Source organism: Muntiacus reevesi, chromosome 13, assembly GCF_963930625.1.
Source record: "Muntiacus reevesi chromosome 13, mMunRee1.1, whole genome shotgun sequence".
In the NCBI taxonomy this organism is placed as follows: Eukaryota; Metazoa; Chordata; class Mammalia; order Artiodactyla; family Cervidae; genus Muntiacus; species Muntiacus reevesi.
This window is the reverse complement of record NC_089261.1, coordinates 869,262-998,603: the sequence shown is the minus strand read 5'-3', so window position 1 is coordinate 998,603 and position 129,342 is coordinate 869,262. Positions and strand designations below refer to the sequence as shown.

The 129,342-nt window shown below is 60.2% G+C and overlaps 7 protein-coding genes across 10 annotated transcripts in view; 5 read left to right on the top strand and 2 right to left on the bottom strand.

The window, feature by feature from the left end:
- The first annotated feature begins 11,235 nt into the window (after window positions 1-11,235).
- On the top strand, window positions 11,236-30,622 carry HIC2 (HIC ZBTB transcriptional repressor 2). Of its 2 annotated transcripts, XR_010658875.1 has the most exons (4): window positions 11,236-11,359; window positions 23,853-23,950; window positions 25,014-27,515; window positions 27,546-30,622. XR_010658875.1 is itself a non-coding variant. In XM_065904818.1 (3 exons), exons 2-3 carry the CDS (start codon window positions 23,925-23,927, stop codon window positions 26,824-26,826), a joined length of 1,839 nt encoding a protein of 612 aa, XP_065760890.1. In that variant the 5' UTR covers window positions 11,236-11,359; window positions 23,853-23,924; the 3' UTR covers window positions 26,827-30,622. The 2 variants fall into 2 exon arrangements, 1 of the variants encoding a protein (XP_065760890.1); XM_065904818.1 differs by having other exon boundaries at window positions 25,014-30,622.
- Window positions 18,888-23,864, bottom strand: LOC136146022 (collagen alpha-1(I) chain-like). The gene is made up of 7 exons (XM_065904843.1): window positions 23,646-23,864; window positions 23,291-23,395; window positions 23,078-23,209; window positions 22,843-23,022; window positions 21,724-22,657; window positions 21,279-21,450; window positions 18,888-19,167 (listed from the first exon to the last, which is right to left on the bottom strand). Exons 1-7 carry the CDS (start codon window positions 23,862-23,864, stop codon window positions 18,888-18,890), a joined length of 2,022 nt encoding a protein of 673 aa, XP_065760915.1.
- Window positions 30,623-34,786: 4,164 nt separating the features above from the next.
- On the top strand, window positions 34,787-37,143 carry TMEM191C (transmembrane protein 191C). The gene is made up of 10 exons (XM_065905042.1): window positions 34,787-34,941; window positions 35,044-35,167; window positions 35,555-35,605; window positions 35,744-35,821; window positions 35,968-36,024; window positions 36,148-36,207; window positions 36,304-36,368; window positions 36,460-36,532; window positions 36,810-36,847; window positions 36,939-37,143. The coding sequence occupies exons 1-10, from the start codon at window positions 34,787-34,789 to the stop codon at window positions 37,141-37,143; spliced, it is 906 nt and encodes a 301-aa protein (XP_065761114.1).
- Window positions 37,144-40,922: 3,779 nt separating this feature from the next.
- On the bottom strand, window positions 40,923-102,401 carry PI4KA (phosphatidylinositol 4-kinase alpha). 2 transcript variants are annotated; one of them, XM_065904408.1, is made up of 55 exons: window positions 102,186-102,401; window positions 91,965-92,081; window positions 90,887-90,980; window positions 88,789-88,877; window positions 87,089-87,161; window positions 86,296-86,555; window positions 85,825-85,891; window positions 83,851-83,999; window positions 83,277-83,342; window positions 82,720-82,816; window positions 81,796-81,987; window positions 81,338-81,438; window positions 80,674-80,803; window positions 79,309-79,441; window positions 78,471-78,566; window positions 77,939-78,122; window positions 77,464-77,567; window positions 76,602-76,770; window positions 76,088-76,138; window positions 65,185-65,293; window positions 64,755-64,891; window positions 64,466-64,599; window positions 64,055-64,137; window positions 62,477-62,547; window positions 62,280-62,404; window positions 61,678-61,759; window positions 61,463-61,546; window positions 61,296-61,385; window positions 60,909-61,028; window positions 60,701-60,793; window positions 60,240-60,396; window positions 60,018-60,145; window positions 51,669-51,827; window positions 51,315-51,466; window positions 51,105-51,212; window positions 50,901-51,028; window positions 50,179-50,298; window positions 50,011-50,090; window positions 49,725-49,918; window positions 48,871-48,961; window positions 48,453-48,620; window positions 48,312-48,365; window positions 46,826-46,946; window positions 46,516-46,645; window positions 45,850-45,920; window positions 44,867-44,939; window positions 44,689-44,759; window positions 43,884-44,011; window positions 43,634-43,738; window positions 43,423-43,548; window positions 43,144-43,264; window positions 42,904-43,063; window positions 42,411-42,500; window positions 41,986-42,069; window positions 40,923-41,267 (listed from the first exon to the last, which is right to left on the bottom strand). In XM_065904408.1, the coding sequence occupies exons 1-55, from the start codon at window positions 102,354-102,356 to the stop codon at window positions 41,216-41,218; spliced, it is 6,342 nt and encodes a 2,113-aa protein (XP_065760480.1). In that variant the 5' UTR covers window positions 102,357-102,401; the 3' UTR covers window positions 40,923-41,215. The 2 variants fall into 2 exon arrangements, with proteins under 2 accessions (XP_065760480.1, XP_065760481.1); XM_065904409.1 differs by having other exon boundaries at window positions 43,884-43,993.
- On the top strand, window positions 66,946-73,793 carry SERPIND1 (serpin family D member 1). 2 transcript variants are annotated; one of them, XM_065904256.1, is made up of 5 exons: window positions 66,946-67,051; window positions 69,421-70,316; window positions 71,308-71,581; window positions 72,788-72,932; window positions 73,208-73,793. In XM_065904256.1, the coding sequence occupies exons 2-5, from the start codon at window positions 69,437-69,439 to the stop codon at window positions 73,397-73,399; spliced, it is 1,491 nt and encodes a 496-aa protein (XP_065760328.1). In that variant the 5' UTR covers window positions 66,946-67,051; window positions 69,421-69,436; the 3' UTR covers window positions 73,400-73,793. The 2 variants fall into 2 exon arrangements, with proteins under 2 accessions (XP_065760328.1, XP_065760329.1); XM_065904257.1 differs by lacking the exon at window positions 66,946-67,051 and adding an exon at window positions 67,692-67,835.
- Window positions 102,402-102,608: 207 nt separating the features above from the next.
- SNAP29 (synaptosome associated protein 29) lies at window positions 102,609-111,425 on the top strand. The gene is made up of 5 exons (XM_065904585.1): window positions 102,609-103,016; window positions 107,450-107,646; window positions 108,656-108,741; window positions 109,992-110,090; window positions 111,147-111,425. Exons 1-5 carry the CDS (start codon window positions 102,780-102,782, stop codon window positions 111,302-111,304), a joined length of 777 nt encoding a protein of 258 aa, XP_065760657.1. The 5' UTR covers window positions 102,609-102,779; the 3' UTR covers window positions 111,305-111,425.
- A 9,804-nt stretch (window positions 111,426-121,229) lies between these two features.
- Window positions 121,230-129,342, top strand: part of CRKL (CRK like proto-oncogene, adaptor protein) — a 20,066-nt gene continuing 11,953 nt past the window's right edge. Inside the window, exon 1 of the mRNA XM_065904410.1 lies at window positions 121,230-121,914. Coding sequence (XP_065760482.1) covers window positions 121,604-121,914 — 311 coding nt within the window. The 5' untranslated portion in view covers window positions 121,230-121,603. The remainder of the gene's footprint in view (window positions 121,915-129,342) is intronic.

The window sequence follows — 129,342 nt, the reverse complement described above, 5'->3', positions numbered from 1 at the left end:
TCTTGCCAAACTGAAACTCTACCCCCCGTTACACAACATCCCCCGTCCCCTCCCTCAGCCCTTGATGACCTCTAATCTTTCTGACTGGACGACTTTGACTCCTCTAGGGACACCGTGTCAGTGGACTTGGACCAGAAATCCGGGCTTTGCTGTCCGGCTTACCTCCCTGGGCACAACGTCCTCGGGTTTCATCCGAGTGCTAGCAGGTGTCACGGTTCCATTCCTCCTCCATTTGAATTATCGTCCACTGTGTGGACCACATTTTGTGCACCCGATCATCCATCAGGGTTGCTCCCCCTATTCTGTAAATCACGTGGGTGTGAACATGGGTGTGCAGACATCTCTCGGCTTTCACAGTCTTCCATGTTATATCTTTGTGAGCTCACAACCCAGAACAGAACCTGAGGCCCGCCAGAACAGGAGAGCTGCTTGTGCAGGAGGGGACGGCCCGGCCCCTCCCGGAGCCCGGGCTCAGGCTGGGGGGCTCGGTGGGCCGCCCGCAACCGGAGGGGGCACAGGTGTGGACCCAGTTCCTGTGAGAGCAACCACAGTTTAGCTAGAGGACAGGAACTTAATCCAGCACCTTCAAAGTTAAACGCAGTAGCTGTGAGTCCAGGCTTCCCCGGTGGCTCAGTCGGTAAAGAATCTCTGCAGTGCAGGAGACCCGGGTTCGATCCCTGGGTCGGGAAGACCCCCTGGAGAAGGGAATGGCTACCCACTCCAGTATCCTGGCCTGGAGAATCCCATGGACGAGGAGCCCGGCGGGCTGCAGTCCACAGGGGTCACAGAGAGTCAGGAGTGAGCGACTAGCACTTTGAGCTGTCATTCCATGGAAACCGCACAGGTAACCTAGGGAGAAGGACACCAGCCCCATCGTCCCATCAACTCTTATCTCCTCCCCTGACCATCGCCCAGGGCCTCTCACCGCTCTCCAGAGCTGCGGAAGAGTCCCTGTCCTGGCCAGAAAGTGGCCCCCGGCCCCTCCCTCCAGCGCCCCCTCCAGCCGCCCACCCTACTTTGCTTTTCTGCACCGCCCTCACCCAGGTCTGCTGTCACCCGTGGTTTTTCTCCGGTGACGTCCCACCCCCGCCCGCCCCCCGCTCCCCCCCGCACTGGAATGGAAGCCCCGCCAAGGCAGGGACGGTTTCGGCTGCTTCATTGCCCGGCGCCTAGTAGGGCCTCAGTAAAGGCCTGCGGAAGGCAGGAGCTAGCAGGGCTCGACCATCCCTGTTTGTCGCTTGCATGCAGGGCTCCGGGGGGGTTCACACCCGGCACCGGGCCTGCCCGCCCCCTGGAATAGCCAGGCAGGGGCCCTGGGCGGCAGAGGAAGGCTCTGGTTCAGAGGCAGGTGAGGCGGGGGGTGTCCTGGGCAGCGGGAGCCGCGAAGGCCCCGGCCCCTGAGACGAGTCAGGGGTCGCACGTCCGGGGACGCACACGCGGAGCCGCGGCCCAGGCGGGCGGGGGCGGTGCTGGGACAGGTGCCCACCCACCCCCTGCCGAGGAGCACCCTCTTCCCAGGGCTTCCCAGCCGGCCGCCGGGAGCGCCCTGACGCCGCCACTAGATGGCAGCACCGACGGCTGCTGCCCGGCTGCGCATCCGGGTCAGGGCCGCCAGGAACCGGCTCCCAGACCCCCGGGCCCGCCCAGCCCTGCTCGCTGCCCGCCCTCTCCGCAGGGCGCCCTGGAGAGCGCCCCCCATGTGCCACAGAGGCCATCCTTCCAGGGGCTTCGGGAGCAGCTTGAAAGCACACCCAAGCCTGCTCCAACACGCTTCCTGCCGTCCAGCAAACCCCAGCCTCCCCGAGGCCCCAGGAGGCATCAGTGCCCCAGCCCGGCAGGCTGGGGGGATGCAGGACCACCAAGCAGCCGTCCCGTGGACGCTGGGGAGGCTCCGTTTCCTCATCTGGGGCCGGGCTGGGGCAGGAGCGTGCGGTCCAGGTTCAGGACTCATGAGAGGGCGGAGAAAGTGGGCGCAGGGGATGGGGGCAGGGGTCCACCGCAGGGTGGACGTGGGCCCAGCTCTCTCCCCCGGGGCCCTGAAGCCTTGGGGGGGCTGCAGGGACAGGCGGCGCAGGGGTGAGCAGGTGAGCCGCTGGAGAGGTGGGGAGGGCCCCGCCCCCCCCCCAACTGAGCGGGCCACCAGGAGGCCCGAGGCCTGTCCAGACCTGCCCCGGGAGGGAAGAGGGGTGGAGGGCCCCCTGGCCAGAGGGCAGAGGAAGCTTTGCAGTGGGCAGGCGGGCTGGGTCAGGAGGGCTCTGGAGTCAGGGTCACCCAACCTGTCCAGGCGCCGGCCACGTCTGCCCGGGGCTCTCTGGCCTGTGCTTGGCCCCTCGCCAGCCTGGGCCTGCTGTCCCACGACGGGGTGGGCTCGGGTTCCCCCCATCACCATCAAGGAGGCAAGAGCTGCGCCGCTTGCCTGCCTGAAGGTGACTGCGAGGCTCCTCTAGCCCTCCTTCAGGTTCCCATCACACGGCGGCCCCCAGGGACAGCCCCTCCGTCCCTCTCTGCCTCTCAGCGCCTGGCCCCCTCTCACCCTCTGCCCGCGTGCCCTCTCCGAACACGGTGTTTGCTAACTGGTCGCTTTCAGAATCCTTATATGAAATGCATGTTCACAGCACGGAGGTCACGATGTGAAAAGCTCGGAAATGCCCCTGGAGCCCATCTGAAGCTCTTCCCAGCACCTTTCAGTGGCGCCTGGTCTCCCTGTCTCAGCTCCTGGAGGTCAGGTTTGGAGGTGGGCTTGGGGCTGCTTGTGAGGTCAGGGGTCCCACGGGAGGTAGAGCCCCACAGGCCAACTCAGCTCTTGTAAAGCTGAGCACAGTGCCAGCTGAGACCGGCCCCAGACCCCAGGCACAGAGGGCTTCTGGGGCCATGCTGACGCCAGGGGCGCCCCAGTCCGTCCCAGTGGGCCAGTCAGCCTTCCAAATTCCCAGTGGCTGGTGTGGTTGGCCGTGGGTCTGTTCTGGGACGAAACGCCCTGTATTTGGAAGTTCCCAAGGATTGATGCTTTTGAACTGTGGTGCTGGAGAAGACTCTTGAGCATTCCTTGGACTGCAAGGAGCTCCAACCAGTCCATCCTAAAGGAAATCAATCTTGAATATACATTGGAAGGACTGATGAAGATGAAACTCCAATACTTTGGCCACCCAATGCAAAGAGCCAACTCGTTGGAAAAGACCCCAATCCTGAGCAAGATTGAAGGCGGGAGGAGAAGGGGGTGACAGAGGATGAGATGGTTGGATGGCATCGCCGACTCAATGGACATGAGTTTGAACAAACTCCAGGAGATGGTGATGGACAGGGACGCCTGGCGTGCTGCTCTCCATAAGGTCGCAGAGAGCCTGAGATGACGACTGAACAGCAACCGCCGTCAGGAGCCCTGGTCTTGGACACCTGGCTCTGGGCTCAGGTGCCCCCTTGTGCTCTGAGCCATCTGGCATTTCTCTTGGGGTCCTCTGGGCCTGACCACCTGACAGAGTGCCCACCTGTCTGGGCCTCCAGGACATCGACCTCAGCCTGCGGGACCCCCTGGGCCACATCCCCTCGGTCAGGGTGCGCGCGTCAGAGGGCGTCCACCTGGAGGCCTGGACCCTCCGGCTCAGACCCTTTCTCCTATCATGGCCTTCCAGCCGCCCACCACAGGTGTCCTTCAGCAGTGCCCTCCACCGCGTCTCGAGGCAGCCGCCCCCGGGCTTCCCAAATCCACCCCTCCCGCCCCCACTGCCTTCAGCTGCCCCTCCCGGGAGCAGGGACAGCCTGCAGGCACCGTCCCCTGGCCTGGAGTTACTCAGTAACTCTGCTGCTTCCCCTATCAGGCTGGGTCTTCCCTCTTCCTCGTACCCTGCATGCAGGCATCTTGACCTGGCGACCTGGCGCGGAGCAGACATCAAACCAGAGGCCGCCTTAGGAAAGGCTTGGCCCGGGGCTCTCGGTGGCCACACTTCCCGGTGAGAACTGACCTTCAGGGAGCCCTCAGCCAGTGCCCCAGCCCACGTACGCTGGAGGCCACCCTCCCAGGGGTGTAATTATTTCCCCTTTTCACAGATGGAGAAAGTCGGGCTCAGAGAGGGGAGGTCATTCATCAAGGTCGGTCCGTGAGCTGGAGGCCGAGCAGGGGGTCTGAGCCCCGGTGTGTGCCTTTGCCCCCTGCCCTTATCTTCCCCCAGCCTGGGGGCAGGGCCTGGGTCTAGGGAGGAGACCAGGGGCCAGGACAGTCAGGAATTCAAATTGGTAGAGCTGGTGGGGGAGGGCTGGAGTGCCTGGGAGTGGCCCGCAGTGAGGGCTTGGGCAACCGGGCCCTCTGTGTGCAGGGCTCCGGGGGAGGGGGCAGCGGCCGGGCAAGACTGCTGAGTCAGAGACGCCCCAGGGGCTCCGGGGGAGGCGGCAGGCAGGTAGTGCGGGCTGCGGCGGGTGGGGCACCCAGGGTGGTGGGCCAAGGGGCAGAACTGGGTGCGGGGCCCCAGCCCGGGGTCATCGGGATTTAAGGAGAAAAGAGGCCTCCCAGAGGGCAGGGGGCCACCCTTTCCAGAGGAGGGAGTGGTCAGCCCCACAAGGTCAGGCAAGATAAGGGCCACTGGGCCCAGCCTCCCTCGTGACTGCGACCAGAGGCTGCTGCCCCAGCCCAGGGGCTTCCTGGTGTCCAGCCGCGAGGGAGCTGGCCCCTCCCCCACCATGCAGGGAGCCCCCCCAGCCCCAGCCTCACCCCCCCCACTCCCCGAAGCAAAGCAAACGGCGGAGCTAGAATTTGGGAGCTCCAAGGGTTCCCCATTCTGTGCAGCCTTGGTCCACCCCATCCCGTTGGCAGCCAACCGGGCAGAGCCCCCCAGACCCTGCCCCGCCAGCCAGGATTCAGGAAGGGTCTGCCTTCTTTCTTCCTGCCCCGCTTCTGCCCGCCTCGCCCCACTCCTCATCGACCGGCCCTGCCGGCCCACCCGAGCCATGTGAATAGAGACCGCTCGCAACCCCATTTTACAGGCAGGGAAATCAAGGCTGGTAGAGGTCAGCTCAAGGGCAGCCGGCTGGTCAGTGCCCCGGCCAGGATCTGGATCCTGTTCCAATTGCCACTCCATGGGCTTCTCCAGACAGAGGCCTGCCAGCCTTCCCGGCTCAGAGCCGGGATCGGGCCCCACCTTCATCCGTCCACTCACCGCAGTCTCCTGCAGACAGATCTCACAACAGACCCTGGCAGTCTGACAGTGGAGGCTACCAGGACCCTGGGGAGCGAGGTGCGGGGTGACCAGGAGTGCGGGGTGCAGGCCTGCGGGACTTTGCAAGCAAGTAGGGGGCCAGCAGGGCTTCCCAAGAAGGGGAGACGTCACTGAGATTTTTGGCTTTGCTTCCTGGTTCATTCCCGTTCTCTATTTCTTTCTTTTTTGGCTGTGCTGTGCCACGTGTGGGATGTCAGTAGTTCCCCAAGCAGGGAGGGAACCCACACCCCCTGCAGTGGAAGTGCAGAGTCTTAACCACTGGACCACCTAGGAATTCCCTGTTTTTCTAAATAAAGAAATAACAGAAACAGTACATAGACACGATGGTGACGATCCAACAACACAGGCGCACCTTGAGTTAAAGGTGAAGGAGTGCTCCCCACCCCTCCCCCACACCCACTACTCCCATGGGTCTCCTGCCCAGGCTTTCTTTAGGAATTTACAACCATATATAGGAATGGAAGCAGGCTTTCCTGGTGGCTCAGGGGTGACGAATCCGCCTGCCAAGCAGGAGGTGCCGGTTCAATCCCTGGGTCAGGAAGATCCCCTGGAGAAGGAAATGGCAACCCACTCCAATGTTCTTGCCTGGAGAATTCCATGGACTGAGGAGCCTGGAGGGCTACAGTCCATGGGGTCACAAAAGATTCAGACACGACGTAGTGACTGAACAATAGGAATGGAAACACATCTATAATTTCTAAAACCCATAAAGGTGATGACATGGTCCACATTGTTCTGGATCTTGCTTCTCCCACTTGGCAGACTGTTTTTCTGCAGACTTAACAGTACAAACCTCCCACCCCTCCTGACCTGTCTAGGGACGGTGGCCTCGTCTTCGACTGGGCTCCAGGGCTGTCTTGCCTCCTCTGGGTTACCGGTTGACCACACTCCCCCGCACGCCTCCCGCACATATTTTTTCAAGACCCCAGATGCTGGCCCAGGCTGACAACTTTGCCCACCTCCCAGCTCTCATCACACACCCCGTGAATCTCTGCGCCTGACACCTACCCTGCCTGCCTCCTCCTCTGGGTGCCCCGCAAAGCTTTCTTTCCCATCAGGAGTTTGTACCCTCTGCTCCCCTGCCTGGCCTCACCCTGCCTCCCACCCAGAGTCTGGCGTTTGGGTCGCACCTATTCATTCATTCCCACGTGCCCCAGATTGTTTGTGATCACAGTCCTGGGCAGGGTGTCTGCTTGAATGACACTCGGGGGTTGTGGCCTCTCTGGGGTTCAGGGTGCCTGGCTCTGCCTGGGGCTGCGGGACTGCAAAGTGAGGGGAGGGGGCTGGTGAGGGGGAGACCCTGCCCCAGGCAGGGCTTTCACTGGACGGAAGGTGTGTGGGAGCAGCCTTTCTTCAGATGTTTCGAGAGGCTGCCTGTTGGAGTTGGGGCTGCGCTCCGCTGTGGAGCCTGGGGAGGGTGATCTCAACGTTTCTGAGCCTCACCTGTAAAGTGGGGCAGTAACACATGCCTCACCTATGATGTCGAAGAGCAGCAAGCCCAAGCGTGTGACATGCTTTGCCAGTCCCTAAAGTCTTGGCCACCAGTACCAGCCGCTCAGATTCAGGTGGAATTGCCGCCCTTCCAAAGGAAATTCAACTTCCTTGCCACTCTGTCCGCTGTGTGTCCGCTGTGTGTAACCGCCTGCCACGCCGCCCCTTGTGACGGGAATGAATGAGGCCCTCGTGGCTTGGGAGAAGCAACAGATGGGGTGCATTGCTGCGGAGGGAGGGGGGTTGGAGAGACTCCCTCACCGCTCTGACTTTTCATCGCGCGCCTGTTTGAGGTCAGGCATGAGCTGGGTACTGGGTCTACAGGAACAAACAAGACAGTCTTCCCGCCCTTAAGGCACCTGTCCAGCAGCAGCGCTGGGCTGGGGCAGACAGCCGGGGATTGCAGTGGGGGCCCTTCCTGAAGGGGGTGATGTCTGAGCTGGGTGGGAGCTCTCCAGGCAGAGGTGGAGCGTGGAGGAAGAAGGGTGGCCCAGGCGGCAGGGGCCCGGGGTGCCCGTGCCCGGGGGTGGGAGAAGTCACGGCATGTACAAGAAATGGAGTTTTCTGCTGTGGCTTGGGGCAGGGTGGCAGGACGGGGCGTGGGGGGGGGGTGGCGGGAGGGAGGTGAGATGTGGTATTGTATGGCACATACTTACATTAAAATATTATTAGTTGTTTATCTGAGATGCAATTTTAATTGGGCATCTGTATTTTTTAAATCTTGCTGTCATGTGAAGAGGCAGTGATTTACCCTTTGGGGATATTTTGTGTTTTATTTTTTCTTTTTTTTTAATATCAGAAGAGATGATGGTAGAAGTAGCAGATGGGGGGGCAGGGATAACCCAGATATTTGGAAGCAACATATACACACTACTACATAGAAAAGAGATAAACAACCAGGACCGACTGTAGCACAGGGAGCGATACTCGGTTGTTCGTAACCTCGTATGTGGGGAAAGAATTTGAAAAATAACTGTATATGTGTTTGTGTGTATATGGTGGTGGTTTAGTTGCTAAGTTGTGGCTGACTCTTCTCAACCCCATGAACTGTAGCCCCCCAGGCTCTTCTGTCCATGGGATTTTCCAGACAAGAATACAGGAGTGGATAGCCATTTCCTTCTCCAGGGGATCTTCCGACCCAGGGATCGAACTCGAGTCTGCTGCTTGATAGGCAGTTTCTTTACCACTGAGCCATCTGAAAAGCCCTGTGTGTGTATATATAAACTGAATCACGGTACTGTACATCTAAACTAACACAACAATGTAAATCAACGATAGTTCCATTTTTTAAAGACGCAGCCGATCAGCTCTCCCTCGTTGCTGAGCCACCCTCCATGACGCAGCAAGCACAGTTCCTTTGCCCACGACTTGCCGGAGCCTGACTCTGCTCTACCCAGCCAGCCTCCTGTCACTGGATCTCCCGGGATAGCCCCCAGGCAGGTGCCGTGACTATTCCCAAGTGACTGATGGGAACGTTGATCGGAGAGGTTAGGTTCTGCACAGACATACACAATCAAGAGAGCTGAGACAGGAAGAATATATCTGGCTCCCACTGGCTCTCCCATCCTGCTATCGAGTGCTTCTAGTTCCGAGATCCCTTCCACACAAATGTAGCCTTACAAGGTTGCTGTCAGTGAAAACAAAATTTTGAAACCTGCTGTTTTCACTGTACATCAATACTTTCCACCGGGTTTTTAAGTAGCTATGTAACAATACTGCGGGAGAATAATCACACTTGGATGTTATAAAGTGCTGGGCAGGAAATGGGCTTGGCGGTGGACCACAGAGGTGGGAACACCGTGGGAGACTGTCCAGCAACCGGGAGGGGCAAGGTGAGAGCCTTGCTCACGGTGATTTAGAAATCGTACCCTCACCCCAGACTTTTTCCCCCCGACTTGAAAAGGAACAGGTACTAAGTATGGAAAATTTGGAATGCTTTGGAAAGTTAACGAAGTAGGAAAAATTAAATCTCATCTGTAGGATCTGAATTGCTACACCATTTTGGGCAAGTAAATCTGGCAGGAACTACTCAAACTGAAAACACACACATATCCCTTACCCACAGGTTTTGCTTCTAGAAAACTATTCCACACATGTAAAGGCAGGAATATGTAAGATATATATCTAAGGACTTAAAAAAATTCTTTTTTTAAAATTCCAAACTGTAAATAACCTGCATAGCCATGCTTAAGAGAAGTGTTTATGGAAACTTTATAGACTGCAGTGTTCTCAGCTATTAGAGAATGAACCTGGGCACACACTGGAAAGATGTCTGAGATGAGTCCTAGGGGGCAAAGGGCAAACATAGGTTTTATAGTGACTTACCGCTTATATAGTGTATTGTTTTATAGTTTCAAAAAGTGAGGTCTTTTTTCATGACACTTGAAGAGATACATGTTGACTTCAGAGAAGGAAGCATGGATGCACAGCTGGTAATGTTACTTCAGAGCACAGATGGGAGGATGAGACTCAGTAACTTTTTTTTTTTTTTTTCCCACCTCCCCCATCTCTCCATGAGACTCAGTAACTTTTAAAACACAGTATACCTAGAATTGTTCCAAATAGAAATATTATTTTTATAATAAAACAACACTAAAATTTATCTGTGTTAAAAAAAAAAAACCCAAACTCTAGGAAGAACCTCTGTAAACATTTTGACGTATTTTCTTCATTTGCTTTTCCATGGATCAATACTTTGCATGCAACACGTAAATATGATTTTGTAGTTTGCTTTTGTCTTTATTTTTTGCCTCATACCACTTGCACGCATCTAGATTGTAAAATGTCCTTATAAATACCATTCATAGTGCCTGTCACCATTCTCTCTTGAGGACAGCTTAACCTATTCCCTTCTGTGACTTACTTTGTGTATGATTTTTCAAAGGGCATTTGAAAAACATAATCACACATTAATTTAAAAATATTTTATTGAAATACAGCTGATTTATATATAAAGTTGTTCTAGTTTGAAGTGTGCAGCAAAGTGATTCAGTTAAACATACACACTTTCTCTTCTGTCACATGTTATTAAAGACACTGAGGATTGTTCCCCATATAATCATTTTCAAATGCAAATTAAATGAATGACCAGGGAGTGCCTCTAAGTCTCAGGTGTGCTCCCTGGCTCCGAATCCAGTCTGGATAAAGAGGACAGTCAAACATGCAGTCTACAAACGCCATTAATTGCCTTAGTACAAAATTCCAGAAAAAGAATTACTGTCAAAGTAGTGGTCATTTTAAAACATTTTTATTTTTGGCTTGCACTGGCAAATTCGTGTTCAGGAATGTTGAGGCAATTTATATGCTTCCAGTAGTATAGGAGAATGACTACCCACCAGACCTCTGACTATGTGTGAAGGTTATTATTTGATACTGATTTCCGATTTGTTAAAAAAGCAAACAAACAGAAGTTTTAATTTGCATGTCTTTGGTTCAGTAGGGCGTTGACAGCTTTTCAGTAGTTTCTTCAGTAAGTCCTCCCCTGAGTTTATTCCTGGGCTGTGTCTTAGATTCGCCGCGGATGTTCCATACTCCTTTCTCATCACGTTCTTGCCGTTTCCGGGACCCGTCTGCAGGTTTTCTGTTTCTGGGTTAGGGTGCTCTGAATTGAGTGCGGTAGCTGCATTCACTATTTGCTTTCATATGTTAGGGCAAGTCCACCCTCGTTCCTGTTTTCGTTCCCAAGGCGGGAAATGATAGCTGTTTGGGGCTGTTTACTCTCCCAGGTCAAGTTAGAATTTTGTTAAGTCTGATAACCGTCCAACTAGGGTTTCATTAAACGTACAAGTTTATTTGGAAGAACGCGCTTCTAGTCTTGCCGGCAAACTTGGGTCCCTCCCAGACTTCAGGTGCGATGTCCTGTATTTACCTGGGGTCCAAAGCAAGCAGCGGTCCAGCAAGTGACCCCCTAGAGCACGTCGCAGTCCCTGGCCCGCTCCAGCCCCTCCGAACCGTCTGGGTCCCGCCTGCCAACCTGGGCGCGTCGCTTGACCCCAGGGGCCCGCGAGGGGCTGCAACCACCGGAAGGGGCCGGCTGGGCTCGGCGAGGGGTACCCCCGTGCCCTCGGGGCAGGCAGGGCCGGCGGGCTGCGGGGGCTTCCTTCTGCAGACCAAGGCCGTCTGCGGACCACGTTGGCCGCCCGCGGAGGGGGCACGGACCTGGGGTGCCAGGGGTCAGGGTCAGGCTCAAGGCGGGGGGAGGGTCGGCGCCGTGTGGGGGGGCCGAGGCCCCTTCTGGGGGTGCGGCCCGGGCGTTCTGGGGCTGAGGTCGCGGCGCCGTCCCTGCACCGGTGGGCAGGGGGAGACCAGGTCCCCGGGCTCCCCCCGCGCGCCCCTCCCCCACGCCGTCGCCGAGCGGCCGATAGGCCCCGCCCCGCAGGCCCCGCCCCGCCGCAGGCCCCGCCCCCGCCGCGGCGCTCGCCCATTCAGATGTGGGTCAGGGGTGAGCGGGCGGCGCGACGTCACAAGCTTCCAAGATGGCGCCGGGCGGGCGGCTGTGAGAGGCGCTCTGCGCGCGGGGCGGGGAGCCGAGCCGAGCCGAGCCGAGCCGGCGGCGGGGCGGGCGGGCGGACGGGCGGCGCGGGCGGCGCGGGCGGCGCCGAAGAAGAGGCCGCGGAGGGCCGGCCGGCCGGCGGGCGAGCGCCGCCGCCGACGCACACGAGGTGAGGTGAGGGGCGCGGGGCGCGAGGCGCGCCCCCGGGAGAGGGGCGTGGGCGGGCGCGCGCCGAGGGGCAGCCGCGCGCGGGGTGTGTGTGTGTGTGTGTGTGCGCGCGTGTGAGGGGGGCGGGACCCCCGGCCGCCGGCCCGCCCGCCGCGGGGTGCGTGTGTGTGAGGGGGGCAGGCGGCGGGGCCCGGCACAAAGCCCCCGGCGCGCGGGGCTTGCGGGCGGCGGGCGCCGGCTCTTTGTGCCTGCTCCTCCGCGCTCCGGTCCGAGCGGCCCGGGGAGCCGCGCTGCCTGACAGGCGGGCCCCCTTTATGCCGCTGCCGCCGCCGCCCCTCGCGGGGCTTCTTGCTGTGCCCGGCCCGCTGCCCGCAGGGCACGGCTGCGCGCGGGCAGGGCCAGGGCCGGGGGCAGGGGCGGCCTAGAGGGGCCTCTCCCCCGGGCCGGGCCCTGCGGCGGGTGGGCGCGCGGCCCTGCCCCCAGACCTCTGGTGCAAGCGGCCGCTCGGCAGGAAGAGAGAGGGGCTGGGGGAGGGGGCGGCCGGCAGGGGGAGGGGGCCGCAGGGCCCGGCGTGTCACTCTGTTTATCTGCCAGCATGGTTCATACTCACGCAGGCGGAGCTGGGGTGGGGTGTTTGGAGGGGAGAGGCGGCGATGCCTGTCCCTGGGGGTGGGGGTGGGGGTTAGTGACTTACGGGGAGGAGGGGACGCGGCCCAGATAAAATGCTCCACAGCGGCCCCACCCAGAACAGCGGAGAGTCGGCCCCGGGGAAGGGAGCCCACTGCGGATCCGCCCGGGCCGGGACGGTTTCGAAGTTATTTACCGCATTTCTCGGGTCCCCTCCACCTCCGGTGTGTCTCGCCCGTAGGAGTTGCCAAGCACATCTGGATAAGCGAGGGTCCCGGGCTCCCCCAGCCCGGCAGGAGGAGTTGTCACCGGGGAGGCCGCCCCTCTCTCTGACATCTGTGGCGGGGGGAGGGGCCGAGCCTTGCCGTAGGAATCCTGTGGGTGAAGATTGTTGACTGATGGATGCAGGGCTGTGCGGGAGGGAGGGGGGGAGGGGGCAGGTAGCGGAGGGGCCTTCCAGAGCCGCTGGGGGTGTTCTCCAGGCCCCCCACCCCTGGCCGTAGGGATGGAGCCGGGTCACCCATACCAGGCCCTTTCTGGAGCTAGCGTTTATTGCTTCCTGGCTCCTGGCTTTACTCTTCTCCTGCGTTCCCATCTGCCAGCATCTGGGCTCCCTGGGCCTTTCAGCAGACATTTTCAAGAGCACAGGCCATGTGGCTGGTCTGTAGCCCTGGCTCTGGGAGTGGGCTTCTGCTCAGCAGAGAGCAGGGTCGTTGGAGTAGTCTTAAAAAAAAAAAAAAAAAAGGCAGATGGGCTGGCCCCCGGCTGGCCTCCAGAGACAAAGCTGTGTGGTAAGATCGCTGGTTTAGCTGGCTCTTAGCACCGTGGGGTGGGGGTGAGAGGCTGATGCTTGAGGTCTGGAGTAAGCGGCCCTGCCTGCGAGCGAAGTCAGTCCTGTGAGGTCCTGTGGGCTGGCGGCAGCCTGGGAAGGCTGGCGGGGAGCTTCCCACCTGCCTTGTCGGCGGCGCGCCCAAGTTGGTCTGTTTCCCTTGGGCTCCCAGCCGGCTGCGGGCAGGTTGTGGGGTGTTGCTGAGCACCCGTTGCCCATCTCCTCTGGCCATTTGGCTCGAGTGCTGGGGCTGCGCCCAGGGTTTCTCTCTGCAGTGTTTTCCTGCCAGTTGTTGGGACTTGCAGATTAGTCATTTGGCTTTTACAAGCAATTCCTGAAAAGAAAAATCTCCCTCTGGTTGCTGGCTCTGGGGAGAGGAAGAAGCAGCCTGAGGGAGCCAGGCCTTTAATTAAAGCAGAACTGAAATGATTGCTGCAGTTGCTGGAAGGAGGGGGGCGAAGGTGATGTGCCCTGTCCTGCAGCCAGGTACCTGCCAGGGACAGGTAGGCCGCGTCCCGTGCTCCCTGCCTGGTCTTGGCCAGCGGCCCGGCCCTCTCCACAAGCTGCAGCCCTGGATTAGTCTCCGCGTAGTGTTTTCTTTCCATGGATCAGGTTTCTCGTTTTGTTAATAAGCACAGCCTCCGATCCACTTGAAGTCAGCTGTCGTGGACTCAGCAACAGGGTTTTGCATTATTGAGCTGACAGGCCTGCTGTCTTCCCCGAGTCCTCATTGTCTGCCCGGAGGTGGCGGCGGGGTGGGGGCAGTGTCTGTGAGCCGCAGCTCGCCCCCGTGCAAGGGCTGGCAGGGCAGTTCTGGAGAGTCGAGGAGCGAGGAAGGAATAAAGTCCAGTTTACCCAGGGGACCCGCCGCCCTGCTTTTGCTCGGCCTGTTGGCCTCCAGCAGTCGGCCCCACCCACAGCTGGCCTGCCTTGCCCACCGGGGCTGAGGGCCAGTGCGCCCCCCCCCCCTGCCAGGGGCTGATCACTGGAGTGGGGAGGGCTCTTGCTCCCAGCTGCACCTGCGGAGAGGAGGCCACAGGTCAGCTCCCTCTGGCCCCGGCCTGAACGCCTGACTGAGGAAGGCCTCTGGGAGCAGTGCGGGGCGCTGGCCTCAGCGCTGCTCACTCCCCAGCGGCCTTGGACCGGGATGGGCTCCTCTGGGCCTCGGTGTCTCTAACGTGTTTCCAAAGTGGGAGCAGAGCTGGAGTTCACCAGCGCGTATCGCGGTCCTCCAGAGCTCAGCCTAGGGAAGCCGCTGGGCACACTGGCTCGGGAACCCGAGGTGACACGGGGGAGTGCCCTGGGCACCTCAGGAGGTGCTGAGGGCCGGCCGGCTGCAGGAGGGTGTTCACGGGGAGCCCTGCGGTCTGGGAACGCGAGGCGGGGTTCAGTCAGGAGGAGGGAGACAGGAGCGTGGCCCTGTAGGTGCCTGCTTCTGGGAAGCCGGCGCCCTCGCTGCCGTCGGGCACCCGCGAGCCCGTGCAGGGGCCCTTTATCCGCTCAGCGAAGTGTTTTGAGAATAGATGCGGTGCCCATGCCGAGTACGTGGGGCTGGTCTGGGTCTCTGCCCTCTGGCGCTCAGCTTTGCCTCCCAGCGGTGCGCCTTTGGCCGGGAGGTGGAGGCTCTGTGAGTTTCCCGGGCTGTGCTGCGCATGCAGCGCCCTTGCGGACCCGGGGTTCACTCACAGTCTGGGGCTGGGGGCCTTCGGGATCCCAGCCTGGCTCCCCTTGGTTAGAGGCTGCCAGCCAGCGGGGCCAGTTTGACTCGGCCCGGCGGTGGGGCTGCGCTTCCTGCTGGGAGGGGCCTCGCCCGAGGGTTAGGGACCTGGGCTGGGGGAGGGCTCCTGGGAGCGGCCGAGCCAGAAAAGCAGGTGGGGGCGGGTGGGGTTGTGAGTGGGGCCCCCCGGCGCGCTCGGTCGGGGGGGTCAAACCTGGAGGGAACCGCTTCCAGGCCCCAGCGCCGTCCATGAGGGGAGCTAGGCCGCGAGCGAACAGAGACCCCCGGAGACGCCTGCCCGGCGGGTGGGGTGGGGGCGGGGCCTGGGGGCTCGATCGGGCCCTTCCGCCCGGGCGCCGCCTGTGCGGTCGGTGCGTGCCTGTTTCCTGTGAGGGGGCCGCCTCCGCGAGCACGTGGGTGCGGGCGGGGAGGGAGGAGTCCGGAAGGGCAGGTGGCCGGCCTCTGGGGGCGCCCGGGGCGCTCCCGCTCGTGGGAATTCCAAGGCTCGCAAGGGAAGGCGGGGCCGGGCTTGGTGGGGAGGGGGCCTCCAGGTGGGGAGCTGGCCTCTTGCGGCCCTGGAGTGGTCGCTGTGCGCACTGGCCTCCCGTGGCCTGCGCTGCCCCCGTGGCCTTGGGCTTCTTCCCCAGTAGCACCTCGAGGTGGGTTCTCCGGCGAGAGTGAGAGGGGGCTGCCCCAGTGCCCTGGGAACACCCCCCACGTACACACAGGTGGTTGGAGGTCTCCCTCGCCCAGGCTCGGTTCGCAGCTCTTTGGCCTTCTCCTCAGCCTGCTTCCAGGCCTTGTGGCTCTTCTGCCTGTGTTGCTCGGAAGCTAGCAGTGAGCTCTGGTGAGTAGTTGCAGAATGGATGAGAAGGGGGCGCAGAGGTGGCGGACAGGACGCCGGGGCGGCATCCCCGGCTCCTGGGGAACTTGCCCCGTGACCGGCAGGGGCTGCACCCGGCCGCGAGTGCCTGCTACCCGGTGGGGGCCCTGGTGCTCCACTCCGCAAGGATCACCTGGAGCCCACGAATCCACATTCACTGAAGCCTTTGAGGTGGATCCCACAACTGCTTTCCCAGGAGGTGAATCTTTGTAGATAACAGGGTCAAGGGAGCGGTGAGTCCCCTTAGATGAGCAAGGGTGGTCCCAGGCTGCCCCATGGGGTCCCGCTTACAGAGCGAGCCCAGCCGGCCGATCCCCCTGTAGGCTCCAGGGTTGTGGAGGAGCGTCGGGTGCAGTGGGCTCACGCTTCTCATGGCCCCTCTTCCCCAGGTGGCTGTGGGAGGGTCGCCAGGCTGGCGTGTGCTGGGGAGCCCCTTCCAGGGGGTCCCGGGAACCCCTTGCCGCTCTTGGCCCTGCTTGGCTCTCAGGCGGCCTGCTCTGGTCTCCGGGTTGCCTTCTGAGGTCCTGCTTGGCCTCTCTCCCCAGATGTGGGGGCCTGGGAGCTCTTCCTGCTTCCCAAACAAGCCCCCTAGGGCTGCTGCTGGGGCCCCTGGAGCTGGGTCCTGCCCTCTCTTTCTTGCCTTGATCCCATGGTGCCTGGGAGAGAGGGTGCCTGAGGTTGTTACCTAGGATGGTGTGTGAGGGAGTCCCTGACCACGGCTTGGAAGTGGGGTAAGGGCTGGGAGGGGCGCTGGGGCCAGAACCTCAGGTGAGGCCTGGCCAGCCAGCCCCTCCGACCCGGGCTCCTTCCATCCGAGGGCAGCCGGCACTCAGCCCCCGCCTGCTCTGGGCGGCTGCCGGCGGACGGTGAGCGGCCAGGCCGCTGGGTGTGGCGAGGGCGGCAGCAGCCGCTGGGTGTCCTTCGGAGCAGGAAGCGCAGTCAGGGCCCCCCTCGTCTGCTCTTCGCGGCGCGTGTGTCTGGCAGAGGGGCCCGTGGGCTCTGCCGTGGGAGGGAGCGGTCCTGGGCTGTGTGGCTCCCTCACCTGCCTTCCCGGGGCCCGAGGCCCTTCCCTTCAGTGGCGAGGGGCTGGCGGTTTTTTCCTAGCAGCTCTGCTTGGACACCGGGAGGAAGAAGGTGCCCACAGCTCCGGACGGGGTGGTGGGGGTGGCGGGACGAGAGGGCGGGGCCTCCCCCTGGGGCTCCTGGCCTGTGCGGGCGCCCCTGGGCAAGCCCCGCTGTGAGAGTGGCCCGGGCAGGTTCCGCACGTGGTGGGGAGTCCGCTGGTGGGGCCTCGGGGGTGGAGTGAGCCCACGGGACAGGCTCGCGCTCAAGGGCGATGGGCGGGGAGCCCCTTCTCTGAAGGGCCGTCGGGGTTCTGCTGGGTGGGGGCGGCTACTGCTGGGGACCAGGTGTGTACCCGGGATCGCTTCCCTGGGCCGCAGCGCCAGGAGGACCCTTCCCGAAACGGCCCTTCTCTGCCCCAGGGTCTGGACCTGTGCCTCCTCTAGGAGGGTGGACCAGAGCTGGTGGGTCCTCCTCGAGGTGCTGGCAGTGTGGGGGCGCATGGGGTCATGTCTGGGCGGGGGGCCGGGGCAATCCTGGCCGCTGTGGGAGGAGCCCTGGGCCCCCCAGCGGGTGTCCTCCTCGTCGCTGCCAGGCTGCCGGTGGGGGCCGGCCCGGGTGCCCTGGAGCTGTGGTGGGTGAGCCTGTGCCCCGAGGCTGTGGGCAGGGTGGGGGCGCTCTCCACAGCCTGCATTCCATGCATGTTGACGCTGATAAGCACCTTGGGCAGGTGGTACCCGTGCCCCCGGAGCCCACCCTGCTCCTCTGCCGCCTCTGCGCCCAGCCCCTGGGGCTGCCCGCTCTGCAGGCGGCGAGTCCTGCTTCTGAGGCTGTTCTCGGAGGCCACCTAAAGTGGCGTTTCGTTTCTTACCTTTGAAAACCGCTCCTCTCAGGTGCGGGCCCTCCCCTGGGCTTCCAGGTGAGCAGCCGTGGGCCAGGGGCGCGGGCCCTGCCGTCAGGCCTGTTTCCTCTAGGTGCCGTGCGTTGCCCGCGGGGGGGGAGGGGGCAGGAGTGTCTGAGGTGGTGTCCGACAGCTGTTGTTAGTGTGGCCTGCAAAGCCCTAAGGTCCCCTGGACACTCAGGATACTCAGACGTTCCCCACCGGCCTCCGTCTGCTCGCTGACACCTCGGTGCTGGCCGTGGCGCGTTTCTGGGTGCCTGGGCCAGGCTGCCGGTCGGGGAGCTGTGTGGGAGGCCCAGCGGTGAGCCTCGACTCCAGGAGACACAGTGTCGCGTGTTCTCTGGGGCGAGCAGGGCAGGCCGTGTCTGCGACAGCACCGCGTTTGCCCGCCACTGCTCGAGAAAGAGGGGCTGATGGGCAAGGTGGTGGTTCAGACCTGGGGACCTTTTCTGGAGTGAACGGGGGGCCTCCCACTGGAGGGAGACTGTGCTCAGTGCTGTGGCCTGGGAGGCCAGGGAGGGTCTTGAGAAAGGCCTCTGCGTCTCCTGTGATGTGGCTGCGGCGACGGGAAGCACTCGTGTCCTTTACCCACATCCGACCACATCGGGAAGATCTGCTCAGCTCCGTGAGCGGCTGCTCTCCGGATGACCAGTGCCTGGTGGCGCAGACCCGGGCTGGGTGTGAGCGAAGGGCGGGCTGCCGGAGGCCTGTGCTGCCAGGTGTGCGTTGGCCACGGGTGCAGCGTCAGAAGCTGCTGCTCGTTGAGTTTAGGTGTTGGATCGAGGAAGGCTGGCCGTCGTCTGAGGGGCCTCCTTCCCTCAGCCCGGCCTGTCCTCTCTGACCTGCCTGCCAGCTGGGGGGGACCCAGGGTCCCTGACCTTGGGAGCCCCTTGGGTGGCAGCTCGTGTTGGTGGCAGGTGAGGGAGATAGGTGTGTCTCGGAGGAGGAGGCCCTTGGGCGTGCCTGGGGGCCACGGAGGGGCGGCCTGGCCCTCTGGAAGCCCTCCACGGACCAGCCCCGACGTGAACTTTATCCAGGCCCGGGAGTCCATTGAGAGCCCTAAGCCGGGGCGTGACTGGATGGACTCGGGTTTGGGGAGATAACTCGGGCCTGACGGCCCCAGGTCGAGGGGACACCTGTGTGGACTTGCAGCTTCCTTCCCCGTGGCTCCCACCTTCCTCCTGGGGGAGGCGCTCCTGGGCGTGTCCTGTGGGCCTGGCCCCTGAAGCCCTGGTCTGTGGGTTTGTGCAGGCCTCCCGTGTTCCCGGCCATGTGGCTGGGGGGCCCTTCCCTGGATCCGGAAACTGTCCCCCCGCGGCCAGCATGCTGGCTCTCCTAACCTGAGGCGGTGGCGCGAGCCGCGCGCACACGTCGCTCCTGTGAGAAGCAACCCCTCCTGGGGTCCCCACCTCTGAGTGTGGGCGCGTGCCACTTCCCCACGCTTGTCTGGGCCCTCGGACGGCGGGCTTGTCCTGCCCGTGGGGCGGGGTGCTGGTCGTGCCTCTGAGACTCAGCCGGGCGCTGGGAGTCGCTGCGCCCCGTCCCGCGGGTCCCCGCAGTCCCGCTTTCTGCCCCGCCTCAGCAGTCCACGGTCACCCCCTCGGGCCACTTCGCTTCCTGCGCGGAGGGCTGTCTGTTCATATCTCGTCACTGGAGGCAGTCCCTTAACCAGTCCCTTCTGAAGAGGCTCTGAGCTGTTCCCGCCGGGACCCTCCTGCCTCGCTGCCTGCCCGAGCTCAGCCGCTCCTGCTCGGTCGGCCACAGGGCCTGCAGCACAGCTGGGGCCGCCTCTGGGGGCACGGGCCCAGGGCCCAGCCTGTACTGTGTTCCTCAGCAGTTCCCTAGTCTTAGCCTTAAAAATGGTTTTTTAAAAACTAGTGGGTTACTGAGTTGTGTCTGCTCGTGCGTTTACAGCCGTGGGCTGGAGCAACCTGCCGGTTACTTTGGCGTGCCCCTGGGCTGTGGTGGGAGGCCCTCCAGGCCAGGCAGACCCTTCTGCTTGTGGCCTCCTTTGACCCTAATCCTGGGCCTCGTCCCGCGCCTCCTGGGCGTGCCTGCCGGGGTTTGCAGAGCCCCTGCCCGCCCCCTGCAGGCGTCAGCTGGACGCCAGGACGGTCGGTGTCTCGGTGGTCGCTGCCTGCGGCTGGCCGAGCCCTGCCCGCCCCGATGAGTGGTTTCTGCTGGTTTCCGTCTGTAAAGGTTTTTCTGACGTGGACCATTTTTAAAGCCTTGGTTGACTCTGTTCCAGTATCGCTTCGGCTTTTTGCCCCTTGGCCACGAGGCGTGAGGGGGTCTTAGTTCCCAACAGCTCCTATGTTGGAGGGTGAAGTCCCCTCTGAGGTTTGAAGGTGGTCCCTCGGTGTCCTGCAGGTTCCTGGCTGGGCTTGGGGGTTCCTTCCTTCCTGTCAGGGCTGTTTCTCCCCTCGGGTTCTTGTGATTAGTCTGGGATTGGGTGGTCTTGCTCGTCAGCCCTGGGACTGGCCCTGCACTGACCCTGCCTAAGAAGTGTGCCAACTGTGAGCGACCGCACCCCAGGCTCTTCCCAGATGGGCACACGTCCTGCGTCTAGAACAGAAGCCGCTCGTGTGTCCTCGAGTCCTGTCCGCTCCCTGACCCCCCCGTCCTCGCCTGCCTCTGGCCTTGCCCAGGCCCCGTGCCCCTTTAGGGCCTGGCCGCGCTGCTCCGCCGTGTGCTGCCGGCTGCAGGGTGCGCCCGTGCTCAGCTCTCCTGACCCAGGTTTGGCCCACGCGCTGCCGCAGGGCTCTGCACCTGTCTGGCTCCCGGGGCTTGCATGCCTCTCATCTTGGTCTTTCTAAAGTCTGACCATTCTCTTTTCTGCCCGGAAGTCTGCTTTCAGTCTTCGCTCAGCCGGTTGAACCCTGTCCTTGCTGTCTGCCATCCAGTTTGGGTTTTGTTTCTATGATTCTGTTGTGGGCAGGGTATGGGACTGGGTGCCAGCCGCTGGGGTGTCTCTGCTGCCACGCGGGTGCAGGGGTTGGCTGCCCTTTCCTGGGAAGGACCTCAACCCTGAGGGGGTTCTTCCTGTTGTTCAGTGGGGAAGCATCCCCTCGTCTAGTACAGAGAAGTGGTGATGGAAGGTGATAGTTTATTTTGTCTTTTAGATCTCTTGAGAGTCGTTGGTTAGCGTGAGAGAGGTTTCTAGCTTCTCGGGTTGTTTCATACTTGGGGTGTCGGAGTCTACGTCCTGGAGGGGCCCTGGGCCGGGCAGCTGCCTCGCTGACCCCTGGGAGGTGCCTCCGGCCGGTGGGCGATGGTGCCGGTCCCTCCCAGCAGGCGGCCCGACCCCTCTCGCGCCTGCAGCCCGTCCCACCTCCAGGACAGCCCTGGGAGCCTAGCCCCATTTCCTAGTCAGTCCGGGCGTGTTTACGTGGGAAAGGTGTCTTCCCTTTGGGGGCCACCTCCTTCCTCTTGTCCCTGTCGCTGGGGGTTTCCTGCCTTCCGGGCCTTCTGGGGAGTAGGAAGCTGGTCTCCCACAGTCCAGTGTGTGCAGGTTCTGGGTCTGGGGTCAGAGTGAGACAGGACTGTCTGCGTCCCCTGAACCTGCTCCCCAGACTGGGCCTGACACCCTGCAGGGCGAGTAGGAAGTGGGTATGAGAGCTCCTCTGGGCCCTGGATCCTGGCCACGTGGGGACACTCCCCAGTGGCACCCCCAACCTGCCACGGGCTCCCTGCCTCCAGGCTCCTGCTCTTTTGTTGCCCGCTGCCCCCTTCCCAAGTGCTCAAGCCCCTCTGGGCAGGGGGAGGCAGGGTGGGCACTTCATCTGGATGTTTTCGTAGCAGTGATCTCACCCCGGGCAGCGCTCCCCTGCTCCTCCCCGTCTGAGCGCTCCTGGTCGCAGCCTCCCTGCAGGGCCCTGCTTCATGCCTGTCCGGTGCCCACTGGTCAGCGGCGCCAGGGCCAGCAGGGGAGCCGGCCGCAGGCCCCGCGTCGTGCAGGTGGCTGTCGGGCGGCCAGAGGAGGGTGAGGGGCACGCATGCAGGGTTCCCATGGAGAGCGGGCGTGGCCTCCTGCCAGGCCTTGCGTGGCGCCCTGAGCCCCCCGGGTGGGCTGCCTGTGTGGGACAGAGGGGCTGTGGGCATCGGGAGCAGGCTCTGGGCAGTGGGTGGGGTGGGCACCTCCTCCCACGCTGCTCAGGCTGGGAGGCCCGACCTGGGTCCTGCCCAACGTGTCTCCAGCACGCTGACCGAGCCCCGGCGTTTGTTTCCTGGGCGTCCCGTTAAGAGGAGGGCAGGGCTCCTGGCATTCACAGGGCCCGCTGCTTTCCAGGAGGACAGTCTGGGAGACCAGCCAGGAGTGGCTGGCGGGCATCCAGGCCTGGGCTTACCAGGGCTGTGGGGCCTACTCGCCAGCAGCCCCACCTGCAGGGCAGCCAGAGAGGCTGCGGAGGCCAGGGAGCGGCGGGCGTGGCCCAGGCCCCGTGGTGAGGCGGTCAGCGGGCCATCGGAGTGGGGGAGAAGACGGCCGTCTGGCACCCCGTCCTGCCCCTGGAGGGAGGAGACACGGGGGTCGTCCTGGGTGGCGAAGTCTGGAGCGGGGCTCTGCTCCTGTCTTGCTCCGGTGACCTTGGGCAGGTTGCTTAACCCCCAGAGCCCCGGTCTCATCTGCACTGGAGGCGGAGGGCATGCCCTGGAGGCTTCCCTGTGGGCAGGATGCTTGTCAGGCTGGCGTGGGGCGGCGGGGGCAGGGGCTGCCTCGCTCTGCCTCCAGGTGCCCCTCCTGCAGCCCGGGAGGGCCCGGCTCACACCTGTCGGGGCCACACCTGGAGCGCCAGGCGGTCCTGCCAGGTCGGTTGGACCCAGGCTTGAGGGGCAGTGGCCAGCATGAGTCTGCGGTCTCAGTGACGCACCCAGCTGTGCTTCAGGCCCTGGAGTGTGGCGGCCAGGTAGTGCGCATCGTGAGGGGCCCATGGCCCCCTGGTGGGCCGGAGGTGGGCTGGGATGCCCCCTTCTCTGCTTGGAGGGAGGGGCGCCTGTTGCCACGCCCCCACGAGGCAGGGTTGCCTGGTGTTCCCTGGGTGTTTCCACCCGGAGGCTGAAGGACGGGGCAGCCTGAGGGCTGGGCTCAGCCTCCCCGGCTCCGGGCTCTGTGGTGGTCCAGGCCGAGGTGGACCTGAGCACCTGAGGGCTTCTCTCACTGCCTCCTGCCCTCCCGGCTGCCAGGAGAGGCCCCCCCACGAGGCCAGGGTCCCTGCTTAGCTGTAGGGCCTGGTCTTCTGGGGGGCAGGGTGGGCTGGCCACCTTGGCTTTTTGAGGCCTGAGCTGGTGGGGGCGGGCACTTGGGACCTCAGCCAGGACCTGTCAGCTCACCCAGCAGTGGCCCTGTGGGAGCAGTCCTGGGAGCAGAGGGCTGGGAGTCACCCAGGGCCTCTGTTCACAAGAGACCCCTTCCTTGGGGGTTGTCAGGGTCAGCCTAGCGGGGACAGCCCCCAGCCCACTTCTCTGACCCGTCCGTCTGCCCGGGCCCCGGGCATCGTGGGGTGGGGCGGCCGGGCCATCTGCCGGGGCCTTTCCAGCCCCTGCTGGCTTTTGCCAGGCTGAGCAGTGGCCCCACACCAGCGGGCCTTGAGCTGCTGGCAAGCTGGGCTGGCCCCTTCCCTGGCCACCCCTGCCAGCAGGGAGCCGTGCTGGGGGCAGGAGACAGCTGGCAGGCTGGAGCGAGGCCTCCCGGCCACCCCGCACCCCGGGTCTGGGCACATTCCTGAGGACCTGCTGGGCCGCCCTGGCCCTGGGCGGGGGAGGGGCGCGCAGGGAGGGGCTCCGGGCCCTGCCGCCACCTCCTGCCTGGCTCCACGCCCAGGGCGCCCAGGCCTGCTGCGGTGGGGGGGCAAGCAGCCAGGACCTCGGGACCCCTCTCCCAGGACCTGAAGCTCTGGGGGGGGCTGGGAAGCCTGCCCGCATCTGGCGGCAGCTGCCAGCAGCCTTGGCGGGCTGGTATTGAAAGGGCGAGCCTGCGAGGGCCATGTGGTCAGGCCAGGCTGGGCAGGAGGGGGCTGGGCTCTGGGCAGGGAGGGGGAGAGCGCAGACCCAGAGGGCAGGGCAGGGCCGGGGGCTGGGGAGCCAGAAGCGGTTGAGACTGGATCTTATAAATAGCCCGCTGCACCAGCGCCTCCATTTCTGACCTTTTGTTATGTAAATGTGGCCAGCCTGGAAGGGCCTTGCCCAGGCCTCCTGCCACCCCGCCCGCCCGCCCGCCGAGAGCTGTGTGCCTGTCCCCCCACTCCCCCGACCGAGGCGGCCCCCAGAGCACCTTGTTGCCTGTGGGGGTGCGGCTGAGCGCCCCACACCTGCCTCCTTCCTGCCCCCGGCCTGGCTGCAGGGGCACTGTGGCCGCTGCCTGCTGCCCAGCTGTCTGGACGGCCCGTTGCTGCCGCAGACGGGAGCCTGGCCCTGGCCCCCGAGCTGCTCCTCCCCCCTTGCGAGGCCTGCGTGCTAACCGTGTCCACCTTCTCCGCAGGTGACCAGGCATTGATGCACCCCCAGGGAGGCCGCGCACTCGAGGAGGCCACCCCCGCTGGCTGCTGCTCACATGGTCTCTGGGCCCCTGGCACTCCGGTAGGCTGGGGGGCCGGGGGTGCGGCAGGGGGCGGGGTCTGCTCCTCTTCCTGGGGACTCGGGCAGCTGAGCGCCCAGCCTGCGTGCTGGCCGCCGGCCTTTGTGTGCGGGCAGCGCTGGCAGCGTGGGGGAGGAGGGGCTGTGGGTTCCCGGGCCCTCCTGCCCTGGCGTTCTCAGCCAGGTGTTGTGCTCCTTGGGCGCTTTGTGCCCCCGGCTGGCCAGGGCAGGGAGAGGGGCTGGCTCCCGTGGCCCGAGTGCCGGCACACGTCAGCACTGCGCAGAGCCTTCCCGGGTGGACAGGGACGCGGGGGCTTCTCTGTCGTTGCAGACAAGGGCAGGTGCAGGCCAGGGAGGGACAGCAGGTGGGCGGGTGCGACCCCTCCCGAGGAGGCAGGGCGGGGACCTGGGATCCCGACTGGAGAAAGGCTGGGGCAGTGACTTCTCTCCTGGGTTGGGCCCTGAGCGCAGGGACAGGAAGGCCCCTGTAGCTGGGCATGCACGCCCGCCAGAGCAGATGGAGGAGCGGGGCCGCGGCCTGGCGCAGCCGCCTTGGGGCTCTCTGTGCGGTCGTTCCCAGTGAGAATTCCTCCCAGCGCGTCTTGGCCAGCCTGCGGGGTTTACCAGGCTCAGACCCTGCGGTACCCGACTTGGCCAGGCCGCCTCTCCGAGGCACAGGCCCGGTGCGGGGATGGCCGGACTGCAGCGTCACGTGACGTTGCTGGAGGCTGCGGTTCGACCTGCCCACGTGGTATTTGAGGAGAAGGCGGATTCAGTGCGCTCTGGGCGACTCTGCATGCAGATCCAATTTCCGACCTGAACGGAAAGCCGGACCGCTGCACGCCCACGCGGGCGATGTGTCCCCCAGGGGCTTCTGTCCCCTCGTGATCCCTGCTGCTCACCCGCGGGTCCGTCTGGGCGCGGGGTCACCTTCCTCTAGGGGACAGAGCTCCGGTTTGTCTGCCCCGCACATGTGCCCCCGTTGTCTGTGCTTTTTCAAGTGTACAGATGGGCTGGTGGCAGGCGGGCCCCCAGCTGACTTGTGCGTGTCTGCTCGTGCCCGCAGGTGGTGCGTGTGGGCAGGGCGCGGGGACATGGGGCCCGACATGGAGCTGCCCAGCCACTCGAAGCAGCTCCTGCTGCAGCTGAACCAGCAGCGCACGCAGGGCTTCCTGTGTGACGTCATCGTCATGGTGGAGAACGCCGTCTTCCGCGCCCACAAGAACGTGCTGGCCGCCAGCAGCGTATACTTCAAGTCCCTGGTGCTGCACGACAACCTCATCAGCTTGGACACGGACATGGTCAGCTCCGCGGTGTTCCAGCAGATCCTGGACTTCATCTACACCGGCCGCCTGCTGCCAGGCGAGCCGCCGGCCGAGCCCAACTTCAGCACGCTGCTCACCGCCGCCAGCTACCTCCAGCTGCCCGAGCTGGCGGCCCTCTGCCGGCGCAAGCTCAAGAGAGCTGGCAAGCCCTTTGGCTCGGGGCGGGGCGGCGCTGGCCTGGGGCGGCCCCCCCGCAGCCAGCGGCTGTCCACGGCCTCGGTCATTCAGACCCGCTACCCGGGCCTCGTGGATGGGCGCAAAGGGGCCCACGCCCCCCAGGAGCTCTCCCAGGCCAAAGGCTCTGACGATGAGCTCTTTCTGGGTGGCTTGAGCCAGGAGGGCGCGCACAGCCTGGGCCGGCCTGTCTGTCCCGGCAGCGGGGAGGCCGGCCTGGGCGGCTGCAGTACCAACGGGGGTGGTGGCAGCTGCGAGCAGGAGCTGGGCCTGGACTTGTCCAAGAAGAGCCCCCCGCTGCCCCCCGCCACCCCCGGGCCCTCCCTCACCCCCGACGACCCAGCCCAGCTGAGCGACAGCCAGGAGGGCTCGCCCCTCTCGACCTCCGCCCTTCCGGTCGCCAACAGTGCCTCTTACAGCGAGCTGGGGGGCGCCCTCAGTGAGCCCATGGATCTGGAGGGGGCGGAGGACAACCCGCTGTGCCTGCTGGAGGGGCCGGGCGGGCCGCCCCCCCGCAAGAGCCTCCGGCACTCGGCCCGCAAGAAGGAGTGGGCCAAGAAGGAGCCCGTAGCCGCCTCCCCATTTGAGCGGAGGGACGTGGCGCCCAAGGGCCCGTGCCCGGGGGAGGAGGCCGAAGGGCTGGGCGACAGGGTCCCCAATGGCATTCTGGCCGGCAGCGCGGTAGCGGGCAGACCCTTCGGGGAGTCCCCGTACCCCTGCAAGGAGGAGGAGGAGAACGGCAAGGACGGCAGCGAGGACAGCGCGCAGAGCGGGAGCGAGGGCGGCCCGGCCGGCGCGCCCTACGTGTACCGGCAGGAGGGCTACGAGCAGGTGCCGTACGGCGACAACCTGTACGTGTGCATCCCCTGCGCCAAGGGCTTCCCCAGCTCGGAGCAGCTCAACGCGCACGTGGAGACGCACGCGGAGGAGGAGCTGCTCCTCAAGGAGGAGGGCGGCGCCTACGAGACGGGCAGCGCGGGCGCCGACGAGGAGGCGGAGGACCTGTCGGCGCCCAGCGCGGCCCTGGCGGCTGGGCCGCGGCCCTTCAAGTGCGCGGCCTGCGAGAAGACCTACAAGGACGCGGCCACGCTGCGGCAGCACGAGAAGACGCACTGGCTGGCGCGGCCGTTCCCCTGCGGCATCTGCGGGAAGATGTTCACGCAGCGCGGCACCATGACGCGCCACATGCGCAGCCACCTGGGCCTCAAGCCCTTCGCCTGCGGCGAGTGCGGCATGCGCTTCACGCGCCAGTACCGCCTCACGGAGCACATGCGCGTGCACTCGGGCGAGAAGCCCTACGCGTGCCAGCTCTGCGGGGGCAAGTTCACGCAGCAGCGCAACCTCATCAGCCACCTGCGCATGCACACCTCCCCCTCCTAGAAGCCAAAGACCCGCGGGCCCCACCCCCACAGCTTTAACCCGCGGCCCTCCGGCGGCTCCGCCGCGGGGTCCACAGGGTGGCTCCCAGGGGTCCGCGTGCCGGGCGGGGCGGGGCTGCGGGGCCGGCCTGGCTCTGCGGGGGGCGGTGCCGGAGGGAGGGGTGCGCGCCCTCCCTCCCCGAGCCAGGGGTCACCGCTCAGTGGCGCTGGGACAGCGGCCCCCGCCGCCTACCTCTCCACAGCTAAGAGCCCTCCGGGCCGGTGTGGCTGTTATTCCTACTGATCTGTTCTGTTCTTCGTTTTGAATTTTGTTTTTTAAACCAAAACCAACAAGAGTTTTTTTTCCTCCCGGCCCTTTGGGGCTGAGCCTGGGTCTGCAGACTGAATGTACGGGGCGCCGCCCCACCCCGCCCGGCTGCGGCCAGGGCCCACTCTCTGGGCCCAGGAGCTCCTCTCGGCCAAAGGCTCCCCTGGGCCCGAGACCCCCGGCCGCCTCAGGAGAGAGTGCTTTCCATAGTTGCCCAGGAATCTTTGTTTAGAGGTACTTGTTTTGATTATGAGAAAACCCCGTGTAACGTGTATGTGAGTGTGGGAACTGGAAGGTGCGGGGGGTGGGGGGCTGGCCGCGGTGCGGGGTCGGTACGTTTCCATTTTCTCCGTGTGTGTGTGTGTGTGTGTGTGTGTGTGTGTGTGTGTGTGTGTGTCTGTGCGCGCGTGCAGCGTGCGTGTGGATCATGTCACCCCCCTCCCCCCATCAAGGTGAAGAGACTTCTGACCTTTGCTACCTCTTGACTTGAACAGGACGTGGTTGGTGATGGCAGCTGTGGCCACGACACTTGTGTGTTCTTCTGGGCCCCGTCAGCAGGACGCCTGTGTGTCTCGTGCGCGTCTGGCCAGCCTGCCGCCCTGACCCGGCCCGGCAGGCGTGGGCGCTCCGCTGCCCTGCCCGGGGAGCAGGGGAGGAAGTGAGCCCCTCCCCGCCCTGGCCGCTGGCCCCCGAGGGCTTGCCCTCAGGAGAGCAGGAGCGCCAGCCTGGCCGGTGCCCGGCCCCCTTAAACTTGGCACCTCTGGGCGGACTGGAGGCCCCATGGGCTCACCCTGAGCCCCACCCCCACCCTGGGCTCCGTCAGCCTCAGACACCTGCAGGGCTCTAGAGGCTCGCTCGCAAGGCCGGGCCAAGGTCACGAGGTCGGCAGCTGTCTTCAGCAAGCTGCAGCCACAGGGCTGGACCAGCGGCTTTATCTCCTTCATTTTGCTTCCTGCTCTTATTTCTTCTCTTTTCTTTCTACTTTAATTTCAGACCAAAAATTCCGGAGTCATCCCTTCCCCCCTCCAGAGACCCTCCAGCTGAAACCAGGGACCCGGGTGGAGGGCATGGGGAGTGAGGGGGCTTGGGCTGCGCGGGGCCCTGCTGAGCCTGCTGCCGTTCCCTCTGGGGACGCCTGTCCCAGCAAGTCAGGCAGGACCCCCCAGCCCCTCTGCTCGCCCAACCTCCCCCCCCCATCAGCACTTAAGCCACACGACAAAAGTCTGTAGCGGGAGCTGCGCACGCCCGTGGGCGCGGCCCCAGCGAGGCAGGCGGTTCAGGGCAGAGCTTCAGGGACGGGCGTAGAGGCCCTCGGGCGACCTTCGTGCGACGTAGTATTGTACCCACCCCGAGTATTGTATCAAGCCTTCTCTGTATTTTAACAAGCAAAACACTAGTTTCTTATTTGAGATGTTAAGGGTTTGTGGGGCGGGGCGGGGCTCACAGGACACTTGGGTTTGTTCTCCTTTTCCCCTGGTTTCACGTGGAGTGCGTGCTCGTGAGTGTGTGTGGACGTGTGTCAGAGCCTCACCAGGAGATTAGGCCATTGGAGGCCCAGGGCGGCTTACAGTTCTCTGCTTTAGTCACTTAATTCCTGAATGTTTCGGAGAAACAGGAAACAAAATAGCAGATGTCATGTAGGAAAGGATTTAAAAAAAAAAAAAAGCAAAAAAAAAAAAAGCTCACACCCAAATTCACAAAAGCTATTTTTTAAACCAAAGCACATTTTGAATGCATATGGAACCTCAATGGGCTCAGAAAAGAAAGATACTAATATATTTATCTCATTGTTTACATAAACTTTTACAGTTTCAGACCTCAGCAGCTGTAAGGCCAGTCCAGTGAGCCCGCACCTTCCGTCCGAGGCCCTGAGTCGGCCAGGAGGGCTCACGGGCAGGGGGGCCGCCCTAGTCGGGCGGCGTGGAGGCCCCACCCTCGCGGAGCCCTCCTCCCAGCCCAGCTGGCACCAAAGAGCAGGGCCTGCGCCCACCGGCCCCCGGGCCTCCTGGCCAGGCGGAGCGGTCCCGGCCAGCTGACGCAGCAGGGCGGCCTCGGCTGTGGCCGCAGGAACCGAGTCTGGGCTTGGGCCCAGGGATGGAGGTGCACCCTGTCCTGGTGCTCTGCCCGCGAAACCCCCACTGGGTTGATGTGAGGGTCCCTCTCAAGCCAAAAAGCCAGGACCTTCGCATGGCTCCCCGGAGACTCCAGCGGGTCCAGCTGTGGGAGGGCTCACTGGGCCGGTCCTTACCTATACAGACGGTGCGAACACTCGGAACAGTGTTGTTTTTGTATCAATATGTTTGTGCAGTGATGAATGTATTTATTTCTCAGACTCAGGGGCGAGCGGCAGGCCGGGCTCCGCCACGCCACGCACGCTCCCCCGCGAGACCGAGCCCGCCGCCGAGGCTCCTCCAGGATTGCAAAAAAAAAAAAGACGGACCTTTAAGCAGATCTGAATCTCAGAGACGCGCAGCATAGCCATACACCTCAGCCTGTGAAACGGACACTCTGGACCCAGAACCTCACGCAGCCGGGTGTGTTCCCGGCGGCCGCCACCCGGGGGCGCCGGCTGTCCGCCAGCCCCACCCGTCAGTATTCACTGGACTGGCCACTAACAGGAGTGCGATCGCTCATGGGGCGGGCGGACCCCAGCCTCCCTTCCGGCAGCCATCCCGGGCCGGGGCGAGGCCTGGGCAGCCAGGAGGGCAGGGCCGCCCGCCCTTCCCCGCGGCTTGGGGACGAAAGCAGAGGTGCCGGGTCTTTGGCGGTGCCCTGTGCAGGGACCAAGGCCCCCGCTCCCCTGGGCAGCGGTGGTCACAGAGCCCGCGAATCTGATGCCTGGAGGGGTGGAGCAGGCCCGCCCAGAGCCCGGTGTGACATTCCACGTCAGGGGGTGGGGGTGCATCGTGGGAGTCGAGGCTGCCCGGGACCCCCGGCTTGTCACCCCACTGCGACTTTCTACCGGGAGCCCCTCCCCCTACCTCACCTTGCTATTTATTGCTGTAATTTATTGACCTCAAATATGCTGCATAACAGACCTCACTCGGGGCAGGAAGGGTCCCCGGGGCTCCTCCCCGCCACTTGGCGGGGCCCCATGGGGCCAGGTGCTGAGGGGAGCCCTCTGCCCCCACCCACCACTTGCTTCCCTCTACCCCCTGGGGGACCCCAGGTTGGGCGCTGGCCCATTCACAAATACCTCATCGGAGAGGGGGGATGGGGTTTCGCTGTTTCTTGACCGGGAACTGTAGGCGGACTCACCTCCCGCTAGGCGCCCTTCCCAGGAAGGGGCGCGCGATCGCACTCCTGTGCTGGCCACCGCCGCTGTCAGGCGCCACACTGCCCTCACCTCCCTCCAGAGTCTGGATAATTCAGGTCAGAGCTGCGGGTGCGCAGCCCTCCAGTGTCATAAAGCTGGTCACTGATGTCTCCATTCAGAGCGTGCAGTCTTAATGTACAGTGACGAGATACTGTTATTTTATGATCTTTTCATTAAAAGCTTGATTCAAAACTCGTGTGAGGTCTGTTCTCTGGCTGCGTTTTCGCTAAATGACCGACTGCTTTCGTTTCTCTGTCCAGTGGTTTCAGGACCTGGGAGGTGGTAGTTGGGTTGCAGGGTGTGTGTGGGGGCATCTGCCCACCTCAGTCCTAAGAGTGAGTTTCAGAGGGGCCTGGGTCCTCACTTGGTGGCAGGTCAGCTGGGCAGTGGGGTCCGCACTGCTGGCTGAAGCCGGCTGAGGCAGTTTGAGAAGCAGGGGGTGTGTGGACGGGCCGTGGACCTGGTGGCCAGGATGCGAGGAGGTCTGGCCGGGGCCCAGCACCACCTCTGGGGCAGCGGGGTTGGGCTGGGGCAGGGGCCGGCTCCTTGCTGGGCACCCCTCCTCGGTCACTTGGTAGGGGAGTGGGAGGGGGTGAGCCTAGTCTCCAGGGTCGGTGCAGTCGGTCCCGTTTCCTGGAGGACTGTCCCTCCTGAACCCAGGTGGGGGTCCCAGGCAGAGACAGACCCAGGAGGGGGGATGGCCTGGGGCTGGGGGATGTCCGTCCAGCTCGGCCCCCGGGCTCTAGGAACCGCCGGTGGCCACAGGCCCGCGGTGGGCCAGTCCCCAGAGCAGCGTGGCCATTGCTGCTGTGCCCCTCGGTAAATTCTGTTCAGCTGTTTTAAAAAGGGTTTTATTTTTATTTTTTTGGTTTATCAAAAGCGGTACTCAAAGATAGTTTGAATAATCAAATGGCTCTTAAAAAGGCTTAAAACTAAACATGGTTTCTGGTCCTTCCAAGCCCACCGCCACATGCTGGCCGCAGGGTAGGTGATCACTGCGGGCCATGTCTACCCTCTTCTCCCCTCACAGCCCTGAGTAAGTTACCAGGCAGTCAGTGTGACCTGGGGCTTGGCAAACTCTCCCCGGAAAGGCGCCAGATAGTAAGTGGTGGGCCACGCGGTTTCCGTGGCGACTCCCCTCTGAGTCGCAGTGCGCGTGCGTGACGGCCATCGCGGCGCACGTTTGTTTATTCCTGGGTCAGCGAGTATATCGGCCGTTTCTATTTCTCTGGAGGCTTAATAATGATCGTATTTTTCAATTCTCCACCTTTTTGCCCTGAAATGCCTCCCGGGCCAGTCTTCCACAGAAGCGGACACGATTCCGGAGCCTGCTGTTGCGCACAGGGTGGCCTGGGGCCCCGCCTTCCTGTCGTGCATCCGCGGTCCTGTCTTCTGGCTCCCGGGTGCTCTTCCCTTGGGTGACGTGTATTTCCTCCAGGACCTTCCTGACCACACGTGGGAAGTAGGTTTTGAGACTTAAAATGTTAATGTTTAGATGACATGGAGTTTATGACTACCGTTCGGTTGGACATCGTTTTCCTGGGGAGTTTTGAAGGAGGACCCTGGTCAGACCGGGTTACGGCCCACCCTAGAGACCCATCTCTAGACACAGTCACAGTCTGAGGTGCTGGGGGGCACGCTTCAGCCCCACGGGGCACACAGACCACGTGAGTCTGCAGGGGCCCACGCAGCCCTCGGTCTGTGTTGGCATCACCCACAGTGCGGGCCGGCCCACGGGGGCAAGGCCCTCTCTCCTGCCTCAAGGCGCAGGCCCCCGCTGCCCTCAGCAGGCACGGATAGGGTCGTGTCACCCCCCTGGTGTGCTCCCCACCCCCGAGGGTCTGGCGAGGCTCCTCCCGCGTCCCCCCGTCCTTCCAGAAGGTCTCTCACCACCATCCACTCTGTGCTGCTGTCCTGGCCACGAGCCCTGGCAGAAGCGTGTGGTGCGGGCTAGGCTGTGGTCACTGGGAGCCCGAGACACCAGGACTCGTTTGGCGATGGGGCCCCCAGAGCCTTCCATCTTTGCGATGCTACAGGCAGCTTTTCCGGGCCTTGGGGGGGACTCTCAGGACTTGGGCAGAGATCAGGCCAGTGTCTGTCTGCACGTGCTCTGAGGGCTCCTTCCTGATGGGGACACAGACGTCATCACAGTCGCAGTAAGTCAACAACTCCCCGGTAAACGGGTGGGTGAAGGGCTGTGAGGAGCTGGTCAGACCACACGCTCGTGCAGGGCCGTCCACATGTGGGGAACAGCCTGTGCCAAGAGCGGAGGCCTCAGAGCACGTGGTCTGTTTACGGGACTGAGGTGGCTTCCCTGTGGCTGGAGTGGGAGATGCGCCGGGTCCTGGCCGGTGGGCCCACACCGGGGGGACTCTGTCATTCATTGTTTGATACATCAGGGTTTGTATAAATCCTCTCTCTCTTTTGTTTTCCTGTGCCGCTAGGTTTACACGGGGGCTTCCCTTGTGGCTCAGCTGGTAAAGAATCTGCCTGCAGTATGGGAGACTTGAATTTGATCCCTGTGTTAGGAAGACCCTCTGAAGAAGGGAAAGGCTACCACTCCAGTGTTCTAGCCTGGAAAATTCCATGGACTGTATAGCCCATGGGGTTGCAGAGTCGGACTCGACTGAGCGACTTTCACTTCACTTCACTTAGGTTTGCAGGATCTTAGTTCCAGACCAGAAGACAAACCCGGGCCCTGCAATGATCGCGTGGAGTCCTGACCACAGGGAATTCCCCTTTTCTCTCTTATCAGGCAAAAACTGTTTCACATGTGGAAACAAAAACAAAACCCCACAAGCGTGGGTTTTATGCTTATTCACTAATTCTTCTCTGATCAGACGCTCACTGAGCTCCTGGCATCCCACACGGCCCTCAGCTGACGGTGCGGAGTGTGCAGCTGCTGGGTTCAGTCCTGAAGACAGGGTGGTGAGCCCGGCACCGCCCCCTTCCTGGGCCGTGCCCGTCCGTGGGGGCCCCTGGGTGGGCAGGGAGGCCCCAGAGGAGGACCTTGAACCTGAGTCCTTGGGGGAGGGGCAGAGCCAGGCCGGCGGGCTGGGTGGGAAGGCGGGCAGGTGCTTCTGTCATGGGTCTGGTGGGAGCAAAGGGCAGGAGCGCTGGCTGGGGGTCTGTTGCCATGGCTCCTGCCGCGCCGGGCCCCACCGCCGAGGCAGTGGCTTGCGTTTCCCCGGAGGCTTTGTCCGCCCCAGTCTTTCCCCACAGAGGCTCTCCTCCTAAAGACCAGGGGCAGGGAGGGGTCAAGGTGCCCTTCAGCTACCCTCAGAAGTCCCAGAAAAGCAACCTGGGGCGGGGTGGGGGGAGTCAGCCCCACCTGACAGGTGCAGAACCTGAGGCACAGAGCTGGGGGGGGGGGGGCGCTCACACCAACACCTCCACCTGCACTTACTGACGGGGCTCCAACCCAGCGGACCAGGCGGGGCGGTGGGGGCAGGACCCTGGGCGGGACGCATCATGGTGCCCAGTTCCTCCCCATCTCAACACCCACCGCGGGGCCTCTCTGCCTTAAGAGTGGGGCAGACCTCCCGCCAGGAACCCACATCCAGCTGACATCCGCCCCTGAATCTCACTGGCAGAATCCTACAAGGAAGCTAAAAGCCACCGTGGGTTTAGACCAGTCCCGCTTTCCATCTGGGGCAGGGGAAGGACAGCCTGGAACCCTGAAGAACAAGACCCTGGGAAAGGGGCCCACGGATGGGCTTGTGCAGGCAAGGAAGGAGGAGCAGGAGGAGGAACTTTTTAGAGAAATGTTACTGAAGTATAGTTGATTTACCGTGTTGTGTTTATCTCTGTATGGCAAAGTGACTGTTATACATGTATATACGATCTTTCTCTTGAAAGATTCTTTTCCATGATGGTTTATGAGGATAGTGAATATAGGTCCCTGTGCTATATGGTAGGACCTCCTTGTTTATCCATCCTGTAACAGCTTATCTCTGCCAACCTCAAACCCCCAATCCCTCCCTCCCCCACCCGTCCCCCTTGGCAACTACAGCTCTGTTCCGTGAATCTGTTTCATAGAGAGGTTCATTGTGTCACTTCCTAGATTCCACCTGTAAGTGACAGCATATGGCATTTGTCTTTCTCTGGCTTTCCCAGGAGGGGATCACTGGGTCCAGAGACACGAAACTTGTTTATGGAACCCGATCTTTCCCACCGGAGGCTTCCCGGGCCGCAGTGCCCCCGGCAGCGGGCGGGAACGAGCCGGCCTCGCCCTCCGCTTCAGGCGCGAGCACCCGGCGGTGAGTGCGGTTCCAAAGCGCTCCGCGGTCGGCCCATTGTGACGCGGGGCCCGGCGGCGGCCGCCGGCAGAGCCAGACCATGGCCGAGGCGCAGGAGCTGCTGCTGCAGCTGCAGAAGGACAACCGCGACGGGAGGCTGCGGAAGCAGGAGCTGGAGGAGATGGTGCGCGGGCTGGAGGCTGAGAGCGAGAGCCTCACCGCGCGCCTGCGGGACCTGAGCGAGCGCGAGCGCGGGTGCGGGCGGCTCCTCCCCCCGCCCGGCAGGCGGACACCGCGAGGGGGCGGGCGGTGTGCAGACGCGGCCTTGGCCGCGGAGCCTCAGTTTCCCCTCCGCAGCCTGCAGCGTCGGCGGACCCAGGCGGCGCGGACCCTGCGTGGGGAGGCGCGCGAGGCGGCGCGGGAGCGCGCGGACCAGGCGCGCGGGCTGCTGGAGGCCGCGGAGCAGCGCCAGCGGGACCTGGTGGGGCGGGGCCCGGGCGGGGCCCACGAGGGGCGGGACCTCTAGATGGACGGGGCAGTAGAGAGGGAGGAGCCTATGGCGGGGCGGGGCCTGCGAAAGGGCGGGACTTAGGCTGAGGCGGGATCTCTGGGCGGGACAGTGGAGAGGGAGGGGGCCTTGGGGGGGCGGGGCCGCGAGAGGGCGGGACCTAGGCTGAGGCGAGACCCCTGGGTGGGCGGGGCAGTGGAGGGGAGGGACTCAGGATGGGGCGGGGCCTGCGAGAGGGTAGGCTGCGGCGGGGCCTCGGTGGGCGGGGGCAGTGGAGAGGGAGGGGCCTGAGATGGGGCGGGGCCCGCGCTGAATGGGGGACCTCGGAGAGGCCTGGATCTTCCCCCCGACCCCGTCCAGGAGCAGCAGAACCGACAGCTGCAGGAGCAGTGGGAGGAGCTGTCAAGCCAGGTACCTTCCGGAGACGCTCTCTGTCTCCCGCTTCCCCCGGGGCTGCCTCGCCCCAGTCCCCGCCCGCGCCCCGCCTCCCAGGATAGCCCCCGCCCCTAGCAGCCCCGACCGCCCCGCCCTCACGAGCCCCACCCCTAGCTCTTCTACTACGGAGGAGAGCAACTGAGCCAGCAGCGGGCGGAGCAGCAGCTCGGGACCCAACTGGCGGCCCTGCAGGTGCTCGGGCGGGGCTCGGGGGCGGGGCTCTGGCGTGGGCAGGGCCTTAGGTGAGGGTGGGCGGGGCGGCGGGGCGGCAGGGCGGGGTCAGGCGCGGCGCGTTCGCGGAGTGCCGGGCGCCTGACTCTCCCTGGATTCTACGGAAGAAACAACTGGAGCTGGTGGAGGCCAAGCACACCATGCAGGCGGAGGCCCTGCGGCAGGTGCGGCGGAATCGGGGTCTCGGGAGGGCCGGCTTGGGGTGTGCGTGAGGCTGGGCAGGTGCAATACGGTGGGGAGGACCGAGTCACCCCTACCGCGTCTAACTAGGGCTCCCCTCGTGTCAGAGCGCACGGCGGATGGAGGAGGCCTGGGCCAGCTTCCAGGAGCAGAGCGGAGTCTTGCAGGTGCCACCCCCCTCCGCCTCCGACCCCGCCGCGGCCTGCCCACGCCCTACCCAGGTCTTCCCGCGTGTGAGGCCTCACACCCACCACCCGCTCCAGGAGTTGCAGGGGAAGGTGATGGAGGCGGCGGCTGCGCTCGACAGCTCGCGGGGCGGCCCGGAGCCGTAAGGGGGTCAAGACTGTCGGGTGTCAGGAGTTGAGGGGGGCACGACTGCTGGCCAGGCGAGGGGCCCATCCTCGTGCCTTTCCCGGCAGGTGCGACTCACAGCCCCGCCGGGGGCAGGACTGCGCGGGCTCGCTCATGGAGGAGGTGGCCAAGGCGGACTGTGTGAGCCCTGGCGGGGGCGGGCTGGAGCCGAGACCTGCCCCGCGGCCCGCATCCCGCACACGGGGGGCCACTCCATCAGGGACCCCCCGACCCCACCAGGGACCCGCCTCACCATACCAACCCCACTGGGGACCACGAGCATCACGGGGCCGCCCACTCAAGAACCGCGCCCGCTTGGAAGCCCCCCCGCCGTGGTACCGCGCCCCACGAGCCTCGCGCCCCAGGGCCCCGCCCGGTCCGCGGCGTCCGGCAGGAAGGTGTTCTCTTGTCTCCGCAGGAGAAGCGGCTGTTCGGCGCGGGTGCGGCGGGCTTCAGGTGAGCGGGCGGCGGGAGCGGGCTCGGGGCTGGGGCCTGGGCGCTCCCCGCGCCGCCAGCGCCCATCTGCCGGTGCGTGGTCGGTCCGCAGGCTGTGGGCGCTGGGCGCGCTGCAGACGCTGCTGCTGCTGCCGCTGGGCGTCGTGGCGCTGCCGCTGCTCTACCTGGCGTTGGTGAACCCCTCGGCCCTGCGCCGCGGCCTCGCGCGCCGGGGCTCGGACGCCGCCCTGCGCCGCCTGCGCTACACGCTGGCCCCACTGCTGCAGCTGCGCGCGCGCGGACTGCTGCCCGCCTAGCGCATCACGCCGGCCGCGGCCGCCCGCACCCGAGTCTCCCGAGTGGTTTCTGGGCGCCGGACTGGGGGGGTGTGGGGCGCGGGAGACGGGGGGGGGGTAATGGAGGAGGGAAAGGGGAGGGGAGGGGGCTTGGGGGTGGTGGAGAGAAACCGGGGACGCGGGGCAGGGGTGTCTTATGTCCTCCGGCCCAGCAGGCGCTGCCCCCCCCCCGCCCCCGAGTGGACCTTGGTCCCGAGAGGCTGCGGGCTCTCGGTCCGCCCGACCCTCGGTTCCATCCGACCCCTCCGTTCCCCCAGCCCGTCTGCCCACTCCGGAGGGGTTGGAATCATCATTCAACCCGCTCTCGCCGCCGGCGAAGCCAGCCGGCGGCTCTGGCCGGCGGGTCCCCGGGGAGCTTCGTCTCCCGCGTACGCGCGCTGGTTACTCAGTCCCGCGGCGACCCTCGTCCCCGGTGGGTCCCTTGTTGGGGGCGCGGGCGTCCTCCCCCTGGTCCGCGGCCTCTCCAGCGTCCGGGCGGCGGGGGCCATGCGCATTCATCACTGCGGTCTTGGCTAGCGTCGGCTAGCGTCGTCTCTTTATTTCTGTGAGATATCCTGCTTAATGGAGGGGGAACTCGAGTTTCACTTCGTCTGATGCGAACAGTTGCGCTATTTTATCAGTTTTTTTTGGTAGTGACACTTTTGTATGTCTTGTGCACACATACTTGTGTTTTTGCTCTGGTCTTTAAACAATCCTTTTTTGCTGATTTAATTGCACGTGTAGTGTTTTGGGGTTAAATTGTTGTACTTCTGTGCACAATTTAAGAAGTGCACGTTGCGTCCTGAAAATTCCTCCCTCGTCTGGAAGTCATGCTGTGCTCCTCTGTGGCTGTCTCGTTTCCCGTCATCCCAGATGGCCGTCTGGACCGTCCCGCTCTTGGGTCACAGTGAGTAATTCTGCAACGAGGGACTTCCTCAATGGTTGCGACTCTGCGATTTCACTGCCGGGGCCGGCTTCGGTCTGCGCTCTCACTCCTTTTGGGTGTTTACCTAGGAGTGGACTTGCTGGGTCAAAGGGTGCTTCTGTTTAGTTGTTTGAGGAACTGCTGACAGTGTCCCGTCGGCAGTGCAAGCAGGGGCCGGCTTCCGCACGTCCTCTACTTTAGTTTGCTGGGATTTTTGCTTCTTTTTTAATAACAGCCATCCTAATGGGGGTGGTTTTTCTGCTTTTAGTTTTCAGGCATTGCATTCTCTACTTTCTATAATCACAAAGTCACACCCTTAACACAAGATGTCTCATCCATAAAACAAGGGAACTCGAGCTTTTACCCCCCTGCCCCCCACCCTGTCTCCCCCACTTCTCTGGAAGAGACACTTGATTTTTAAAATGGACTTTTCTTCCCCCATAGTAAGTGGACTGCGTGCCATCCCCCCGCCCCAGTGAGGACAGCGGGGCGCACGACCTCTCTGGCCGCCTCGAGGCCCCGCAGGTGGGCGTGTCACCGTGGTGACAGGGGTGGGTCCCCACGTGTCCTCGGCGCGGGCAGCCTTCTGTGCGGGCAGCCTTCTGTGAACGTCTTTTTGTATTTTGCCAGAGAGTCTGTGAGATCAGTTCCTCAGAGCGGGGTTGTGAGCCAGGGCTTACCACACGCATGCTGTTTTAAGATGCCCAGGTTGCTGGCGCCGGGGGCTGGGGGCTGGACGGCTGTTATGGCCCCCCGCACGGGGTACAGCCCCTTTTCGGGTAGGCCCCCCTCACCGCCTCATGCAGTGTGTCTGATGGGTGAGCAAAGGCACTTCAGGGTGGTTTTCATTTGCATTTACCTTATATTCAAGGGCCAGGGGCATCTCTTTTCCTGCAAACTATTCCTGTCATTTGCTTTTTCTTTTTTCGGCTGTAGCTCGGGATGCGACTATAAACAGAGCTATTCTCATTCGTTTTGTTGCTGTGAGTACACACACAGTTGACTTTTGCATATCAACCTGTATCCTGAACCTTGACCGTAGAACAGACCCAGGTTCTTGTGGATTTTTGTGTACATAGGCCACTTCCTTTCCGATTCTCACACTGTTTCCTTCTCTGACTAGACTGGCGAGGGCCCCGAGGGCCCAGCGCCGAGCAGAGGTGGTGACGAGTGTGGTCCGGGAGGGCGGCTGTCAGTGTGGCCTCTTTAAGGGCGATGGTTGTTCTGCACTCGCGTCCGGCAAGTGCTGCTCTGAGCACACCCGTCCTGAGCGTGGAGCCCCTGCCTGAGGCATCGGGCTCTCGGGCTGGTCTTTTGTTAACTGTGCTATTGGAGGAGGAACTTGATTGCCCTTAACACTTTAAATTTCGTTTTCAGTCTCTAAAGAGACCTATTTGCTTGTCAGCTCTTGGGTTTAGACTTTCTACCCAGCATTGTTAGAAGTGTTTATTTCTAACTTTTTAAAACACACAGTTTGCCATGTTGCCACCATCTTGTTCATGGCATTCAGTTGACTTTCATTTTAAAGCCAATGCGACAGGCTTCCTTTCCACGTGATGTGGCCGTCAGTTCTACTGTGAGTGAATTTCTGTTTTAGAGTGTTCATCCTCTATTTCCTGTCTCCCCCTGACCACCGCACCCAGTCTCCTGTTTGCTGGTTTCTGGAAGTTACACCCTATATTCTGGTTTGCTCATCTGAATGGACTCCTCTCCACCCACCTGCCCAGACATGGCCTGAAAGCCTCTCCCTCAGGTCGTCCTCAGCTTTCACGTGTGTTTGGTCTGGTGTTCCAGCTCCACTGCTGCAGCTTACACAGTGTGGGGCTCTCCCAGCTCTCTTGTTGATCCCTCACAATTGCACGGAACCAGCCTGAGGTGCTGAGCAGGGGCGGACGGGCGCTGTCGCCGTCGATGGAGCGTGCTGCGTGCTGCCGGGCGCGTGCGGGCCGCGGTCCTCTGCCCGCTGGCCTTCTGCCAGTTGCGTCACTTGTGCAGAGAAGGCTGTTGTGAGTCTCCAGGTCTGTGAGTCTATTTCTCCCCTGAATTCCGTCAAGCTTTGCTTCAGAAGCACGCATACGCCTGCTGATGGGGAATCTCTGCCCCCTCTTTTCGCGTCGGGTCTGTGACTGTGTTTAAAGAGCGCCTCTTGTCAGGAGGGAATCGGGCCTCACGTTTCACCAAGTTAGAGCTCCTGCCTCCTAGGGGGAGGCGCAGAACTACTGGCACAGGGGGACCGCCTCTCACCGTGCGGCTGCTGCCCGCGCGAGGGCCTCCCTTCCTGGACAAGCTCCGCGTCTGACGAAGCGCTCACCTTCCCAGCGGCCGTCTGCGTCATGCTGTTGCACTTCCTGCAGCTGAGCGCGTGCTGCGCCAGCTCTGGGGTTCTGCTGGGGGACTGGAGGGTCCCACCCCCATTTACCGTTTCTTTATGCCCCTTCTAGGTGCCTGTTCTTTCATCAACAGGTTTTCTCTTCACCTCTGTCTTACACTATGTACCAACCTTTTGGGTGACTCATTTCTAGATGTTCTGTCGTTTCTTTAGTAGGGTCGTCTGGGGTGGGGGTCAGTGCGGGAGGACGGTGTGGCCGGGGAGTAGAGCGACCTGAAGATGCTGGAGACAGACACGGGAAGGAGGCGGAGCGACGCCCGCGGAGGCGAGGCCAGGGATGGCCGCGGCCCTGAGCCGGCCGGGAGAAACACAGGTGCTGTTGCTCCACGGCGCCGTGCTGGCTCGTCTGTGAGGCTCACAGTCGGGGTGCCGGGGGCGGCCCTGAGCCCCTTGCTGCGCCCCCCACCCCAGCTAAATGTGCGCTTAGGATTCAAGAGTAAATCAGGGTCCAGCGCAGCAGTGTGCTTTTATTTTGTTCACGTTGGTTAAATATAGTTTTTCTGATTTTTATGCCTAAGAACATATTTCCTGTGCCTCTGAGAAAAGACGGGTGGGGAATGCGTCCAGTGCAAGAAGAGCCTGTGCCCGTGCAGAGGCCGGCTCTGATTGTCCTCCTGGCCGTGCGGGTGGCGCCCGGGACAGTGAGTCTCCGGCTTGGCAGGGGCACCTCTGGCCCACTTGTCTGCGGGATGAAGCGGCGGCTGGCGCGCCTGTGGAGATTGATTGCGGCCGCCCCGCTCTCAGTAGGGGATGTCGTTCTGATAGTACTGGATCATGTCATAGGTCCGGCTCCTGCAGGCAGAGGGCAAGGGGCGCTGTGAGGGGCTGACCCCTCTGAGCTGCCCCAGAGGCTCAGGGCCCAACCGCGGACCTCTGCCCCGCCAGCGCCTTGCCCGCTGGGACCCGCGCTCCCTTCCTGGCAGCTCCCTGGTTCTGCCCCGTCTCCTCGCTTGTGGGTGCCTAACGTGGGCTCGGGCGGATTTCTTTCCTCAGCTGGCTGCCTCCTGTCCTCGGAGCTGAGTCCAGGTCGGGGGTCCGCCCAGCACACAGCAGAGCCATCACCGCCCCATGCTGCCCGCCAGACCCCTCCCACCGGGCCAAGCCCCTCCCTCTCTCTGCACCCTGGTCACCAACAGCACGTGGCACCCCCAGGCCGCACTCCCCCTGGACCTTGGCAGGCCCAGTGGGGCCAGTCCTCTGTCCCCAGGGTGTGGGCCTGGGGGCTCTGCACCTCCTGCAGCCTGGCCTCCCATGGGTCACCCCGTTGTTTAACCTGGAAACCTCCAGGCCACCTCTGACTGTCACAGCCCCGGGAATCTGTCCCCCAGAAGCTCACTGAGGCCAAGCCCCTCCGGTCACAGCCCCCACAGCACCTGAGGCCCCTCACCCACCCCGCCAGGCCGGATGTCTCAGGGCAGTGCGTCCGGTCACCTGGCCCGGGCGTGGCCCCACCCAGGGCCCCCTGAGCACCGGGGGGGACGCGCGAGGCGGGTGCGGGACTGGGGCTTGCCTGTTGCTGAGGAAGCAGCTCTGAATGACCTTCAGGATGAAGTTCGCAGCCTCTCGCTCCGTCATGTTGGGGCTGAACCTGTGCCTGTGGGGGAGGGGCCGCGTCAGGGCTGCCGCCCTCCACGCGCGGATGTGGCCTGGTCTGGGGGCCGTGGCTCCCAGCTGGCCTCAAGGGTTTGGGCCCCTTACCAGCAGCTCCCAACTGTGGGACTGGCAGCTGGGGTAGGATGGGCAGGGGGCTTGGCCTGGATGTGCCCTGAGAAACAAGGGGTGACAGGCACATCCCCTCCATGGCCACAGAAGCCGGGGCACCTCGTACACGGCAGGCCTGGGTACAGCGCCTCACCCGGGAGCCCATCCGTCTGGGTGTCCCAGGGGAGCACCTGGCCTGGGGGACCGCCACCCCGCCGTCTGCCCAGGACCTACTTGAGGAGCTTGATTGTCTGGCCACGGAAGCAGGGCAGGCCCGTGTCCAGCATGAGGGTGACCAGAGAGACGACAGCGTCCATGTAGGGCCTGGGGAGAGGCAAGGAGGGAGGTGAGCAGAGTCCGCCGGGGCGTGGCCCCTGCCCGCGTGGCCGCACACTCTGGGTGCCACCACGCTGCTCTGTGGCTTAGCCACGCGGCGTCGGAAACCACGGGCTCTGGCTTGGGAGGAAAGGACTTGCCACTTGGAGGGACCAGAGGCGAGGCCAAGCCTGGGAGGTGCAGACGTGGGGGCACCCATGCCCAGAGTGAGGTGCTCCGGCAGATGGCAGATGTGACAGGAGCCGGGCCTCAGGGGCCTCCTGCACACGCCCCTCCAAACCCCGAACCTGCCCCCCAACCCCCACCAGGACCTGAGATGGCCCGCGGGGAGGGGAGCCTGGATGTGTGGGCCCACCAGGGCACCCTCCCTCATCTGGACCGCGAGGCTCACCGCACGGCCAGGTAGCCACGCACACACATCTCCATGAACCACTTGAAGGGCGTGGCCTCCATCTTGCCCCCCATGATCATCACCATCTCGTCTGTCAGCTTGATGTCCGGCTCCCAGCCGAGGTTGCCGCCCGGAGAGCTTTCGAACATGAAGCCAAAATCTGCAAAACCCCGAAAAGCCACAGTCAGCTGCAGGCTGGGGTGGAGGAGGAGAGCCCCGCCCCCGCCTCGCCCCGCCCACCGATGTGGATGAGGTGGCCCTTCTTGTCCAGCATGATGTTGCCGTTGTGCCGGTCCTTGATCTGCAGCAGGAACAGCAGGAGGCTGTAGGCGGCCATGCTGCGGATGAAGTTGTAGCGCGCCTGCGGGGAGGATGGGCTCAGGGCCTGCGCGGCAGCCCGGGGCGGGGAGTGGTCCCCTCCCACTCCAGGAGTCGGCCTTCTCAAGGCCCACCCAAGGCTTCTGCAGTCCCAAGGAAGGTCATGGCCACCCGGGCGGACCCAGGACGCTGGGCGCCCACCTGCTGGAAGGCCAGCGTGGACTCGTCCCCGTACTGGCGCGTGAAGTAGTCATACATGCCGAAGTCGGTCTGGCGGCCCAGCTGGTCCCGGGAGGTGCAGTCGGGGATGCACTCGATGACCCCACACTAGGGAGGAAGGGCCAGGCTGCAGGCGCGCGGCGGGCTGAGGGGCAGGCCGAGGGGCGGCTGGGTTTCTGCCCTGGACACTTACCCCGGGGGCGGTGGCCACCACCCGGTACGGGAAGACGAAGAGGTCCAGGCCGACTAGCTGGAAGATGTTTTTGAAGAGGTCGATGATCTGCAGGGCCAGCATGTCCTGGGAGGCAGAGACACAGGGTGGTGGTGGGCAGCCACAGGGAAGCAAAGGTCCCCGTTTCTGTGCAAGGCTGGGAGGCACGCCGGGACCCGTGGAGAGCACCCCGGCGGGCCCGCGCCACCCCCCCACCCAGGGGGGGTGCTACCTGCCGGCAGTCGTCCCCCACTTTGAAGATGGCTGCCTGCCAGGAGATCTTCTGGCCATCGGCCTCCTGCATGCTGCCCTCCTCCTCGGAGTCTGAGCGGCACCGCAAGCCTGCAGGGGAGAGGCTGCCTGTCGGTGGGGGTAGAGGCCCTGTGAGGGTCTGGGAACACCTTGCTCATGTGCCTGAAGGAACCCCGAGCACCTTAGGGATCATGCCTGCAAAGCCCGAGGGGGACTGATCAGGGCCTGGCAGACACCGGGGTCAGGCCGGCTTGTTTCCTGAGAAGAGCTGCAGACAGAGCCCGTCCCACTGGAGCGAGGACCGGGGGCGCTGTTAGGGTTGGGCCCGAGGGGGGGCCCAGCAGGAGCCGGGGCCACGTGGCTGGTGTCCCCCCAAACCCACACCACCAGAACTGTGGCGTGTAACCACATGTGGTGACAGGGTCCTCGCACAAGTGGTGGAGGCAGCGTGGCCCTGACCAGTGGTCGTGCCTTCCCAGAGACGAGGCAGAGGCCGAGGCCACGCTGACACGTCCACGGCCGAGGACCAACCAGGCCCTGTGCTGGGAGGAGGTGCAGGATCCCGCCCGGAGGGAGCGGGGCCTCCCAACACCCTGAGCTCAGCACCGGGAGAGCCGACTCCTGCCGCGGAAGCCGGCCTGCCCGTGGGCACTCGCACGGTGGCCAAGCAGACCCGCCCTCCCTGGGACCTTGTCACTGCACATGTGCCCGCTCCCCAGACGAGGGGCCACACTGAGCCGTCACCCTTCACGGGGACCCCAGACTGCACGGGACGTGGCACTGACCTTCCTTCTCAAGCTCACTAACCCCGCAACGTTTCACCTTGAACTTGGCCAGATAGGGGGCCTTGGCGGCGCTAGAAGACAAGAGAGATGGGCGTGAGTGACCGGGAGGGGGTGTGAGTGACCAGGAGGAGGCACGAGTCACGGGGAGGGCTCCTGCGAGGGGCAGCCGGGGGCGCACCTCTGCATGGGCGTGCCAGACTTGTAGTCGATGTCTAGCACGATGGCCTCGGGGTTGCTGGGCAGGTAGCAGCCTGCAAGGGACGGAAGGACGTCACGGGCCTGGGCGTGACGCAGGAAGACACGCTGCCGTCCAGCACACAGGCCCATCCCCAGGCAGACGGGCTGGCACTGAGGTTTGGAGGCCCGCCCTCCCTGGCTGTTTCTCTGGGTCTGTCCTGATGCCCACACGGCCCCCACCACCCTCACAGACACGTCACCGAGGGGACTCCTGAACCCTCAGCTTCCTAGGTGCCCCACCACAGGACACACAGGAGCCCCGGCCCCGCCTGCTTGACCCCCAGCTCAGCCTGTCTGCGTGGATCAGGGTCCGGGGCTGCAGTTCCAGAGCCCCCCAGGTGGGGTCCCGATGGAGGCGCTGGCCCCGGGAGCACATGGCCCCCTGCCTCTTCCCTCACTAGCCCAGTCTCGCTCACAAGGCCCAGCTCTGCTCTGGTCTGCAGCTGGCTGGCTCCCCAGGGCCTCGGGGATGTGGCCCAGCAGCAGGAGTCCTCTCAGAGGCTGGGCGGGGCTCAGCATGGTTGGGAGAGGCCCCCCTGGGGCTGATGCCCACTGCAGAGCAGGCCTGGGCACATGGGCAGGGCCAGAGTGTGAAGAGCGAGCGTGTGCGGCAGTGAAGAACCGGGAGCTGTGCAGTGATGTCTGGGCTCTGTCCTGCCCAACCTGGAGCACCAGGGAGGGGCATGGCCCTCATCCCACGGCCCGGCACACTGGGAACGCCCCTTCCCTACGCCCACTGCCTCTGCTACACTGGAGCTCGGGAACCTTCTAGAACCACAGCTGCCGGGGACAGGGCTCAGCCTTCAGAAAACAGCTGGAGCCAGGAGGCCCACGAGTGACCACTGGCCGGGGCAGGTTCTGAGGAGGGGTGCCAGGCACCCAGGGCCCGCACGTCCCCTTCCCACCAGGCTCCCCCCCGCTCACCAGGCTGCACCTTCACTTCAGACAAAGCCGACAGGCAGGCCTTCTTCCTCTCGTCACCTTTGGGGTAGGGCCTGAGGACGAGGACACAGACGCTGGCCTTCGCGCTTCTGGGGCAGGCCCTCCTCTCTGAGGGCCCCTGCCCTGGGTGGCCTCTTGCGGCCCCCAGGCCTCTGTGCCCCGAGAGGAGGGGTTGACGTGGAACTGCGCCCTCAGTGCAGATGGCGGCCCAGGGAGCCCGCCCTGACAGCTAGGCAAGGACAGGGTGACCGCGCAGGAGCCGGAGCGCTGCGGACAGAGGGGGCCAGGCTCCTCCCCCGGGCTCAGCCAGCGTCCATGACCCCAGGGCCCGTCCTGCCCAAACGGGGGGCCAGGGCGCCTGAGGTCGGTGTCCGCTCCGTGTGAACATGGACCACGGAGGCGAGTCGAGACAGGACCTCAGGGCGGCCACGGAGTCTGGCTCCCTAACACTGCTGGGCCCCTCGGAGCCTCCAGAGCAGCGGCCTCAGACCCGAGGCGAAACTAACACATGCTTTCTGTGCACCTGGGGGGCCGCGGGAGCCCCGGACGGGCAGGCAGACTCCCAGCCGGCTGCTCCTCGGCGGGGGCCATGTGTACACCGCCTCCGGGGCAGCTCGCCCGCGTGGGGCCTGGAGAAGGTGCGCTTACTTGATGATGGCCGAAACGTTGGTGATCTTGTTGAAGAAGTCGAACTCCCGCTGGTAGAAGTCCTTGGCTGGGCCAGAGAGGGAGCCCGTGATCTCCTCCACCAGCTGCTCCAGGAGCTCGCCGATGTCGGCTGTGGAGATGCTGGGCTGAGCCTGGGCCCCGGGCCCTCTCTGTGGACCCCGCCCCGAGGACGCGTGGGGCGGCCGCCCAGGGAGCTGCAGGACGGAGCCGCGGGGGTGGGGGCCGAGGCGGGGGCGGAGGGGACGGCCCGGCGGAGGGAAGGGCAGGGCCTCACGGGGCCGGCACTCACGGTCCTTCTGGTGGCCCTCTTCGTCCACGTAGATGTTGGTCTTCATGTTCCAGATGAACTGGTGCGCCAGCAGCTGGGACTGGGAGGCAGCCCACAGGATGTACTCCCGCACGTAGCCCATCTACAGCGGTGAGGCTGTGGTCAGACCGGCCCGGCCCCCGGCGAGGCCCCGTGCACCCGAGCAACCGCGAGCCGGCTGTGAGCAGTGTCCGGGGCCGTGGGGCCGGCAGTCTGCCTGCTGGCTGACCACGGGGTCTGCACTCACGCAGGCACGCGCAGCCTCATCCGCGCTCCCCTGGACTCTAGCCCGCCTCTGCTGCTGTCAGCGTGAGCTGTGGGCAGGCGGGTCCCAGAAAACCCCACAGGCGGGTGGTTGAGTGTCGTGGCCCCCACCCACCTGTGACCTCTCCTCCTCCCGTGTCAGGCCCAGCTCAGGACGAGTCCCCACTCTAGGTTACGAAGGTGTTCGCCTTTCTGGAAGACTCCTGGGGGCAGCCTCTCCTTTCCCACAGACATCTCTGCCCCCACCTACTGCCCCCCCCGCCCCGCCCCCGCCATCTGGTGAAGTATTCCCTGGACAGTTGTCCTTGACTTGGTGCTGGGCTTCCCAAATAGGTCAAACTTAAAAAAACCCAACCCTAACCCAGCAAACAGAGTGGAGGCTGACCCGTGAGCACTCGACCTCCAGTGCAGGGCCTGGGACTCGGCCGGGACAGGGTGGCCTGGGGGCCCGGCCCGGGGCGGGGGGCCATGTGGGGCCGGCCGGGGCACTCACTACTGCCTGCAGCTGCAGGCTCGGGGAGGCACGGGGCCCGGCGGGGGCAGTGAGGGCTCCCGGCCGTGGTCACCCCACGGGTGCTGTCTGTCCAGGCCCCTTCAGGGCTCACCTATGTTCATGGCTGAATTGCCCCATCCCCCACCCACATGCTGAAGCCCTGCACTTGCTGAAGGCCCTCACTGTGTGAAGATGGCTGGAGATGGGCCTTTGAAGAGCTGGTGAAGTTACGTGAGATCAGGGGGGCCTCATCTAAGCTGACTCATGTACTCAGAAGAGATCGGGGCAGAGACATGGGATGACCACGTGAGGACACAGGGCAGTGACTCCGTCTCCTGGCGAGGAGAGGGGCCTCGGGGGAGCCAGTCCCCCCACCTGCACCCCGGACAGCCAGCTTCCAGGTCTGTTCGGGTTCTGAACCCGTGAACTCCTCCAGGCTGGCCCCAGCTCACTAGCGCACCTGGCCTCTCCTCCCAGGAGACAGAGAGCTGGGCCTGCCGAGACCCCCTTCCAGAAGATGGGTCCCAGGCTGGGCTACCCACCCTGAGGAAGTGGCAGTGATGCTTCCAGAAGCCGCTCACCCTGCACAATGGGACTGTGCCTCGGGCGCTGGACGGCCGCGTGGTGGGGTGAGAGTTGGGGCCCAGGTCCCGGCTCTGTGCCCCGCCCGCCCGGCCCTCGGGGCTGGAGAGCACGCGGGCGCAGACTCACCTTATCGTACCTGAGCGCCTGCACAATCTGGGGGATGTAGAACAGGATGGCGTCCTGCGGTGGGGGGGGTACAGCCGTGACTCCAGGGCGGCGGTCCCAGGGTGTGTCCCCGAGTGCCCCCCACCCGGCAGACGGGCTCACCGGCGGGAAGGACCGCAGGACCTTGACGCCGTACTGCGCGGTGAGGGGGTGCGGCGGGTACATGCTGGAGAAGTAGGACAGGCCCGTGGGCGGGTCCGCGGGCGCCCAGCACAGCACGTGGCTCAGCTCGGCGGCATCGGCGTCGATCGTGTGCCAGGTGACCAGGAACTGGGGGGCAGCCACGGGGCGTGCTGAGAGGCGTTCTAACAGCTGACGCGCTCTGCCACCCGCACCACCTCACCCAGGGCGAAGCACATTCGCCGTTTTCTACAGTGAACGCCTCCATCAGAGGCTGGAGAGCCTGGGAAAGCGACACTGACGCCCCGCTGAACCCAGGGCGCTGGCCGCGTTCCTCCGGGAGGCCCCGGAGGCGGCTCAGAGTCCATGCCTTCCTGCCCTGCCCCCCCCACCCCCCTACCTTGATGGCTTCCGGGATGTCACTAACGGCTCCTGGGTCCAAGCGCACCAGACGCGTCACCTCGTTGCCGATGGCTTCCGTGTTTTTGAACCTGCAGGCGCAGGGGGCGTGGGTGGCACACACGGAGAACAAGGCCGGGGAGCCCGGGACTGAGGGCCAAGCCCGGCGCCCAGCAGTGTCTAAGCACCCTGGCCTCTGGCGGGGTCACTGTGACCAGCGGTGACCCGGACAGAGGGCCTGGAGCAGGAAGGCTCTGCCCTTTCCCTTTCAAGGCCCCAAGCAGCCCGTGGGCCAGAGGGCACCGCAGCGGGTGGGAGGGCGGGGGCGAGGGGACAGGCCGCGGTCCTGCCCCGTGTGGACTTGGCACCTGTGGGAGGAAGCACTGAGCAGGCAGCGTGGGCTCACGGGGTGGCAGGGGTCTACGAGGACGCGGCCCCCTCTGCTCCTGCCTGTCAGAGCCGCCGGGAGAGCTCACAACCCAGGTGCTGCAGCCCGCGGACGCCCCTGGGAGTTACCAGCTGCTCCCTTTCCTCGTCAAACCAAGATGGGCCTGGGGGCCCCATTACCACCGTGGGATGTGGGGTGCTGGGCCCCAGCGGGACAGAACCCACCCTGCACGGCGCACCCCCGATGCCCCGGCGGTGACGCCCCCGCCCCGCCCCGCCCCGCCGCTGCAGTGGCCGTGGGCTCGGCCTGGAGCGCAGGAGACACCCCTGACGGCCCCGCGGTGACGCCCCCGCCCCGCCCCACCGCCGCAGTAGCCATGGACGCGGCCTGGAGCGCAGGAGACACCCCCGCCCCGCCCCGCCCCGCCGCCGCCGCCGCAGTGGCCGTGGGCGCGGCCTGGAGCGCACCTGGCTGGCAGCTGCACGGCCAGGTGGGGCGAGATGCTCCAGGCGAGGTTCACGTTGTCCTTCCACTGCTTCTCGCTCAGGCTGATGTACTTGGACCTCCAGTTGGCCACGCTGCTCTCCCCCGCCTGGTCCAGCTCCAGCTCCGGGGCCGACAGCGGGTTGTACCAGGTGATGAGGCGCTCGATCTCAGTGGCCTGGGGGACAGTCAGGGACCCGGCTATGTCGCCCCCCACCCCCCCAGCCGCCCTGCCCCCCATCCCCGCTCGGGCCTAGTGGGCGGCCTCACCAGCAGTGACAGCAGCAGCGTCCGGCGCTTCATGTAGTACTTGTGCAGCTGCGAGCCCCGGTTGGTTTTCTTGGACATGCCTGGGGCGGGGGGTGGACACGGGGTGTCCCTCAGAGACGCTCCACCACCCCGAGGACCGAAGGGGCCCAGGTGAAAAGCCCCACCGACCTGACTTCTTGGAGATGGTGGACATGCCGCTGGACAGTGGGTACGTGTTGATCCAGCCCTGCGTGGCCTGCTGGCGAGAGCCGACCGCGATGTCCAGGTTGCTCCGGGTGTCCTGGTTGTCTGCGGGAGACACAGCATTCTAGAACGAGGCAGCCACGGGGAAGGAGACGGGGGAGATGGCTTCACAGGGAGCCAGGCACCCAGGAACTCCGGCAGACCGCTGCAGCAGAAGCTTCCCACAGCAGGCGGTGCTCCCCGAGTGCCACCCGCAGTGACCATGGAGCACCTGTCCCCCAGTTGTGCTCCCGCACAGGGGGCCCAGGGCAGACGTGGGGCCGCCGGCCCCGCTCCGGGGGAGCCATGAGCCACCGGGACACTCACTGTGGGTGCTGTCCCGTCCTGGCAGACAGGCCGCCTGCATGGGTCTGCTGCAGAGACCCTGGGCCCGAGCTGCTGCAGGCAAGGGCCTGACCGCGGGGACGCTGCCACGACACTTATGTTAGAGTCGCTCCCGAAAGGACTGCCCGGCCGGGTGACGATGGACCGTGCCTCGCCCCTTCTGGCCCACCAGCCTCATTTCAGGGTGGACTGACAGGTGTGCGGGACACCTGTGAACAGCCTGGCGCTGGGAAGCTACGCCGAGGGCGTCTGCCTGGCCCGGGGGCCCTACCCCCACTCCCGGCCCAGAGCACGGCGGGGGAGCGGAAAGCGGGCCGGCATACCCGGGGGAACAAGCTGGCTGGCGGTCAGGTACTTCTTGTCCGAGAACATGGCGGTCCAGAACTTGATCATCACACTGATGTCCTCACGTAGCCGCTTCTCCCCCTGGGTCGGGAACCTTGGGGGGCAGCTGTAGATGGGGGGAACCAGGGTGAGAGCCAGGCACGCGGCGGGGGGACCCGGCCCGGGGCAGGGGCGGCGGGCACCTGAAGTAGTCGAAGGCGGTGGAATAGATCTTCTCGCGGAGCACGTTGCGGATGGTGGCGTTGGGCAGCACGTCCGCGTGCAGCAGGGACAGGCCGAGGGTCAGCAGCCTATGAGGGGGCCGGCTCAGTGCTCCACCTCCAGCTGCCCCGGCTCAGGGCCCACCTGCAGGCAGTAGCTCCCCCCTCCACCCCCGGGCCCCCGGCTCTCACCTGAAGCGGGGCCCGATGGCCGCCACGTGCCGGTTCATGCTGCCCGCAGCGCCGCCGATGCTAAGCGACAGGGAGCGCTGCAGGAGGCTGCAGAAGATCTCCACCTGGTCGGAGCTGCAGTACTTGGCGATCTCGAACCGCTGCACCAGGAACTGCGAGGGGCGGGGGGTGGGGTGGGGGAAACGCTGCCTGTGGGGCCCGCCAGAGTGCAGGTGGGGTCTGCAAGGCAGGGGGCGAGTGTCTGGGGGAGAGGGGGTCTAGTACCACCCCCTCCCAGAGGGGCATCTTCAACCAGGAGCCTCGGGGCAGCCCCCAACCCCGGGGAAGAGTGGGAGGAGCCTGGGGGGCACGTACATCAATCCAGATGTAGTGAGGGGTCACCTCGGGGGCACACGGCTTGGGTTGACTGGCCTCTGACGCGGCCAGTGGGTCTGCTTCCTTTATCTCCGCAGAAAACAGGCCGAACTTCTGCTCCACCGTCATCTGCCAGGCCCCCGCCATCTCCCGCATGAACTGCAAGAACGTGGCCATTAGCGCCTCTGTGAGGCACAGAAAGGGGCTGCTGCGTTTTCTCGTTGGTTTTCAATTATAAAAGGAACACATGCTTGCCGGAAACTTAGAAAACTGAGGAAGTATGGAGAAAAATAAAACCAGCAAGGTCCCGTGATGACCCCACCCCCAGCCTTCCTCCACCACACGCCCCCCAGGACCACAGCCGGGCGCGTGTCCCGCTTTGCCGCGCCCACCTGTGCCCGCAGCACCTGCTCAGGGCCTCCAGAACCCAGTGCCACTTCCACCCAACGGACCCGCGACCACGCCTTTATGCCCGAAACCAGGCCTGGGAAGAGCTGTGGGGGCCGAGTGGAGCCTGAGTCCCCACCACCAAGGTGTGGGGTTTGGAGGGCAGCAACTCCTTCCAAATGCAAAGAGATAGAGGAAAACAGTAGAATGGGAAAGACTAGAGATCTCTTCAGGAAAATCAGAGATACCAAAGGAACATTTCAAACAAAGATGGGTTCGATAAAGGACAGAAATGGTATGGACCTAACAGAAGCAGAAGATTTTAAGAAGAGGTGGCAAGAATACACAGAACTGTACAATAAAGATCTTCACAACCCAGATAATCACGATGGTGTGATCACTCACCTAGAGCCAGACATCCTGGAATGTGAAGTCAAGAGGGCCTTAGGAAGCATCACTACGAACAAAGCTAGTGGAGGTGATGGAATTCCGGTTGAGCTATTTCAAATCCTGAAAGATGATGCTGTGAAGGTGCTGTACTCAATAGGTCAGCAAATTTGGAAAACTCAGCAGTGACCACAGGACTGGAAAAGGTCAGTTTTCATCCCAATTCCAAGAAGGGCAATGCCAAAGAATGCTCAAATTACCGCACAATTACACTCATCTCACATGCTAGTAAAGTAACGCTCAAAATTCTCCAAGCCAGGCTTCAGCAATACGTGAACTGAGAACTTCCAGATGTTCAAGCTGCATTTAGAAAAGGCAGAGGAACCAGAGATCAAATTGCCAACATCTGCTGGATCATCAAGAAAGCAAGAGAATTCCAGAAAAACATCTATTTCTGCTTCATTGACTATGCCAAAACCTTTGTGTGGATCACAACAAACTGGAAGATTCTTAAAGAGATGGGAATACCAGACCTTCTGATCTGCCTCCTGAGAAAGCTGTATGCAGGTCAAGAAGCAACAGTTAGAACCGGACATGGAGCAATGGAGAGTTCCAAATCTGGACAGGAGTGCGTCAGGGCTGCATACTGGCATCCTGCTTACTTAACTTACACGAAGATGCATCATGGGAAACGCCGGGCTGGAGGAAGCACACGCTGGGATCAAGGCTGCTGGGAGAAATACCAATAACCTCAGATATGCAGATGACATCATCCTGATGGCAGAAGGTAAAGAGGAACTAAAGAGCCTCCTGATGAAAGTGAAAGAGGAGAGTGAAAAAGCTGGCTTAAAATTCAACATTCAAAAAACTAAAATCATGGCATCTGGTCCCATCACTTCATGGCAAATAGATGGGGAAACAGTGGAAACAGTGACAGACTTTCTTTTCTTGGGCTCCCAAATCACCGCAGATGGCAGCCATGAATTAAAAGATGCTTACTACGTGGAAGAAAATCTATGACCAACCTAGACAGCATATTAAAAAGCAGAGACATTACTTTGCCAACAAAGGTCCGTCTAGTCAGGGCTATGGTTTTTCCAGTTGTCATGTATGGATGTGAGAGTCAGACTATAAAGAAAGCTGAGCGCCGAAGAATTGATGCTTTTGAACTGTGGTGTTGGAGAAGACTCTTGGGAGTCCCTTGGACTGCAAGGAGATCCAACCAGTCCATCCTGAAGGAGATCAGTCCTGAATATTCATTGGAAGGACTGATGCTGAAGCTGAAACTCCAATACTCTGGCCACCTGATGCGAAGAAATGACTCACTGGAAGAGACTCTGATGTTGGGAAAGACTGAGGGCAGGAGAAGGGGACGACAGAGGATGAGATGGTTGGATGGCATCACCGACTCGATGGAGATGAGTTGAACAAACCCCAGGAGTTGGTGATGGACAGGGAGACCTGGTGTGCTGCAGTCCATGGGCTCACAAAGAGCTGGACATGACGGAACAAGTGAACTGAAGTGACTCCTTCAGGGCAGGGAGGTGGTCCGATTCTGAAGATGCCTTAGAGGTAAAAGGTCGACCTGACAGCATCTACTAAGGCTCGCCATGCAGCGAGATTTCTTTCTGGGCATTTACAGGCAGGGCACAGTGAGGCCAGGCTGGCTCCGTGCACTTGAACCAGGGGCCAGAATTCCCTCCCACCTCAGTGGCACTAAGGCCCAGATCCCTGTGCCGCATGAGGCCAACAAGGCTGCTTGTGCTTTATCTTCCCACGAACTCAAAAAAGACGGCAGGAAGCCAGCAGGGCTCGCCTCTGAGTTAGGGCTGCAGCTGATCTGTCTCTTCTCCTTCATGCCCATATGTAACAGCACACGCTGCCCAGTAACAGAAAGGTCCAGAAACTGAAGACAGAAAAATAAAGGGAACGGGCCCTGCTCTGGGGAGGCGTGGCTGGATCAGGCCCGCAGGTCCCTGCGGAGGCGAGGCGGGCACCAGAGCGACAGCCGGCCTTCAGCCCTGAACCGGCAGCAAGGGCCAGAGGACAGGAACCAGCCTGGGGCCAGTGGGCTGTCGAGGGCGGTGGGCAGAGCGCGCTAGGAGCCGCTCCACAGATGGTGTTTCCCTGGCAAGCCCGAGGCCAGCATGAGGTGTGGCACAAGTGGCGGATCATCCTGCCAAGGCCAAGACCTCAAGCCAGCCTAGCGACTGGTGATGGCAGGAGGCAGGCTGGAGTCTCAGAGACCCCGTATGAAAAGCAAAGTTCCTGGCCGAGAAACCCTTCCTTAAGCCCTCTCCTAATTTTGGAGAAAAATAAGAGAATGAGTGCGAGTGTAAACCGGGAGAGCCCACCCTCCTCTGCCGAGCCTCCACCCTCGGGGTGTGGCCTTCGCTTCGGCCACTGGACACAAGACGGATCCCCAGCCCGGCCCTGTGGCCCCCACTGCTCTCCCACAAACAGCGCCAGGCCGAGAGTCGCAAACTGTAACACAGACGACCCTGACGCTAGAACTGACCGAGCACGCAAGAACTGTCAAGTAATCATTACAAACATGTTCAAAGACGCACAGGAAAAGATAGAAGAGGTAAACAGAGATTTGTCAGCAAAGAAAAACAAAGCATAAAAAAGAATAGGAACCCTAGGTCTGAGAATTATAATATCTGAAATAAAACTTAACACTAAAAATGGTTTAACGACAGAATGCGTAAGGCAGGAGAACGTCCGGGGAAACTGGATGGAGCCCAGCTGAAGCAGGCCAGAATGTGAGAGAGTACGGTGGCCCATGAGAGTGCCGAGGTCCGTGGGCACGGCCACCGTCTGAGGCCTGAAGCGAGCACCCCCAGAGCCCGAGTGAGGAGTCGGGCAAAACGGGGTAAAAAATATACTGCATGAAACAGCAGCCTGAAATTTTCCCAGTGTGATTAAAAGTCTGAAATCTCTAAATTTAGTAAGTTCAAGAAGTCCCAGCATAAAATACACAGGCCATCACACCCAGGCACATAAGACTCAAGTTATTAAAAAATCTAAGCTCCTAAACAACAGAGCTGTCAACTCAGGACCGCAGACCCGGGAAAACCTGCCACCACGTGGGATGAGGGTGCATGTTCCGCCGCCCGCAGCTCAGGAAGTACGGGAAAAGACTGCGGACCTGGGCGCACAGAAGCGTGTGAGGAGCGGATGCGGTCTGGGCAGACCCGTCGGCTTAGGAAAAGGGCTGACAACACACAGCACGGTTACAAGGCGTGTGTCCCGCACAGCAGGGGCACAGATGGAGACAAGTCACGCGCCACCCCCGGCGGCAGGGGATGCAGCCGTGACCGCAGAGCCCCCTCCCCACAGGGACAAGAGCCGCGTGAGACGGACAGGCGGGCACGGGGCGCAAGGCCATGCCGTCACCCTGGGCACGCAGTCAGAACCTGCCGCGGGCCCTGAGACGGCACAGCCAGCAGGCCAGAGAGAGCCCAGCCCCGGCCGACCTCCCTCCTGGGGTCAGGGCCAGTGACCCCTCATCTCAGCCAGGACCGTGCCCCTGACCGGGAACACCCCAGCTGCATCCTTGGAAGTTATCCAGCTAACTCCCTCAGGAGCAAGGAAAACAGAACCTCCTTGCGACCACGCATCTCAGCTTAATAAACGCAGGAATTACTAGGCACACCCCGTGTTACCATGGAGACTAACGGGAATCTTGGAAACACAAATCTGTTTTCAGATGTTATGTGACCCTCCTCTCCTTGGGCCCCTCCAGCAGGAAGTGCAGAAACACAGACACAGGGGGCTGCCCTCCTGGGCAGCTGAGACCTGGCTGCTGTGGGTAAACACAGCGCCCTCGTGCTCAGACAGCCAAGAGTCCGCCTGCAGTGTGGGAGGCCCGGGTTAGGTCCCTGGGTCGGAAAGAACCCTGGAGAAGGAACTGGCACCCCACTCCAGTACTCTTCCTGGGGAGTCCCATGGGTCGCAGAGTCAGACACGACTCAGTTCAGTTCAGTTGCTCAGTCGTGTCCGATTCTTTGCGGCCCCATGAATCACAGCACGCCAGGGCTCCCTGTCCATCACCAACTCGCGGAGTTTACTCAAACTCAAGTCCATCGAGTTGGTGATGCCATCCAGCCATCTCATTCTCTGTCGTCCCCGTCTCCTCCTGCCCTCAATCTTTCCCAGCCTCAGGGTCTTTTCCAATGAGTCAACTCCTCGAATGAGGTGGCCAAAGTATTGGAGTTTCAGCTTCAGCATCAGTCCTTCCAATGAACACCCAGGACTGATCTCCTTTAGGATGGACTGGTTGGAAAAAAAAAAAAAGGATGGACTGGTTGGATCTCCTTGCAGTCCAAGGGACTTTCAAGAGTCTTCTCCAACACCACAGTTCAAAAGCAGCAATTCTTCTGCGCTCAGTTTTCTTTATAGTCCAACTCTCACATCCATACATGACCACTGGAAAAACCATAGCCTTGACTAGACGGACCTTTGTTGGCAAAGTAATGTCTCTGCTTTTTAATATGCTATCTAGGTCGGTTATAACTTTCTTTCTAAGGAGTAAGTGTCTTTTAAGTTCATGGCTGCAGTCACCATCTGCAGTGATTTTGGAGCCCCCCAAAATAGTCTTGACACTGTTTCCCCATCTATTTCCCATGATGTAATGGGACCAGATGCCATGATCTTAGTTTTCTGAATGTTGAGCTTTAAGCCAACTTTTTCACTCTCCTCTTTCACTTTCATCAAGAGGTTTTTTAGTTCCTCTTCACTTTCTGCCATAAAGGTGGTGTCATCTGCATATCTGAGGTTAGTGATATTTCTCCTGGCAATCTTGATTCCAGCTTGTGCTTCTTCCAGCCCAGCATTTCTCATGATGTACTCTGCACATAAGTTAAATAAGCAGGGTGACAATATACAGCCTTGATGTACTCCTTTCCCGATTTGGATCCAGTCTGTTGTTCCATGTCCCATTCTAACCTTTGCTTCCTGACCTGCATACAGGTTTCTCAAGAGGCAGGTCAGGTGATCTGGTATTCCCATTTCTTTCAGAATTTCCCACAGTTTATTGTGATCCACACAGTCAAAGGCTTTGGCATAGTCAATGAAGCAGAAATAGATGTTTTTCTGGAACTCTCTTGCTTTTTCGATGACCCAGCGGATGTTGGCAATTTGATCTCTGGTTCCTCCGCCTTTTCCAAAACCAGCTTGAACATCTGGAAGTTCACGGTTCACGTATTGCTGAAGCCTGGCTTGGAGAGTTTTGAGTATTACTTTACTAGCATGTGAGTGCAATTGTGTGGTAGTTTGAGCATTCTTTGGCTTCCCCCTTCTTTGGGATTGGAATGAAAACTGACCTTTTCCAGTCCTGTGGCCACTGCTGAGTTTTCCAAATTTGCTGGCATATTGAGTGCAGCACTTTCACAGCATCATCTTTCAGGATTTGAAATAGCTCAACTGGAATTCCATCACCTCCACTAGCTTTGTCCGTAGTGATGCTTTCCAAGGCCCACTTGACTTCACATTCCAGGCAGGATGTCTGGCTCTAGCTGAGTGATCACACCATTGTGATTACCTGGATCGTGAAGATCTTTTTTGTACAGTTCTTCTGTGTATTCTTGCCACCTCTTCTTAATATCTTCTGCTTCTGTTAGGTCTATACCATTTCTGTCCTTTATTGTGCCTGTCTTTGTATGAAACGTTCCCTTGGTATCTCTAATTTTCTTGAAGGTATCTCTAGTCTTTCCCATTCTGTTGTTTTCCTCTATTTCTTTGCATTGATCGCTGAGGAAGGCTTTCTTATCTCTCCTTGCTATTCTTTAGAACTCTGCATTCAAATGGAATATCTTTCCTTTTCTCCTTTGCTTTTCGCTTCTCTTTTTTTCACAGCTATTTGTAAGGTCTCCTTGGACAACCATTTTGCTTTTTTGCATTTCTTTTCCATGGGAAGGGTCTTGATCCCTGCCTCCTGTACAATGTCACGAACCTCTGTCCATAGTTCATCAGGCTCTCTACCAGATCTAGTCCCTTAAATCTATTTCTCACTTCCACTGTATATTCATAAGGGATTTGATTTAGGTCATACCTGAATGGTCTAGTGGTCTTCCCTACTTTCCTCAATTTAAGTCTGAATTTGGCAATAAGGAATTCATGATCTGAGCCACAGTCAGCTCCCGGTCTTGTTTTTGCTGACTGTATAGAGCTTCTCCATCTTTGGTTGCAAAGAATGGAATCAATCTGATTTCGGTGTTGACCATCTGGTGATGTCCGTGTGTAGAGTCTTCTCTTGTGTTGTTGGAAGACAGTGTTTGCTATGACCAGTGCGTTCTCTTGGCAAAACTCTATTAGCCTTTGCCCTGCTTCATTCTGTACTCCAAGGCCAAATGTGCCTGTTACTCCAGGTGTTTCCTGACTTCCTACTTTTCCATTCCAGTCCCCTATAATGAAAAGGACATCTTTTTTGGTGTTAGTTCTAGAAGGTCTTGTAGGTCTTCATAGAACCGTTCAACTTCAGCTTCTTCAGCGTTACAGGTTGGGGCATAGACTTGGATTATCATGATATTGAATGGCTTGTCTTGGAAACGAACAGAGATCATTCTGTCGTTTTTGAGACTGCATCCAGGTACTGCATTTCGAACTCTATTGTTGACCATGATGGCTACTCCCTTTCTTCTAAGGGGTTCCTGCCCACAGTAGAAGGCATAAGGGTCATCTGAGTTACATTCACCCGTTCCAGTCCATCTTAGTTCGCTGGTTCCTAGAATGTCAACATTCACTCTTGCCACCTCCTGCTGGACCACTTCCAATTTGCCTTGATTCATGGACCTAACGTTCCAGGTTGGTATGCGATATTGCTCTTTACAGCATTGGACCTTGCTTCCATCACCAGTCCCATCCACAACTGGGTGTTGTTTTTGCTTTGGCTCCATCCCTTCATTCTTTCTGGAGTTCTTTCTCCACTGAGCTCCAGTAGCATACTGGGCACCTTCCGACCTGGGGAGTTCATCGTTCAGTGTCCTATCATTTTGCCTTTTCATACTGTTCATGGGGTTCTCGAGGCAAGAGGACTGAAGTGGTTTGCCATTCCCTTCTCCAGTGGACCCCATTCTGCCAGACCCGGCTGTCCTGGGTGGCCCCACGCGGCATGGCTTGGCTTCACTGGGTCAGACAGGCTGTGGTCCTGGGATCAGACTGGCTAGTTTTCTGCGATTGTGGTTTCAGTGTGTCTGCTGTCTGACGCCCTCTCACAACACCTGCCATTTCACCTTGGACGTGGGGCATCTCTTCACAGCTGCTCCAGCAACGTGCAGCTGCTGCCCCTTACCTTGGACGTGAGGAGATACCCCTCGTTGGGCACAGACTGGGGGATGCAGAGCAGCCACCAGTGGAGCAAGGGCGCCCCCTGCCGCGCACTGGGGGAACGACAGCGTCAGGCCCAAGTCCCCTCTAACCCGGAGACGGTCCTGGGGGCGGGCTTTCACATCACCGTCTTGCTGATGTGTGAGGCCCCGGGGGTACAGGTGGCCTGCCTGGGGTCTCCATGCTCCACAGCCAGGGGGCCAAGGCTGGTTCTCCAACCCTCGGGCTCTATGGCCAGCGTCTTACCGGCACCTCCACCCCGTTCTTGCCGGCCAGCAGCCACTCCCAGCAGGCCAGGGCGGTCTCCATGCCGTGCTCGTTGAACATCTGCAGGGGGCCCCAGCACAGGTGGTGGAGGAGCTGCGGGTCACAGTCTGCAACCAGGGGGAAGACGTTCAGAGGCCCCAGTGGGCGGGCCCGCGACCCCCACCCCCGCGCACGGCATGGCCGCAGCCCCTGGGCCGGTACCTCTGCTGCTGATGAGCATGGCGGTCAGCTTGAACATGGCCTGCGTGTACTGCTGAGCATCTCCAGCGCCCAGCGCGGCCCTCAGTTCCTGGACCATCATCTTGTTCAGGTCCGACGTGTGGCCTGTGGCGTCTGAGAACCGGATCATCCCGTACACCTGTGGGCGGAGGAGGCGCACGTGGCCCAGCTGCCCCGCCCACGGCCCCTGCCAGCGCCGAGTGCCGGGCTGTCCCCGCAGCCCACCCCCTGCCCCCAGAGCTCCTGCAGAAGCTGCTGCTTCTGCTCTCCAGATTCTGGACGGACCCCCAGGGCAGGGGGCTTCTTGAGTTGGGCATATTTTTCTTTCTCAAGACTTGAGAGGAACTCCCACCCCTTCCGAAGACTGGACCTTCCCCAGAGACAGACCTCCCGCCACCCCTGGGGGCGGGGGGAGGAGGCGGGCAGGCAGGTGGGGGAGGTACCTCGCCTGCATAGCGGTTGCGCAGGTTCAGTGAAGCCATGAAGTTGGAGTAGTCCTTCTTGACGCAGGCCGGCCGCTCCGTGAGCTGCGTCGCCTGCAAACACACCACAGTGGCCGCGCTGTCAAGCACCACCCTGTCTACTGCGGGGATCTGATCCCGCAGAGGACCGGCACGCACGCTTGTCAGAAGGAGTCCGCCGTGCACGTACCCCGAGGCTCGTGTTCTGCCTGTTGTAGCCGGCGTAGTGCAGGACGCTCTCGGTGGCCATGGCCAGCCCCGTGTGCTGCGACAGCCCCGACAGCCAGTTCTGGTGCTTGTTCAGGTACTCCTGCCACGGGACCCGCGTTACCGCGGAGGGGAAGCCACGCCTCTGCACAGCGGGCGGGCGGCCGGCCAAGCTGCAAGCTGGTGCCGCCCTGCCGCGCCCCCACACGCCCCGGGCAGCTGCCCTCAGCCCTGGACGGGCACACCCGCCCCTGCTGCCCCCGGCCCATCACACCAGTGCCGTGTGCGGGTTGAACACGCCCTGTGGGTAAAGCTCCCACAGCTGGAAGGACGTCACCAAGGGAGCGTCCCGCTGGCCCCAAGGAAGTACCTGCAGATGGGACTTGGTAGCCGTGGGCGCCCACTTCATGGCCTCCTGCAGGATCATCCCGCAGCGCGCGGCGAAGTCCTTGACGATGCTCTGGCAGGGGGGCGAGGGCGGCAGCAGTCAGTGCCCAGGGCCGCGCCGAGCCCCCCGGGCCGCGCCCCGCCACCTACCTCTCGGGCCTCGTAGGTGTCCGGGACGGTGACGCGGTAGGGCGCGTCGGGAATCTCATAGTGCGGCTGGTCCTTGTGGATGTCCTAGAAGCACAGGGCCCGCCTCGCACCACAGCCCCACGGCGCGTCCCTCCCGGCCTCTGCCCATCTGTGACGGGCACCCCGCCCGCCACTTGGGGCGTGAGGCAGGCTCGGCGGGGTGGGGGGGCACTCACAGCGCTCAGCGACAGAGACAGGGTCTGCAGGATGTCCAGCATGGTCTTCAGCACCGTCCCGCTCCAGAGCAAGTGGGGGAACCTGCACCAGAGCCCTCTGCTCAGGGCCCAGAGCCCCCACCCGGAGCTGTGCTCCCGAGGCCGCCCGACCCCACTGTCCTGGCCAGCGGCCAGGCGTCCCCTGCTCTCACACTGAAAATGGCAGGACGGGACCCTTGAACAACAGGGGCCGAGGGTAAGTGACAGCTGTCTGCATGGGGCACCTTGGGGGACACAGGAGGAGCTGCCGGGAGCCAGCGCCCACGGAGCAGGCTGCAGGCGCGGAGGCTGGCTCAGACACGCCCTCCGGCCCTGCCAGGACAGCATCTGCTGCGGGGAGCACGCAAGCCCGCTCGCTGTCTGAGCCCGTCACGGGGCTGTGGGGCAGGCTCGGGTCGCCCTTAGCGCCCTCCCCCGGCGGCCATTCCACGAGGCTCTCGGAACGGCGTAGGGTGCAGGGCACTCAGGGCGGGCCCAGTCCTCCTGGGCCAGGGGACACCCGGGACCTCCGGGGGAACGTGGACTGGGGGACGTCGCGAGGCCCAGAAGGGAGCGGAGCTCACTTGTCCACCAGCCCAGACAGGTACTTGTCGGCCACCCTGCGGATGCGCTTGTGGACGTGGTTGAAATTGACCAGCAAGAACTGCGCGTGGCGCTCCAGCTCCTCCTCGTTCTCCTTGGTCTTGGCCTGGGTTCAGAGGACAGGCTGCAGGCCCCGCACGCATGTTGGCGAGCACGCGGGCACCCCCCCAAGGCTTACTTTCTCTGCCATCATGTTCAGGAAGGCGTCGAACACCTTGTCTGCGACGGCGATCACACACTGCATCATCCCTGTGACACAGGGCCGTCAGTGGGGGGGCTGCCCACCGCCTCTGACCCCGCCCAGGCTTGTCCCGCTCCCCAAGGGAGTGCCGCCCATCTGTGGCCAACACAGCACTGCCCTCGAGCCCCTGGCTCCTCTTGGGTGCCCCCACCAGCCCCTCACAGGCGCCTCACAAGTCAGCACATGAGCGACAGCAACGCGAGTCTGTCTGTTCTCTTACTAAAGCTGGCAAACGCCGCCTAGACCGAACATTGCTTCTCTCTGCTGCCTCAACTTTAACATCTGCACATGGTTCTGTCCCTTTTCTTACGTCACGTTCGCGTCACTAGAGTGTCGGGGACAGGCACGCTTTGAGGGAACAGAGGCTCGAGTGTGGTCCTGTCGGGACGGTGAGCCTCGGGTCTGTGCATGGCATCCTGGGACCTGCGAGTCCTCGCGTCCCAGAGACTCGTGTCCCGAAAGCTTCCCAGGAAAGAAGGACATGGCCTTAAACCAGGTAAGGACGCAGGTCCTGCTGCGGCACGCAGGGTGCCCCGGGGAGGGGCAGGTGCTCCACAGCGAGCTGTCTGCTCTTGGCTAACGAGCCTCTCTAACCGCTGCTCGTGGGAGGTCTCTGTCCATCAGCTGCGGAGCACCCTTCCTACCTGGTCAGTGAGACCAGGGGTGGCCCTACACAGGTGCCCGGCCTCTCCCTGGACCCCGTGGCTCTCTCCTGGTCTCCCTCTTTCCTGATCGCATGAAAGGAACAACCACAGTCGTAATTCACAAACACCTGGTGGAAGAAATGGGCTTCCCTGGTGGCTCAGTTGGTTAAGAATCTGCCTGCAGTGCAGGAGACCCAGGTTTGATCCCTGGGTCGAGAAGATCCTTCCTAGAGAAGGAAATGGCAACCCACTCCAGTACTCTTGCCTGGAAAATCCCCATGGACAGAGGACCCTGGCGGGCTACAGTCTCCATGGGGTCGAAACTTAGTGACTTGTGACTAAACCATAACAACTTAGTGACTAAACCACCACCAGTGGAACAAATAAAATTAGACACTGCATACATACATACAAGCATAGAGGGACACGAGCACGTCACCTCCTAAGCTTTTTCGAGACATACGTCCTAATGTATTTTCCCTTCTTTTACACAAAACAACAGAAACGTATCCACATTTGGGTTCTGCACCCTGGCCTTGGTCCTCTCAGCAGCAGTGTCGAGAAGCAGGACCGCTTCTTGGCCATGAGCTGCCCAGGCCCATCCCCGAACCCAGGGGCCTGGGCTGCTCTGGCAGAGGATGGCTGGGCCCCGAGCCCCGGGGCTGCAGTGCATCTGCGGGGACGTTCCTGGCCCAGCCCCCGGCGCACATGCAGAGTCAGGACACGGTCTTTGGGGCCGTGTGCTTATACTCGTGTTTCCGAGGCAGCATGCAGCGGCGGTGTGGAGCTGCCTCCTCCATGCACACAGGGAGCACGCTCCGTTCACACCACTAAACCCCAACGCACCTCAGAGACCTGTGGCGCCACTTACCAGACTTGTCTTTCTGGATAGCTTTGTCCTCAAAGTAGCAGAACATCACCTGGAAGCGGTCGGGGTCAGTGGAGCGCAGGACCCTGCGGGACGGCTGGGATAAGTGCACAGCTTGGGTCTAGCAGCGGCAGCGCCGCTGGGACGGGTGAGGCCGTGAGCACGGCTGCCCCCCCGGGGCGAGGGCCACGGGCACAGGGCTGGCAGCCACTCCGGTGACAGTTCAGCGGCCTGGCCCCAGGTAGGGGTGGCCGCAGCGCCGGATCCCAGGGGCACCTGGGGCTCAGGAAGGACGCGCACATGGAGAGCAGGAGCCTGGGCTGGCGTTTCTAAAGACACTGACCAGGAGGCGCAGCAGGGCCCTGAGCCTGTAGGCGCCCGCAGGGCTCACGGGCGAGGGGGCAGCTGGCGTACCTCATGTACTCCAGCCGGTAGACGGACAGCAGGTAGGTGGACATGGCGAAGTCCAGCTTGCCGATGAGGGCGGACACCTCAGGGGCTGGGTCCAGAAGGTTGACGATGGTGCTACGCAGCTCGCTCAGCTCGGCCTGCGGGCGGTGGGCTGCGTGGGCACAGGCGGCCCCACCCCCGAAACTGGCCCTGTGGCCACGCGCCTGCACGGACCCGCAAGACCACCCTCTCATCCCTGGGGGCTTCCCAAAGCCCGCCCGGAGCACTGTGCTCGGCAGGGAGGCATCCTTACGGGTGTGACCGTGTCGTTCTTCATGGCCGAGTTGTACTGGAGGACGGACCGCAGGGGCTCTTTGCTGGGGAAGGTCAGCAGCGGGGACTTGGTGGCGATCTCACAGACCCCCTCGTACCACTCCTCTGGCCAGAGTCCTGTGAGACGAGGAGGGCTGAGGCGCCACCTGGCCCAGGAGGCGCCCCGCCGGGGCCCAGGCTGACAGCGGCTCGAGCCACGGGCCCCTTGCCTGAGCCACCATCCCAGGGTGGGGACAGAAACAAGTCTGCTTCCTAAGTGGGACAGGGTCCCCGAAGGTACGCGGTGTTCCCAGAAGCCTACAGCACGGCCCACTGTGGGGGCGGCAGCCCCACTGGCCGTCCTGCGTGGGGGCACACACCCCATCAGGACCCTGGGCCTCACTCTGCGCTGTGCCCCGGGGGGCCCCTACCTGAGCCCTCCACGGCGAACCCCATCAGCACCGAGTACAGCCAGAAGTCCCGGAAGAGCTTCTGCAGCCGCGGTTTCGGCTCCTTGATGGGCGGCAGCCGCCGGGTGAGCTGGTGGAGCAGAGGCAGAGAAGGGGGCTGTCTGCGCACGGAGCTGAGACCTACAGACGCAAGCCCGTGACCCGCCCTCCCGGTCTCCTCTCAGAGGAGCGGTCTCTTGGCCGGACCAGCGGCCCCGGCAAGCTCCCTGGAAACCCTCCTGTGCCCTGGGGTGCAGGCGAGTTTTGCGCCAGGAGGGACCAGCCCCACCTCACCACCAGGAAGCAGGCGGCGGCAGCTCCAGGACCTCGGCCAGGTGTTTACAGGTGGGCAGCCACGGGGCTGCAGGAGCACCAGGCCCGAGGCGGGGTGCGGTGGGGTGGGGAGCAGGGGGGCGCGGGGACTGTGGGCAGAGCCCAGCGTGTGAAGCAGGTAATAGGTGAGTCTCTTGAGACTGGAGTCCCTGCACTCCCAACCTGACAGTGTCCTGCCATGTGTGTGTGTGCACGCCCGTGTGCGCGGGGCTTGGGTACGGAAAATGGTTACAAATGTGCGTGCACCTGGCGGACGCGTAGACCCTCGATAGCCTCTGGTAGAGGTCAAGCCCCCACAAGGCGACAACTAACCCACGGCAAGCGGGGCTCCTCGGTCTGAGCATGTACTACGATCTATAAGCACCAAGTATGCGCCGAAAAATTGATGCTTTTGAACTGTGGTGTTGGAGAAAACTCTTGAGAGTCCCTTGGACTGCAACGAGATCCACCCAGTCCATGCTAAAGGAGATCAGTCCTGGGTGTTCACTGGAAGGACTGATGCTGAAGCTGAAACTCCAATACTTTGGCCACATCATGCAAAGAATTGACTCACTGGCAAAGACCCTGAGGCTGGGAGGGATTGGGGGCAGGAGGAGAAGGGGATGAGAGAGAATGAGATGGCTGGATGGCATCACCAACTCGATGGGCATGAGTTTGAGTAACTCCGGGAGTTGGTGATGGACAGGGAGGCCTGGCGTGCTGTGATTCATGGGGTCGCAGAGTCGGACACGACTGAGCTACTGAACTGAACTGAATGTGCCAGGTGGTGGCCAGGGGCAGGGAAGGGGTGATGCCCACTGCTGTGGGGGGTGGCAAGATGGGCCCCTTCATCCACCGCGGGTAGGATGATAATACACTTCCTGGAAAGTGAGTTCACAACATGCATCATAAACAAGATACCCCCAGGGATTCCTGGCGGTCCACAGTTACAACCGAACTCGCACTGCCGAGGGGCCCGAGCTCAACCCCTGGTCGCGGACGGAGATCCTGCAAGCTGTGCAGCACGACCCAGACAAACGGAACCCCACGAACTGGACACTGAGATGACCAGGGCCCCCCAGAACCTCGGTGTGGCCCTGTCTCCCACGACACAGGGGAGCAGGGCTGGGTGTCCTGCAGGGACCAGAGACAGCACGCAGGCCTGGGCCAGGGTCTCTTCGGGGCCAACCCCCCCCCGGCCAAGGACCGAGTTCACGATGCACAGTGGTGGGGGGGGCCCACATCCAAGGGGGTGTCTGAGCCACCCTGTAACACAGCCCAGCCCCGGCCGCAGTGTCCTGGCGGCTCATCAAATGCAGCCGGTTGGGCCTCCAAAAGCGGACTCACAGCTGCTGGGCGGTGACCGGGCGCACAGCGAGGCTTTGTGCTGACGAGGCTGGGGGGCGGTGTTCCATCTGCAACCTGTGTACTTTGGCAGACCACGACTGCAGCCCAGCGCCAAAGGTCACAGGGAAGCGCGCGGCCAACCTTGGCCGATTCCGCCCCTGCAGAGCCACTTCCCACCAGCGGCACGGAGGTGAGTAGGTCTCCAACCCTTCTGCTGGGTGAGAGGTGGGTGACGGGCTTGTTTCTCTGTCCAGCGAAACCTTCCAACACTCCCTACTGCTCTTTTCAGAAGGGGAAGGTCTTCTGTCTGTTTTGCCTGACCATGAGGAGGGTCTGCGCGAGCTTAAGGACCTGAACTGGGAACGGGGCTGGGGGTGGGCATCCTGGTTCTGGGGTGTTGCAACTGGTTCAGAAAAATGTGTCTGTGTGTGTCACATGTGTGCATACACACGTGCAGACAGACCTGGTGAGCCTGGGAACACGGGCCTGGGGGTGGTGAGCCTGCGGACACGGCGCTGCTGAGCTGGGGACATAGGCCTGGGGGTGGCGGGCCTGGGGACATGGGCCTGGGGGTGGCGGGCCTGGGGCTGGTGAGCCTGCGGACACGGGCCTGGGGGTGTTCTCTGTGCCGAGTCTGAAGTCCCGTCCACTTTAAGAGCGTCCTCAGCTCCGTCAGCCCCGCTCCTCCTGGGCCAGGGGACAGCAGCCACGAGGGAGAAGGACCACAAAGTCCAGGCCCTGCTCCGTGTAACCAGCATGAGGTGGTGCCACAGAAAATGCCCAGAAAAGCAAACTTTTGCATGATTTTCCTTTAGAAAGCACTGCTTTTCTTCAAATATAGTACCCTGGATTTAAACACAACCGAGCAATAATACTGAAGCATCTTAATTCCTGCGATGCTGAATGGCAAGACAACAAGCAGATGTACCTTCCAGATGCCGAGCTTTTATCCACAGAAAGTGAGGTCTCAGAAGGTACGCCCTGATCCCTCCGACGAGGGCGTAATGGAAGTGACAGGCCCGTCAGTGTGGAACACACAGCAGGGCACGAGACGCTCCCACACGGGTGTCTTCACCTCTGCCTCCCTGTCCGGTCAACTTCCTCCCCCTGAACCCCTGATTACTCAAGCTGGGGCTGTTTAAGCTTTTTTCCTAACTTGAGAGGAACACTTTCAGGTGCAGCCAGGAGACCTTCGGCAAACAGCTTCCCTTCTCTCCCCTCACTTTTTAAGTGTCCTGCCATCAGCACCCACGTCCAGTTCTACCCAGGCCCCTGGCCTGATCCCGCCAGCGCCGCACACCTCAGGCCTGTGTCATCGGCACGTGTGGGGCGGCCCCCGCGACAGGCTGGGGGGAGCGGCCGGGCGGGAAGACGACAGCGGGGTCAGAGTCGGGAGCCACGTGCCTGTCCCTCTCCAAGCCGCGGTGCTCCGGGCATGCAGCCGACTGCTCTCATGGGGCTGAGGCCCGAGCCCTGGACACCATGAGGGGGCGCCACGACCCGGGTCCCATCAAGCCCCTGGCCCCGCGCAAGCGGACCAGCACGCTGACACCCAGCGCGGAGCTCCAGGCCTGGCCACGCGCACAGGCAGAGACTGGGGTGGGACTCGCTGAGCTCCAGGGGGCATCGTGCACTGAGCCCGTCCTCAGGCCCAACCAGCCCAGCTCCACCTCACGGGAGTCCGCGGCGCTCTCCCGGTCTGGGGGGAGACAGAGGTCCTGGTCCCGAGGCCCAGCAGCAGATGGCCACACACACGCACACCGAACAAGACGCGCCGCCCCCCCCAGAGGACGGAAGGGATGCTGGGTGCTGTCCGACGGAACAGCAGGGCACACGCTGTCCCTGTCCTGGGACCCGGGCACGTCGACGGCCATGCCCTCCAGGGAGGCAGTGCCCGGCCAGGAAGACAGGCATGCCAGGGGAGGGGCGGCAGGCCGACGGCCCCCCGGGGCACCCCACTCACGTGGAGGGAGCCCCTCAGGCCTCCGGCAGGCGCTCTCTAACAGCACCCACCACACTCTAACCCAGAGCACCTTAGTGGAGACCGGGCCCTCCCAGGGCAGTGGGCAGCGACTGGCAGATGTGAGAACGCGCACACCTCACCACCGGGGCTGCAAGCAGCCCGGGCGACCCTGTACTGCAGACATGTCCCAGATCACGCAGTTAGACCCCCATGGACTCCCAGCACAGGAGGCGGCCCCCCAGCCCCCTGCCAGCAACATCCTCACGAGCCCTCCTCACTGCACGGGGGCCCCCGGCTGACTGGGGGACACTGTGGTGCCTCCAGAGCCCTGGGTGTTGCTTGGAAAACTGACCCAAAATTCAGTACACGAATGAAAAGGAAACCCCCTGGGTCCCCAGGCCCCACGGTTTTGCCCCCCTTTCCACCACAGGTTCTGAGCGGCGCCCATGGGTCCCCCAGGCAGGCTCATGAGGCCCCACAGAATGTCAGGCGTGTCTGTCTTAACCAGATCCTAAAGTGTCTGGGGATGGGCGCCCGGGGCCCCGCTGGTGTGTGGGGGGGGTCCCGGGCGTCCTCACACGTCTGCTCTCCCCCAGCTCCAGCTCCTCCGAGATGTGGTGCCCACTGCGCCTGCTCCTGCTGGCCCTCCTCCTGGCATCTGCGTGCGGGACCCTCAGCCCACGGGGGCGGCGTGATGACGGCGGGGGCAAGTTTGAGTCCGCGGAGCCCCGCTGGGGGCGGCTGAAGAGTGGCAACGCGAGCAGGCCCCTGCCACCCGCCGCCTTCCACGAGGAGAACACCGTCACCAACGAGTGGATCGCGGACGGGGAGGAAGAGGAGGACTACCTGGACCTGGACAGGATCCTCGGGGAGGACGACGACTACAGCGACATCGTGGACGCGGCACCCCCCACACGCCCCGGGGCGGGCACCAGCAGCGTGCTCCCGCTCTTCCCTGGCAAGAGCCGCGTGCAGCGGCTTAACCTCCTCAATGCGCAGTTCGCCTTCGACCTGTACCGGGCGCTGGCGGCGCAGGCCGGCGCGGCCGACAACGTCTTCCTGGCGCCTGTGGGCGTGTCCGCGGCCATGGCCATGCTCTGCCTGGGCCTTGCGGGCGACACGCACCGGCAGGTGCACACGGCCCTGCGCTTCGCCGAGTTCGTCAACGCCAGCGCCACCTACGAGTTGGGCACCGTCCACAACCTGTTCCGGAAGCTGACCCACCGCCTCTTCCGCAGGGACTTCGGGTACACACTGCGCTCCGTCAGCAGCCTCTATGTGCAGAAGCAGCTCCCGGTCCTGGACGACTTCAAGGCCAAGGTCCGGGAGTACTACTTTGCCGAGGTCCGGGCGGCCGACTTCTCCGACCCGGCCTTTCTCGCCCACACGAACCAGCACGTGGCGCGGGTCACCAAGGGCCTCATACGAGATGCGCTGCAGGACGTGGACCCCGCAACCCAGATGCTGCTCCTCAACTGCCTCTACTTCAAAGGTAGGAGGCGGCACGGCCCCCCGGGCGGACGCGCAGGCGGGCAGCAGGTAGGAGACGGTGAGGGCGGCAAGCAGTGGGTAGGAGAGCAGCAGGCAGCGGGTAGGAGACGGCGCGCCCCGGGCCGATGCGCGGGTGGCGGGCAGCGGGTAGGAGACGGCGCGCCCCCGGGGTGGACGCGCGGACAGGGCGGCAGGGCCCGCAGCCTCCGCCTCCACGCCCCCCCCGCCCCGCAGAGCCAGGCTCAGGGTGGCTTGCGGGGCCAGGGAGGGTCCCAGGGAGGAAGCCCGTGCTGTAGGCCTCACTGCGGCCCTAAGGGGCCGCTGCTGTCAGCGTCTCCATCTCACGGACACAGAACTGCAATGCTGTCCTGAGGGTTGCTCAGCGCCCCCTCCAGCCTGTGTTAGACCTGAGTTAGCGCCTTTCTCCGCATCAGGCCCACCTGGACCTCAGTTCACTTATTCTCTTTCGGGACGGACCAAAGGCTGGAGATAGGCTGCGCTTGAGACACTCACGTTCACACCCCACTCCTCCCCGGACAGCCGGGGCAGGGAAATCAAGCCTGTATCTAGAGCTACTGCTCTGGGCCAACGGCGAGGCACCCCCAAGCCCCACACACGTGCACACAGGCCCCTAGGGCCCCAGAGATAGGGCCGTGCAGGTCTGTAAAGCCCAGGCCCTGCTCACAATGCCCGGTGGACACCCCAGCCAGGAGACCTCAGCGCCCTCCACCGCCAGGGAGCTGGCAGGCAGGCAGGAGCAGCAGGGTCGCGGTGCGGCCGCGTGCGCACCTGCGCCCAGGGTGCCCTCTGCCACAAGCACCAGCGGGCGCGGGCCAGGTCCGCCTCTGAGCAGTGCTTCTCAAGTGTGGTCCCCACACCAGCAGCATCAGTACCGCCCGGGTCCGGCCCAAACCAGACATGCGGGTCAGACCGTGGGTGGGCCTCCCAGCCTGTCTGAGCGACCCCATGACCCTGCTCCGCTGACCTCACAGGGTCCTGGGTGAACAAGTTTCCGGTGGAAATGACACATAACCACAACTTCCGGCTGAACGAGCGGGAGGTGGTCAAGGTCCCCATGATGCAGACCAAGGGCGCCTTCCTGGCGGCCAGCGACCAGGAGCTGGACTGCGCCGTGCTGCGGCTGGAGTACGTGGGGGGCATCAGCATGCTGGTGGTGGTCCCACACAAGCTGTCCGGCATGAAGGTCCTGGAGAGCCAGCTGACGCCCCAGGTGGTGGAGCGGTGGCAGAGGAGTATGACAAACAGGTGCCTCGGGGGCTGGGGGGCCGGGCCGCGGTTGCTTCAGGGGAAGGGGTACTGTCCCCCAGGCCGCTGTGAATTCAGCCCAGAGCTCCTGCGCGGCCAGAGCGCACGGGTGAGAAATGACGCGGCTCTGCCGCACACCTGCCCCAACCCCGCAGCCGCGTGCTGCGGGCCTGGGACGAAGACAATCCCCAGCATGAGCCGAGAGGCCCCAGGGCCTCCAAGCCGCCCCTGGGTCGTCCGCCGCGCAGTTAGTTTCGGGTCCCTGGCAGGACACACTCCGTGGCTGGTCAGGGCGGGAGGGACGCACCCGTCACCTCCCCGTCTCCCTGGGCCCGTGTGAAGACGTCAACCTGGTCTGGGGCTCCCTGCAGAACCAGCGCACACGGACAGGACTGGAACCAGAACCAGGGAGGCAGGCCTGCCCAGGAGCCAGGCCGCGTCACGCCTCCACGTGTCTCTTAGGGAACGTCCCTAATGGGCCTCCTTTCTGACCTGACTGCCCACCACCTCTGCCCGGAGCTGGAGGCGGGGCCGGATCACCCTGCTGTCTCCACTCAGTCCATCTGGCACCGACCGCCAGTCAGCATCCCCCCAATCCCTCAAACCCTCTGTGGGCCCCACCCACACGATGCAGGCCGGCCGCCTGGCCCGCACACGGCCCCGCTCCCCCGCCAGCCAGAGGAGCCTGTCGCTGCCTGCAGCAGGCCCCGGGTCTTGTCCCCCCTCCTCCGGGATGGCCCAGCAGTGGACACGGTCTTGTCCCTCGGACGCTAACAAGCAGCTACGTGCTGTGGCCTCGCACGCGGGGTGCTGGCGCCGCGAGGGCTGCGTGCACCAGGTCGCGCGCGTGCCCTGGAGCACGGAGGGCAGCAGGCCGGGTGGTAAGGCTGGTGCTGTCCCTCTGGCGTGCCTAGCTGCACCTCACCCCTTACACCATGAAGTGACAGGCGCCCGGGGACACACGGCGTCAGGCGCCTCTGAGCCCTGAGCGCTCTGCTGACAGGACAGGGACCCACAGGGCCGAGGACCCCAGCGCGTGGCAGCAAGCGCTTCTGAGCAGCAGGGTTACAGGGGCGGCCTCTCCATCCTCCGCGGGCAGGGCCCCACATGCCGCCCGCGGGCCACGGGCTGGCGTGCTAACGACGTCTCGGGGAACAGGGCTCCCCTGAGAGGCCGTGGGTGGAAAAGCGCTCTCTTCCCGGCCAGGACGCGGGAGGTGCTCCTGCCCAAGTTCAAGCTGGAGAAGGACTACAGCCTGGTGCAGGCCCTGCGCGCCCTGGGGGTCACAGCACTCTTCGACAAGAACAGCAACACCACGGGGATCACGGACCAGAGGATCGTCATCGACCTGGTAAGGCCCACCCTCGCCTGTCCTGTCTGGGCCGGGCCCCCGGAGCGCCCCCCCTGCCTGCTCACCCAGCTCCCGGGGGAGCCCCAGGTGGCTGCAGTGCACACCGCCAAGGTGACACTGTCCACCCCTCACGCAGCACGGCCCCGGCTTAGCTGAGGGGGGCCCCGAGGCCCGAGAGCTGTTGTAACCCGCTGGGCCCGGGCCTCCCCCGTCACCCCGCCCCCTCCTGGGAGGACACCGCTGCCCCCTGACAGCGCCCCTTGTGCCCGACGCAGTTCAAGCACCGAGGCACCATCACGGTGAACGAGGAGGGCACGCAGGCCGCGGCCGTGACCGCCGTGGGGTTCATGCCGCTGTCCACCCAGGTCCGCTTCAGCGTCGACCGGCCTTTCCTGTTTCTTGTCTATGAGCACCGCACCAGCTGCCTGCTCTTCCTGGGCCGGGTCGCCAACCCCACCAGGTCTTAGTGGCGAGGCCTGGACGTCTCGAGTGCTTTGGGGCATCACGATTCCATTTCCCTTGTGACAACCACGAGGTGCTGGCGCTGGGGCCCCGTGGCCTGGCCCCCGTTCTGGGAGACCCAGGCGAGGTGGCGACGCTCGCACTGTCCGGCCTGCAGGGCGGCTGGCGCTGAAGGGCCCTGGCGCAGACACGTGGCCCCTCACAGCTCACCCCCGGGCCCAGCAGCACCGTGGTCGCCCAAAGCTGCCCCCATCGCAGAGCACGAGCGGCCCCCAAGATGCTGACCGCCAGCCCCGCCGTGGGCAAGGCCCAGCCCGCTGACGGGGGCACGGCCTCTCAGGGGGCAGCGGGGCCCGCAGTCACGCTGCCCACCCAGGGGTTAATAAAGCTGCCACTTCTACAGGGCGTACTCTTCTTTTATGAGCACAAACAACTAAGAGAAGCCGGTCTACACCACCTGGCACCCCAGAGTGCTGGGGGCTGGCAGTGCTCTGAGGGCCCCGCACTGACCCAGCGCAGGGCATGCCCTTGGCTCAGACACCGCAGAGCAGCTGGGACCGGGGGCGCGAGGACGCGGGCCCTGAGATCCACTCCAGCCTCCAGCACTCTGAGGCGACCTCCGGGCCTCAGGCTTCCCGTCTGTGAAATGGGGGTGACACAGTCCCACCTCACAGGGCTGCTGTGAGGATGAAGTACATCACTGCCTGAAGGGGTTCACGTCAGTCCTGGGGTAACCACCCAGCCTGGGGATCCTAACGAGGGCCTCGCTGGGCCCCTCCCACACCTCAGCCCAAGGTGAAGTACAGATACCTGTGGACGGACACTACTCCCACGAGAACGGGCACAGCTTTCAAAGGGGCCCATGAGCTGAGATGTTAGTCCACAAACCTCATATGACGACACCGAGACAACAAGTAACCTGCCCAAGGCCCCGCAGCTGCAAGAGGCTGGCGGCCGGGCAGCCTGCATGGACATTTTCCGCAGCCTGTCACGCGGCTGCGGCTCCAGCTGCAGATTCCAGCTGGGGAACCTGGCACATTCTGAGGCGCGTTCACAGAGTCGCAGGACCCAGCCTATGACCCTCAGGCAGGAAGGAGCCTCGCAGAGGACAGGGGACCCAGCACCCCAACCCCGGGCCCCAAGATCACCTAGGAGGGAGCAGCTGCCTCAGGGCGGGAACCCCCGCCTCCTGCCCAGACCCACTGGCTCGTCTCCTCAACTGAGTAATTCAGGATAGTATGCCACTGAAAGACCCAAAGCCGGAAAAAATGTGAAACGTTAGAGAAGACAAACATCGAAGGACGTCAGTGTCTCCCTGCACATCTGGGTTGACCTTGGAGCAGAGGCCGGACCATGGTCCCCAGGATCCATGTTAAGCAACAGAACCAATATTTGTCCCCCAGCCCCCAGCATGATCATTAACTTGTTGACTCCACAGTGTGTACACGTGCACGTGAAGGTCACGGCAGCAGAGCAGATGGTTTCAGCTGAGCGGGCACTGGCCTGTCACTGCTAAAAGTCTGCCCACCCTGACCCCAGGCCCCGCAGGCGGTCATCCTGCTTTTCCGAGAAGCTCTGCTGGCAGAGTGAGCAGGCGGGGGCTGGGACACCCACTAGGACTCCACATGCAGGGCCAGGACCCCCGCCCCGGCGACCCTAAAACCTGGAGGCTGAGTCACAGCCGTGCGTGTGTGCTCAGTCACTTCAGTCCCGTCCAACTCTCTGCGACCCCGTGGACTGGAGCCCGCCAGGCTCCTCTGTCCATGGGATTCTCCAGGCAAGAAGACCAGAATGGCTTGCCACGCCCTCCTCCAGGGGATCTTCCCAACCCAGGGATCGAACCTGGGCCAGAGGTAGCACGCTCCCTCAACACAGCCCGTGACGTCTCACTGTCACAGCTGACAACTACATATACACCAGGTGGCTGTGGGCTCCCGTCCGCCTCAGCCAGCAAACACTGCAGCCCCAGCGGCCCCCACGCTCAAAGGGCGAACGCCCCCAGAGCAGGGCCCGAGACTCCTTTCCCAAGACATGGATGGGCTCTCCACCCCTATCTGGCCTCCACACCCCTGGGTTGCCCTGCAGCCGGGGGTCAACCACTCCAGAGCCCCAGCTGTGAGGACATGCGAACATGCTCCAAATTCGAGTGACGAGGGAGCAGGAGGTGGAAGCAGGGGCTCCAACCCGGGGCTCATTGAGTAGAGCTCGGGACCACCCGCGTAAATAGAGCCAGATGTGGGCCCAGCTGAGGACGGGTGGCGGGAACGCTGGCCGGGAACTGCATGCCGTAAGGGCCACTTGGGAAGAAGTGGGGCAGCCCAAGACAGGGCAAGACCCGGGCCCTCGGCACCGCAGCACGCGGCAGAGACAGGCTCGCGCTCCCAGGCAGGGCTCCGCGGGCTGCACCCCAGGCCCAGGAACCCCAAGGGCCCAGGCCCACCACAGACAGGAGCAGGCGGGCGGGGCGGGTGGAGGCAGCACAGGCCCAGCTGCCGCAGGAGCACCAGGGCGGGCAGGACACAGGGAGAGCGGGTCAGAACCCCATACATGGGGACAAGCCGTTGGTCCGGTCAGCTGGTCAGGGGGCACGGAGAAAGCAAGCCAGGCTGCGTGGCCACGGTGGGCATGCGCTGTGGGCAGCACCTGCGGGAGCGCCGCGGCCACGTCAGAGACATGGATGGGCAGGTACTCACCACGGCGATCACGGGAATGAGCACGCCCAGGTTCCCCGCGCTGCTGGAGGCCTGGGGGGACAGAGGCGGGTCACTGACCAGCACCACTTCTTTCATTAAACAGAAAGATAGAAAAACTCCAAACAAAAAAAAAAGAAAAGAAAAGAAAAACCCCAAACAGCACCACGAAAAATGAAACTCCTTCCTCTAAACAAAACAGTGAAAGACACGTACAGAGAGACAGGTATAGATACTTAACCTTACAGTCAAAAAAGGAACACGGCCAACGTCACTCAGGGGACGGGACATGTGAACCGCGGCACCTCCGCACAGACACCTCGCACCGTTACAGACGTGACGCCTGAAAAGCACCTGGTCCCCCTGGAAGGTGCCCACCCCCCAGAGGCCTCGTGGCCACCTGACACCCGCTTTGTTCCCACCACCCCTCCGTCCCACTCAGCCTGGAGGGTGCCCCCCGAGCAGCCCCCGGAAGGAGCCAGCCCCTTCTCCCAACGGGGTCTGGCGCGGTGCCCACCTTGAGGGCGGGCCCCTTCTCGCTGGCCCGCTCACTAGCCCGCTTGCCCTCCAGCCCCAGCTGCACGAACAGCTCCAGCAGGTTCATGAGCAGCTCGTCCACCAGATGCTCGTCCTGGATGTTGGCCGCGATGTTGGCCAGGGCATTGATCACTGCCAGCGAGCAGTGCCTGCGTGAGCGAAGGGACAGACGGACAGCAGCAGGAGGCGGTGAGCGGACGCAGCCAGGCCAGCCCAGGGTCCAGGGGCCGGGCTCCCGTGAAGGCAGCAGTGAGCCCACGGACAAACAGCCCCAGAGCCGAGGGCTGTCGTGGGGATACACGCGGCGCCACGCGCACACACACGGCTGCTGAGTGAGCTGAGATCATGCCACCCAGCCGCCCGCTCCCGGGGGCAGGAGGGGTGAGGAGGACCTCCGCCCTGCCCTCCGCCCTGCCTGGGCCTGGCCAAGCCAAATGAGGTCCATCAAACACAGGAGGAGCATCTGTCCTCAGGCATCGCACACCCAAGGCTGCGGTGCCCAGGCTCAGGACCCCTCCGAGGATGGCACGGGAGCCCTCGCCGGTGTGCCGCCCTGACCACAGAGAGGTGCGAGAGCTGCCTGACGCGCAGGCTCGGGCTGGGCAGACTGCGGGGCCGCTGCCCAACGGGCAGGCTGACAATGGGCAGGCCAGGCGGGGCGCCGGGCAGGCTGGGTGTGAGCAAGGAGGTGCTCGCTGAGGGCGGCGGGGTGCAGGCCATCCCCGCCAGGACTCGTGGATCTCTAGCGCGTGGTGCTTTTGTGAGAAGCGGCTTTAATTTAAGGCACAAGACCCCGAGTGGCTCTCTAAGCAGGAGCGCGACAGTGAGGTGGGAAGGCCTACCTGTAGCCGTGGTCCTTGTAGTCTTTGGTGGCTGAATACACGACTGAGCTGGCCTTCACACTGATCTGCTGGAAGAGGTTCCACACCTCCTGGTAAATATATTGCTGGAAGAGAGAGGGACCTGTAACCACATCTCGCCAGGAGCGCCCTCCACGGATACCCAGAGGGAACATGCTGTGAGTCAGGGCCGTGGGGCCTGCGACTGCACCAGGGCCACCCCCTGCAGCTTTACACAGACCTCCATGCGCACAGCGTCCACTTCCACTCCAGTCTAGTCACGTCAGCAAGAACTCAGTTCAAACTGCTCTACTTGGCCATCTAGGAACCACTGCTCTGAGCTCTCTTACTTGGGAAAAACCTCGACACCCGGTGCTAAGGAAGTGGGGAGCATATGACCCCGGGAGAGCAAGTCTAGTCTGTACTCTCATGCTCCGAGTCAGTGAAGCTTCCCGCGGCATGGTCGCGGCTCCCTTACATTTCCGGTGATGACCAGGCAGCCCAGCTGGTCGATGATGAGCACGTCAAGCGGGGAGGGGGGCTGGCAGAATTTCTGCTGCAGGATTTGCAGAATGGGCTCCATGACCTTCGGGGTGTCCCTCAGGGCCACCGCGATGTGTCCCAAGGCTCGGATGGTGTGGTCGGGAATCAGGTGCGCGTCCCTACAGAGGGAAGGACACGTGACCCAGGAACGGTGCTCCAGCACATGGTGGGAGACGGAGCCGGGAGCCCAGACCCCAGGGTCCTCGGCCTCTCAGAGGAAGCGTACACCTGACGGTGCCTGCTTGGGGCCCACCAGCCCCGGCGCCAGGCAGGGAGACAGAGCTCTCTGCCCGAACCGCGTTCGGGGGCACTCCAAGGTGGGCTTCAGCAGGCACGGCGGGACAGACCCAACACCCGACGCCACGCTGGACCAGAAAGCAGCAGAGAAGCATGAACACCAGCCTCCCCGAGCCTCACGGGACTGCGTGCCCCACCCCACACCCCAATCCCCCAGGGACAGGGCATACTTATCGCTCTCCTGGGAGATGTAGAGCCGGTTGGAGAGGCTGGCCAGAAAGGCTTCCACGATCACCGGGTCCACGGTCAGGCCCGCCTTCAGGCACCTGAGCAGTGTGAGGCAGCACAACAATCAGGTGAGTGCTTGTGTCTGGTTTGGGTTTCGTTTCTCTGCCTCAGGTTTGCAGGGTTTAAAGAACTACTCTGAATGTACTTCCCCCAGAAATGTGAATGAATGTCGAGACACAATGAATTTAAACAACGGCTTCATGTCGCACCACTTGATAAATGTCTCAGTTGGAAATAATAACTTCACTGTTCTGCCCTGAACTGCTTCCTTCAGAATGCCATACTCATCCCAACTCCAATCTAGAACTCCGAGGACTTCCTGGGTCTAGTGGTCAGGAACCCGACTGCCAATGGAGGGGCCGCAGGTTCGATCCCTGGTCCGGGAAGATCCCACAGGCCGTGGGAGCCACAACTAATGAAGCCGTGCTCCGCAGGAAGAGAAGCCACCGCAACGAGGAGCCTGCACACCCCAATGAGAAAGGAGCCCGCGCTCGCTGCCACCAGAGAGTGCAGCAACAAAGAACCAGCACAACTGAAGACAAATAATAAGTAGATAAAGGTGAAAAAACAAGCCTCCTTGCTTCTTAACAAAAGTCACAGTCAACAGATGGCTAAAAGGATGTTACATCTACATATCGGGTTTTGAAGTGCATGGACAAACGCTGTGTTCTAGAGGGAACTCCTGCAGCTCCCAGGAGCGTGGGGCCTTCAGGCATCTCTCGCTCCCCACATCTGGTCCTAGGCCACAGAGTCTGAGTGGCCAGGCTCTCCGCCGCCCACCTGCAGACGTTGTCGATGGCAATATCCCGAAGCTGTTCGTACATGGACGGCTGGCTCCTCTTCCCCGACGCCACATTCAGGGTCGACTCTGCATGCTCGTTGGTTACGCTGATTTTTATGTCATTGCCGGCAACTGAAATTGAAAAATCCAATGTGTGTCTGGTTGAGCATGTTACTTTTCATGCTTTTGTCTGAAATTCAAAATCGAAATCATATGTGGATTGTTTTTAGTCAAAAAGGGAATCACCCTAAAAAGGTTTTTCCCAGCGTTTCAGAACCCAGTGTGTCAGACAACAGAAAGGATGATGGGAATGCTTACAACGACTCACACTTAGGTTACAAGGTGATGAATATGTAGAACAATCACATCTTAGGTAAGGAGTGAGGCAGGGCCATGTGCCGGGAAGGCAGGGAGGCTGAGAGCAAGGCCCTGAGTCTCTCTGACTGAAGGGAGAGGAGGACACGCCCACCAAGCGGCACTTAACCTCACTCACTGCAGGTCAGCAGATGGGGTCTGGGCCCACATTCTCAGGGCACTCACACTGCAGGCTGCCCGGAGAAGAGGAGGTGCCAGAGAGGGCCTGGAGGGAGGGCCCAGGAGAGATGTCTGGGAGGTGGGCCTGGGGGAGGGAGATGTCTGGGAGGCGGGGCCTGGGGGAGGGAGATGTCTGGAGGCGGGGCCTGGGGGAGGGAGATGTCTGGAGGCGGGGCCTGGGAGAGATGCCTGGGAGGCGGGGCCTGGGGGAGGGAGATGTCTGGGAGGCGGGGCCTGGGGGAGGGAGATGTCTGGAGGCGGGGCCTGGGGGAGGGAGATGTCTGGAGGCGGGGCCTGGGAGAGATGCCTGGGAGGCGGGGCCTGGGGGAGGGAGATGTCTGGGAGGGCGGGGCCTGGGAGAGATGCCTGGGAGGCGGGGCCTGGGGGAGGGAGATGTCTGGGAGGCGGGGCCTGGGGGAGGGAGATGTCTGGAGGCGGGGCCTGGGGGAGGGAGATGTCTGGAGGCGGGGCCTGGGGGAGGGAGATGCCTGGAGGCGGGGCCTGGGAGAGATGCCTGGGAGGCGGGGCCTGGGGGAGGGAGATGTCTGGGAGGGCGGGGCCTGGGAGAGATGCCTGGGAGGCGGGGCCTGGGGGAGGGAGATGTCTGGAGGCGGGGCCTGGGGGAGGGAGATGTCTGGGAGTGTGGGGCCTGGGGGAGGGAGATGTCTGGAGGCGGGGCCTGGGGGAGGGAGATGTCTGGGAGGCGGGGCCCGGGGGAGATGCCTGGGAGGCGGGGCCCGGGGGAGGGCGATGCCTGGGAGGCGGGGCCGGCGGGGCTGAGCCCGGGAGAGAGGCTGGGCACCGCCGCCCACCCCCAGGTGGGCCCTTACCTGTGTGGTACTGGCTGTGGCACTTGTACAGCTTCACCAGCACGGGGGACGGGACCACGAGGAAGTCGCGCAGGGAAGGTGTCACGGAGTGCACCACCACCGGAAAGCGCTCGCACAGGCGGCCCAGGCCCTGCAACGCACGGGGACCGTCAGGGGCCACAGGAGAGGCGCTCACCGCCTCAGACACCCCTATGACTGGAGTCGGCCCATCTCCACGCGCCACCAGGCAAAATGACAGGACAGGGTGGTGGGGACTCCTTGACCCAAAGGTGAGATTCCCTGGTAACCCCTTCACCTCCAGAAGCTACTTAGGGGAAATAGGGCTCACTGGGAACATTACTTCCACATAGGCAGACGGGAGTCACGGGGACTGGGACGAGTCACAGCCTCGACGGTGCAGGCTCACGTCTGCCACCTTGGAAACGCCCAGCACAAGCTGGGCAGCCTCCCCAACGTGGGACCCGGCCGTGCCTAGACCCCGCTCGCAGAAAGCCCGCTAGCCGTCAGCAGTGGCCTCCGAGCAGTGACCCTGTCCCCGGCAAGCTCGAACTTAAGTTCCCAGACACAGCGGCTCAGACCCGGCTGCTGGTGCCGGCCTCGGCCTGGACACAGTGAGAACGTCTTGCGGACGGAAGTCCGCCCCACCCCGGGGCCAATAACTGACCTGCAGACAGCAGATGAGCAACGGCAGGTGCGCTATGATAACCTTGCTGGACGTCTTGGACTGCAGCTTCTCAGACAGCTTAACACACAGATTCTCTGCACCTGAATTCAGAACCCCGGCAAGTGCGGACCCTCAGCAGACACCACTGGCCACACAGGCGCCTTCACCAAGCACCGCACCCAAGCCATGCCGGAACCCGAACCCAGGATTCTGTGTGGCTCCACCTCAGAGTCTGGGTGGCTCCCTGCTCCTGTCCTGCCTCGGGGACCACTTCATCCCACGTGCCCACTCCGCCCCCTGACTCAGGCCCTGCCACACCTCCTGGGCCAGGCCCCACCTCCTTGGACCAGGCTCTGCCTCTGACTCAGGCCCCGCCCTCTTGGGGGTAGACCTCAGCCCCTGACTCAAGCCCCACTCCCTCCACCCCCGCGGAGGGGAGGCAGGGGCTGGGAACCCACCCTGTTCATCCTTCACCGCCCAGACCATGAGGTCCACGCAGGCGGCGCTGGCCTGGCAGCGCAGCTTGAGGGGGCTCAGCTCGCTGTGGGCCCGGTCGGCGTCGTGCAGGATCTTCTGGAGCTCCCCCTGGCTGCTGTTGAACTGCTCCAGCACGAAGTCGTGCACCTCCTTCACGAAGGAGGTGGGCAGGTCTGCGGGAGGGCGCACACACTCAGTTCCCGCCCCTCAGACAGACCCCTGGAAGAGGGCGCTGCTGCGGGCCCCTGTGCTTCTAGGGAGGCCACCGAACACTCAAGAATCAGTCATTCCCACAGAAGAGAGAGCCATGTTGTGTCCCAAGCTGTCAAAAGAGTCGACGGTGAACACACGAGACACAAAGGGGCATGCCATCTCCAGAACCGCCTCATTAACAGGAAGTACTCCAGTGATATTTCCTGAAAAGGGGTCCTTTATCACACGTGGGAACCTGGACGCGGCCGAGGATGGACCCTTGCAAGCAGGCATCTGGAGCCCGCAGCCTGACCCAGCGCGCGTCCTCCAGGCCTGGACGGCAAGGAGGCCCGAGATGCAGCACAGACACAAGCAGACCAGCCATAGCGGCTGGCAGCAGCCTGGCCAGGGAGGCTGCGGGCTCGGGGTCAGCCCAGCTGCCAGTGCCCGCTGTCCTCCACAGCCTGACCCTTGCTGTGGCCCTGACGAGGCTCGGCTCCCAGGAGCGCTGGGGGTCAGGTGGGGAAGTGGCTAAGGAGAGCAGAGACGCCCACTGGACACCACGTGGTCGTCAACACTGTTGCCACGAAGCCCATTCAGCACCGGGAAGAGCCGAGGAGACCGTGTTTCAAGCGCACAAAGGAGCCTGAAGGGGACGGCGAGGCCACACGCGCAGCGGCCGCCCTGCCGGGACGCGGTGCCACGGCCCTCACCTCTCATGTAGTACAGGGTGTCCCGCAGCATCCTGAACACGGCCACGTACAGGGGGTCGCTGAAGGCGCTGTAGTAGAGGTCGGCGCTGGGGTTGGCCTGCGGGCAGGGGCATGGCTGTGACCCACCCAGACTGTCACTGGGGTCATCGTCTGCTCCCTCCGTCACTGATGCCTCCCAGAGATGCAAAAGCAGACTGGCCCAGCGTTGCCAGGGTTCTGGGCAGTGACGCCTCCTGACTGTGCAAATGGCTGTGGGGCACGGTCCTGCACAGGCTAAGGACGGGGGGCAGCCGGGCACAGGCCACACGCTCACAGGCGAGGCCTGCAGGGCCTGCACCCATGCGGGGCGTGCACCAGCTTGAGCAGCGGCCCAGCAGGCACCTGGGGCAAGGACCACGTGGAGTCAAGTCGAGCCCAGGTCGGAATCCAGCTCCCACACCGACCGTCAGCCCCTCCGTGCCGGGCTCGCACCTGTGCGGCAGGAACACTGACCGCTGCTCAGCGGTCAGGCCGGGGCGCGGCCAGGGGCCTAGGCGGGGGGCCCTCAGAGGACGCACCTCTATCACACCGGTGACCACGGCGTCCAGGGACTTGAGAACAGGCTCCTCCACAATCTTCTTCACCTGCGAGGGAAGTGAGGCCTGGTGAGCCCCCCGCAGACACAGTGGGAGACGGAGGGGCAGAGCCTGCTGACACGAAACCATGGCACAGCCTCCCGGTGAGAAATGGGGCGGAACGAGAGCCCAGCAGCACACACGTCACCAGCACCCCGCCCCCCAACAGACGCCCTGAGTCCTGCAGCGCCTGGCGCTTCTCTCCTACCCTAGATGGGACGGAAGACAAACAGAAAAGGAACCGGCCCCCTCAGGACTGCGGACACAAGGCTTCCACGTCCAGAGGTGAAAGTGCCCAGGCTCTAGGCCAGGCTGACCTTCCGCCTGAAGGCCCCTCTAGCATGGGGCCTCATGGCCGTCTCCCCACGTGGCTGCTGCAGGGGCGAGATGGGAACGTGCCACACGGACCCTGAGGACGTGCGCCTCCTCTCTTTAATCGGCACAGGTGAGCCGTGCTGCGGCCCGCTACAGCCCCCCAGTGTCTGCCTGCAGGCCGCCAGCCCCTCGCTCCACTCACCAGGCTTAGGAGCTCCCGGAGCATCTCGAGGGGAATGCTGAACTCCTTGTAGGTGACCCCATTGAAGAGAGGAGAGACAGAGAAGCTGGAGCTGACGGCAGTGAAGTAGTAGTCGGACTCCGGGGCGCTCCCGTCGGGCGAGTAAGAGGCTGACGGGACAGAGGCAGACAGTGGGCCTCGGGGCACGCGACCCGGGCGTGCTCGCAACACCCACCAAAGGCACTGGCCACGCTTATGCTGACACTCCAATTCCATCTTTCCCTTAAGAAACAAAGGCTGATACGATCCAACAATCTCACTCCTAGGCATATATCCGAATTATGAATTGAAAAGATACACACGCCCCTGTGTCCACATGAACACTGTTTCCAATAGCCAGGACACAGAAGCAAGCTGAGTGTCCGATGCTAGGCAGAGATGTGGTGTAAATGCAGAGTGGACACTACTCAGCCATACAAACGATGAAATAATGCCACTGGCAGCAACAGGCATGGACCTAGGGATTCTCAGAGTGAGTGAATTAAGTCAAAGATGCCATGGGATACCACTTATACGTGGAACTTTAAAAAGGTGAAGATGTGCGAGCAGAGGGTGGTGGCAACCGGGGTGGGAGGCGGGGAGGCGACAGCTCTGTGGGCCAAGTGTGGGGGCCCCAGTCCCACTGCACTGGGTGCTGCAGAGGCCTCTGTGCTCCCGCATGTGGAGACGCACAGCTCACAGGCCAACCAGGGTCATCTCCTCAGCATGTTCATGTGCAGCGAACCATCAGGTCCTTCCCTGAAGGACACGCCAGTTCACTGTAAAAAATAATGCCAGCCACACAGGGAGGCGAGTAACCTGTGACAGAGGACGCCTCCCACACACAGCGCAACGTGAGGATGCAGCCGCGTGGCGGAGGCAGCGAGGGGGCAGACATGGAAACAGGAGGGGGGCGCTCCGGGGACCAAGGGGCTAGGATCTGACATTTACGCAGCGAGGTCACCGACAGCTTTTAAGCAAGAAAAGAAATGATCACATTTGTACTTTTAAGAAATGCTTCTTAAAAATAAATTCTTGTGGTGCCTGGGAGAGGGCCTGGACAATCAGGGAGCGGGGACCGTGTGAGCAAGGGCGGGAGTGGTGTTCTCCCTCAGGCCTGGCACCAACCGCGATGGGGATGGCCCTGAGCTCAGGTTCCCAAGCCAAGGGCCCTCAGGGGCGTGTGAGGTCGGGGGAGGCTGTGGACGGGGGCTCTCTCCAGTGGCTTACGAGTGGTGAGACCGGCCTTCACGTGTGCGCAGTCGGACTGCAGCACACTGCATCCTCTTACAGCCGAGAGATGCTGTGCCCACACTGTCCACAGCTACCTGCATCAGGCACACCGCTGCTTTTTTAAAACAAATCCCACATGCGTCTCGAGATGCCCCTGAGGAAGGCTCTCTGAGCGGTGAGCATCATCTGACAGTAGAACGTGGGGCTCCAAGGCGTGCACTCCTGCGGCCCACTCGACCCTGCCTGTCTCCTGGAGGCGAAGCTGCAGCCTGCCCAACATGTGTCTGACATGCTGCAGACGACCACATCTGCTAAATGACCTGAGAGTCCTTTGTGGACAGCAAGTTCCTCAGAACTGTTCCTCACTAAAACAAGGTTTTACCCAGTCTCATTACTATGTGCCTCAACATTATCCCGGCGCTCAATGACTTTAAATGAGAAGAAAGAAGAGAAGGACCCGCCGTCACCACCTTCACCTGAAAACCGCCACCTCCGCAGGTTAACGCGCTAGCACTGGGACGGCCAGCACAGGGGTCCTGTGGGTCCTTTCAGCACTTGTCTCTGTGTTTGAAATATTTTTAGGTTCAAGTGTAGCAAGCTTAATCAGGGACAGAAAAGGAGTGCCCTGTAAGCCTGGAGCTGAGCTGCATGCCCCCCGCACGCCGCGGGAGGGCCTGGGACCTGGGCTGGCGCGGCCGCGCTCCGCAGAAGGGCGAAGCCCACCTTCGAGGCAGTGAGAGGCAGATCCTCCAGGGGAGCCGGGAGGGGGCGCCCCGCGCTCAGGGCTGACCTGAAACAGGGCAGAAAGGCAGTCAGGCCTCGTCTGTGCCCCGTTCAGCACCCCTCCTCCCTGAAGCCCCGCGGCTACGGCTCGCTGCTGCGACTGTGCGCGCTGGGTCTCATCACACCTTCTGTGCCTGCTGACTGAGCCAGGTTCCTGTTATTCCCTGGCTTTCTCCACACGTCAGTTACATGCTTCCTAGGCGCACCAGCTGTCTACTGCTCAGAACAGAGGTGTACCCAACAGCTAGGAAACAAGAGCCTCACGCCTGGAGATGACTCACGTGTGTATCTTAGAAAGGATGTGGCAGCCGCGGCCCTGCAGAGAACTCCAGCGGGAGCCCCTGAGTCCCCTCAAACCACGGCGGGGCCCTCACAAGCCCCGGGTCCCAGCCGCCCGGGGGCACGGCCCACCTGCGATATGCTGGACACGCTGCTGGCCTTCCTCTTCAGGGTGCCCTCCTGACACACGGTGAGCAGGCTGCTGGGGAGGATGGAGCGGAAGTCGTTGAAGGACCGCCTGCGCACGCCTTCCAGCTCCTCGGTGACGCGGGGGGCGTGCGGGGGCGCTCTGGGGAAGAGCCTGGACAGGAGCGACTCCTCTGAGCTGCTGTGGCGCCCGAAGGCGCGTGCGATTCCCAGCAGGCATGGGACTGCGTGCTTGCAGAGGTACTCTGGAAGACAAGGGAGACCGTGGCGGTACCCCGGGACACCCGGGCCCCCGCCTCACCACCCCGCGACTGCAAATCCAAGGGCCCGAACAGCCTGGCAGCAGCGCCCAGCCTGGCACTGACCTTTTCAACCCGCCCACAGCCCAGCGGCAGGCAGGGCCCGTGGCGGGGTGTCTGAGCACGCTCAGCTCCCGTCAGCCCTGTCACGCCACCCGACAGGCTTTTGCCCAGGCCTGCACCAGTGCAGCCAGTCCTGCTGGGAGCAGGTAGACAGCTTCCCACCAGAAGGAAAAGGACCTTCAAACAGGCTACGGGGAGGAAACTGAGCCCCCTGAGGGTGAGGGAGGGGCCCGGCACTCAGGCAGGACGGCTGCGCTCACCACCCGCCCCCAGCGCGCCCCTCCTCCCCACACCCCGCCTCTCGGCCCACAAGCAACCGAGGTAATGTCCACAGGCGCACTGGTCTCAAAGAGGAACTCTGAAGACTGGGAAATGCCAGGGAAAGGATAACCACAACGCCATTAAAGAAACCATACCTTTCTCTTGAATCTCTAGGGCCTGGCACATTCCCAAAAGCACGTGCAAAACCTGCAACAGCGCCTCTAGTATCTGGAAGAGCCGAGGAGACAGGATACACAGAGTCACCCACAAAATCGGGTCCACGTCACACAGTTAACTCAGAACCAGAGGCAGCTTGGGACGGCCTCACGTCCCACCTCGCACCTGACCAAGCCCCCCGCACAGGAGCTCTGCGGAGGGCAGCACCTTGGGGAACACGGCCCACTTCCCAGCCGGCTCCCCTCGCAGCGCAGCACCCTTGGTTCTTCCGGTCCATTCCTACTATTCGCAGCCTTGCTGATGGCTGGCCTGACTTCACTGGAGTTCAGTGCGTCAGGAACGGTCTCTCACTGCTACGCCAGGGGAGCCGGGACCGCCCTGGGTCATCGCCAGGCTCAGCTGGACTCCGGACGTCCAGGGACGGGACACTGGCTCTCCAGCCCCTTCATGCTGCTGGCCCGAAAGGCTCACAGAGTGGACTCTGTCAGCGTCTCCCACACCTGCTGCCCCAGGCTGTGTCCCCCTCCCAGGGGTCAGTCTCTTCGGCCCGTCACGGAGCCCCACGAAAGTTCAGGGCGCAGGCTCAGTCCCTCGGGCGGGTCCTCAGTTCCCAGCTTGGACTGTCTACATTGTGTGGCCCAGGTCTCCATCCCCCGCTGGTCCTGCCGGTCCTCGAGCCCTGCCCTCGGCCACACCGCTGGCCCAGGGTGTCAGCAGTGGGCGGTCCCGGCCCTGAGGAAGAGCACTAGGCCGAGCCCCTCTCGCCCCTCACTACCCGTCGTCGCAGGGAATCCAGGCAGAGGATGAAGCCGGCCTGAGGCAACTGGGCTGTAGCTCACGTTTTATCAAATGACATGGAAACCGTGAGGATGTGAAAAGCAATGCTTTGTCCATTTCATGTATTAAAGTTATGTCACCGTCTTCTGTGGTGGCTTCTCTATTTCAGTGGGTGTTACTGATAGAAAAGCCCTGTTAACGTTTTAAATAACAACACGTGATTCTAACCTATTCATTACCTGTTTAGCCAATCCACAATAAAGGACCTCAACTAGGAAAGAAGGGTGGAGACCAACGTAACGGCAGAAATAGGGACAAGCGCATTCACGGTGCAGTAGTAAGGAGAGATTTTAAAACTGAAAAGACACGGGGACTGACAGGCAGCAGCCAGCTGGGAGCGCTGGCGCACAGGCAGACCCAGGCTCCCCAGCAGGGCCTGAGGTCGGCCGCGCCGGGAGACGGACTCTGTAAGTCGCAGATCTGGTTAAGATGAACCTTGTCACCGCCGTCCTCCTCTTTAGAAGGAGGGAGTATGAAATACATTGAAGCAGCATTTCCAACAAAATAAACTAAAAGGAAAAGAACTGGGGCACTTAAACGAACAAACGGCTCCTGCTTCCTAGAAAGAAGTGCTTCTCTTGTATGAACCCCTTTGGTCCCCAGCGTGGAGGCAGCGGGACACATGGCCTCGCACTCCACGGGGCAGCCGGGAAAGCAGACCGAACCAGACCCAGGAGGTCAGAGGGGAACGGCCCTGCAAGCAGAAGTCCACGTCTCTCGGCTGCGTCATCAGTCGTGTGCCATGAGTCAGCATGAGCAGCCCAGCGACCTGCTTCTCGCCCCGTCCTCACTGTGGGGCCCTGCGCATACAGGGAGGCACACCAGGCCACTGCACACTTACCTCGCCCCTCAGGGAAGGGTCCCTGTAAGCCACGTCAGACAGCAGAGTGACCAAGCAGAAGCTGAAGCTCTCGGCCACCGGGAGGGCACCTGGAGGCAGAGAGACAGGAGTCCGGCCATCACCCCGCCCGGCTGCTCCCCCTCACACGCTGTCAAGCGCCCGCTCCCTGCGGAGGTCGCCCTCAACGGGGTAGGGCCCAGCATGTTTCCTGAGAAACACCCCTGCCTTCCTTGTAACAAAATGTTTCAGTTCAAGAAACTTAGATGCTTCCTGAGCCCATTTATAGTCTGAGATCACAGAGCCTTTTACCACAACACTCCATGCTTTATTTCCAACCTACATGAAACTGGGAACTCGGTCTTGAGTGTATGGGAAATCTCTCATGGAGGCTGATTTTCAAATACCAATCACTATCACTTGAAACTGAGTTAATGTTTATTTCTCTCTTCTTCTGATAGATGGAGAAAATCTAAGATGCTAAAAGGGGGATCCAGAAATGCGCTCTGCTCCTTGCAGGTGCTCAGGCCCTTCCCCGACTCAGCCTGCCAGGAGGGAGCTTCTCAGGAGCAGGGCCTCAGGTCAGGAAGGAAGCTCTGCACCCAGAGCACTGAAAGGCCAGCGGCAGTTCTGTCACTGGCACCGAGGGGCCAGACCTGCTGCTGTGGGGGCCGGGCCCCTACTGAACATGCAACCAGCGCTGGACGCTGAGCACCAACTCAAAGACACGCACATGCGGCAGCCACCTGCTACGTGCCTACTTCTCCACGTGTGATCCAGACAAACAACTCTAGGTCCTTCTCAAGCATGAGTGTGGCTGGAACCCCCGGGAGGGCTTGTTGAAGTGGTCTGTCTACTCCCTGGCCCCAGAGTCCTAACTTGGTGGCTCCAACGCAGGGGCTGAGACTCTGCCTTCCGACAAGACCCTGGAGTTGAAGCTGCTGGTCCAGGGGCGGCCCTGGAGGAGCTGCTGCTCTGGAGCGCATCAAAGCTGAGCGACGCTGCCCGAATAGAAACTGGGAGGCGGAGGTGTCACCCAGTAATCGGGTACTTATACAACGCCAATGATCTTTCAGTAATGCTCAAAACTTCACGTGAGTCCGTGTGTACAAAAGTGATATCTGTTTTGAAATAAAGTAGGATCAACATTTTCTAGGGCTCTGCGTCTCCCCAGATTAGACAACAATGGTGCACACAGGTAGTCTTTCAAATTCTAGGACATCTGCATGATCTAGAGTCTGTCAGCTTTAGGCTGACACCAGCCACCAGCGATGTCAAAAAACCAAAGGGCAGGAGGGGCCCGGGCAGACACACATAGGCGGTGCCTGAGGACAGCACAGGCTCCAGCAGGTGTGCCCACCTAACAAACTCAGGCCACGCCACCGAGAGAGAGGATGGGGCGGTGCTGCAGGCATCAAGCCCCAGTGACATCTGAAGGTGGGGGCCTCAGACCTCAGACAGAGATTACAAGGAAACTTCAGTCCGACGGGTCACGAACTCTGAAATACTGGAGCTCTCCCAAGCTGACGTTAGAGGAAACGTCATGAGTGTTCTAAGCATTTAGCACAATGCCTGGCATGTCGTGGGCCTGTGTAAAGGTTTCAGGAGGGACGGGAGGGAGGAGGGAGGAAGGGAGGAGGGGGCAGTGGAGGGAAGAGGGGAGATTATCTCACTTTCTCTTTGTCTTTGAAGAGATTTCAAAATCAAATACCAGCTAGACAGAAACACACGAATTTAGTCCATTTCTATAGATGCAGAGGTCAATGGAAATGCAGCAATGTCGACGAAGCGATGAGACTACTGAGAGTGGACACGGTGGTCTAGCCCTTTTTTCTGAGCAGCCACCAGGCCTCTGGAAAACTGACCTGACTGCAGGGTGACAGCTGGCTTGGGGGCAGCCGGGGACCCACTGCTGGCCAGGGGGACGTGACCAGAACTCCTGAGGGTCCCCATGGTTCCACTCGGCCTGCCCTGCGTGGGGCTCTGGGGCACTGCGGTGCTGCAGGCATCTGGCTGCTGCGCTAGTGAGCACACCCCTGATCTCGCAGACACGGAGCACGCGGACGCTCCCTGTGCTCCGGGGAACACGAAGCCAAGTTACCTCTGCCCTTCCGAGCCGTGCTCTCTTCTACCCAATATACTTTCGGAAGACCTTTAAGAAGTCGGAGGAGGTAAGGAACCACCGAGTCTTTGTGCTTGAAGAGAAAACAAAAAGCTCACATGTGATTAAATACACGGCTTCTGAGCACAGACTGAGCCCAGAGCCAAGCGCGCCCACACCCTCGTCTCAGAGCGGGGCATGCACACGGCAGCCCGCAGGAGGGCCGACGCCTGCCCCCTGCCGCCCTGGGTCCCGCCGGCCCTGGCGCCCAGCAGAAGGCACGTGTGCACGCGTCCAGAGCGGCTCCCTGACAGGCGCTCAGAGTCCCCAGCCCCGCAGCCGGGCCTCTGGACCAGACCCTCTGGGAGAGAGACGCTTTCAGACACGGGGCTGCCGCGGCTGCTTTCGGCCTCGTGCTCCTCCCTCCTCCCCTGAACGTTCTCCCACACACTTCCTTCTGCTCCTCTCAAACGGGGCACGAGACTTGACAGCCAGCAGTAGCCAGTGAAAAAAGCACTGTCCCCTAGTTTCCAAAATACCCCATCAGCAGGGAGTCAGTTCATAACCTCCCCCCATGGGCTCTCTTGGTGGTCTCCTGCGGAAGGACCAAACAAGCCTAATTCCGAAGAAGCGGGCCCCATCAGACATCCTGAGATGCTGAGAAAACTGTGGTTTCGAAAACATGGCTGCATATTCTGCCACGGGTTTTTAAATCACCTTTAAAAGGCACATTAACACATGCTCTAAGACTTAATTAATATCCATCATAGTTTTGAAAAAGACAGCACTATTATCTCAAAGAGCGCTGTTCTTTGGAAAGGGGAAAAATTGGCTTCTCTGCTTCTGACTCGGCAGCGTTCTGTTGAGGCGAAACCCAAGTCCCCTCCCAGAGCACCAGCTCACCCCGGTGAGACCACACCACACCTCCCCAAGGACGCGTCCATGACGGGGTCTTGTTCCCACCCGTCCAGCTGCCCCACCCTCCCGCTCTGATCTAGCTGAACACAGTGGGTACAGACTTAAAGCCTCAGTGTACTGTCTTCTGCACTCAGAAACACTTCACTTCGAAAAGGCTCACCTGTAGGTCAGATTCAATGAGAAAGATGCCCAACGCGATCACCGCGTCTCTCCGCCTCTCATCCAGCTGGAAGATCCCATGGAAATCTACTGGGCACATACAAAGCAGCTTTTGGACCTAGAAAAGGAGACAAAAAACCATGGATTAAAAATACATAAACCCAATTTCAGAATGGACCAGTATTGAAAAGCCCTGTGAGTCTCTACAACTAACAGGCCTCTTTCCCTCAACCTGAGGATGACGGCAAGCACATCTCCAGCCTCCGAAACAACGCGCACACGCCCCCTGAGGACCTGGGCCGAGCGCGGCGCATTGTGCCTGCGGCAGTCATGCACGGTGGCCGAGGCCCGCCCCCGCTGTCGGGGCGGCCTGGCTCCCTGCTGCCCAGGGCTGCCCGTGAGCAGGTGACAGAGCCGCGGGCATCCCACGTCTGCCCGAGGCTCTTTAAACTCCAAGCTGTGCACAGTGCTCGGGACGGGACGGGGCACACGGCAGGTACTCAGGAAACAGCACCCACCGCTGCTGAGCACGCCCGGGTGTCAGGTGGAGGGCAGCGGGCGCAGAGTCAGCAGTTAACGGAGCAGATGAAAACACTGGGGGGCTGGCAGCACAGACCAACAGGAAGGGTCATCAAAGACCCAAAAATCGGGATTCAGTATGAAAAGGGAAATAGGGGACGCCAATCCTGAAAATCGCTGCAGAGGAAGCTCTGAAGGCGCATCAGGAGGCCCTAACGTTGCAACCCATGGATGTGATGAGAAGCCCTCACTGATGTTCACAGGGTCTACTGGGACGTTTTACAGGCAAAGGAAACTGAACCCAGTGCTTGGCGTTTGCCCTGAAGATGCATCAGTCAATTACCACTGACGGCTTTTTATAGAAAGTAGTTTTGCTCCCTTAAGGTTTTAAACGGGGACAATTGAAACTGGCAAGTTCAGCTCAGTCGCTCAGTCGTGTCCGACTCTCTGTGACCCCATGAACCGCAGCACGCCAGGCCCCCTGTCCATCACCAACTCCCAGAGTCCACCCACACCCATGTCCATCGAGTCGGTGATGCCATCCAACCATCTCATCCTCCGTCGTCCTCTTCTCCTCCTGCCCCCAATCCCTCCCAGCATCAGGGTCTTTTCCAATGAGTCAACTCTTCGCATCAGGTGGTCAAAGTATTGGAGTTTCAGCTTCAGCATCAGTCCTTTCAATGAACACCCAGGACTGATCTCCTTTAGGATGGACTGGTTGGATCTCCTCGCAGTCCAAGGGACTCTCAAGAGTCTTCTCCAACACCACAGTTCAAAAGCATCAATTCTTCGGCGCTCAGCTTTCTTTATAGACACTGGTAAAAATTAAGTAAAATGCTTTCACCCCAGTGTTGTGTTTACTAATTGAAGATCTGAAACAATCTAAAACACTATGAGAATATCATGATCAACCATTTGATCAAATGTTAGGTTAAACCCTATGAAACTGCTGATACGCAAACGCCTTTGATCTACAAAAACAATGTTTTTGTAAAATTTAACCTAATACCACAGACACTAACAATGGCATTTTTTTAATCAATATGCAATGGCACGGAACAATGCTCTAAATGTTCTAGAAGCTCACGGAAGGGAAGATCTGAATTATATACAGAAAAAGTGCGGGAAGAAAATATATCATGGGATTCCTTGGCGGTCCATTGGTTAGAACTCTGCACTTTCACTGCTAGGGCCTGGGTTCAATCCCTGGTCCGGGAACTAAAATTCTGAAAGCTGCACGCTGGGGTCAAAAAAAAAAAAAATCAGCGTCAATACTTCTGAGAGACAGGCTAACCAGAGGTGTTATGTTTCTTCATTTTTTTTATAGTTGCCAAAATATGTTCTAAAGGAAAACAGTCCTGTGTAATCAGGAAGCACGTCCAGGAGGTTAAAATTAAAATACACACAAGAGGGGGAATCTGTCGTGTGTGAGTAAATGCTCAGGCAGAAGAGCCCCCCGCGACGGGCAGCAAGGGAGGGAGCCACGGAGGCCCAGAGCTGACGGAGCCTCGTGCCACCCAGGACCTGCCCCACCCAGCACAGCCCGGGGGGAGCTGGGGGCCGCAGGGCAGAGCGGGACTCAGGAGCGCGGCGCCACTGGCCAGGCCTCCTGACCACACATGGAGAGGACCGCACGCCAAGGCCGCCAAGCCCGAGCTTCTCAACACCCGTGCTCCCGGCCCGTCCTCTGTCCCCGCAGGCTCCTTGGGGGGCAGGGTAAGGATTGCGGAAGCCGGACGCATGTGGACTTTGGAGTTGGACCCAGAGTCACCGGCGATTGCAGAGCCTCAGCCTCCTGTCTGCACAGCGACCCAGCAGGACCAGGCCCTGAAGCGCAGTCCTCGCGGGCTCAGCACCTGCCCCCTGAGGGCGGGTGGGGGCAGCGCGCCTCTGACCCACTGCCCCTTTGCTCAGCGGGCAGTGAACCCTGGACCCAGCCCTGCCCTCACTCCAGGCAGGCGACAAACCAGGAGATGGAGAGGTCATGTAAGAGGCTGACTCTCCCTGCGGGGAGTTAGCGGAGAGCCTCTCCTCTCCTCCTCCTCTGAGAACTTACAGTGGAAAACGCCACTGGCAGGGTTTTCCTTTTTCACAGAAAGGTACACAAATTCTTTTGAAGACTAGACTGGCGCTGTGTGCGCTTTACGACCCAGGGCTCTTTCTGAGGATCTGGGAGCTGTCCTCTGGAATGGACACATCGAGGAGGGGTGGCACCCGCCTTCCCACCCCCCACCCCGTCCCTGGAGGTGGGCAGGAGCCTCACTGCCATGAGCTCCTTGTGCCCCAAGGTGAAGCTACTGCCAGAGTGACGAAATGCCCAACCACATCACCCAGAACCAGACGCCCTCCCAAGTCAGGATGCCTTGGCCGAGCGCCGCAGGGACAAGGCAGCGTGAGTGGGTGGACGTCAGGTATGTAGGTCACAGCAGAGATGCAGTCGCGGCGTTTGTTACATGCTGGCCAATGAAACTGTTTTCAAAGTACACAACTTCTGTCACCTGAAACCTCTGGGCATAAGTCTCCTGGAGGAACAAAATTCCCTGAGAACTAAACATTAAGCTCTAAGTATTAGTGGTTTTTTGTTGCTGTTTTGTTAAATCTGCTTTTTAATTGTCACTCTATGTCCTGCCCCCTTGGAGAACACGGAGCATAAGTCAGCATTTTCTAAGAGATTCAGAGCTATCTTGATAGACAAAGGTGCCTGTGACAATTTTGGCAGGTTAACAAATCAGTTCCCTCAAGCCTCAGCTTTCTCAGGTACAAAAGAACAAGGTGACAGATTTTTGCAGTGAAATCCTGTGAGCTGAGAACTTCCACCTGCAGCCCTGAGGGCACGGCAGGATGTGGACATACCTTCCCACCATAAAACAGGAAAACAGGCAGATACATGAAACCAACGGTTTCATACACTGGACTGAGGGCTGGGGAGGGAGGCACCGAGGTGAGCCCTGCGGCTGCCCAGGACTCCTGCCAGAACACGCACCCCAGGCCACAGGGCAGGTCACACTGGTCTCACGAGGCTGCAGAGACAGGAACGGGAAAAGCGGCTGGGGAGCCCAGAGAAAAGGGCGCTCAACAGCAAGATGCTCCACAAATCCAAGTCGCTGATGCGTGCACTAAGACAGCACAGGATAGGGTCATACCCCGAGAAGTGGGACAAAAATCAGGCAAGGAGCTGGGAGCTGAACAGTTCCCAGGCCCTCGGAGAGCTGGGAGGAGCCTGGGCCCCTTCCAGCCAGAGCAACAAGCTGGCAAAATGTTCCATGGAGAACCTGCAGGGCCACTCCTTGGCAAGGGAGTCAGTGTTCCTGTGGCAAAAGCTATTTCAGACCCGCCCTAACCAAGTTTAAAACCAGCTCTGCAACAGATGCAGGGAAAGCACCTGAGAAATTCAACACCGTTCTGGATAAAACTCCTCCACAAACTAGGAAGCTGACGGAGCGTCCTCAGCCTGTTGAGAGCCCACAGCTGGGGCTCCCTGCTGGTTCCATAGTGAAGAATCCACCTCACAATGCAGGCCATGAGGCTTCTATCCCCGGTTAGGCTGCAAGGCAACTACGCCTGTGGGCTCTAGAGCCCCTGCTCTGCAACAAGAGAATGTTCCCGGTGTTCACCGTAAATCAGTTATACCATTTACACCATGTACTTTTCCTTCATGGCACCTGTTAGCATTTCACATGTTTACTAGCAGTTTTTTAATGCTAGTTTGTCTCTCTCCATGGTAAGCCCCATGACAGCAAGACTGTGCCCATTTCTCTGCCTCTCCAGGGCACCCCTCTAGGCCTGGCACAGGGCCTGGCCCTCCATGGGCGCTCCAAGACCCTGTGGGAATGAATGGCGGACGACGCCAGCGTCTTCTGCGTTCACCATGGTGAACCCTCGGGCGGCCCAAATCCCAGCTTCCGGACCAGCTCTGAACAGAGATGCTCAGAAGAGCGGGGCTTCAGCAGCAGAGAGAGTCTCCCAGACTCAGTGAATACACGCAAGTGAGCCTGGAGTGGTTTCGCCTCAAACCCGTATTTATGCAGCAGGGCTTCACGCAACTGAAAGCTGTGCTCTGGCTGGTGTGGTCATGTGCACAAGAGGCCAAGCTTTTTTTCAGGAGAGAAGCAGGTAACAAGAATAAATATGTATATAAGAAACCAGGAGAACAAGGGCACAAAAACATTTCAGCAACTAAACTCGATGATGGGACCAGCCGCTGGTGGACGGGACTGGAGGCACCATTTCCAGCGAGTGCAGACAGCAAACACTGCCGGCAGAAGCGAGAATCCGCAGTGAGGAGTCGGAAATAGAACATTTCTGCCCCCAGGGGGAGCAGGCGGTGGTGACGCACACCTCTCCTCAGGGAACCCAGGGCACCAACGAGGCAGCCATAAGCGCTTCCTCGCACAGACGCAGGCCCTCCCCCGGCTCCCATGGCAGAAGCAGCCTCCATGTCTGGGAGCCCCAGGGAGGTCGCTTGCTCTCCTCTCCGTCTGTCTCCACTCTGCTCTTTCAGCAAATCCTGTCCCCACAGCAGGTTCTCCGCCTCCGCCATCTGAAATGTCCCCTCTCATCAGCCAGAGCTCTTAGCACTTGCAAACCCCATCATCCTCAAGGCTTCCTAGCCGTCCCCATGAAAAACCTCGGCTGAGGGCAAACTCCAGCAAGTGCCTGCAGCACTTTATTGCTGTCTCAGGGCTCGGTTCACTTTATTACCTCCTATCACATTCTTCAAAAACTGACCAAGAGCCACGAGGAAAGAGTTTAGAGCCCACATTAGAAGTTATCTGCTCCTCTCCCCGCCCCCAGCCGAGCAAAATACCAAACAGCCAAGTATCTTCCCAGAGGATTTTATTCCAAAGCCACAGGGTTCACCACAGACTCCTCTCTGGACAGATGCTGGCCAACCAGGCACCTCGGACTGCTGTAATCGCAAAGGTAGTTGAGGTCAGGACCGTGCGCGCACCTGGGAGACCCAGAGTGGACCCGGCCAGGAGTCAGGACTCAAGCAGCAGGACTGCAGCATGAAGAGAACACGGAATTCAAGCTCCCACAGCACAGAAAACGAGAACACGGCAACATCACACAGTCCAAGCACTTCTGCCTTGTGGGCTGTTTGCTTAACTCACGATATGACAGAGCCAACCACAGTCAAATATTATCTTGGGCTCAAAAGGATAAGCTACACTTTTATGCTTTCTGAGTTGGCAGAGAAACATGCAACAAAACCCAACCCTGTGAAGCTATAGATAAGCCAGTACAAGGTGTCTTACCAATGCTATCACAACTACGCAGAACCTTCTGGAAACAGGTGGGCAGTAAACATCAAGACTCATCTATGATGTAACACAAGGACATAATTCAGAAGAAGACAATATGCTAGGTGTACAAACATGCTGTTTCACAAGGAAAAACCAGAAAGTCTAAACAGAGAAATGCCTAAGTATGGTTCATCAATGCAAAAAAAGGATGTGCCACCATCAAAACAATAACTATCGGCTACTTTTGCAAAAACAAACAATAAAGTGCACATAGCTATACATGGTTAAAAACTAAAAAGAGCTTTAGGAAATGACAGTGCTGATGGCTTCATGGGCTGGGCTGGGCCAGGCCCAAATATTCATATATTGACGTCCTAATGCCCAGGTACCTAAGAATGAGATTGCATTTGGACTCAGGTCATGGATGAGGTGATTAAGTTAAAATCAGGTGATTAGGGAGGGCCAGTCCTACCAACTGGACTGGCTTCCTTCTAAGCAGGGGGGATTAGGACACAGAGAACAGAGGGAGATCACGTGAAGACACATGAGAAGACGGCGGTCTGCGCACCAGACAGAGAGGCTTCCAGAGAGACCAGCCCTGCTGACACCTTCATCTGGCCTTCCAGCCTCCAAACTGCAAGAAAAGTCACTTCTGCATGTTTAAGCCACGGTGGGTGGCACTTCGTTATGGCAGCCCCAGCAAACTAATACAGTTAATGTGGCCTAATTACAGGTGAAGATTTTTTTCTTCTTCCAAGTACTTCCTAAAACGTTTCAGAGCTGACTCACCAACACCAGCTCCAGCGACATGAACACCCTCTGCCGAAGCCCATTCTCTCCTCTCCCTCAGTGGTTTTCTTTTAACGCAGCTTCACAAAGGAAAGGGAGCAAGAGGGGGAGACTTTTAGCTTCATGAGGCTAAAGAAATGCCAACTGCAGGACCTTCCCTCCACAGCAGAGCACTCTAAAGGACAGCCTGGATCACCGTGAACTGCAGAGAGCCCCCCGTCCTCAGCTCCTGGCCACACCCTCCCCCCGCGGGCCACCCAGAGCACACCTGCCAGCAGGGAGGGTCTGGTCCGTCCCGAGCGCTGCAGGCCGGGCCCTTTAAATGCCGGGTCAGCTAGCTGACCACCCTGAGACTCTGGCACTCTGAGGAAGTCGCAGGGAAGGATCTGAACCCAGCTCCCTGAGGGCGGGAGGGCTGCGCAGGTCTGCCCAGAGCGCCCCACGTTCCGGGCTCGGGGTCTGCTAGTGTGGCACAGGCCAGGTGAGAAGAGACAGGAGCGGGTCCCCTGACGTCCAGGGTACAGAGAAGTGTGACACAGGGCACAGGTGGCAGGAGGAGGTGGCGCTCGGCAACCCTCTCGAGACAGGCAGGAACCCGGAAAGCGGAGCGAAAAGATGGGCGGGCACATGGAAACCAGAGCTGGATGCGCTGTAGACAGGACTTGCTCTCTTCGTTTCTCTCCTCTCCTCTCTCTCCCAGAGGCAGAGGGCTGGGGCCTGAGTGAGCCTCACAGGAGACCTTGCAGGTGGGCTGCAACCCTCAGGCTGGAACTGCAGTCCTAGAAGCAGCCTAGCAGGAAAAGGTCGAAGCTCAGATAAGAATCTGAGAATAGAGGCCAAGAGCCCTTGGGTCTGGTCACCAGACCTGGGACATAAGAGCACCCAGGAGACACAGAGCAAAGCTGACTTGCTGCTGGTCACCTGAGCACCAAGTCAGGAGCTTCTCATTCACCCGACCTGACGATCAATACACGTTTTCTGGATGAAAGAGCAAACTAAGGAATTAAGGACAAGCAAAACGCACTGTCTCAGGACAGGCCTGGCTTCACAGCCTGTGTGAGGGTGGGTGAGTGGGGTACGTCACCCCTCCCCCCGGGGCAGGCCAAGGGACAAAGACAGGGCACGCTGAAGCTGCGTCCCCAACGCGTCCCAGGGCCGCGAGAAGCATGGCAGGCTGCCGAGCACCCGTGTCTGAGCCCAGACGGCGAGTCCAGCTCAGAAAGCAGCCTTCCTTGGGCGGACCCTATCTGTACCAGGTCCCACGCAGTCCACTGCCCTCTCTGGAAAAAAGGAGGAGAGAGAAGTGAAGACAAAAAAATGGGAGGGGAGGTTTTCAACACTCACCTCTCCCTGTAAGTCTCCACTTTCTTAGCCCAGGTGGGTACTCAGAAACTCCTCTACTCTTAAGAACCTCGAGAATCCTTCCCTCAGGAATGCGAAGGGCTTCTCATCCACCGTTTCAAGTAGGGGAATGGAGCGATCAGGCACACCGCGCCTGTGAGCAGGGCTGAACAGGAACAGTGATCTGGGGTATAACTGAATCTCAGGATGGTAGAAGAGGACAGAAGGAATTCACAATATCCAATGGAATCAGCCACAAGACCTTTCTCCAGAGAAAGAGGTAGGAAAAAGGCCACACACACACAGGTGTCCTCACGATTAAATGTCACACAGTGAAAGGGTCTCATCAAGTACAGCTACAGACTGGAGAAAGCCGTGCAGGGGCTTCCTCTGCGCTCCCTCGTCTGAGGGTGCACCCCAAGCACGCTCCCCTCACAGCAGCAAGCAATGTGGTAACACAGGAGCAAGGTTCGTGCCAAGGTTTTTCCTGGGGGCTGGGCACTTAAGCACTGCCTGCCTAGAAAGTAGGTGCTCAACAGAAACCACGCTGCTTACGCGGAGTCAGACACAGTGAACCATCCTTATCAGCTAGGGAATGAAGGGACAGACAGTTCAAGCACAAAGCTCCCCACACCAGCCAAGGGCCAACTTCCTGAGCAGACCCTTCTGAAGACAGCAGTCCCGGTGGCTTGCTGTTAACTCTTTCCTGCAGTGGTTTGTAAATGAGGCAGAGACACAGAAGACAGAGTAAGAGATGGTTAGGGAGCCTACCAACCTAAAAGCTACATTATTTAATTGTAACACATTCTGTAATCTTGACCACAGCAACCTTAGGGTAAGAGACAAAGCTATTAACAACAAAGTCACAGTTACAGGAGGTTCCTATGATGGGCGAAGAAGGCTGAGGCAGGAGAGCTAAGCTGAAAGTGCATCTTTCAGTTACTGAGTGGGGAAGCGTGTTGCCTTTGCAAGAGCCCCAGGACACCCTTCTTCAAGATCATCCAATTCGCTGCACCCCCTTCTCTGAGTCCAGTGAGCAAACTTCTGACAGCAGTCTTGGTCCTCCTCCTAGGAAGAGAATGTGCTGACCAGCTGGCACAGATTTGACTTCATGAACCAGTGATGTGGTCCACCAGTCAGGCTCACGAAATGACAACAGGGATCGTTCATTAGGCACCCAGGTCTACACGAGTCATTCCGCGGATCCTCCCAAGTCTCTCATCAAGTGTTTTGTACTTTTCAGGAAAAAGCAGAGAACCAGACTGGTGAACTGAGCTGCCCAGAGTCACACTACTGGAAGTGAATGATACAGGATTAAAATCCAGGTGATCTTATCTCTACAACCCATATTCTTCTGTTCGATTACACTCCTTCTCTGACTGAGAAGCCAGGCTGGCATCAGTTTCCCAAGACCCGCTCCCCCTGTGAGTCTGAGAATCTACAGGAGTAGGAGTCAAGGAAGACCCAGGTCACTCTGTCAAAGTGCCTGCAACAGCCCTTTAGCTTCACCCGTCCCCAGAGCCACAAAACCACCCCCAACCGCTCTTCTACTGTTGGATAAGCTTCTTTCCACCCACCAGGAAGCCGGGGAAGAGTCATGTCATCCCCTTCATCCTCACACCCGGTGGCGGAGGAAAGCTGTCCTACACTGAGCACCTACGTGGGCCAGACACCTTCTCCTCGAGCTCATCTAACGCTCAAGAACTTCGTGTCACAGATGAGGACACCAGAGGCTCTGAGTGTTGAGGTCACCTGTCCAAGAAAACCTCCAGTAACGGTGCAAGGACTTTCCCGTTCGAAAGGTTGCATCTCCGCCACCGTCGCAGGCACCCTCCGGGCTTCGTTTCACGTCCTCCCAAGATAAGGAACCCCCGAGCTGAGCTCTGCGGTCTAACGCCCCCTCTTGCCGCAGAGAAAAACATCGCGCAGCGGGTCCACGTCTCAGAGACGCTGCTCCGCCCGCCTTTCACCGCCCAGGGCAAAGCGCCGAGAAGCGCCCCTGCCCCGCGGGCGGCATCGCCCCAAGGTCACGGAACATCGCGGCGAGGCGGGGAGCCGCCCGCCGGGGTCACCAGGCAGCCCCGCGCCTCAGCCCGCCCGGATCTCCGGGCCCCGCCCGCGCCCGCCACACGGGCCTCGGACTACCCCCCGCCCCGACCACTCCAGCCGATGCCCCGGCCCGCGGCCCCTCGCCGCGCTGGCTCCTCACTCACGAGCCCCCGGCGTCTCCGGCCGCCGGGACGCCCTCGGCCTCCCTCAGACCTCCGTCCCGCCTCCCGCGCCGCGGGTCGCTCCTCCTGTCAGCCCGCGCCCCGCAGCCAAGCTACCTTCTCCAGAGATGCCGGTCTCTGCACAGCTAGGGAGCGGGCCAGCGACAGGACAGTGTTGAAGTAGAAACCCCGCGAGGCGCCGGCGCCGGAGCCCGAGCCGAAGCCGCCGCCGCCGCCGCCGCTGCCGCCAACGCCGCCGGCTCCCCGGGCCGCGGCCGCCGCCATCATCGCGAAGCGGCGCCGCCCGCCGGCTTCCCGCACTCGGCCCGCGAGCGCCGGGGCGCACGGCGCAGGCGCGGCCGCATCCGGCTGCCCCGCCACGTGACCTCTCGCTGGCCGACGCCGGCGGGGCGTGGCCTCGGGCGGATCCACCACCGAGGGGGAGCCAGGAGCCTCGCGGCCGGCTGTTGCGCGGCGCGTGACGGGCGTGAACCTCCCCACCGCGGGGCACGATGGTCGATTCCGGGGGCGGGGCCTCCGCGCGCCACAGGCGGAAGCAGCTCGCGAGGCGCCTGAGGCAGGCTGGCGGACGCTTTCTCAGGCCTTCGGCGAGGTGACGGCGGCGGCGTTTTCTTGCCCGCGACTCAAGCGTTCACCTCGCCTCGACCGCACCAGACTCCTCCCGCCCGTCCCGGGCCGAGCGCCGGCGCCATGTCAGCCTACCCACGGAGCTACAACCCGTTCGACGAGGACGCGGAGGACGAGGACGCCCGGCCGGCGCCGTGGTCGGACAGCCGCGACCTCGCGGACGGGCCCGGCGCGCCCACCGACCGGCAGACGGCCCTGCGGCAGGAGGCTCTGCGCCGGGCCGAGGCCACGGCCGCCAGCACCGGCAGGTCCCTGTCGCTCATGTACGAGTCCGAGAAGATCGGGGTCGCCTCCGCCGAGGTGAGTGCGCTGTCTCCGGCGGTGGGGGGCTCGCCCGGTCAGCCAGGACGGGTCGTGAGCTCTGGTGACTGGACGGTCGGTGACAGCCTGTCAGCGACGGTGAGAGACGCCGTCTTCACGCCCGTAGGGGCGGTTTGCTCCCGGCGACCTCTGGAGGTTAGTCCGCCGGAGTGTTGTTTTTTCCTACTTGTTGTCGAGAGGCATGTCCACGCCGTCCGGTTCGGGTAGGTAGAGACTCTGGACAGCAGAACCCGGTTAGGGACGTGGAGTGTCTGTTCCTTTTACACGTCTCCTGGGCAGAGGCCGGGGCCCGGGGGCTTCAGCCCTTCCTCCTGCGCCTGTGGTGTCAGGCATCCGAGGAGATGGGTCTTTGGGTTCTTTCTGGCACCGAGCGCCCCTCCAGCTCGCCGAAAGGGGAACAGAGGGGTCTTGTCTGCCTGGACGCTGCTGAGTGCCCCGGAGTCCGAGTCGGGTCGAGTCTCCAGGCCCTTAGGTTTCCTTGCCCATCCCAGCCAAGACGTCCTAGCCATACAGGTGCGGTCTGTGACTCTGCGGCAGCAGCTCACCTGTCCTCCTCCTCCGCATCCACAGGTGGTTTCAGAGGTGCTAGGACCTTGGGTGAGAGCTGTTGTTTCTTAGCCACTGCAGTTCCCGCCCCAGCCCACTAATGAAACGCTGAGATTGGGCCTTATTTTTAAATGTTCTTAAGAATGTAATAACAGGAAAGTTATTGCTATATCAGCTAAAAATAGTTAACTTTAAGCATTCGTAGCTCATTGTTTTTTTCACTGCATCTTTTCATAATTTTCTCTTTTGGCACACTTCTCTCAGAGCTGGTCACTTGCAGTCTCTTAGGATTTTGAGGTCCATCCCAGCATTCTCCCACTGCCACTTCTTGTTGCCGTATCCTTAATTGGCCCATCCTGCCTGTCTTTAGCCTCGCTAAGGGAGTTTATCTTGTGTTTGCTGGATTCCTATGTTGGAATCTAAATAGAAGGTGTTGACTTACATTTGGGAGGATTCCCTGAGGTCTTAGGGCCCAGGTGGAAGGGTCGCATGGTTAAAGGGCCCAGGCCAAAGAATGTCAACAGAGAACTGTTTAAAAAGGCCTCTCTGACAACTGAGAACAGGTGAAGTAGGAAGCCAGAGGAACAAGAAGAATACCGAAGCAGAGAAGACCTTGGAATCTGACTTCTATGGCTCAGGTGTAGATTAGAGGAGGAGAGACGTTCCTGAGAGAGAGGAGCCAAGTTGCACACCGGCCAGGCCCTGCAGCTCCGGGGCTCCTGAGCAGGGAAGTGCTGCCCGGGGAGCTTCCAGGAAAGGGCCTGGAGGAGGAGCTTGGGACCTGGTGCAGTCAGAGGGAAGGTCGGGAGTGCCAAAAACACAGGGACTGTGGGGACAGGCCCCATGCCACCCGCCAGGGTCCTTCTCTCCAATGATGGGGACCATGAGAGCAATGACGGAGCGACTCCTCAGGCCGTGAGGCTTGACCTGGCCAAGCCAGGTGTTGTCCAAGAGGTGCAGCGTGATGGGGACTGGGCAGGTACCAGGCTCTGTCATCATGTTATCACCCACTGACACTGCCCAGGGCTGAATCAGTTCTCATTCATCGGCTCTTGGAAGCACCCCACACCACCCCACCCCACCCCATACTCTCCAAGTGTTCTAAATCTCTCTCATGACTCTTTTATTTTCCTGGGAGTTGGGGTGAGCTCTGTCCCAGCTGATCCAAGTCACCTGATCCACTAACCTCCCGACTCAGATGGGAACCCACCACATACCCAGCACTGAGACATGTCACAACAGGACACAATTTTTGAAGGGTTGAGACTTGACTTTTTTTAGGTCAGGAAGGTCATAATTAAGGCCCAGTGTGGCAGCAGCGGGAAAGTCACTCAGGTCACCTCTCAAGGGAGAGCTGCCCTTCTCGTGAGAAACCTGCAGCGGTCACCTCTCAGGAATGCCTCGGGTCCTGACCCCAGAGGACTGAGGCAAAGTGGGCCTGCCTGAGGAGCACCGTCCAGAACCACAGAGACTTGTGGGCCACCCGACTCTCTCTTTCACAGGCACGCTTTGTTTCTTCTCTTTTCCTGAGTTTTAATTTCTGTGACAATAATCCAGTCATAGCCTTCAAAGCAGAGGACACGTGGAAGGCTGCAAAGGCTCCTTCCACCCTGCCTCCCCGCTCCCAGCCACTTACTTCTGCCCCTTCAATTTTAACTTGAGCAGAAGTGTTCTGTATGTTCTAGATGGCACATTGTTTAGCAGGGTGGAGGGCATTTGCCTAGCAACGTGAGACCTGCTGCTTTTCCCACCCTGCCGCCTGTAGAATCTTAGTTCCCCACCAGGGATCAAACCCAGACCCAACAGTGGAAGCACAGGGCCCTAACCACTGAATCGCCAGGGAATTCTTGCACTCTCTGTTCTCTGGACTGTGTCGTGGTCCCTCTAGTGGATGACCTGTGTCTCTGCAGCCAGTCCCCTGATGCCGGGCCTTTGCCTGTTTGTGTCCCACGTGGACAGTCTTTGTGAGCCCTTTCACCACCCTGGCCAGGAAGACTGCCTGCCCCGCTCTGGCCACTGACGTTTTGTGGGGCCCGGGGTCTCAGTTCACGTTGATGGCCTGAGTCCATCAACAAACGTTGGACCAGGGCCTGAGTGGCCAGCATGGTAGCATCGGCAGAAAGGGAGTTGGGAGACCATGTGCAGATGTGGAGCTGGGCCACCGAGAGCGTCACGGCCAACACCCCGCTGAGAGCATCCTGGCGCGGCCAGCACACCTGCACACAGTCTTCTGCAGGCCCCTCCCCTCGATGGTGTCTCTCCACACTCGACAGTCACCAAAGCCCCACTGGGCGTTCGACTCAGGTGGGCCCAGGAGGACACCTTCTAGTCTGGGAACAGAGGCCATCTCTGCTGTCTGTCTTGGGGGCTCCATGACTTAGAGGACTCCCTCATTCTCTGGGCAGACCCTCCCGCTCTCCAGGTGAGGGCGATCCTAACCAGAGACTCCCCTCCAAGGGAGCCTGGGCTGGTTCTGATGTGGCCAGAGTTCTTCACACAGGCCTGTCCTGAAGCAGAAGCTGATGGAGAGTGGCAGACAGCTGCTCAACTGGGTGATTCCCAGTTGGTTTCTGACTGTGGAGGAGGAACTGTGTCTTGCTCAGCCTTCTGCTCCCACACTTGCCAGCATAGTGGCCCTCCATGTAATAGGTACTTCCCAAATAGCTTGCAGGTGAGCAGGTGACCCGGCTGGGGGAGGAGGGATGCAGGAAAAAGGATGACCTGAGCCGTGTGGCTCTGGAGGAAGTAGATTTCTTCTGGATTTATTACTTTGTTGATTTTTTTTTTTAATACACTATTGATGATCGAGTTGAAAAGTTTTAGGATCAGGGAGGGACTTCCCTGGCGGTCCAGTGGTTAAGACTCCTCACTTCCACTGCAGGGGGCGCGGGCTTGATCCCTGGTGAGGGAACTAAGATCCCGTGTGCAGCATGGTGCGGCTGAAAGAAAGAAAAGTTCCAGGGTCAAACATGCTGACTCTCTAGCCATAAGGAGGCCCCTTGTGTGGCCAGATTGTCATTGTCCCAGCAGGTCGTACATCACACGCCAGCACCATAGCAGCCGGCCGTGTCTGCTCCTCCTTCCTGGAATGTCCACTCGTGGCCTCCATGGCATCCAGGGGGATCTTGCTTTGCTGGGCAGGTGATGCACTTGGGAAGCCGAGGGGCTGTCTGCTCTCCAGAGGCCATGTTGGGGGTCCTGAAGACCACCCTCAGGTTTACTGTTCCCCTAGAAGGACTTATAGAATCGGCTGAGCTGTTATCCTCGCCGCTGTGGTTTGTTACAGCAGAAGAGTGCAGGTCAGCATCACCCAGGGGACAGGCTGGTAGGCAGAGTCTGGGAAAGCCAGCACAGGCTCCACCCATGCTCTCCCCGAGGAGCTGTGCGCAGCCAGCACTTTCCCGGGGCGACGTGCGTCCTCCCCTGGCTCAGCTGCCCACCTGGCCTCTCCAGATGTTGCGCCGTGTGGCTCAAGGCCCCACTGTAACCACGTTGCCTGCACAAACTGTCGGGCTGGCCTGAGGACTCAGGGACGTCAAGTCACTCTTCAGGGTGGTCCAGGGCACAGGGCCAGACAGGGCCTTCCTGGGGAACACGCGGTGTAGGCAGCCAGGCCTGCTGAACTAGCCGCCCATTCCCCCCCCATCAGCCCCAGCACCCCGCACACAGCAGGGGGCAGCAGCCTGCTGCCTATGCCCTGGTGGTTCTTGGCCACCTAGGAGGACTGACTCCTGCTTCTGCCGGGACAGAGTCCCGAGTCTGTGTGTGTGCCCCAGTATGCTGGCCAAGGGTTTAGGGAGGGCCTGCCTCTGCGGGTGACAGGGGGCTAAAGGGGGTGCAACACTGGGCCATCTGATCCTCCCCAGGAGCTCGTGCGCCAGCGAGGGGCCTTGGAGCGCACGGAGAAGATGGTGGACAAGATGGAGCAGGACCTGAAGACCAGCCAGAAGCACATCAACTCCATCAAGAGTGTGTTCGGGGGGCTCGTCAATTACTTCAAGTCCAAACCCGCAGAGACTCCACCTGTGCAGAATGGCATGCTCGCCCCCCAGCCCAGTGGCAGGTGAGCAGGCACCTGGCCAGCCATTTGAGAAGCAGCAGAAGGGGATTTGGTGCGGGTGGACAAGGCGTTCAGATCACTTCTTGTGCCTTAAAGTGCCCCAGGGACTGTGAAAGTCACCCACCGGGAGGCATTTGTCCTGAGGCACGTTGAAACAAGTGTTCTGCGCTACTCCTGAGAGTGCGGACCCGACCGCCGTCCAGTCTGCCTACTGTGCATGAATTGGGTCCCTCTAAACTCCTGTTCCCAGTGGTTTGAAAAAGAATGTTCATTCTAACCAGTGTCGAGGTGACTTGCTTTCCAGCATTGTTGCTTTAAAAAGCCTTCACGTCAAATTTTCCTATGTCTAATCCAAGTTGCCCATTGATTATCACTTTAAAATTACAGATTATCTGCTTCAAATTTTGTCTAGAGATATAATAAAATCACATGTGCAATGTTGGCAGACATATAAATGTCAGGTACTCAAAACATAGAAGAACTGAGTTTCTGCTAAAGCAAGTGATCTGTTGTTTATATGTCAGATTATTAGCTCTTTTATCATAAAAACAATTTCGCCATGATGCAGAAAATCTACACCCTGCCTACTGTAACACAAAACATTTAGGTTGCTCTGCTTACTCAGTGTTTTCATAGTTGGCATCAGGACATCCAGGCTACCCTGGTTCCTCAGTGGTAAGGAATCTGCCTGCCAATGCAGATGATGCCAGAGATGCAGGTTCAGTCCCTGCATTGAAGATCCCCTGGAGGAGGAAATGGCAACCCACTGCAGCATTCTTGCCTGGAGAGTCCCATGGAACAGAGGAGCCTGGCAGGCTGCAGTCAGCGTGGTTGCAAAGAATCGGAGCGACTGAGCAACTCGACAACGACACTCAGACCGCTCATTTGTAGTTTGGTCAGAGGAGGCATTTGCCTTTCTCACACGGGCGCTGCTGGGAAGACTGACTGCACCATCACAGGTGGTTCTCCTTTCCTCTGAAAGTTTTCTTTTTCTCTTAACTTTTATCTAAAGGTTGAAAGAGGCCATCAGCTCCAGTAAAGAGCAGGAGGCACAGTACCAGGCCAGCCACCCGAACCTCAGGAAGCTCCAGGACTCAGGTTTTCAGGGACACCTTGGGCCAGGGTGGGGTGGCAGGGCCCAGCGGCTCTCTCGGGGAGCTGGGAGTGGGCATTGCTGCAGGGTTTGGCCCCTTCCCCCGTGGAGAGAGCGATAAGGAAGTGGGAGCCTGGCCCGAGCAGCTCCCAGCTTTTCCAGCAGAGAAGCACCTTTGCTGAGTAGGCTGTGACCCCCAGGATGCCCTCGACCTAATGTCCAGGCCCCTGGAATATTCTGGGTCATGTGGCAAAGGGGGCAGTGTGGTTGCCAAGTGGCTGGCCTCGTCGAGGGGTGTTGTCCTGGTTTTCCGACTGGACGCAGTGAAATCATAGAGGTTCTTTGCTCGTGGGAAGGGGGCAGAGGAGAGAGTGACGGCCCTCAGGACTGACTTCCCAGGGCTGGATGGGGCCAGGGGTCATTTCCCCTCAAGAGCCTGCAGGAGCACCGACCCTGCTGACACCTGGGTCTGAGCCCAGGGAGGCCTGGCTTGGACATCCACCATCCAGAACCGAGGACGGCTTGTGGGAGTTTGTTGGGGCGGCTAACGCAGCCCATGAGGCCCAGCCACTGGGCGAGGAGTACAGGATGGAAGGTGTTTTGTGTCAGATTGCCCCATTAATATCAAATGACAGGCCCAGAAATGTCCCTTGTCTCGAGGAACTGAGGCCTCCTGGGGGCTCCTATGCACCCCAGAGAGCCAGGCGTGTCAGATGCAACCAACCTGCAGGGTCTGGCAGAGGAGGGACCAGAGGGCGTCTAGGAGGTGAGAGCCTTGGAGGAAGCGGGTGAACACTCTGCCCCCGAGCAAAGAGAGACCGCGAGTCTAGCGAGAGCTGGTCCCCAGAGACAGAGCCTGAGGGCCAGGGCTTTTCCGTGTGTGCTCAGAAACAGATTTACAGAAGGCTTCCTGGGAGCAGACGTGTGTTATTAATGTTTCTTCTCCCACAGCCTGCACGGGTTTGCACGGTGGGCACTCCGTTGTACATCGTTACCTATACTAAGCTCTTTGCTGAGCTTGAGGGCCAGGGTCTGACCAGACCACCCTTACCTGGGGGTCTGTGATCTCAGAAGGGCTGCCCCAAGGAAGCATCACCTTCCCCCACCTTCCGCGTCCCCACCCGGCTCTCTCAGTGACCTCGGACCTGACCGCCTTAGGCCTTCTACTGATTGTCCAGATTAAGATGAGTTTTATGAGGCGACTCTTCAAGGGTTGTCCGTTAACCATCCTCCCTGTGCCCCTTTATCAACCCAGACTCTGTCCCTGGAGGAGCCTGTTCAGCTCTGAGCTCCGAGGCCTACCCACGGAACCCGCATCTTCGCGCCTGTCACCAGAGGATCGACAGCAACCTTGGTGAGCCCAGAGTGCCACCGCCTCCGCACTCACCTGTGCCGAGCCCCCGGGGTCTGCCCCCCACCCCACCCCACGGCTGCACGGCTCCCAGCCCGTCACTCCTTCTAGGGTCTGCCCGCCTGCCTCCGTCCCCACCTCTGTCTGGGCGGTGACAGCGGCAGACCCAGGGCCTGGGCTCTGCCCGCCCCCCCCAACCCGGCCCCACGCCGCCCTGCTTCAGTTACCTTTTATCTGTAACCTAGTGAAGAGGCTACAGAGCACCCTCTTCTGTTTCCCCCGCTCTTTCCTGGTGAGAGGGCAGAGAGCAGCCCTGGGTGTGTCCCCCACTCGCTGTACGCGTGCACACACTTGCACTCCTGTAGGCACACAGGTGCACACACTCGCACACGTATCTGCAGGCAAACGCGTGCACATGCTTGCACATACAGTCACAAAACCCATGAAGGGGCGTTACCTTCACCCAGATAGTCAGGTCAGGACGCCCCTCCGCGGCTGGCACAGCCCTGTCTGGGCACCCCAGGGCCCTCACTGGGGTCACGGTCAGCGCTCTGTGCCACTCTGCTGACAAAACCCTTTGTGTGCTCGAGGCCGACCATGACCTGATGGACACCTTTCCGCTTATGATGAATTGAGATTGGTTTTTACCACTTTTTGTGATAGAAAGGAAATACCTATTAAAAAGAGGAGTAAAGCCTGAGGTATGTCTCAGATATGCTTCCAGGCGGGGATCTCCTGTCTGCGGCTCTGCGTCTGTGCCTGACCCACCATCATGTTTAAACGCAGCTGGAAGTTGTGTGGCCCTGTGTGAATTTCTAGAAGAAACACCATGTCCATGTACGGACAGTGGGTCTCCCGGTGGGGGTCAGGAGGAGGGGCTTTTCCAGCGACCACTTATTGTTCCTTCACTCACACCTGTGTGTCTTGGAACCTGTAACCATTGCCCTGGCACCTACCATCTCCCAGGAAGAGGGGCCGGCGACCACAGGGGGGCATCTGGGGTGCAGGTCCCGACGCCCTGACTTGGCTCAGGCCTGCGCATACCCTCCTGTCCCACAGATGAGCTGTCCATGGGCCTGGGCCGGCTGAAGGACATCGCGCTGGGAATACAGACGGAGATTGACGAGCAGGACGACATCCTCGACCGCCTCACGAGCAAGGTGGACAAGCTGGACGTCAACATCACCAGCACCGAGAGGAAAGTGCGGCAACTCTGAGGCAGTGGCGGACTTCTGGCCCACTGCAGTGACGAGATTTCAAAGGTCTTCTTTTAAACTCCTGAGAAACTTCACTTACTACTTCAAAATGTGATTTAACATGTGTTTGCAGATGTTGTAACAGTGTTGGTTTCGCAAGATTTTGTTTAGAGCACACGGGCCCCCCTCCCCTCAGGATCCTGACTGGAGAGCTATGGGCCGGGCAGCGGGCAGGCCGGCCAGAGTCTCCACGTGATGTGTGTCCCCCAGGCCGCCCATGGCAGAGCGCCAAGGGCCGTGAGACCCCAGGTTGCAGACGCTCCCCCGCCATGAGCCCATCGTGATGCTCTGAGCCCCAGGAGAGGCCCAGCGGCAGGTTCGGGGTAGAGGGGGTGGGCGTCCTCGCTGTTTCATGGACAGACACCACCTCCTCCCCTCCCGTCCCCTGAACTCAGCAGGTGTTTCATTTCAGGAGGAGAAGGGGGTTCAGACCCGCCCTGCTCCCTGTGGCGCCTGGAAACACACAGGGAGCAGGTTCGCCTGGGAGCAGCCTCAGGAGCAGGTTCAACCCTGGCCCCAGGCTGCGTGGCTGGCCGGCCCCGAGCGCACACGGGGCAGCCCCAAAGGTGCTCCGCCCAGCTCTCCGCCCTCGGGTCCCCTGGACCAGGCCCCCACGCAGCAGTGTTTACTCCGTGCCTGGGGTCCCCGGTCCGTCCAGGATGCCCACCCTCTCTCCTTGCGCTGCTGGCCACACGCCTTGACTCATCATTTGGTTGTCTGCCCACCAGTTTTAGGACTGGAATCTGCACAAGACAGGCTGTGCCTAGAAGCATTTGGCTTTTTAAAAGCCCAGAGGTTATTCTAACCGGCCTAACATGTTCTCACTTCTCATTTTTTAAAGAAGAAGAAGAATCATTTAAAAGCACTAATTAAAATTGATTTCTGAACTTAAATGAGTTTGTGTTGGTACCTCCAACAAAATAATGGAAGGCACACGGTCTTTTTAAACACATATTGTTTAAAATGTTTTGAAGACAGTGAAAGGGACTGACTTTGATAAGACAGTGTTAGGTCAGAAACAGTGCCTTTCATCTTGAAACCTGGCCTCATACAGTGACCTCACCGCTTAGGTTTAGTCACATGGAAACAAAGCCCCTTAAAGCACAAAGACAGACCTGGAGGTCTGTCAGGGGCTGCAGCGAGGCCTCAGCACTTACGTAGCAGTTTCTATATAAAAGTTCCACCCCTGACGCCGACCTTCCTAAAAACACTGGCCACCTCCGAGGGTGGTCTGCAAGTAGACAAGCTGTCATGTTGCAGGCACCTCGTTAGGCCGACCCACATCATTGTGTCACTGGGAATGTCCGTGATGCAGTGGACGGTGACCCGATCCATGTCTGCTAACCTCCAGCACGTCGTGGTCATTCTCCTGGTAACTGGAAAAAGGAAAAATGTTAAACATCCTCTCAGCCCACACTGAACCCACTCAGGGCGGCTCCAAGCAAAAAGGCTGCTCGGAAGCGTGACTGCAGCACCCAGCACTAGCCCTGGGTTTTCCTCCCCAATGCCTTCCCCCGAGGGTGTTGGGGTAACTTCCCACTCATCACTCTCGACTATGGGCCCTTGGAGGTGAGTCGGCACACCCGGACCCAAGCTTCCGCGATGGCTCAGTAAACACGCAGAGGCCACTGCCAAACACTCAGCCTGCTTCTCGCATCACCGGGTTCACAACTGTACTGACTCTAGGCAACGTAGCACCTTTGTGAGGCCGCTCTCCCCCGCCCCTGCCTTTTACCCCAAGCTGTGGAGGGAGGGTTGGCCTCACTCTTCTGGAAACGTCCCCCCACCACACACACACACACGGCCCGTGTGTCTGGTTCTGTTCTGCTTCGAGTCCCTCATTCTGAGGCCTGAGCCTCGTGCCCACCGAGGGCCAGTGGCTGCTGCTCCGCCAGCCGGCAGAGCCGCTCACGTTCCTGGAGAGCAGGGGAGGACCTCGGGGGCCTCCGGAATCCGCACGTGTCGGGACACGCGGAGGTTGAGGAGAAGTCAAGTCTGCCCTCTGGATGCACATGTCAGGAGACACGGGGGTGCTGGGCCGGGGCCGCTGTCTTGCCACGAGGAGTCCGAAAGACAGATGGGGATTTCCACAGTCCATCTGGAAACACACTGTGCCTTCCGAAGAGCGGCTTTCCTGACTCGCTGGCTCCACGTCACGCGTGCTCCAGACTTAGAGGCAAGCGTCTCCTCCGGGGCGGCATTCTGACCCTGGGTGGTCTGTAGTGGCTTCTGGGCATCTTTTCTGCGTCCTGTGGCCCAGGAGACCGCACTTAGCATGGACGGCAAGAGGGAAAGTGTGTCTTTGTCTCGCTTTCTCTGAGTTCTCTTTGTGAATAACGTGATTCTAAGTGTACACTACACCAGTTTAGTGGAAATCTTATAGTTTGCCTCCTTGAGCCTTTTCTGCAGAGTTGATGTTACCGGTGTTGTTAAGTGTCTCCCGCTCTGATGAGTGAAATGTCTCGAGTACAAATGACGAGCTAGTCGTTCAAAGCGCGCCCGAGTGGGGCTCCTGCTCATGGTCTGTGTCAGAGCAGCTCCCGGGCTTCATGCCTTCAACTCAAGAAATGACCATAGTCCTTGAAATAAAATGTGATTTTTTAAATCAGGCTCTACCTCCTGTGGTGGGGACTGGGGGCGGGGGGCGGGGGGTGATTTCCTGATGGTCCAGTGGTTAAGAATCCGCCTTCCAAAAAAAAAAAAAAAGAATCTGCCTTCCAGTGCAGGGGACGCAGGTTCCACCTCAGGTTGGGAAACTAAGATTCATACCATGTGACCAAACATAAGGGGAAAAAGAAGTCGCTGAGAGTATAAATCGTAAAAGTTCTCATCAGAAAAAAAAAATGGAGGGTGGAGAGGGGGATAAATTGAGAGAAGGGGTTAAAAAAATAATAATAATTGAGGGACTTCCCCGTAGCTAAGACTACTCCCAATCAATGGAGGGGGCCTGGGATCAAATGATCCCTAGTCAGGGAACTAGATCCTACATGCTGCAAATAAAGACCTCACCTGCAGCAGCTAAGACCAGGTGCAGTCAAATAATAAGTACTTTCTTTTTAAAGAAAAAAACTGGATGAAGTGATGGATGTTAACCAAATTTATCATGGTGATTATTTTACAATATATGCATATATCTAAACAGTATGCTGTACGCCTGAAACTTACAGGGTTATATGTCAACTATACCTCAGTTTGAAAGCATCAGTTCTTCAGCACTCAGTCTTTATGGTCCAACTTTTGAACTGTGGTATTGGACAAGACTTGAGAGTCCCCTGGATAGCAGGGAGATCAAACCCATCAATCCCGAAGGAAATCAACCCTGAGTGTTCATTGAAAGGACTGATGCTGAAGCTGAAGCTCCAGTGCTTTGACCACCTGGTGTGAAGAGCCAACTCATTGGAAACGACCCGGATGCTGGGAAAGATTGAAGGCAGGAGAAGGGGGTGGCAGAGGGTGAGATGGTTGGAAGGCATCACTGACTGAGTGGGCATGAATGTGAGCAAACTCTAGAAGACAGTGAAGGAAGGGAATTCCTGGCGTCCTGCAGTCCAAGGGGTCACACGGAGTAGGAAGTGACTGAGCAACTGAACAATACCTTGGTTAAACTCGGGCAGGGGGAGTAAAACTCTTCCACCGCTGAAAGCCCATCCTCTCCCTGCAGGAAGGCAGGCTACTGGAGAAACCAGGTTAAAATCAGAAGCTTCTCTTTCAGAAGCTTGGTTGTTCTCTAGACTGAGCACTGCCAGGCAGGGCTGTGTGTTTTCACCTTTGACCCCCTGACTGGGGTGACTGTGGCCACGGAGCTGTCAGCTGTAGGATGAAGTCAAAAGCTGAAGGTATTTAGACCAAGAAAATCAAAGAAGCAAACCCAGTGTCTGGACACCCTGGCTCTTTTTTCGCTGCGCTGGGTCTTAGGTGTGGCATGTGGGATCTAGTTCCCAGACCAGGAATCGATCCTGGGCCCCCTACATCAGGAGCAGGAGTCTTAGCCAGTGGACCACCAGGGAAGTCCTCATCCTGGCTCTTGAGCTGCCTGACTCCAGACCTCGTGTCATGGGGAATGGCAGGTACCCTTACTGCTTCGACTATTTTGAATCAGGGTTTCTAATCCTTGGGGCAGAAAGCTGGGCTAGGAGAGATGGTTACACCGTGAGTCCGTGGTGAGTAAACCCTCCTAAGATCACTGAGTCACTCTAGTGCTGCAGGAATGGGTGGATCCGATTGCCTGATCGCAGGAGGGCTGGACCCCAAGCTGAATCATCACTGCAGTTAATAGACTTTGCTCTAAGAGTGGAGAGGATCTTGGGTGATCCCTGAGTTTAAACAAAAACAGTCTTCCACCTTCCCTGGTGGCTCAGTGGTAGAGAATCCTCCTGCCAATGCAGGAGACATGGACCAATCCCTGATCTGAGAAGATCCCACAAGTCATGGAGCAGCTAAGCTCCCGTGCACCGCAAGTATTGATCCTGTGCTCCAGAGGCCCTGAGCCAAAACTATTGAAGCCCATGGGCCCTAGAGCAACCACCACCAAGCCATTTTCTGGCTTCTCAACAAGAAAAGCCACCACAATGAGAAGCCCGAGCCCTGCAGCTAGAGAAAAAGCCTGCACAGCGACGAAGACCCAGCACAGCCAAAAACTACATTACATTTTCTTGAAGTCTTCATTTTCAGAAGCAAGGAGGTCCACGTGCGTGCTAAGTCACTTCACTCGTGTCCAGCTCTCTGCGACCCCACGGGGAACTGCCTTTATGACGTGTAGAAGCCCGAAATGTGTACAGAGGGTCCTGTGGAGGAAGTGTTCGTGCTTTCTGACTCGCTTTGGAGGTTTTCACTTTGTGTGAGGAAAGGGGAACTCGGGATTGCAATTTTCGGTCCACCACTGACATTAAAATGATGTTCCCGGAGGCCTCCCTGGTGGTCCAGGGATTACCACTCGGCCCTTGCCCTGTGGAGGGCCTGGGTTCAGTCCCTGGTCAGGGAACTAAGAGCCCTGTGAGTTGTGTAGCTCGGCCGATAAAATAGAATGAAATGACAGGGCAAAACAGTGCTTGTATGTGAAATGTATACTTCAACAAAGTCATTCTGACAATAACTAATATTGTTTTGAATCAAAGGGAATGTTAAGCTGGTTTATACACTTCCTGTGCTGTCGAAGTTAGAACAAGAAGCAAGATCTCATTCCCACACAGACTTGCATCAGATGTATTTTCTGAGCTGTAACTACAGTTCCAGCAGAATTTTTCTGACCTTGATGTCAAGCACAATGGAAACTTCCATATTTCAAAATCTATTTAATTGGGCAATTCAGGAGTTCCCACCCAACTTCGATTGAAGATGATTAATCTGCAATGTATTCATAACAACAAGCTAAAAGGCAAATGTCCAGAGAAGAATCTCGGAGAATTCTATACATACCATCCCACAGTCTGGCTTCCCTGATGCCTCCACACGGTAAAGAATCGGTAAAGAATCTGCCAGCAGCGCAGGAGACCTGGGTTCAATCCCTGGGTCAGGAAGATCCCCTGGAGAAGGGAATGGCTACTCACTGCAGTACTCTTGCCTGGAGAATCCCATGGCCAGAGGAGCCTGACAGGCTGCAGTCCATGGGGTCGCAGAGAGGTGGAGAGGACTGAGCAACTATCTCTTTCATTTTCATCCCACAGTGAACATGCTCAATTAAAACCATGCAGCATCGGCAGTACCATCTGGGTGCAAGACATTTTCAAAGATGAATTAGAGCCCAATTACATATAACTCAGCACTGGCAGCTCAACATTTCAACGTTAGGGGACACTGACATTGAAACCCAAGGAAGTGAAACATTATCTCAAATGAATTCCATTATTCTCACTAGTATACTTGGATGATGAAACATCTACCCTCGACTACTATGATATTTTGAACTTCCTTTTAAATTGCAGAAAAATTTTCTCATTAGGCAAGAGAATGTTCCAGATTGATAAAAACAGGGGGTGCAGATCCCCTGAAGTGTTAAGATGCTCCCATTTTCCATTGTCTACCAGAGCTGGGGAGGAGAAGATTACATCATGTTTCTTGATTTTCCTCTTTGTCCTGCAAAGCCTTAGATATTTACACTCTGGATCTTGAGAGGAAAATTTGGGGACGCCTGGTCTAAAGTGTTGCAAAGCAGTGACTGAGAAGGAATGAGAGAGGGAATCAGTGTGCCTCTAGGGCATTTCACGAAAGGCACTCCAGAATGCTCTGAAATCAGGAGAGACAAGACAAGCTACCTTTCGGCTCAAGTGACAAGAAAGTGGACTTTTAAAAAAACAATTTATTTACCTGCGTGGCTGTGTCGAGTCTAAGTTGCAGCTCCCGGGATCTGCATTATGGTATGCGAACACTTAGCTGCGGTCCACAGAATCTCAGTTCCCTGACCAGGGGTCAATCCTGGGCCCCTGCATTGGGGGCACAGAGTCTTAGCTTAGACCACCAGGGAAGTCCGAGAAAATGGATATTTTATAGAAGAGGTGTCAGAGCAATTAACACTAGGTTAGAAAATGCCAGGTGGAACCATGACCAGACTTCAAGACACTGAAGTAAAGTCAGCCACTGTTCTCTAGAGGGGTCGGTAGAGCTTCCAAATACAGCAGTCAAGCCTCCTGCAGAGGTGTCCCCCTGGGAAAGAAGAGATTGGCACGTCGATATTTTAAATAGTGCGTCATGGGAAATTATAATGGGGATGTGGACATTATTTTATTAATATTGCAGTAGCAAACTAATAGGAGGGGGGAGAAGAAGATAACCAATAAGCTCTTTTGATTTAGGGAGAAAAATTTAGAAATATATGTGAAGCATGGGGGAGTAGTGACGGAGAACTGCAGGGTGAGAGGCAGAGGAGGGTCTCCAAGGTCAAGTCTACTCCAGGCAGTGGTCAGGCAGTGGTCAAGCACTGCTCGTGGAGACCACACCTGAGAACCACCGACTCGATCAAGTCAGCGCGATGAGTGCACTTGCTGCATCTCCCCCTACACAGTCAGGCCTCTTCTACCCTCAGCATCTTTGCCAGCAAAGAATCTAGGGCAGGAACAAGGGACAGGCACTGTTCTTCCGGGTCCTCAGCAAGGCAGCAGTCTGGGAAGACTGTCTGGCCTTAACCATCACTTGCAGTGTTGGACCAGACAGGGGAGAATCAAAAGTCAGTGGGGTGGGGGTGGGGGGCTTTCCTTGTGACTCAGTGGGTAAAGAATCTGCCTATCAGTGGAGGAGACATGGGTTCGATCCCTGATCTGGTAAGATCCCACAAGCCAGGCACAGCTGGGCCTGAGCTGCACAACCATTGAGCCCTGCCCTCTAGAGCCCTTCCCTGCAGCAGGGGCTGCCTCAACGAGAAGCCTGTGCGCCGCAACTAGAGAAAAACCGGCGCAGCCATGAAGACTTCCTACAGGAAAGGAAAACAAATAAATTATTAAAAAAAGTAAAATTCAGTGGTGGGGGGACTTCACTGGCGGTCCAGTGGTTAAGACTGTGCTTCCAACGCAGGAGGTGCAGGTTTGATTCTCAGTTGGGGAACTAAGACTCTGCAGGCCTCATGGCAAGGCCAAAAATAGAGAGTTGGCGGTGGGTCCTCAGTACAGAGGCGGGCTCAAGGACAGGAACCCCGGCAAGCTGCTCAAAAAGCCTTGTCAATGCTTTGAGTCTAAACCATAACTATCTTAGGAGAGTAAGTAAAATGCTATCTGGAAACCTCAGGAAGAGCAAGCTAAAGCAGAATCACAAATCTTAAGTTGCAGCCCATTTTTAAAGCTTCTTGTCGCTTGTCCATTAATTTCCATTTCATTACCTCTTAGTATCTAGGCTGTTTTTTGGGAAAAAAAATTTTCAGCTTGTTTCAGCTGTGTTAAGGAAAAATAAGAAAGTACTTAATTATTTTTATTGTGAAAAAAATCCAAACATATACAAAAGTAGAATAAAATAATTAATAGCTTCCCCCGACACACACACACACACACACACACACACACACACACACACACACACACACACACACACACACACACACACACACACACACACACTTTATGTCTCCAGCTTCAACAATTATCAACAAGGCCATTCCTGGGACTTCCTTGGCAGTCCAGAAGTTAAGACTCCATGCTTCCATGCCTGGTCAGGGAATTCAAATCCCACATGCCCCAGGCTGCAGCTGAAAAAAGAAAGACCATGCTTGTTTCACCATTATCCAATCCAGACAGTATTCTCCACTGGAGTATTTTGAAACAACAGGAGAGGTATTTTGATTCATCTTTAAGATGAATTTTTAAAGATGGGAGCATGGCACTTTTGCAGTAGAATAGTGATGGTATCTGAAAGCCAAACTGGGGGACAGATCCACCCTATTCCAAGATTGGCATTCCTTTCCGGTGCTAGAATCAACCTCGGAGGGCCTCAGTTTTCCCATCAGCAAAGCAAGCAAAGTGGACTAACTTATAGGCCATAATTGTGTAACACTGAAATGAGCCCTGGACTTCAAAAGACCTCCCTGAGTGCCTCTTGCAAAGTATACAACTTATGATAACTTCTCTCAGATATAAGTTTCTATCTTTGAGATGCTCACTAAACATTTTTTTTGTATTTAATTTTGTATCTATATGTAAACTTATTGTGATAATCAGTTCATGATGTAAGCAAGTCAAACTATTATGCTGTACACCTTAAACTTATACAGTGCTGTATGTCAATTATATCTCTATAAAGCTGGAAGAAAATATTAGAAAATGAAAAAAAATATGACAAGGAATGATACAGTCAACTGGTAAGTCAGGTTAGAATTGGAACCCAAGTGTTCCTCTTCAAATTCTGAGCTATTCAAATGGTGCCTGAAAGTAACACGACACGAAAGTACTTGGAGGGAAGGTGAAAACCTGCTTTGCTGAGTCACAAAAGACACTAGACCGTGACAATTCTCCTTGAGTTTACCCCAGAAGGAACATCGCCCATCACCCTGCAACACTGGTCCCCAACATTCTGGGCGCCAGGGACCCTACCGTGGAAGACAATTTTTCCTTGGGGCGGGGAGGGATGGTTTCGGGATGATTCAAGCGCATTCCATTTACGGTGCACTTTATTTCTGTTGTTATTACACCAGCTCCACCTCGGATCATCAGGCATTGGGTCCCAGAAGTCGGAGACCCCTGCCCTACCTACAATGCAGGACAGGCTCAACCCAGCAATGAGAGTCGGCTGACCAGGAGTCTAGACAAGGGCTCCGATGCCTTCCTGGACAGGCTCTCTCTATCGGTTGCCGGGCGCGGCGGGGGGGGAGGGTTCCTCAACAGTCATTCATTCCACCCAGACCTGAGCTTAGGGCGGGACGAAGAAGCGCCAGGCCGAGCGCTGAACAAGGCACACCAAACTCCGCTCCCGTTAAACGGACGGCCCAGTGTGGATGGGAGTGCGGCCAGGGGCCGGGGGTTCTGGGGTGTCGGAGGGGGTCCTGGGGGACCGAGGCGGCAGGGCTCCGAAGGGACCCGGGAGCTTCGCCCGACACCATCTGAGCACTCAGCGACGGTCGGCTCCGCCACGCCTTAACCTGGCCGGCCCGGCTGCGGTCACCCCGAGCCGCGCCCCGGGGCCGGACCCGGCCTGCGCGCCCCGCTTTGTTCCCAGAGCGGGTTCTAGAAGCGCCGCCTCCCCGCAGCGCCCCCCGGCGGGCCCAGGAGGGAGCGCGGGGGCGCGCACGAGCGGCGCACGCCCGCTCTCGCGATTGGCCGCGCCGCGTGACGTCACGGAGAGGTCCCGGCGGCCGCCGGGAGCGGGCGCCCGCGCGTGCGCAGACGCAGGGCGCTGAGGGGCGGGGGAGGTGGCCGGCCGCTTCTCCCGCGTCCGCCATTTTGTTGCTGTGGCTCTCGGGAGCGGGGTTGGGCACGGCGTCCCCGGCGGCGCGGCGCTCCCGGGGGGTCTGGGGCTTGGCGCGGCCGCGGGGCTCGGTGCGGAGCGGCGGGGACGCGGGGCCGGCGCGCGCCGGGCCAGGACTGACCGGAGGCTTGGCGAGCGGCTGTCGCCGCGCTCGGTTGGGCCCGCGCTCGGAGCCGGCTCGGCCCGTGAGGCGGCCCCGGAGCAAGCCGGCGGCCCGGAGGATGCTGCGGGCCCGCGGCCGCGAGGAAGGCGCGGGCGCGGCCCTGTAGGCGCGCGGTGAGCGGGAGGCCCGGTCGGCCCGCAGCCGCCCCGGGCGGAGCGTCTCCAGCGCAGGCGAGAGCAGCCAGCCGCGGCCCGCCCGGCCTCAGCGCCCGGCCCGCCATGTCCTCCGCCAGGTTCGACTCCTCGGACCGCTCGGCCTGGTACATGGGGCCCGTGTCTCGCCAGGAGGCGCAGACCCGGCTCCAGGGCCAGCGCCACGGCGTGTTCCTCGTCCGCGACTCGTCCACCTGCCCCGGGGACTACGTGCTGTCCGTGTCCGAGAACTCGCGGGTGTCCCACTACATCATCAACTCGCTGCCCAACCGCCGCTTCAAGATCGGGGACCAGGAGTTCGACCACCTGCCGGCCCTGCTGGAGTTCTACAAGATCCACTACCTGGACACCACCACGCTCATCGAGCCGGCGCCCAGGTGCGCGGCGGGCGCGGGCGGCGGGCCGGGGAGCTTTGCGCGCGGTGTCGCGATCTTGGGTCGCCGTGGATGAGGGCGGTGCGTCTGACCAAGCAGGTTGAAATGCGGGTGCCCAGTTAGAAAAGGGACGCTTTTTGCCTTTCGTCACGTCCTCGGTGTAAATTGCCTAGTGAAGCAGGGTTTTGTTACCGGTCTTGAAGCCGGTTTTGGACCATGGATTGAGAATCTGAAGCTAGCCCTCGGCTCCCCGTCCCGCGAGCTCCTCCCTCCCCCACCCCACCCTCCCCGAGTTTGCACACCTTTCAAGGTCTCTGAACTCCAGGGTTGGACCTCCTGGACTGCAGAGATGTAAATGCCTTCGCAGTTAGAAACAAAATACCTTTAACTGTGAAATATCAGAGCCATATATTGATATCCTGGTGCCAGGGTTGAAATAAGCCAGGCATCTATTTTATAATACATTAACTGAAAATACTGTAAAAGCGGAAGGCTTGAACGAGGATTTTTTTTTTTTAATAGTTTTACCCCAAGTTGGGCCCTTAATGAACTGGAAATCCATTTGGTTAAATTCCAAGGTGGAATGAGTCTAGAATGTTACTAAGGAAATTTTGAATGACACTCCACTTAAGATTCTACCCTAGTTGAATTTTAGATGTACTTTTTGTATTGAGTTGAATGACTTAGTATCTATTTTAAAATAACCTAGAGTGACACTGAGCATTAGGCATCCCTTTTTCATTTGCTTATTTGCCTTAATATTTTGCTCAAGGCTTCTTTTGTGTAAATTATGCAAAATTTGAGCTAAAGAGATGGCCTAGGATTTTAAAAATAAAAGGGTTTTTTTTTTCCTTTTTTTTTAAGCACCTGCTTAAAAAGGACAGGGTGCTAATACAGATTTTTTTCAGGATGAGACGTTTCTGACTTTAGAGATTTGGTGACAAGATAGCAGTCTCAGCTCTGAATGTTAGATGCTGTCATATTAAAGGAGTACGTACTGTACTAGAGGTAGAGAAGAAATAAAGCCCTGGCGGTGTAATGACTAGGAGATTAACTGCTGAACTAAATGGACTTTAAAAGCTGGGAGAAAGGGACTATAAATCAGATACTGTATAACAAAGACCTAGACACTGAGAATCTGATTGGCGAAGCCTCCAGGTCCCTGAAGAGCCTGGTAGCTAGCGTCAGCTTTCAGCACAATGTGATTCCAGGGTAAGAGGTTGGAGGAGCTCTCAGAACCCGCAGTAATGAGACTTTAAATGCATTCATACAGTGACTCCTGGCTTGTGAAGGTGGCTTGGATCTTTCCTTTCAGGCACTTAGTAAGCCTCGCTGTGAGGGTGTTGTGCTGCCCTCAAGGTGACAGGTGCCTCAGTGCAGCTGTGAGTGAATAGCTCGACCCCCTTCTGGGTGGAGAGAAAGGAGTGTGGCCGTGGCTTCCCGGTGCCCGCCGACACGACCCCCAGCTTCCCCTTCTTGCCTCTTCCCAGATACCTGTCCTCACCCTCTCCGGCTGCTTCCCGGAGCCCGCCCAATACACCCACTCACACCCGTGGACCTTTGCTCGGGCCCCACCCGCCCCTCACCTGCACAGCGCCTTGCTGCCGTTCCGAGGCCTTTCACTGACACTGCCCCCACCTTGAGTTCAACTTTGCTTATTTCTCCTCCCCTGTGCCCTCTGCCCCGGGCGTCCTGCTGCCGTTGAGTTTTTCATTTTCCCTGGTGTCTCCGAGGGCTGTCACTGCGCCGGTTGAATTAGATCCTGGCAGGATTTACTTTGTTACACTGAATCTGGGTTGCCTCTCCCTGAGACAGAAATCCACGGATTTGGGTGATATATTTATTACTCACCTAGTATAGAAGACAAGGCCGGGCCAACCTTGGCCAAATGCAGAAATCAGGGCGATATGCTTTCACGCCCCAGACAGGATGGATCAAGTGGTTAGGTTCTTTTAGGCCTCAGAACTGAGCTCATGAAGCCAGAGCTTCTTGCGCCTTGGCTATTAGTTCTTTTCTGGGGTCCATTTTGCTCAGTAAAAAGTGACAGCTTTATGACTTCCTCGTAATTTAAGGATTGATCTTTTTTTTTCTTGGGGGAATAACTTTTTTTTGGTCGTGCGGCATGTGGGAACCTAGTTCCCTGACCAGGGATCAAACCCGAGCTCCTGGCAGTGGAAGCTTGAAGGCTTAACCACTGGACCACAGGGAAGTCCCCCTTAACTTCAAATTTTATGTTTTTATTTAAACATTACGGGAGAATTACATCTCAGTGATACGTACTGGGAAAGAGGGGTGACAGACATGCTTTCTCTATCGTGGACCTTAGATGTTAGTAAGGAGACAGCCTGGAAAGTAGAAACGTAAATAAAATACAGCGTTCGTCAGCGTTGTGAAGAAAGTCCGTGTAGGCTGAGAGGGTCTGCTGGAAGGGGCTGACCTGAGGCATACGGGTCAGAGCAGGGTGAAACTGAAAGGGGGAGCCCAGGGTGAGAGAGCCGGCAGATTCAGGGGTGTGGCTAGGACGGTCAGAGGAAGGAAGCGGGGTGCCAGGGAAGGAGTTTGAAGGCAGGAAGTGACCTGGGCCATTACTGCAATCCAGGACACGATGATGACGATTGATGAGTTGTCCGTCCGTCCATGTGTCCATCTGTTGTAGAGACAGTAGGTACACTGACTGACTGGCAGCTGTGATTTGGAGATTGGTTGCTGATGCGAGATGGGTAACAGGGAAGAGAAAGCAAGAGACAGAGATGACTTGATAATATTTGTAGCTGCCTGTCCTCTGTGTTATCTTGTTAATTTTGTCTTTTGAGTTGTAGTATTCATTTTTGTCTTGGATTTTACATTTAAAAACAAAAGGTGTGTCAGTGGCTTTTGATTTTCAATGACAGATTTTAAAGGATTCTTTTTCTACACATGGGTGCAGTTTTTATATTAAAAACTGCTTGATAAACAGAAACCTTGTTTTCACCTCCATCTTACTTGAGTATGAGCATGTGTGAGATTCTAAGTTATATTTAGTGTTCAGGTGAGTGCTACTGGCTTTTTGTTTCTGTTTTAATAGAGGCTATTTCCAGTTTAACAACAGAAGTTCAGGTTTCTGAGTAGATTCAGGTTAGATACAAAATACATTTTCCCACGGTTTAGAAAATTGAAAGTGTTTTGCATAGGTTACTTCACTTATTAAAATTTTCCAATTCTAACTTGTCTAGCTATATGATGACTGGGAGAAAAATCATGAGAAGCAAAGATGGAAAAAACTGAGGCAAGTTGACCCATAGAGGAGCCCCCCTTTTTTTGGAACCGCCTTTTTTTAACTCAGTGGATATTGCTCATAGCACACTCTGGTAGTACAGCTCTGACATTGACTCAGCACTCCCTGTCCGACTCTTCTGGAGCTTCCTGGGTGCTGGCTTTAAAGACCACATCCTCTGATACAGTCAGCAGCTGTGCGAGGGCCAGAAAGGATGCCCAGCCTCACCTGAGCGCCCGCCCAGAGGGGACGCTCATGCCTGCCTGGCAGAGGCCACGCCTTCTCCCAAGGCCGCAACCTGGATGTTTAAGGGCGCATTGTAATTTGGAGTAGCAGGAGTAACTAGCATTTTGTAATTAGGAGTAGCAGATAGGAGAGGAGCATTAACTGATTTCAATTAACATAGAATTCGGCACTATGGGTAAACCTTTGAGTTTCTTCTTACCGGTAGTTTAAATCCCCTAAGTTCAGTTTAGATGGGAACATAACCGTGGTCATGCCAGGATGGAATCTCACCCAGACAAGAATTATGTTCCCATGGCACCTAAAGTGCTGATAGCCACTTGACCTGTGACCTTTCTCTTGTTTGAGACCCAGAGAACTTTTTATCTAAGATTGATTCTTTTGATCTGAACAGTTGGACCAGATTATTTCTAAGGTTCACTCGGGCAAAAGCGTTTTCCTTCTGATAAGTGGAAGGGGGCAGTGGTTTGTTGGTGGGAGTTCAGGTTATCCTCGAGTCGGAGCCGAGGTCCTGAGCGGCGCGGTGGGGCCGCTAGTCTGGGATGATGTGGCGAGGCAGAGGGCCCGGCCGCAAGCTGGGTGGCGCACGGGGTTTCCTTGTCTGTAGAGCAGACTCAGCTGGGACTCGGGGAGAGGCTCCCTGTGCCTGTGGCATTCTGGTTTTAGCAGGAATGTCAGTGTGTTGAGGCCTACTCTGTCCCAGAGCCCAACACTGGCCCCCAGTCTCGTCCTGGAAGTAAACCGTGGCCTTACTGACAAGCCCAGCTCCCTGGGAATGCTGGGGCTGCCCAGGGGGGTCAGGGGGGCCTGGAGGGAAGGTGCTCTGGGGCCGGCTCTGGAAGGGTGAGGCCTGCTGTGAGGTGGGCGGGCCGCGTGGCCCCCGCGAGTGAGGACTGCAGGCTGGGAGGAGGCTGCTCAGGTGTGTACCTGCGTTCAGCGGTGGGAGGGCTCCAGAGTCTTTAAGAAGGGAGGTGTCCTGGTCAGCTTTTCCTTTTAGAGCCTGCTCCGGGGTGGGTCGGGGTGGGGGGAGGCTGGAGTGTGGCATGAATTAAGGGCTGTCACAGGAGAAGGGGACGTGAGAAGCTGGACTGAGGTCTCCTGCGTTGGGAGTCCCAGGAGGAAGCCGCTGGGGCGCGTCCTCTGGGCAGTTTCCTGGGGGTGAGGCGAGAGGTGTGGCCTCAGGCTGGTTGGACGGCGCCTCAGGTGAGAGATGAGCGGCAGGGCTGGGGGAGGGATGCGGGTTTGCAGCAGGGAGCCAGGCGGGGCTCGGCGTCTGGGGGGTTGTTAGGGCTAAATAGATGGATTTGGGTCTGAGCCCAGGTGGAAGCAGCAGAACCGCAGAGGAGTTGCGGGTGCAGAGTGCGCGCCCGCGGCGCGGGAGGGGGTGTGGGGGGCTGACCGGGGCACTCCAACGGGACGGCTGCGTCGCCAGTCTTCCCGGGACGGGTTCTTGTACCACTGTTCTATTTTCCACCTTTTTGTTGTGAAATCTTTCACAGAGCCACAGGAGTACGGGCATGCGTGTGTTTAATCAGGAGAGTCTAACATATCCATTATCCCAGGCCCTTTGAAAATCTCTCCTGCCAGTTGATTGTTTCGCTTTGTTAGACATCGTTAAAGTTGAAGGTGCTTGATCCGTGGTTTAGGAGTGCAGCTTTTAACCGGAGGTGGCGGCCGGCGAGGTCGTCGGATGAGCGCCCTCCAGGCCGCTGCAGCGAGCTGCGCTCTGCGCCTGGGACCCCGTGTGTGCCACAATCCTGGTCACAGGACAGGTTGCGAAAGACAGAGACGCAAGGACTGGTTCCGCTACTGTGTTTCCTGGTTCTCTGGGCAGCGCGTCTGTGGTGTCCACTGTGTCTGAGCCCGCACCACCCTGCTTCATCTCTGCGGGCGCTGGGGTGAAATCGGGAGTTAGAGAGAGTGGGGTGGAGGGGCGAGTTGACGTCAGGGTGTGGTTGGGAGCTTGACCTGTCACACGTGGGGATGTCTCCACACACGCTGAGCCGGGAGAGGCCACCGCGTCGCGCTGGAGAAGGTGTGAGCGGTGCCGCCTCCTTGGGGAAGGGCCTGCTGGTCAGCTTTTCGTGGGCCCCGAAGCCGTCACTGCCCGCCCGCACAGACCTGCCTCTGTGCTCGTCACGCCCGCCTTACAGGACCGGCCGTGGCCGTGGGCCTGCAGGCTTGTGGTTTGCGGACCCCTCTGCCAGACTCTGATGAATTTTGTTTAGTGGAGTGGAGCTAAGAGCCTTCGTGCGCTTGTTTAAGGGTTCTGTGAAAAGATGCGGCAAGGCCACAGGTAGCTGGTGGACTCACGGGGCACCGGCCCTTTGCAGCAGTGGGAGGAGGGCCTGGCTGGCTGGCCTGTGACCAGCCAGCCAGCCGCTGTGGGGAGCCCGCAGGGATGCCTTTGGACCCTTGGCCTCCAGCCTTCTTCTGGTGGAGGACCATCACCTGTAAGCCCATCTTCCACAAAGCCTTTCTGCTCCAGAGGGGGCTGTGTGTCTGTGCACACGTGCATGCCTGCTCAGTCGTGTCTCTTTGCAACCCCATGGACTGCAGCCCGCCAGGCCCCTCTGCCCGTGGGATTTCCCAGGCACGAATACTGGAGTGGGGTGCCATTTCCTTCTCCAGGGGATCTTCCTGACTCAGGGATCAAACACATGTCTGATGCATCTCCTGCGATGCAGACAGGCTCTTTACGCTGTGCCGCCTGGGGAGCTAGCGTTTGGCTCTTTGTGCAGCACCACTTGCCGGCCCCGACCCTTAGCACAACCTGGCCCCGTCAGCTCCTGCCGAGACACCTGGATGAAGTGTGCACTCCTTTGGCTCCCAGTCTGCCGGGACGACATTTGCAGTCTGGGGAGCAGGAGCTTGGTTTCGATCCGTTGTCTGTCCCCTGTGCGCTGAGTAACGCCAGCGGGTCCCTGGGTAGATGGACGTCCTCAGTGTTGACCTCGCTGAAGCTGCTCTGGCGTCCTCGGACCCTGCGCTGTAGGATTCCCTGCCTCTCACCTTGAACTGTGCAAACGGTAAAAACCCTCCGCGGGCCTGCCGTGGAGCTGAGTGCTCTTGGTGAAGGCTCTGAGGCTTGACCAGAACTTTCACAGAACCTCTGTGGCCCTTGAGATAGGAGCAGGGGTGTACGTTGGGGGGTTGGGAGTGAGGAGCTAGCCGGGGGCTCAGGGCCGGTCTGGAGCTGCTGTGGGCCTGTGTTCATTCCTGCCGGCCTGAGTGAGAGCTCTGGGGCCACCTGCCGGGCGCATTCCTCCTCCCCACCGGACGCTGTGAGGGAGACCTCAGACCGCGCTGACAGCCTTGGGTGTCAGCCCTTTCTCACCGAGGCTGCTCCCCACCGCGGTGTCCTGACCGCTGTGCAGCCCATCGTTTGCATCAGAAAGATCTGTCTCTGGCCAAATGGCGCAGGCTGCGCTCCGGAGGGCCGTGTCCTGAGGCCTGTGAGCGTGCTGGTGTGTTTAATTTGGGGCCAGGGCTTTACCAGGAACACAGTCCAGGGGCATGCCGTGCAGGAGTGTGTGATGGCGTCGTAGATGGTGACAGACAGGACCCTCCAGAAACGCGGGGCTCGCTTGCAGTGGCTCCGGAGGGCAGGCGCCGTGGAGGGGCCACGCTGCAGGAAGACCGCCCAGCAGATGCGGGCGGAAGAAAGGGGGGCGGGGGCGGCGACTGGCCACCCTAGGGCAGGGACTGGGGACTTTCTTTTCTCTTTTGTTTTCCTTTTTCTTTTTTTTTCTTTTGCTGACTGTTGTAACATGTTGACACTTTTTTTTTTTTTTTTCAAAGAAACGTTTCTATAAATTAAAATGGTTTAGTGTGGGAGGACATGTTGTGACATTGTTCTCTGAAGCAGCTTTTCAAGGTCATTGCCTGGGGGAGAAGGGGAAAGGCCGCGCTCTCCTGGAGGACTCACGGCCCAG

What these genes read in the sequence shown, in the direction of transcription:
- LOC136146022 (XM_065904843.1), bottom strand. Translation starts at nt 23,864, where the DNA reads ATGCCTGGTCACCTGCGGAGAAGGTGGACACGGTTAGCACGCAGGCCT. An exon ending in GGAATGTGCCCAGACCCGGG is followed by an intron (nt 23,023 to 23,077) that starts GTGCGGGGTGGC and finishes TCCTGCCCCCAG; the next exon opens with CACGGCTCCCTGCTGGCAGG. An exon ending in GGGCCCGGGCAGACGGACGG is followed by an intron (nt 22,658 to 22,842) that starts GTCAGAGAAGTG and finishes CGCCCCCACCAG; the next exon opens with CTCAGGCCTCAAAAAGCCAA.
- SERPIND1 (XM_065904256.1), top strand. Translation starts at nt 69,437, where the DNA reads ATGTGGTGCCCACTGCGCCTGCTCCTGCTGGCCCTCCTCCTGGCATCT. An exon ending in CAGAGGAGTATGACAAACAG is followed by an intron (nt 71,582 to 72,787) that starts GTGCCTCGGGGG and finishes CTTCCCGGCCAG; the next exon opens with GACGCGGGAGGTGCTCCTGC. An exon ending in AGAGGATCGTCATCGACCTG is followed by an intron (nt 72,933 to 73,207) that starts GTAAGGCCCACC and finishes TGCCCGACGCAG; the next exon opens with TTCAAGCACCGAGGCACCAT.
- PI4KA (XM_065904408.1), bottom strand. Translation starts at nt 102,356, where the DNA reads ATGATGGCGGCGGCCGCGGCCCGGGGAGCCGGCGGCGTTGGCGGCAGC. An exon ending in CATGCTCATCAGCAGCAGAG is followed by an intron (nt 60,146 to 60,239) that starts GTACCGGCCCAG and finishes CCCTGGTTGCAG; the next exon opens with ACTGTGACCCGCAGCTCCTC. An exon ending in AGAACGGGGTGGAGGTGCCG is followed by an intron (nt 51,828 to 60,017) that starts GTAAGACGCTGG and finishes ACGTTCTTGCAG; the next exon opens with TTCATGCGGGAGATGGCGGG.
- TMEM191C (XM_065905042.1), top strand. Translation starts at nt 34,787, where the DNA reads ATGGCCGAGGCGCAGGAGCTGCTGCTGCAGCTGCAGAAGGACAACCGC. An exon ending in AGCAGCGCCAGCGGGACCTG is followed by an intron (nt 35,168 to 35,554) that starts GTGGGGCGGGGC and finishes GACCCCGTCCAG; the next exon opens with GAGCAGCAGAACCGACAGCT. An exon ending in AGGCGGAGGCCCTGCGGCAG is followed by an intron (nt 36,025 to 36,147) that starts GTGCGGCGGAAT and finishes CCCTCGTGTCAG; the next exon opens with AGCGCACGGCGGATGGAGGA.
- HIC2 (XM_065904818.1), top strand. Translation starts at nt 23,925, where the DNA reads ATGGTCTCTGGGCCCCTGGCACTCCG. An exon ending in TCTGGGCCCCTGGCACTCCG is followed by an intron (nt 23,951 to 25,013) that starts GTAGGCTGGGGG and finishes TCGTGCCCGCAG; the next exon opens with GTGGTGCGTGTGGGCAGGGC.
- SNAP29 (XM_065904585.1), top strand. Translation starts at nt 102,780, where the DNA reads ATGTCAGCCTACCCACGGAGCTACAACCCGTTCGACGAGGACGCGGAG. An exon ending in TCGGGGTCGCCTCCGCCGAG is followed by an intron (nt 103,017 to 107,449) that starts GTGAGTGCGCTG and finishes GATCCTCCCCAG; the next exon opens with GAGCTCGTGCGCCAGCGAGG. An exon ending in GAGGATCGACAGCAACCTTG is followed by an intron (nt 110,091 to 111,146) that starts GTGAGCCCAGAG and finishes CCTGTCCCACAG; the next exon opens with ATGAGCTGTCCATGGGCCTG.